Source organism: Rhincodon typus, chromosome 1 (assembly GCF_021869965.1).
Source record: "Rhincodon typus isolate 14 chromosome 1, sRhiTyp1.1, whole genome shotgun sequence".
In the NCBI taxonomy this organism is placed as follows: Eukaryota; Metazoa; Chordata; class Chondrichthyes; order Orectolobiformes; family Rhincodontidae; genus Rhincodon; species Rhincodon typus.
The window spans coordinates 123,943,471-124,087,649 of NC_063332.1; the positions used below are offsets into that span (position 1 = coordinate 123,943,471).

The following is a 144,179-nucleotide window of genomic DNA, read 5'->3' on the forward strand; positions in this document are numbered from 1 at the left end:
TACCTTTCTACTGTATAATGTATGAATAAGCCAATTCCTCCTATTATAGAGTGCAAGAAATTACATTTCTTCTTACAGATCAGGAAAATATTGTCAGAGAAAGATGATGAGACATACGCACAGATTGGCGCAAACCTGGCTCACATTACACAAGTGAGAAAAGATCAGGACTTGACCAATATGAATGGGAATGTGAAAGGGAACAACTGCATTGCGCAAGTGGAAAATGGCAAAGAACATGATACAGAAGGGAGGTCGACAAGGTCTTCTTATCTCAAGCTTCCTGATGGAACCACCTCATCTAAGTCTCCTGACAAGGCAATGCTTGACATGGATTCATCAAAAGATTTTAGTGCCAATGGAGTCAGAGGAGACAGTCGGTTAGCAGACAATATTCCTAAATATGCCTCACCACCTTCTTACAACAATGCTATCAGAAACGGTTCACGGAATACTGTGATGCAGATGGAAAATCCAAAGGGGAACCATGAAAGTGTAACTCAGAGAGAGCTGAATAATTCCCAGGGCAATGCACTTCAACAGTCAACAGGATTGAGAATTTTCAGTCCGGCTGCAAACAGTGGTTCTGCCATCACACAAACCAATCAGAAGACTGCAAAAAAGCCTAAGCCTGAAGCAGGACACCTGACAACAAATCCTCCAGAGGGCTCTTCTCCTGATTCCAGCATTTATGCAATTTACGATGTGCCTCGGCCTTGCTTATGCTCCTCAACGTGCCGTGGTGTCGTCTGGCACACATCAACTTTTCAACACAATACTTTGAAGCGCTCCTTAAGCGAAATAGGTCCTAATGCATTTGAACTACCACTTGAAATGCTTCAGGATAACAAGTACGCTGTGCCTAGACCAGTGACCTTTCCAAGCAATGTGAATTATGAAACTGAATTTAAGAATCTAGAGAAATGTTCGTCCAAGGACTCTGGTGTCCTGTCGTATGTGGACTCCCAGTTACTAGATTTGATCCCTGAGGGAAATGAACCTCATCTTGACACCAAAAGTAATCTGGAAAACAAACAAAGACAAGCAGCTGACAAGGAATCCACTGGAGACAGTAATTTATTTATTTAATCAACTTGTAAATTAGGAGTCCACAAGAAACATAAAATGAGTAATGTGCCTTTAAATCTTGAAGGAAGGAAGGAATCAGCCTGTGTACTTTTTTAAGACACAAATGGTACCAAGTGTTAAACTTCATTTGTGCATCTAATTTATTATTGGTGATAAGTTCAGCCAACTGAAAGTAGGTTAATTTACCAACTTTTAAGACCTCTACAAAGCAACAGGCCATGCAACTGTAGCAAAAACCATCTTGCTCCAACTTACAAGAGCGAATGGTACATGAATGAGTGATAAATTGTTGAATCAATGGAAGTGGTGAAAAGATAACAGCATCTAGAACACTCAAACAGCAAAGAATTTCCTTTAGAATGAAACAAAGACTCAGCATATTTTGATTATGATATTAATCATGCATAAAAATTGATTATACATCATTGATCTCAAGATTATGTTACATGGCATATTGTGACATTGTGGTGTCCATATCTAAACATTACATTCTGGAAGGATACTAAAGCCCTGGCAAAGAGACAATCTATAGAAACAAAATCAGGACTTTCAGTTATCTGTGGAGACAAAAGAAGTTGAAGTCGTTCTATCTAGACCAGAAAAAGTTAAAGGAGAATTAACAGAATTCAAAATGATGATGGATTCTGATAGTTTCTGCCTACCTACTCTGTCCCCACTGGCAGGGTATGTGCAAGGGACACAGATTTAGGATTATTAAGAAAATAACCAGCGGGGAGAACTTCTTTTCACGCAGCAAGTTGGTGAGAGATGCACTGCCTGGAAAAGGGGTTGGGACACCAGTACCATACCCATTAGTTTAGTATGCAGCCTTCTACTTGCCCTAGACAGCAAGTGGTAGCTGCAAGGTTGCTCAGTGGCACCTTATTTTGGAGAGAAGGAATCTACCACAGGGAAATCAAATTACAGTCGCTGGCACTCAGCTAAGTCACAAGGCAAGTGTTTCAGTAGAGTCTTATGATCGGAGAAGGGTTGGCACAGGGCAGGGACATTTCAATTTCTTTAGAGGTCTCCTCTTGCTGCAAGTTTCCCTTTGTGAGAAAGCTACAATTCCTTCTCCACTCATCACCACTTAGGTTGGAGTCGAGGATCATCAGGCCCTGATCTTCATATTTAAAGAAGGTCTGTAATGACTTGTAGTCATCTTTGCTGCATGTTGACAAAGACAGGCTACTGCAAAAGACAGTAGGAATGAAGGGGGCTATGAGCAGTCAACTAAAGTATCAATGTTAATTACATGATCTCAACACACCCCTCTGTCCTGTTCTTTCTACCAAAATTTAAACCATCCTTGCTAAATTCATTAAAAATTGGTATCTAAAAATATTTCCTACAGATTATGCACAGTATAGACACAAGTATCCTGAATTCTTACCTTCATATCTTTGTACATCATTTATCCCTAAAAGTCTCCAAGTCATCTGAGGAAGAGTTCATTTTCATCTCCAAAACTGATGGGAAAAATGATTCAAATGAAAACCGATGGCTATCTGCTAACAAAAATCGGAAGACCAGATTATAAAACAAAAAGGTAAGGCCATCAAAGTCCCAGAAGGCTAATTTCTCATTAGAGAGGTGGTGGCTTTACATGACAGTCACCACCTCTCAGGTGAGGGGTGAGGTTGAGAAGGTAGGGCCTTCATGGTAACCTCAGCTGGCTTTGGAACTGAACCCATGCTGTTAGCTCTACTCTGCATTGCAAGCCAACTGGCCGGCCAATAGAACTAATCAACTGCTAGAAGTAATGCAAAAATACCAACAGATATATTACAGGATGCTTTAACCTCCACAAACCCATATGGCTATCTAAAGATATATCTAAGGACGGTCTTATTTAACATCAGGATATTCTGGCAAAGTTGCAATCTGTAATCATTAGCAATCTGACCAGAAATCTAAACTCTCATTTCAGAGACTTTTTTCACTCGGTTCTCTCCCATAATTAATAAGAGCAGACAGCTTGACTTCAATGAACAGGTTGTATTACAGAGATGATAGCCATGAACTAGTCAGCATTTTTTTTTGGTTTTGCTTCCCATTGAGAAAGAAGTGTAAATGAGAGTAGGTACGTTCAATGTCAAGGTGGGTACAGAAATAAAAATAAAGAGGGAGAGCAGCATTCAATTAAGAGAGCAGGAGGAAGACACATGAAAGAAATGTTTTGAAACAGCATTTTCAATTCTTCATTTTTAAAATCACCAACAACAATTAATTAGCTTCCACTGTTGTAAGATTTTCACTTCCAGAGACTGATAACATTATTTTATGCTGACCACATGGTTGAAAGGATACATAGAATGGAATGTACAAAATGTAACTTTGTGTTGAGTATAGTTTGCTTCAACCAAGCAAATTCACATGTTCCATAGATTTAATTGAGAATCAGGCAGCGAATGGAACAGCAGGACAATTCAAACGGCAAGTTTTGCATTTTTAGGTTAACATTAAATTTGCTTCTCTGCTGAATGTTGTCAAGCCATCTGCACATTAATAATGGTGAGCACCATTATTTTCATATGAAAGTCTCTGGCCAATTTTTACCATAATACAGCAAGGAACAGGGTTCGGCCTTGCTTCAGTGATCATACACTTGCCTCTGTATCAGAGGTTGGACCAGGACCTGACTACATATTCTAGGCTGCGACTTCAATGCATTGCTAAGGATTGCTATTGTGTTGGGTGTGCCATCTTAAAGATGAGATGCCAAACTTGCTCTGTTAGATGGATGTGAAAGATTCCAAAGAGAATGGTGTCCTAACCAATATGTAACCCTCATCCAATGTGACTAAATATTGAATACCTAGTTACTTGTAGAACTTTGCTGAGTACAGGTTTGAGATGCATTGCCTACACTATAATGACTTTACTGCTTGTAAAGTGGTTTAGGACATCCTGATGTTGTGCAATCCTCTGAATTGTTATAAGTGCTTTCTTTCTTAGGTGAGTTATCAACGTTAATTTTTACTATGTAAAAATTTGAATATTATTCATTCACTTTGATTTATTGAAGATGTGTACATTGATACTTTTATAATTGCTGCATCAAATCAGTTTTGTTTATATTTAGTCATCCTGCTCCCACTTCAACATATATATGTTTTTTCAATTGCTTCTCTATGTACATTCCTCTGTCTGCAATGTTCTGGCATTGGTTGCATTCTTTCATTCACCACAGCCTGCTATTGTGAAATTTATAAATGTAAAAATAGCTTGGTTATTGTAAAAACACTATTAAAAAAAAAACTTTTCATCATTTTCTCCATTTCACTTTTCTTTGTTGTTCACAGCTTTTCCAGATGTGGGTCTTTAAACAATGTTAACTATTATAAGGGCCCAAACACACCTTCAGATGTAGTGGTGTTTTACTTGTACTTCTTCCATCCAGTCCGCCTTACTAATCAAAAAAGACTAAGAACTGCTGATGGTTGAAATTTGAAACAGAAACAGAAATTGCTAGAGAAACTCAGCAGGGCTGGCAGCATTTGCGGCAGAGTCAACTTTTTGGATCCAGTGACCCTTCTTCAGAACTTGTGAAGAATGGCCACCGGACCCGAAATGCTGACTCCATGTTTTCTCTGCGGATGCTACCAGACCTGCTGAGTTTCTCCAGCAATTTCTGTTTCTGTATTCTACCTTATTGTAGCCAGGCAAAAAAAAAAATCAATTAGGAAATAATTAATGACTTCAATCTGCAAAAATACCATTGTTGAGCAGATTAAATTTAATGAACATATCCAACAAGTGGAAAGCACAATCAACGATCTGTACAGACCTACAGAGATCTATGTGCATTAGTTGCTACATGGGCTTATGAAAAGTCTGTAGATTACTTTCTTATCATAGAGACAGAACAGAAATCTTTAGTAACACTTTTGAATTCTAAGATGCTCGCAAAAATTGCCTCCAAATTATGGCAATTCAGAGGACAATGAGGCTTGAGAGAAAGATAGAATATGTTCTGGTACAACAGTGGATCCTTTATACCATATTCCTGTGACAAGGCCTGAGCAAGTTGATGTAGTATTCATGAAAGAGGTAGACTACATTGACAACTCCACTCATCAATAACTAAGTGAAATCAATGATCTGCAGAAATCTGGCAAAAAATATGCTCAGTCAAAGAGGAGTGCAGTAAGTGATGATCAATACATGTACAACACAATCACATTCTCAGGCAGTACTATGAATAGAAAGGATACCTTAATATAGTGAATGATTTAGTAATTTATAACGAGAGATTTCTCATTCTCAGAGTTCTGAGATTCAACATACTGCAACAATTGCAACAAAGATATCTGGGCATAAAATGTCAAGCCAGAGCAAAGTATTCTGTTTGGTGGGCAGGTCTCTTGTACTATTTGCCAGGAGACAAGAGAACCATCATCCTTTCCATCAAGACCATGGAAATCTTGAAACATAGAGTCCAATGTTCTTACTAATAGTTGACTACTGCTCCAGGTGGGTAGATGTTATGCAACCAAAGGGCTACACATCTGAAGCAATGCTTAGAATGCTGCAGGAGATCTTCACGACACACCAAATTCCAAAAGGTTAATGACAAAAAATTGATAACAGCTTGCCAAAGAATACTTTAAAAAGTTCACAGCATTAACTGGATATACCCAAACTACTAGCTCATCAAGATACCCAAAAGCCAATGGTGAAGCTGGAAATGGAGTTTGTCCATGGAAAGAACTGTTGAAAAAGAAATATGACATTCACCCTGCACTTTTGAGAGACCAGAGATCATAGAGCTCCCTGTTTGCTGATTCAGTCAATTCTCCTCTGCCCAACAGAACCTGATGCATGGAGGACTGAATTTTTAATCTCCTCTAAAGCAGCTGAGAAAATGTTTGGGTGGTCTCATGAACCTCCCTGTCTATTATCCCTTTAAGATCTTTAAGGCCTTCAATGAGCATTCCCCTTCACAATTTTCTGGAGCCAGATCCCTTGATCGGACACTGTGTGCTGTTGAATGTGGGTCCTACCTCATATGCCACCTTCCCTACACCCAGTCCCCCATTTCCTATCGGGGATGGAATGACAAGCATCACCCACAGGTTGTGCATGGAGCATGGTTTCAAATGGGCTAATACCAGCAGCAGCAAAATAAGGCTGTTTAGTAATTAATTGGCCTATCAGGAGCCTCAACTGGTAACTGAGTGGGAAGTTTGACCATAGGACTTCTGGCCACAGACTGAATTTTAATGGTGCTGGAAGGCAGAAGGATGCTCACACATACCATGCAGTCTGATTAAACATTTTTCGCCAACTTCAAACATGCCATCAGGGAAACCATGATAACTCTACCTAGTTTCTCCATCTTTACACATCTAAATAATACAAAAACATAATTGCTCAATTGGGTGCATTGAAAAATAATGAATGATGTATTTACAATTTTCTTATTTATTTCTTTTAATGCTCTGGGGTGGAAAGTATCAAATCCAGGAAATGATTTGTATTAAGTCCCATTTTTTCTCCATTTCCATTTTTAACTTATAATGAATCCACTAAGCTTCACGGAGGTAGTGGTAACAACGCTGCACCAAAAATCCAGATCCCCAAGTTAATGTTCTAATTGTACTAGGTCTAATTCTCACCATGGCAAATGGAGAAGTGGCCGTCGAGAGGGAATTATCCTGGGAATGCTCATCAATGGCTCCAGACTCCATCAGGCCAAAACTGTCCAAGGAAAGCTCCTGGTCGAGCAGCATCATAGGAGCTCCTATGCTGTTGCTTGGCCTGCTGTGTTCATCCAGCCCTGCACCTTGTTGTCTCGGATTCTCCAGCATCTGCAGTTCCTACTATCTCTGATTCAAGGAAACCTCCTGTTGGTTACTGGCTACCACCACCTACGGCTAATGAGTCAGAACTTCTCCATATTGGCAGCACTGAGATTGGCAAGGGCACAGCATCTACTCTGCAAATGTTTCAGTCTTGTCTTTTGCACTGATGTAGTATCCCCATTATTTAGGCAGCTGCCTCCTCCTGTTACTTGTATATATATCAATCACCATGGATGTGACAGGACCATAGATATTCAATCTGATTTGTTGGCTTTGGAATTATTGAACATGAACATCAATTGGAGGAGACAATAGGGGTGGCAATGGCACAGAATGTATTCTGAATTTTGGAGGTCAATGCCCATCAACCATAGTGGGTTCACGGTGTGATGCATTTTAGTATGTTATTATTATTTCGGAAGTTGGATTGTAAAGTTGTCAGTTGTCAGATCTGTGGAGTTGATTTATTAAAGAGGTTGTCATTTTTGAACAGTGAGTTCAAACATCCTCATCATTTCCAAGAAAACATGTGAACTAACTTCCGTAACTAGACTAAACACTTTGGGGAATTACTTGCTGAATGTTTGCACTTTGGGATTCTTACAATTCCAGAAAGACAGATGGTCAGAGGCTAGAATCAGTTTCAGTTCAGAAAATGTTTCATATCAACAGAATGGCAAGCAGTTTGTGGCTGGTTGGAATCCTTTAGTTGTTTTTTAGCAATCCAAACAGAAATCTCAGCATCTTTCTTAAGATTCAACAGAAAGGGTTGGTGAGTCCATCTGTATTTTTGTGTCTGTGGGAGAAGCAGCCATGGAGAAAACCAATCTAATACACCAGCAGAAAAGACAGAAGCAAATGCTTGCAATCTTCGATACAGTGTGGAGCTGGAGGAACACAACAGGTCAGGCAGCAGCAGAGGAGCAGGAAAGTCGACGTTTTAGGTTGGGACCCTTCTTCAGTCCTATCGACTCTGACTTCTAGCATCTGCAGTTCCTGCTTGCAACTTTGCTAGTTAAAGAAATCAAAGAGATAAGCTAGGAGTGATACTTCATTGGGAGTGAGTGACTGAAAAGGATATTATTGGGAAAAGAGTTAGATGTTTTTCCAGTTCATGTTGAGAGCTTTCTAAATTTGCACATATGTTTAGAATACATTTAGCTGTCTTTTCTTTCAACGGTGTAATAGACTTGTTTTCTTTTGTTAAAAGAATATCAGCAGGCATATGAGAGCATGTTCATTGACCAAAAGAAACTGCATAAATAAAACTTGTTTGGTTTATCAAGCCAGGTTTTACTTTTGAGGGCTGACATGTCCGGTATTACCAGGAGCTGGGATCATAACAAAGTTAAGGTTCATCCTGGAAATCTTTTAAGGAAATGAATATATGGAGGCACTGGTCATAAAACAAGAGTATTGTTGTGAAGTATATTACACAGATTGGACTTTCAAAATGTTCCCATGTATCTTGGAAGGATGACATGCTTAAATTGATTATTCAATATTTATAATTAAAAGAGGGAACCCTGAACTTGATTTCTCTCTGCTAAAGTTAGTGAGGATTCAATCAGAAATGGAAAAGGTCCTGACTTAGAAATAAAATTAAAATTCAAACAGGGAATGAAAGAAAAGAGAACTGTAAATAAGAAAACTTAAATTGGAAAGAGAAGGGGGAGAGAAATCAAGGAACACTGGAAAGAGACATAGAATTAAAGAAGCTTGATCTTTAAAGAGAGAGAATTCAGACAATATGATTCAGAGAGAGAAACTCTTACAGTAAAGGAAGAAGTAAGAGGTAGCAACTCAGAGGATGGTTCTGATTCCAATTAGGATTATTTTTTAAAAAGTAGAAATCTATGTTTAGCGCCTAAATTTACAAAGGATGGAAGGGGAAAAAAAATGCTTTACTTCAACTGAAAAGGTTGCTTGGATAATAATGTGCCAAAAGATATTCGGATCTTAATGTTCGAGTGCATTGACAGGTACAGCTCCAATACATATATCAGTTTGTCAGACGAATAACTTGCAGACAATGGAGTTATTAAATAATTTACTCGATGCTTAGGAGCTTTTCACTGAAGCCATCATTTAAAATTTAGGACTTTAAGAAAGAATCCTAAGTAGAAATTGCAAGAGAAACAAATGTCATGGGATAAGTTGTTTCAATCATTGGAGTTAGAGAACAATTTTGAGAACATGTGAGAAATCATGATTGTGAAAGAATTTTAAAATAGCTTTCCAGTAACTCCTAAAAAAGTATTTAGATGAGTGCAAAGTGTTTTATACACATATGTTGGATTAGGTAGCAAAGGACTATCAGTAATTTACAAAGATTTTATTGTAAATCCATAAAACCATGAGTTCGCCTCCAAGCCATAAAACATCCTGATTTGGAAATATATCTCCATTCCCTCATTGCCACTGGATCAATGCCCTGGAATTTCCTTCTTAAAAGCACTATGGGAGATTCTACAACCCAAGGTTTGCTGTGGTTCACAGACGCAGCTCACCTTCATTAGGACAATTGGGGATGGGCAATCAATAACAGCCTAGCCAGTGATGTCCTTATTCCATGAAGAAATAATAGCAAGTTCAGCTTGTCCCTTTGACTTATTTTGAGGATCTCTTGACCATTGACATTTTTTTTGCCATTACATAAATAAGCACAAAGTATTCATTTAATAATTCTAATCCTGCAATTTATGGAGGTTACAACTTTGCTAACATTTCCATAGCTCCCAGAACAAAATGTTGGTAGACGGGCAAGGGAATTCCTATAGATGTTCATTTCCTATGTTCTACAACTTTCTACGTTGACTGGTTTTACTGTATTTCATCATGTGAAGAGACTTGAAACCTTAATAGGTTTATTTAAACTGGATGATTTATATATGTGTGTGTTTTTGTGTATGTATTTAATGTAATTTATTGTCAGTTTGTTTTTTTTTGGTGTGTTCATAACCTGAGGACTTTCAGTGTGTCAGAAGTTAATAAGTAACTTGTAAGTATTTTTTGCAAATATGAGTATTTCTTTAAAAAGACTTAAGAAGCCTAACTTTAGAGTGAATGGTGTATCACAAATGGGTTTTTGTTTGACTTAGGCTATTTGTGACCCAGTAAGATAAGTAATTGGGCCTCAAGTTTTATTAGAGATGTCTGGAACTTTGTACTTTTTTAAGATCAAGGGTAACACCCACAGCTCAGAGAGATTCTTTTGTAGTTGGGAAGCCAGTGCTGTGAAGTCATTGAATTAGGGTGGCTGTACAGCCCTGAGAAGGGAAGGCTTTAGTAAACTATGTTACCTCCGAGTGAGGAGTTACTGTTAGTCTCAGACCAAAAGTATTGACATAAAACCCTGAAGTGGTTACTAGAAGCTGCACACATCTAAACTCAGGTGCATAAAGAAGCTAAGTGTAGCTCCAGTCTATAAATTGAAGTCACAAGTGAATTAAACTTATTGAGGTAAGGGACTATGGTGTGAGTATTGTATGAATGGTGTCTTTTAAATACTATGCAAAAGCTATTTTCTTTTTCAATTTATAAAGGAGCATTTTGGGATTCTATGTTTACTATAAATCTTTGAATTTGTATTATAGGTAGGTGGTTTGGTATATTCAAGTTTATCTTCATTTTTTGTTAATTAACTTGTTTTTCAATGTTAAAGTTTGTGGTATTAAGAGCTCTGCTGCCTCATAGCATCAGGGACTCAGATTCAATTCCACCCTTGGGTGACTCTCTATGTGGAGTTTGCATGTTCTCCCCCATCTGCATGGGTTTCCTCTGGGTGTTCCAGTTTCCTTTCAGAGTCTGAAGATGTGCAGGTTGGGTGGATTGGCCATGCTAAATTTCCCATAGTATCCAGGGATGTGCGGGCAAGGTGGATTAGCCATCAGAAACGCAGGATTACAGCGATAAGGTGGAGTAGGGTAGCGGGGTCTGAGTAGGGTGCTCTACGGAGGGTAGGTGTGGACTCGATGGGCCAACTGGCATGCTTCCATACTATAGGGATTCTATGATTCTACTCTATGTTTCAGCGAGAGACCACTTTGAAATCCAAAATAAATCAAATTATGATCTATCAAGCTGGATTTCAATCTAGGATCTGACTTGTCCAGCAATAACATCATTCATGGTCATAATAATAGTCTTAACCAGATTTGGTCAGATGGATATTTGTCACTGTTCTAGTGCTCAGAGGGTGGAGTGTAGTTGTTTCGTTACATTTGGCATGCAGGAAAGCTCAAAATGCTGCTGTCATTCATCACATCTAACCACAGCACAATTGATGAAATATAAAAAGTCTCAGGTTTAGCAATAATGATACCATGGCTCATGCCAAAAAATTGAATAATTTACACACTACCAATTGATTTTGATATGATTGCACTTTGAAGGCACTGAATCAGAGGATATTTAGTCTCCATTTAATCCATAGATTTTTTAAAAAGCTCATTCATGGGATGACTATGTTGGCTAGGAAAGCATATATTACCCACCCCTAGATGCCCAGAGGGTATTTGACACTCAACCATGTTGCTGTGGGTCTAGAGTCATATGTAGACCAGATCAGGTAAGGACATCAGTTTCCTTCCCCAGATGACATTACTGAACCTGATAGGTTTTTCCAACAATTGATTTGAGGTCATTATTAGACTTAATTACAGGTATTTATTGAATTCAAAATCCACCATCTGCCATAGCAAGATTCAAACCCAGGTCCCCAGAGCATACCCTGGGTCTCTGGATTAACAGTCCAGTGATAATACCACTAGGTAGTGCCTCCCCTACACCTGGCCCAAGACTTTAACACTGAGTGCCAGAAGTTAATAACAGCTGATCATGCAGGAAAATCACAAAAAAGATTCATAGGACTTCAGTCAATTTGCAGCTTCATGCATTAAGCTGAGAAGAGTATGTAAATAAAAATAGAAAGTGAGAGGTATTTGTTGTTTCTTTAGTTTTCTGTCCTCCTTCTTTCCTGTTTGAGCTTATTAAGATGTAGCTCATTCCTGGACTCAGCTCTGTTCTTAATGGGTGAATCTTGAGACCATCTGTAGTTGACCCCAAACCTCCTCTAAAATTCTTAGTTTGAACTTATCATTCGTCCTTTTAGCATTTATTTTAAAGGTAGTATTTTGCATTAATCTTTTCCACACCTTTTACTATCTTGTATAATTACACTGGACTACCTCCCAGATTATTCCTTTTGATCCTGAAAACTGTCATATTCTTTAGGCACCAAGGAGCCTCCTGGGTGGCCAATGGGCTTTTACCCTGCAATACCAGTTTAGCCAAGATGCCAACTTGCTAAAGGAGTTGAAGCCATCGCTAGGAAAGGCTGACTGAAGACATGTTAAACTGTAACTGCCACTTAGAATGCCGGTTAATACTCACTAAAGGGACTGCATGTTATTTTGGTGGCTAGTGTTTCAAATAACACCCTCTCCTAATGGCAATCTGTTTGAGAATAAATACAATGATATTGATATAAACAAGTAATATTCATCATTTCATGTTCATCATTCCTGGAGTTGTGAAGGGGACCTCTGGTGGCTCCATGGAAAACTTTGTTAAGACTCTCAAGCAACATCCAACATGGACATTCTCTGGATTTCAAGTGAAGTGTGTAAATGCGGTGCCCTCTACCATACAAGAGATAGCAGGGGTGGAATCAGGTCCATCCTGCTCAGGATGGAGCCTTGGTTGGATCTAGGAATGGGAAGAGGACGTGAGACAAGGTGAAAGAGCACCAGCTGCTGCAGGAGAGAGCACCAGGAGAGTGAGGAGGGTGTATGTATACCACTCACCCTTGTAGGTTCGGGACTTTGGATCTTCTAACACCTTCCACTAAGACTTCCAGTCCCACATTGGACAACCTGTGTATGGTTTTCCTTGGTTCCTAAACCATGCTGTAATGGGTCAACATAAGTCAATCAGTTCGGATACATTATGACATACCTCTGGAGAAGATGGCATTTGAACCTAGGTCTAGCCCAGAGATATAGACCCTGTCATTGTGCTACACAAGCCTTCAGTCAAAGTTCATATATTCTGTAAAAATTCATCTAATCACCTTGGGTAAAACCTGCAGATATCTGTTTCAGCATCTCCATATAATGGTAAACAGAAACTATGGCCAAAATTGCAAACTACATCCAGATTTTCAAACTGGGCTAATCCTACACGTGTTGCACCCATTTAGCAGCATGATTGCATCTTGGCCAGTTGACCACTTTGCGCTGTACTTTATCATTTTTGTTGGCTTTGCTGTTTGATGCCCTGCATTTATTGGACATTTTTACTGGGTCTACCAGGTCTTCGGAGCAGAAATTTGTTTTTTTGAGGCACACCTTATGGTGGGAGTGATTTCCCCGCAGGAGTCAGTCAGGCTTTCTTACAAGATAATGCTCTTCTCAGCTCAGTGCTTCTGCTCATGCAGGTAAAATGCTAGATTTTATGGACAGTAAGTTCTGAAGCCCACCAGGATCTCCTGGGCTCCAAAATCCAGGCACTCTATTTAAAAGGCACTTGCACAGCATTTCATTATCTGCAACCCAGAACATCACTCAACCTCTGATCATCAACCCCCATCCATGCTGGAGATGTCAAAGACCAGGGAAAAATAACAGGACACATTTTAGCAGCGCCTCTCTACACGTTCTCCTGAAACCTGTCCAGCAGAGGGAGGGGTCAGTTCGTTTCCCAATAGATGACAACAAGATGCCATCCTAACAGATGAAGACAGCCTGGACAGAAATGGATGTGAGGTCAGTGTCCAGGGTGGCTTAAGATCCCAGCTCCAGTGCCACAAGAGGATTAATGACCTATTTTGTTCAGTATTTACCACTGTCTAGTCTTCCTGCTTCTATGACTGTGAATAAGCATTCGAATGTTGCCAATGTTGAGGACTGTCAAACAGGAAATTGGGTGTCAGGAATCTCCATCAGATTGGAAACATAATTAGCTTAAAGGTAGGAGGCAGAGAGTGGTGGTTGAGGGTTGTATTTCCAATTGGAGGCCTGTCACCAACAGTGCTCCACAGGGATTGGTTCTGGGTCCTCTTTTGTTTGTCATTTATATAAATGTTTTGGATTTGAATGCTGAAGGCACAGTTAATATGTTTGTGGACAACACCAAAATCGGTGGCATAGTAGACAGCGAAGGTTTTCTAAGATTTCAAAGGGATCTTGATCAAATGAGTCAATGGGCTGAAAATTGGCAGATGGAGTCCAATTTGGATAAATGTGAGGCACTGCATTTTGGTACAACAAACAAAGGGTAGGGTTGATACAGTTAATGGTAGGGCCTTAGGTAGTGTTGTAGAACAGAGCGTCCTAAGGGTGCAGATACATAATTCTTTGAAGTTTGTGTTGCATATAGGCAGAATGGTTAAACAGGTGTTTAGCACGCTTGTCTTCATTGCTCAATCCTTTGAGTATAGGAGTTGGGAAATCGTGTTGAGGTTGTACAGAACATTGATGAGGCCTCTTCTGGAATACCGTGTCCAGTTTTGATCACCCAGTTACAGGAAAGATGTTTTGAAGCTGGAGAGGGTTCAGAAGAGATATGCCAGGACGTTGCCAGGTATGGAAGGTTTGAGTTATACGGAAAAGCTGGATAGGCTGGGAATTTTTTCACTGGAACGTAGGGGATTGCGAGGTGGCCTTATGGAGTTCATTCCCTAGGATGGGGGATTTCAAGACTAGGGTGCACATTTTTAAGGTGAGAGGACGGAGATTTATAAATGACATGAGGGGGAAATTTTTTACAGAGACGGTGGTTCGCACGTGGAATGAACTTCCTGAGGAAGTGGTGGATGTCGGCACAATTACAACATTTACAAGATATTTGGATAAGTGCATGAATAGGAAAGTTTTGGAGGAATATGGGCCAGGAGCAGGCAGGTGGGACTAGTTGAGTTTGGGATTATGGTCTGCATGGGCTGCTTGGAATGAAGGGTCTGTTTCCGTGCTGTATGGTTCTATGACTCATCTGCAATGAATATCTGTCACTTCATGCAGCTACTTACCACAGTGATATTGCCTCTCTCACATCTGCTAGAATTCACATTTAAAACATAAAAGGAGCTGCACCACTCAGCAGCTCACACACAAATTCACTGACCTCCCATCACAAATCGGTGAAAGTAACACACCTGAGAGATTCTCATCAAAAGCTTGAATAGGGCAAGGACACAACTATAAAAGATGGCATTTTGAATTAAGCTTGCTTTTAAATTCAGTCCAATGTTCCTATCTGAGTCAGCATTAGCCAGTGTGGGTACCTCATAAGGCAGGCTTATTGGCTATGTCAGGCTTCATCCCTCACATGATAAGCATTTAACAACAAGCCAGACTGAAAGTGTTCACAATCTAATTGACAATAGATTGATTTCACTCCTGCCTGCTCATCCACCCAATAGTGTAAATGCTTGCACAAAGAAACATGCCTTTGGATATGAAGGGGCTAAGTAAATGAAGTTTGTACTTCCAAAGCTTGGAGGGACTCTATCTTGCCAGGTACATGCCTCATACATATAGTTGTGTTTGTGAATGCATGTGTTTCCTGTTGATGGCTGATGGGATGAGGCCATGAACATAATTCCAGCAGTCGGGGTGTTAATGAATATTCATGATATGGCAATGAATACAAGACAGTTCCCACTATCAAGGTCAGGAAAGCCAAGCCATCTAAAGGGTTAAAAGAACATAGTAGCAGCACTTTAACCTGTCATCGGGAAGCTAAACCTTTGCCTGCTGCACAATTAAGTTCCTCACCTGTCTTTCCAAAAGTTCTGGCAGATCTCAGATCTCCCTCAACTTTAGCTTTAGTTAATTTAACACCATTGAGGAAGCCCACCTAGCCCAATGTGCATTACTTTTACAATTGTCTGAATAGCCTCCAGCTGCCATTGTTCAGCCCACACAAGTTTATTTTAGCTTTTTAGTTCTGGGCCTTCTCCTTCATTCAACTCTATTGTGCCTCCAAGCTTAGTCACATCTGCACAATTGGTCACTTTGCATTGAGAATTTAAATCCACAACATTGATATCAATTTGAAAGAGCAATGTCATCCTCAGTATTTCCCTTGTCCGCCCTAGCAGTAAAGGATGAGTTTGTGTTCCCGGGTCAAGATCTCACAGTTTGTGAACTCACAAACGCTGGCTCCTCAATCTAATTAAGGCAGGCAGGCCAATTACTGAAAAAATCAGTAGCCCCAATGTCGGAGATAGGAGCTGCTGATGTGGGTAGGAGAAAGCGAGGGTGGGCCAAGATGGAGGCAACCTCTGAAGAATTTTACAAACATTAAAAGTAAAATGTGACCACAACTGACAGATAGTCTCTGTGGAGGGAGAACCCCTGCAGATGATGGCAGTCTGCTGTGTTCTTCTGGCAACCATAGCAGCAGGAATATGAAATACAAAGAGGCATCAACCATCCACAGTCTGCCATCAGGAGGATGCCTCAACTCATCAGTCAGGCTTTGGCTGTCTGGAAAATTGAGACAGCTTCTGACAAGTGCCCACAATCGGCAATTTCATTGACCCATTGGCTAACTCCTGCTAGCTAGTAGGTAGCCACCATAATCCTCCCTGTACAGCTTCGATGAAAATGACCTATGTTCAGGGTCATGACAGCAGACAGCCACATTAGCCAATAGTAGGGAATTATGTGCGTTCTTGACCTATACACAGTTTATTCATCGAATGAACCATTGGCAGAATGAGAGTTGTGCCAGTTAGGTTGGGGAAGGGGGTGAGAATTTTCATGTTCCAGGCAGAATTTGGCCACGACAAAGTTTTGCATTTGCTAACATTTAAAGTAAATCAATAAAAGAGAACGTGAAATGAAGTTTTCCTTGTCTAATGTTAAACAGTAATGAAATGGAAGATTGAGAGTTTAGTTTCAGATTGACTTCTGTTTGAAATGGTGAAGTCAAAGCCAAATAATCGCCTCTCACTTCATGAACACAATGGTTCAAAACACACCACTGAGGTAATGGATGCGGAGATTTAAACAACTGTGTCAAAGAAAAATTCAGTCATTATTTTCAGAAGGTACAACATAAACAATTCAGGAAGCATTCCTTCAATTGCAGCTCTGCCATCATCAACTGGCATTAATAAACCTCACTTTTAGAGTGCATTCCTCACACATCAACAGGATCAAAAACAATTATTTCACTGATGCTTTTTTTGAGGGAAACAAGTTGATAAGTGTCCTGAAATCATTCCAATGAGAGTTGATGATTATGAGTACTAAACACTACGTGCCATCTCAGAGCAAGAAATGCTTGTGCAGCATTTGGTTTAAGTATAGCATACTCCACTTTGCAGCACCAAGTACTATTTGTTACCTAAATAAAACAACAAACTCAAATAAATGTGAAAAGGCGAGTTTCCCTCATGGCTCAGTGAGTAGTGTTGGTTCATTCTCAAGCACCATTGAGCTGATGGCAGGAACACTCCCACTGGCCTTGGTGTTCAGGCTGATTTCTAATTAGGTGTTGGGTTAGGATAAGATCAAGCCAGGTAGCAAGAATATATTCTCAGATATTGAAAGGTACCTGTATCTCTCCAACAACTGATGCTTCCAGCAAAAGAAAAATACAAAATGTCCTGTGATAATAATGCACATTGGCGGGAGGTGTTTATAGACCACCAAACTCTACTGCTAATATTGGTCATGCTACAAGTTAGGAAATTAAAGATGTATCTGACATGGGTTATACAGTAATAATAACTTAAATTTGCACAGAGACTGAGCTAACCAAGTCAGCACCACGGAGAATGAATTCCTGTAGAAAAGATGGGTTTCTAGGTCAGCACATTGAGTTATAAAAGCTTCAAATCAAAATGTGAAATGAGAAAGATTGGCAAGGACAAATTTACACCCAATACAGGTTGAGACTTTATAGTGGGGAACCTGGAGATGCCGTAGAAACTAAGCAGTTACTTTGTCTCTCTCTTCACAGAAGAGGGCAGAAAATCTTCCAGAAATAGTAGGCAACCAAGGGATTTGGGTAACTGAAGAAATAAAAGAAACTAGTGTTAGAAAAAAAGGTAGTAACTGAAAGATTAGTGGGACAGGACTGATAAACCTCTTGGCGAGAGGAGCTTCATCCCAGAGTCCTGAAGGAAGTAGCTATTGAGGTAATGGCTACTTTGGTGGACATCTTTCATAATTCTATAGATTCTGAAAGATTCGTATTGACTGGAGAGTGGCAAATGTAACTTCATTATTTAAGGAGGCATTAAGGAGAAGGATGGAGAACTGCAGACCTGTTAGCATGACATCATTAGTGGGTAAGGTGTTACAATCTATTATAAAGAACGTGATAACTCAATATTTAGAAAAGAATGGCAATAATTTGGCAGAGTCAATATGGATTTATAAAAGGAAATCATGGTTGACGAACTGGGAGTTTTTCAAGAATGGTGCTTATAGCATAGATAAAGGAGAACCAGTAGATGTAGATTGGGATCTCAGAAGGATTTAAATAAAATCCCAAACAGGAGGTTATTAAATAAAATTAGAGTGCATGAAATTGTAGGAAATATACTAATATGGATTGAAAATTGGTTGACAGACAATAAACAGAAGTAGCAACGATTGGATCATTCTCAGAATGGCAGGCTAATACCAGTGAGGTACTATCAGGGTTCATGCTAGGTCCACAAAGGTTAACAATCTATAGAATGATTGGGACATAGAGGTCAATTGTAATGTTTCCATGTTTACTGGTGACACCAAACTAGTTGGGAATGTATGTTGTGTGGTATTCATTTCAAAAGGATTGGAGTACAGAAGTAAAGGTGTCTAGCTGCAGTTGTATAGAGTCTTGGTGAGACCACACCTAGAGCACTGTGTACACTTTGGGCCTCCCTATCTAAAGAAGGATATAATTGTCATAGAAAGAGTTAAACGGAGGTCACCAGACTGATCCCTGCGTTGACAGGATTGTATTATGAGAAGACATTTAGGAAACTGAGTCCATATTCTCTTGAGTTTTGAAAAATGAGATATGTTCTCATTGAAACTTCAAATCCTTACTGAGCGCAACAGGGTGGAAGTAAATGGAATGTTTCCCCAGGCTGGTCACTTCAGAATCAGGAGTCTCAAAGGGTAGGCCATTAAAAATGAAGATGAGGAAAAATGTCTTCCCATGGAGGGTGCTGAAACTTTGGAATCTCTACCCTAAAAAGGCTTCTAGAGACTAATAACATTAAGGGATATTATGATCAATTAACCTCTACTTCAATGCAAATTTCTTGCACTATAATCTAATTGAATGGCAGTGCAGGCTGAATGGCCTACTCCTGTTCCAATTTTTTTTAATGTTTGACTCAATCTACAAAAATCTCGAAGTTCCATCTCAATCGGAACAGAAGAAAAATTGTACAGCTTTAATCGGAAGGAACTTTTCAAAATCAACACATAGGTGTTCCAGTTACAGGTGATTTTAAGAATTGTATTGACTGGAGGAACTCTAATGTATTTTGTATTTTTCACTAGTTATGCTCTGATTTTGATACTGATATGCCCAATGCAGTTATGTACAGAAAGTTTGACCAAGCATGAACAAATAACAAAAAAAACAAAACCACTGGCCAACATTTCATCTTTATCACTAAGACAATAAACAGCAAAACCTTGTACAGGTCAGTACACTTTTACTTATGTAAGGTCATGAATATATGCAGCTGCTTCACTTATCTACTTCTGAGGTAACACTGTAATGTTCCATTTTAGGAACAAGACATAATATTACACTCCAACATTGTATTAATGCAATGGAGAATTATCCTGTATACTGGTCTGAAATCACTTTCTAAAATAAATGAGACACTAATACCATGAATATCATATTGTTAGATGGTTAAAAGGACAGAGCATGTCAGATTCCCATTACAATCATATGGTACTGTCCTTAGTTTTAGCTAACTGCAAAATGAATTTTTAAGAGAATACATCAACTGCATCATACTCTTTACGCACTATTTAATATAATTTTAGGGAATATAAATGGAAGTTAAACCATTAAATTATTTCTCATTACTGGGCAACAGTCTGAATTTCATAAACTTAGATGCAACAGAAGTTGGAACTGTGTTGCACAAATAGTTTCACAATCTGGAGGAGAGAAAAGTAGTTTTGTCTCCCAAGTGTTCAGTCTCATAGTTTTGCAATTTGCTGTGGAAAGTCCCGTTTCCATTGGGTTGATTTAATTTTCATGTCATGTTCAAACCATCACAGAAAATTAGCATGTTCACACATTATGTAACAACAACTCTGAAATTCACAGACAACATGACATGCTCCTATCCTTTTACCTCAAAATCTTGGACAGACTTAACTCTTTACTTGGAATACTTTCAGTTACATACATTTGTGAGCACATTACACTCTTAATTTTAAAAACACACAATGAATGCAAGTATTTTTCTTCCTTTTCTTTCCAAACAAGGCCTTATATGTTTAGTCATGACACATTACTTGGGATCACTAGATGAATTATAACAGAGATACAAAGACACATAACAGTGACCACCATTATCTAAAACTGACTAAGAAGGAAGGATCTTTGAATAAGATGAGCAAAATGGAGTCTCCACCAAATGGCAGCATTTATTCCAGCTGAAGAAGTGGCTTGATAAAGGCAGGTGGGACACCAGATTATTCACCTCACATAATGTCTTCACTTCCTACTGTACTCAAATAATATTAAAACACAGGAAAATAATTCGACATCTAAAAGAAAAAAAATCGATATGCCACCCAATTCCCATTAAAGCTTGTGTTTGAAAAGGAGCAAAAGCCTTCTGTTTAAAAATTCAGTGTTTCGGACATCATCCTCCACCATTCCATTATTTCTGCTTTCTCCTCTTCTTTTCTCTCAGAAAATGATTCAAGATCAAAATCAACCTGCAAAGAATCAGACCAAAATAGAGAGATTTGCCAATAACATCCTTACTTAGCAATATTTGCTCTTCTTCAAAAATATGTAGGACAAAAAACACCAGCTAGTTGACAGAGCTTTGTCCCATGCCAACATCATGCAACTTCTACACACCAGCTTCCCCCTCACCCCACTGAAGTGTATAACAGCGCCTTCCTCATCCCCTCAGCCCTGCACACCCCAACCAAACAATCTCCTGGGAGAAGACAAAGAGTCATGTAAAGCATTATATGAATGCAAGTTTGTTTTTTCTTTATAACTTATTGAATTTCTGGAACTGTGGAAATGCAAACCATATCAAATTTGGTTATCATTCAATTACTATCAAACATGTAAATTTACAAGATAAGTATCTCAAGATGATTCAAACAGGCACACTCCCAGAATAGTTATTCTGCTGTATGGCACCTTCATATGATTAGCCAAATAAAATTCCCTGTTTGCACCAAGAAGCCAGTTCACAAGGGTTTACAATTTTACCGATGCTATTTAGGTTAGGTGGATTGGCCATGCTAAATTGCCCGTAGTGTCCAGGGAAGTGCAGGCTTGGTGGGTTAGCCATGAAAAATGCAGGGTTACAGGCATAGGGTGGGTCTGGGTGGGACGTGTTTCGGCAGGTTGGTGTGGACTCGATGGGCCGAATGGTCTGCTTTCACACTGTAGGGATTCTATGTTTCTATTTAGCACAAGCAAAGTATAAGAGGCAAGTATAATTTGTAATGAAAGAATGTCTAAATTAATTAACTTTACTGAGGAACAGGCGAGGTCAGTTCCATTCCTTAGGTGGCCAGAATGCTTCATTTCACTGGGGCTACAACACCTTTCACATTGACACAAGATCCTATTGCGAGTACAGGAGGTAGGAGGAAAAGGAATTCCTACAGTACGGAGATCAGGCCTTGTCACTTTGACATGGGGTCCAAATATGGGTCAAACATAGATTTTAACTGTTAACAACACTTCCAGTGGAGTTAAATCAACAATGGGTCATTACTGCTAACTCTGAATGACAGCTATTAATCTTTTCAATGTGTTTGGAAAGGTGGTGGGTGTTTAGCATGAGATGATCTTTTTATCCATGTTGTAAACCTTTTTGCAAGCACAGAGTCAGATGTGGAAACTGGACAGTCCATGGAAGATTTTTTTAAAAACTGGAAGAACAGCAGATGCTGAAAATCAGGAACAAAAACAAAAATTGCTGGAAAATTTCAGTAGGTCTGGCAGCACGTATGGAGAGAAATCAGCGTTAACATTTCAGATCCAGTGACCCTTCTTCAGAACTAATGGTAGCTAGGAAAAAGTCGGTTTTATGCAGAAGGTGGGGTGAGGGGATAAGGAGTAAATGAGTGGTGAAGATCGAGCCTTAAGAGAGAGAACAGTTGGACAGACAAAGGAGTGGATAATGGTCAGCCCTGGGAGAATGAATATATGCTAATAGGGACTACAGGGGGTAACAATGCATAATATGTAATGGCAGATATTTGATAACAAGGCCTGGTGTGTGAGGTTTGGGGTAAGGACATGAGAGAAAGTGCCTCAAGCCCTAAAATTGTTGAACTCTATATTGAGTCCATAAGACTGTAGAGTTCCCAAGCGGAAAATGAGGTGTTGTTCTTCCAGCATGCACTGAGCTTCGCTGGAACACTGTGGCAAGCCTGAGACAGAGATGTTGGCCAGGGAACAGGGTGGCGTGTTAAAGTGGCAGGCAACTAGAAGCTCAGGGTCTTTTTTGCAGGCAGAACGTAGGTATTCTGCAAAGCAATTACCCGGTCTATGCTTTATTTCCCCAGTGTAGAGGAGACCACATAGCGAGCAGCAAATACAGTAGATTAGATTGAGTGAAGTGCTTCAAGCCCCTGCTTCACCTGCAAGGTGTATCAGCGCTTTGGATATCAAGGGGGGAGGAAGTAAACGGGCAGGTATTATACCTTTGGCGGTTGCAGGTAAAAGTGCCATGGGGCTGTGAAGGGGTGTTGGGAGTTAGGGAGGAGTGGATCAGGGTGTCATGGAAGCAATGGTCCCTGCAGAAGGCCGATAGGGGAGGGGAGGGGAATATATGTCTGGTAGTAGAATCCCGCTGAAGGTGATGGAAATGGTGGCTAATGATCCTCTGGATGTGGATGCTGATGGGATGGCAGGTAAGGACAAGGGGGACCGTATCAACGCTGTGGTAGGGAAGATAGGGAGTGAGGGCCAAAGTGCGAGCGATGGGTCAGACCCAGCTAAGGGCCCTGTCAACTACCTGCTGGGGAATCGTTGGTTGAGGAAGAAGGTGGACATTTTGGATGCCTCTTTGTCCAAGTTGGCACCATCGTAAGAGATGGGACGGAGGAACTGTGAGAATGAAATAGAGTCTTTACGGGAAGCAGGGTTTGAAAATGTATAGTCAAGTTAACTGTGGGAGTCGATGGATTTGTGGTGGATATTGGTGGCCAGCCTATCCCCAGAAATGGAAACAGAGATGTCAAGGAAGGGGCAGGAGGAGTCAGAGATGGACAAGGTGAAGGTCAGGACGGGGTGGAAATTTGAAACGATTTTGAGAAACCTTTCCAATTTTTAAACATTGGATCTCTAAGTTATAGGGGAATTGTGGAATAGGTACAAGATTATAAAAAAAAAGTTGATCTTACCAGTACGGCTGGACTAAGAGGAACTGCCACCTTTTTGGTTATTGCTAGATATCCTGGTGCAGAAGCTGTGATTTTATAGTTTCCAGGAGCCAAAAGCCTCCAGAAATCACCGTCTTTTGCTGAAAAGAAAGAAAAAAGTGCATGAGTGACCATTTTAGCAAAACCAGTGAAAGTGTGTAGACTGACGGATGCCTCAGAGCCCTGAGCAGTTTTTGCAATTCACATATATTCCAAATCAAGGCATTCTCAGTGAATTCAAGAGATTTTCAATGTGCCCGATCATTCATACAAGTCAAGAACAGGCAGGTGGTCTATACAGCTAAATAACTAATGACAAAGGAGCAAGGCAATTCATGCTTCAATCACTATCTTCTGACGTATATACGAGTAACAAAATTGTGAGCACTTTCCTAACAAGAATAATAGGATTCAAGTTTAGCATTAACTGTGTGCTTCCATTGAGGGCCCACTTCAGCTGCATGTAAAGCAGAGAAAGTACCAAATCACAAACCCTGATTCAGAAACATCTGCCTCCATCATCCTCCATCCAGTGTCCTACTTTCATTTTAACCACAGTATCACTTAGAATAAAATTAAGTAAAAAACACCAAGAAACACATTTCATGAATTAACAACTTTTAGCTGACATGAACCAACGCAAGGAAATTTCTTTTAGAAATGGTTTACAGATTATTTAGGATTAGGAAAATAGCATCAGATCTGACAAGCCTGCCCTCCCCCAAAAGGAAGGCTGTGGCACAGTGGTAATGTCAGCGGCTTAAGAAACTTCAAGACCCCGGTCTAATGCTCTGGAGGCATAGGTTCAAATCTCACCCTAACAGCTGGTGAAGTTTAAATGCAATCAAGTTTGGAATTAAAAGCTAGTTGTATGGTGACTAATGTCAATTGTTGTAAAATAAAACACATCTGGTTCACTTTAGGGAAGGAAATCAGCTACTTTATCTGGTCTACATGTGGTTGACTCTTAACTGCCCTTTGAAATAGGCAAAATACCCACATTCCATACAGGAATAAATAAAAAAATACATAGGAACACAGAAACAGCAAGAGGCCCCACAAGCCTATCTCCCTCTAAAGTAAATAGATCAGCTTAGTTTTTATTGTCTTCATGATCTTATTTTTTTTCCTCTCAGCATTGAAATATCTCTCTTGAATCTATCTATAAACTGGAAACGTCAATGAATCTCCACTCATCCTCCATAACTTTGGTAAAATTATCAGAAAATGCTCAGAAAAATGGTGTCAACATTGTTCTGTCCAAGGGTCACTGGACTTGAAATATTAATTCTGTTTTTCTCGCAACAGATGCTGCCAGACCTGCTGAGCTCTCTGACACCGTTTTTGTTTCAGGTTTCCCTCATTCACAGTTTTTTTTGTGCTCGTGTCAACATTGTTCATACTGGTTCTGCAGGATTGCCCAATCTCAAGCTTTGATGGATGTGCAGAAGATTCCTTCTGGATGTTTGCTCACAAGTCCATCATCCTTTGGGTGCCAAACAATTGCCCTTCACTGTCCTTCTTAGAACCACATACGTAATTTGTAAGTTTGTGTTGAAATGCTAGAGTAAAAACTACAATTTTGCATCCCTTTGCATTGTACGCAAAGTCAGCTGTGATTGTCTCATACAGCTATTAAGAATATTCTTTCGCTCTTTCATGCAACTGACTCAACATGTATTATGGAGTTTCTGTCTCCACAGATGCTGCCAGGCCTGCTGAGTTTCTCCAGCAATTCCTGCTTTTATTTCTGATTTCTAGCATCTGCAGATTTGGTTTTTTTGTTATTATGTATCTATGATTAATAGGCTAAGGTAAAAGTGGAAAGAGTTGCAAACATTAATTGAAAAGATACAGTGGTCACTGACCCGATCTTTGAACAAAACTTTCAGTTCCACTTTGGCTATGCACAAGTGCAGATGTGCTGCAGTCACTCCCAGATGAGATCATTTTGGAAAGTTAACCAATGTTTCAAGCAGTTTATAAATTAGCTGCTCTTCAGCACTCTCCTCTCATTTTCACCCCCAGCAGATATAAATATTAATTTATCACTAGCCCATGCTTTAGAAGAAGTATAAATGATAGTTAAACAAAACTTGGGATAATTGCAAGTGTGCCGAGAGGTGGATGTGAGGGATTGGATTATCAATAGGAAATGCAGGGGGAAGGCAAGCCCCCAGGCTGCTATTTCCCAGATGTTCTGATAGCAATAAAACATCAATAAAATGCCTTCATGTCTGTCCAGCCTTTTATTATCACCCACAGCTGGAAGAGACAGAAACAGTCACAGCTCTTTACTGAAATGTTTAAAGCTAGTCTCTATTCACGGAAATTGCACTATATCTTTTACACGCATGGAACTATTGTGTCATTTTCACTTTCAATTAACTTCCAAATATTCTGATATATTGACTGTAAAGGCTGATCTTTCATTGGAAGAAATCCTGAAGATCAATAGGTTAATACTAGTTAGTCTCAGATTTTGGTGCAAAAAACTGTTCCTATACATCTAGAAATCCCTCAGAGATACTATCATCGCCTCCGTCTTCAAGAAAGGAGACAAAGTGGATAGTGGGAACTACCCAGGAATTGCCCTACTGTCCATCGCAGGGAAGATCTTCACCTGAATCATTGCTAAGTACCTTTTCCCTCTCTGAGGAAATCCTTTGAGTGGCTCCCGACTAAAGCGTGGAACTATGGACAGGATTTTCACTGCTCAGCAACTCCAAAAGCAATGCCAGGAACAATACTAGCCACTCTACACGGCCTTTATCGAAATGACCAAGGCTTTTGACTCAGTCGATCAGGAAGTGTTATGGATGACCCTGTCAAAGGCCAGCCATCCAAAGAAATTCATCAACATCTTCCATGTCCTCCACAACAAGATGTCAGCAATGGTCCTCACCAACAGAATTATGACACAATCCTGGAGGTCAAGACAGGGGTCAAGCAGAGATGTGTCATCACTCCCACCCTTTTCTCCATCTTCATTGCCATTATTATTCACCTTGTCAAGAACAGGTTGGAAACTGTCTACAGGATGGACGTAAAACTTTTTCTAACCTCAACCAATTGAAATCCAACAAGCAAACAACATTGTCCTCACTTGTGGAACTTCTCTCTCAGAACAGAATTTTCAAGCCTCACCTAATGCCTTCGTAGAAACATATCGAAGAACTGGTCTCAGCATCAACCTCATGGAGGCTCAAATCCTTTACTGACCTGTCCCAGGTCAAGTTCCAGTCCACCCCTCTATTAAAATTGATGGAGGAATTCTCCAAAATGCAGAACATTCCCCTACAAGGGGGAGCCACCTCTCATCTATGGTTGACATCAATGTGGCAATCCAACACTGCATCAAATCTGCAAGTGCCACACTCAGGCTCCCAAGAATGACATTCTTCTGATACCACGATCCTCGTATATAAGGCAGCCATCCTTCCAACTCTTCTGTATGACTCCTAAACTTGGAATACATATAGAGGTCATCTCAAGGACCTGGAGAAGTACTATTAATGATTTGTGAGATGGATTCTCCACATCAGCTAGTAGGACAGGCATATCAATATCAGTGTCCTTGAAGCAGTCAATAACACCAGTATCAAGGCCATAATCATGTGAAACCAACTTCACAGGGCTGCCATGCACTTAGGATGCCTGAATTCTGACTGCTAAAGTAAATGATCTTCACCTGCCTCAAGGAAGATGGTCAAATGACAGGAGGACTGAAGAAGCATTTTAAAGACTCCCTGAAGGCTTTCCTCAAGAAATGGCAAATACGTATCAACATGTGGGAGATCCTCACTCGGAAGATACCGATTGGAGGAATTTCCTGTGTGAAGGGACGCAAACCTGGCAACAAGAGAAAGTGTGGAAAAGGAACTGGAGAAAGGAATGCCAGTGATTTCAAGGCCATGGATCATTTCCACCTCCTGCGAGTACCTGCCAAATGTGTGGTCAGAGATGTGGCTCTCAGATCAGGCTCATCAGCCACATAAGACCCCACAGTCCCTACAACCAGTTACACGGAATTACTCAATCTGAGAAACATATCAGACTTCAAATTCTTCAGAGCTCTTATTCCCTACTCACTATAAAATAGGATTTACTGGTCTTAACTCTTGATCTTAACTTTTCGTAACATCCTTAAGCATTTTACAAAACCATGTCCCAGTAGAAATATATGTGCATGTCATTGGTCATTTTTTGTTAATATAATTCAACAAACTGTGAATCTCACATCTGAAGCACCTCTATAATGGAACTCCTGTTCCAGGAAGAACAATGGACAACAATTTTTTACTCCACTCCTTACGTTTCCTCATTTATCAGGTTCAGACATGTCAAGAGTGCACCTAAACCAAATGACTAGGAATCAGTGAAACTGCCTCTTCTGCCTTATCAGCCCATTAGACCTCACTGTCAGCACTGTTCATGCCTCAACTGATAGCAAAGTCATCATGTTAGACTAATAACAGGAAATGCTGAAGAAATTCAACAGGTTCAGCAGTGTCTGTAGAGAACAAGCAAGTTGAAACATTTCTGGTCGATCACCTTTCTTACTAACTGAAGACAGTCAGAAATGTAACGGATTACAAGCAAGTGCAGAAGCGTGGAAAGGTGGGGAGGAGGAGGGAGGAAAAACACAATGGAAAGGCTGCTTTACGTAGAAAACAGGAGAGATTAAATATTAAAAGGACGATAGTGCTAGGCAAGAAAGGGGTGTAAATGAGACAGGAGCAAAACCTAGGCCTAGACGTGTAAATAGCAACAGCAGACATCACTTGCTGTCCAAAAACCAGGAGCAGTAGCCGCGATCCGAAATAGATGAACGCATTGTTGAGTTTGGCAGACTGTAAAATGCGAAGTAAAAAGATGCGATGCTGCTCCTTACTTCAATGCAACAGTACAGAGGCATATTTATAGCTGTGCTGGAGCACTTCATTCCTCTAATACCGAAATGAGAAAAATGGCATCAACTTTGCTTCCACTTTTCACACCTCCCTACCCTTCACAGGGCTCATCTCCAACCCTTCCCTTCCTTGATTGCCCCATCAATCTACTCTTGATCAACAGTAAAACCGTGAAAGGTGTCATTGATGGTGTTATCAAGTTACACTTACTCAATAATCTGCTCACTGATGTTCAGTTTGGGTTCTGCCAAAACTTCTCAACAAGAAACCGTGGGAAATAAACGGAAATAAGGCAGATATCTCTAAGCTGGTTGGAGTCATTTCTAGCAAAAGGCAATATGGTTGTGGCTGTCAAAGGTCAAAATGTCGATACAGGAATTCCTCAGGATAGCACCCTCAGCTCAATATTCTTCACCTGCTTCATCAATAATGAATCTTCCATCAAAAATTCCAAAGCGGGAATATTTTCTGATGAATGTACAATGTTCAGTCCATTCATAATTCCTCAAGTTCTGAAGCAGTCCACACCCACATGCAGCAAGACCTGGGCAACATTCAACTTAGACTGAGAAATGATTAATAACATTTATACAAGTCAAAAGCCAGGCAATAACTGTTGCCAACAAGGGAATACCTAATCATCTCTACTTGACATTCAATGGCATTCTCATCATTGACTTTCCTGCCATCAACATCCTGGGATGTATCAAAGGCCTGAAATTGAACTGAACCATTCACATGAATGTCTTGGCAGGACAGAGGCTGAAAACTGTGTCTATTAGTTCAACTCCTAACACCTCAAAGCCTTTCCACCATCTACAATACACAGGTCACGAGTGGGATGGAATTTTCTCCATTTGCCTGGATTAATGCAGCTCCAAAACACTCAAAAAGCTCAACACCATCTCAGACAAAGCAGCCTGCTTGCCTGGCACATCTACCACTCCCTCCAACACTGACACACTGTGACATCGGTACATACCATCACTACGGCTCCTCCAATGGCTCCTCCCAACTCTGTAAATCAGCCATCTGTACTTTACAACTCCTGATTTATTGGAATGTTTCTTGTATCCTCTATAGTGCAGTTAAAATCAAAATATTTGTTCATTTCATCCAGCGTTTCCCTATTATGTATTGCTAACTCTGCGTCTCACTCTCTAGTGGAATCAACACTCACTTTATTTACTCATTACCTTCTTAAACACCTGTAGAAACTCTCGCCATTCATTTTTACATTCCAAGCTAGCTTTCTCTCACTCACTCATTTCTTCCTCCTGGTTAACATTTTAGTCACTCTCTGCCATTGTTATACTCTGAGTAATCATCTGATCTGCCAATCACCTTTGTGCAGTTACATGCTTTTTCCTTAAATCTGACATTTCCCTAAACTAAATTCATCAGTTAACCACAGATGGCGGGTCCACCATTTAGAAATTTTCTTCATAGTAGGAATTCTGAATATCCTAAAATATCCCCGAAGTGTCTGCCAACGCATCTCTGTCCCAGTCTAGAATGTCAGATCACTTCAGCTAGCTCAGCTTGCATGCCCACATAGTTGTCCTTGTTTAAGATTCAATACTTTCAACTTAAATTTTAATTTTTTCTACTTTTCAGGTTATCAGCCCTATTTTACCCTGCACTACATTTATCTTTTAAATCTTTCCTGCCTTCCAACCTACTACGTGCCTTCACTTTTGATCAACCTTCCTTTCTTTACCTCCATGCTTGTTTAAAACTTGGTACATTTCTCATCCTGTCCAGTTCTGACAAAAGATTGCGGGGTTCCTGAAATGATTCTGTGTCTCTCCATTGATGGCTTCTTGAACATTTCCAACATTTCCTCTTTATATTTCAGATTTCCAGCATTCACAATAATTTGTTTTTTTGTATCCATGTTAAATGCCTACCTTGTGAGGCAATACGTCAAATAAGTTCTAGCAGGGGGAGTACGGGTGGGTTATGGTGATAAGGATAAGAGGAAAGGGCACAAATTACAAATGTTGTATAGTTGGAGGAACACGCCTGCTCTTCCTGGCTCCATAGGCATCAAAAAGACTTTTTTTTTTTAAACACACATTGTCTCAGAGTTAGCCAACAAAAAAATTTTGAGTAAGGCAGCTCTACCTGCCGACCTGTTCACTGTGGATGGGTTTTGAATAGCAACTGATTAATAAGCATCATGTACCTATTTTCCACATTTAAGGGATTTAATCAATCGCAGGGCTTTTCTCCATTTTCATGACTTGCCCTGGGTGGTGCACTTATAAACTTATCAAAATGGTGAAATCAATTACAAAATCAAAGAAGTTACAATTTTTACAATGTAACTTCATTTGCAGAGAGTCATGCACATTGGACAAGCCAGTATAGCTCCTCCAAGTTATCCACATATTTGAAATGCCTCACCCCTAAACCATTCCCATGAATCATTTTTGCACCTTCTCTAATGCTTTCACATCCTTCCTAAATTGTGGCATCCACAACCGAATACAGAACTCAAATTGAAACTGAAACCGTGCTTTCCAAATATCCATCACAGCTTCCTTGCTTTTGTATTCAATGTCGCTGTTTAAAAAGCCCACAATTCCAAATACCTTTCTAGCCATTTTCTCAACCTGTCATCTTGAACTTCTGCACGCATGCCATCAGATCTATACATTTCCTTTAAAACGGTTTGGTTTTTTTATATTGCAATTTCTCTTTCTTCCCACCACATTGTATCGCTTCACACTTCTCTGCAATAGATTTTATCTGACACCTTCCGGCCCACTCTACCAGCCTATGACCCCTTGAACCTACCTCTATCCTCCACTTAGTTCTTTAAATAACGAGACCAATACTGTTCACAGTATTCAGATCTGGTCTCACAAAGGCTTATATACCTGAAGCATAATTTTTCCACTTTTGTATACAATTCTCCTCAAAACAAACAACAAAGTTCTATTCACCTTCCAAATTATTTTCTGTATCTGCATTCTGATCTGTTGTGAATCATGCATGAGGGCACTTAGATCTCTTGCAGCCTCTCACAATTTCACATTTTCCTACATTTTCCTCAATCTGTCAGATCTTTGCCTGTTTACTTAACTGTCTATATCCCTTTTTTTTTAAACCTTCCTCATATCCTCCTCACAACTTAATTTCCTAAATCTTTCATCAGCAAATTTAGTGACCTTATCTCCATTTCCTTCATCCAATAGATTTATATGAATATAAAAAGTTAACGTCCCAGCACTGACCTTTATGGCACACTACTTGGTGCATCTTACAAACTCAAAAATTACTCATTAATGCTCACTGTTTCCTATCTGGGCCAATATGTTACCCCTCCCCCCACACAATGAACATTTATTCTCTGCAATAGCCTCTGATGTGGCACCTTATCAAATGCCTTCTGGGAATATAAGTCCCTCTTCATTCATAGAACATGCTACTTCCGCAAAGAAGTCCAATAAATTCATTGATAATAATTTTCCTTTCACAAAACCACGTTGACTCTGCCTGATTACCTTGCGTTCCCCTAAGTGGGTTGCGTTAACATTTTAATAGTAGTTTCTAACATCTTCTCAATGACAAACATTCCACTAGCTCGTCTGCAGTTTCCCGCTTTTTGAATAAAGGAGTTAGTTTTGTTATTATCCAATCTAAAAAGAACCTTTCCTAAATCTATGTAATTTTGGAAAGCTAAAGTCAATGCATTCCTTTCAAAACCTAAGGTGGAGATGAATCCCATTAAGACTTGAGACTTGTCAGCCCCACGTATCTGATCACCTTTCCATTTGATGCAATTTTGGTAACTCTATATGATGCCTTGATAGCTGCAGGAAATTAAGGTAACAAGCAAATATTGATTGATGGGGAGGCTTGCAAAGGAAAAACACAAGGTTTCTTTCATGCAATTAATAAAGTTGCCATCAGTAAAGGCTAATTTACAGCTAAATGCCCAAGAGTTTCTTTTTGTTTTTACATGTTAGGAGGCGAAAAATAACTAGGATTTTGCACATACCAGATGTGATGTCATGATTTATGCCTTCCACGGATATAGTAGCGTTCGAAATCGGATTCCCATGGTGGTCTCGGACAAACCCTTTAACACCACGATGCACCTGAAACATAATCAGGATTATGTCAACAATAGCCAATAGCATCCATAAGTCTTCACCTGGAGGGAGGTGTTAGGCAAGGGAATTATTTATGAATTGTGCTAAAAACCTCACCAGACATTTGTATGAGGAGACCAGCAAAGAGGTGGAAGTGAGAAAAAACATGCCTGCAAAGGATTTTTGCTTTTCATTGCTTTGGATAATGCTCAATCTATACAGCGGAAGAAAAACAAAGGAGACTGAAAGCCAAAACGACAGCTTTGAGATGAAAATGTTCTGTAGCTCTGATTAGAGCCTTATACAGATACAGGACTAGAACAACTTTATTCCAGCATGTGAAAAATCAGCACAGATCAGAATGTTGTGGGTGCTTTAAATTCAAAGATAATGTAAATGTAGTTCAAGTATTGTTCGTCAACTTTCCATTGCTAAAAACAAATCACATTTAAACAGAAGGGACAAAACCAGCCATACAGCAGAATCATTCATCCTGTAATCACAGCCTTTTGGAAATAATATAATGGTCCAGATGTTTGTCACCAAAGTAAGCAGCATCAGTTGGAAACGATCTGAAATGGCAGACTGGTTTCTGTTTTAAAGGGTCCCATTACACCCAGTGTTGTTGAAGGAACGGGTGAGCTTTTGTCAGGCTCAAAATCTCTGAAAGCACATGGACCCCACATATCCCCATGGCAATTCAGGTCTCCTCATCACCGCAGTGCTCCCTCATCCTCCCATGCCTCTTCCACGTCAACGTATATCCCAAATCTTCCCCACGCCTATCAATATCCCCCCACATCAATTAATTACACCATCCCATCAACCCACTCCCCTCAAGATAGCTACCTCATACCCCCATGCCACCTCCATAACCACATCATGCCTTCCATGCCACCTCTATAGCCACTCACCCAATATCCACCATGAGCCATGTGGAGATGAAGAAAAAGTAAACTTCTAACAAGCTAATACAGCTCTTACTCAAACATATTTTGTTGTGAAAATTACTGCCAATTCGTCTGACCTATTCAAAGCTTTTGGATCTCCAGTGTGCTGTTAACAATAAAACAAAAAAAACTATTAAGTCCCCACATCAAAGGTACCTAGTCCTTTAATAGCCTCTTTAAACTGTTAAACTATGAAATGTTGAGGTAATGTTTTAAAGCTTTTGAAACTCAGCCAAAGTTTCACAATGTCTCAGCTTAATAAGCATCCTTTGGAAATGCCAATTTCATCTACATAAAAAGCATTTATGTCTATTCTATCAATCTGTGGAAACCACATTCCAGGTTAAGGCCCTTAAAAGCAACTTTTTTTTTTAAATTTATCACAAATATCAACTGGCCCTTCTGAATTTGATTTTCCTGCCTTGGGAAACTGGTTCTGTCCAAAATGGGAGTAGGACCTCTCAGTCCACATCGGTCTTTTTGAAGAGTCTTTGGAGTTAGCCCAACTCAGTGAAATACGAACAACGAGTAAAGTGTACAGTGTTATGGTCATGTCATATGCCTTGTGAGGAAGATTGACTACAGGGAGGTGGGAGTTGAGGTTAAGTGACTTTCTTTGGTGGTTTCTGTACAGTCAAAAATTATCTCATCCCTGTGCGGGTCCCTGGAAAAGCAACAAACTATATTTTGGGGACTTTTTTTTGAAGAGATATCAGAATACAACAGATTACTTAAACATTACTATTATCTAACTGTTTACAGATAAAGGGAGACAAGTTGATGTTTATGAAGTGAAAAACCTACAAAGCTGGATGCAAAAGAAAGCAATTTATCACAAACAAGTGTAAATAGACAGTATTCATTCCCCATACTGTGGAAACATCAATAATGTGATCACATGACAGAGACTGGTTCATGCTTGGCAGTATTTTATTAGTTCACAAGGACAGTCCACCGCAGGAAGTCTGGGAATATTAAGATTATAGACAGAAGCCAGTGCCTTCAACAAAAGGATGCAGAATCCACCACACTGAAGTGGAGCTAATTTGTTCTACCTGCGAGATTTTAATTTTTCCTTACAGGGACTTAACCACAATTTCAATCAGAAAAGCAAAATACCTGCTGTTGCTTAGATTAAATCATTGGGAGATTCTCACCACAAACATCTGATCTCTGGTTTCTCTTCAGAAAAGAATTCATAAGCCTGTAACCCTTCCAGAAACAATTTTGAAGGGCTAAAGTAATTGCAATGTCTTGGATTCTTTTAAAGATTTGCAACTTTCAGGTACATGCTACTTTTATCATAGTCACTGTGTGTGTGTGTGTGCGCGTGTGTGCGTGCGCGTGTGTCTGTGTGCGTGTGTGTTGAATGATGAGTGGATTTTGCTGCGTTTTATATTTCAAGCATTAAGAAAAACAAACAATTTATATTTCTTTTAATTTAAACATGCAAGAAACTCAGCTTATGCCTGTTCTTGAAAACATTGCACCTTTAAAACATCATGTTGCAGTCAGTTGAGGGATTAAAGAAGGGGGCATTATCCAATATCTCTTCCCTGTCTACCCACAATGGCACATTTTAAAATGGGTTAAATCTAATATCAACATCTATTAGATATTTTCACTAACCTGCGAAATGTAATTAATGAGAGAGTCTTTATTCTCCGCCCAATACTGTGGGAGTGTGTCTTCTGGTGGGAACTTTTGGCAGCTTAGTTCCAATGTGATTTCAAAGCAGTTGCTGCTCAGGTAATTGAAGTCTTGCATACCTAGAAAATAATAAATTGACAAGTTAGAAGATCTAGTTGGGATATATGTGGATAGTAGAAAAGCATTGTGACATGGAAAAACGCCACGCACATCAGGAAAGCTGCAGTGTCCATTTACGCTGAGTTAGTTGACCAGAAACAGCAGCCCAGTCAACCTCAGGGTCCCCAGATTAATCTAGAAAGGGTTCTTGATCCTCCTATCACAGGAAACATTCTCCTCACATCCATCATATCAAGATACCTCAGGATCTTATATGTTTTAAACAATCACCTCACATTCTTCCAAACTCCAGCAGATACAAGTCTAGCCTAGTTGAACATTTCCTCATCAGACAACATGCTCCTTACAGGTATTAGTCTGTTAAACCTTCTCTGAATTGCTTCCAATGCAATTACAGGCTTCCATAAATAAGGTGACCAATAATATTTTCCAGAGTTCCTCCCAGCCTTCCAGATCCTGATTTACAGTTCCTTTTATATGCATATGGTACAGTGAAAACTGCTGCAAAATATCTTTCAATTCATCTGCCACCTCTTCTTTTACCATTATCTATTGTCGAGATTCTCTATCTATTGGACTAGTGTTCACACTGTCAAATCTGTGCTTTTCAAAATACTTACAGAAGCTCTTACAATATTTTTATACTTTTGGTGAGCATTCTCTCATACTCCTTACAATGTTTTTGGTCACTTTTGCTTTTTTCCATAGTCTGTCCAATCTTCTGACCTGCCACTAGTCTCTGCACAATTATATGCTTTTCCTTTAAGTTTGTGTCAACCACAAACTGTAGGTTCATTCTTTATAATGCCCTTATTTTGGGAAATGTATCTATTCTCTGTATTCTTAAGAATCCCCATAAAAGTGCGCCACTGCATCTCTATTGATCCATCACTGAACCTCAGTTTGCCAATTCAGGGCCCCTCCTCTCTTTCACAAACTGAATATAAAATGTAATCATACTACTAACAAGATTACCTCAGGATGCGTTTACTGTGGGATCATTAATTAAACTTATCTTGATGTACAATGCCAGGTCCGCGAATGAAGGATTTGTCATTGAGTAACAGTTGAGGACTCTGGGTCTGTATTCAATGGAGTTTAGAAGCATGAGGGGAATCTCATTGAAACTTACAGAATCTTACTGATAGGCCTGAATAGAGTGGACATGGAGAAGATGTTTCCTGTAGTGGAAGAGTCTAGGACCTAAGTTTAAGTGTAAAGGGCACAGTCTCCAAGCGAAGGGACAACCTTTTAGAATTGAGAGGAGGAAGAATTCCTTGAGCCAGAGGATGGTAAATCTGTGGAACTCATTGCTGCAGAGGGCTGTGGAGGCCTGTTACTGCTTGTGTTTAAGACAGAGATAGATAGGTTCTTGGGTAGTCAGGGGACCAAGGGGAGAAGGCAGGAGAATGGGATTGAGAAGCATATCAGTCATCGTATGCTGTGGAAGAGACTCAATGGGTCGAGCGGCCTAATTCAAATCCTAAATGTAATGGTATATCTTGTGGTCTAGTAAAGCCTGCTCTGTGGATAATCCAAGATTATCTCAAAAATATTCTGTGAAATCCTCATTCAGGTTACCTTTGCCCATCTGACTTTTCCCATCTACATAAACTAATTAAAATCTGCCAAGACTATCGATGTATCTTTCTGACAAGTTCACATTATTCTTTCTTGAATGTTCCGCCCTATTATGTGGTTACAGTTAGGGGGCCTCTACACAACAGAGCATCCAACACGGTTGGCTGCCCTCTTGCCGCTAAGTTACAATGTCTTGGATTAAGTGCAAGAATCTGGGCTGAAATTACAGTCTGTCACTGAGACAGTGTGATATGGATGAACATGTCCTGCCTTTAGTTAACACGTTTAACCGAGACTTATACCTGTTTAACTGGATGGAAGGAAATGATCCCAAGGCGTTATTTTGAAGACTACAGTGATGTTAATTGCCATTCCCAGTCAATATTTATCAACATCAGAAAAACAGACATACATTAGCATTGAGATGCACAGAGATTTCGGAGTTTCTAGTGCGTGAATCATAGAAGGTTAGTATGCAGGTACAGCAAGTAATCAGGAAAGTTAATAGAATGTTGTATTTTGTTGAAAAGGGAATTTAATGTTAGAGTAGGGAGGCTATGCTTCAACTATACAAAGCATTGGTGCGACAGTATCTTGAATATTACCTACAGTTCTGGTCACCGAGCTCACTGACAGATGTTAATGTGATACTGAGAATGAGCAGATTGCCTAATGAGAAAAGGGCTAGACCTGTATCCTCTGAAGTTTAGAAGAGTCAGAGGTGAATTAATTGAAATAATGAGATCCTGAGGGGTTCTGACCACGTGGATGGCAAAGGATACTTCCTCTGGTGGAAGAATCTAGAGGTCGTTGTTTAAAAATAAGGGGTTGGCCATTAAAGACAGGGATGAAGGGGAAAAAGTTCTGAGGGTTGAGTGGCTCTGGAATTCCCTTCTTCAATGGCAGTGGATACAAAATCTTAAATATTTTTAAGGCAGATTCTTGATTTCCAAACTGATAAAAATTATCAGGGATATGCAGGAATGGGGAGTTGAGGTTCGTTAAAATCAGATCAGCCATGATCTTATTGAATGGTGGGGCAGGTTCAAAGAGCCTACTCTTGTTCCTTGGTCCTCGGACTGATGTTTGTAGGAGCTTGCTGTTTGCAAATTGGCTATTGTGTTTCCTACCTTTAAATAGTTGCTACACTTCAAAAGGATTTCACTGGCCTTAACGCCTTTTGAGGTGTCCAGTGTTGTGAAAAGTACTAGAGGGACCCCAATTTTTGAATGTCCAATGTGCAAATGCTTGAACTTATGAATGCGATCCCATACAGGGGTGTAATTTTAAATAGATAACATATGAATGTTTCCTGCACTTGCGAACAGCTATTTTATATTGTCCTGCTTTGCATTCCAAATTGCATACAAACTCAAGAACAAAACTCATTTGCAACCCAGGGACTGCCTATAAAAATATATATGCAAGTTTCTCTTTTTGCACAGATCTCTCTGGGAATATTAATCTTTCTTACCATAGATTAATGTTAGGCAGACAATATCATGTACCAGTTAGTAGTTACCGGGGGAAGGTGGTGTCAGGGCCTATAAATTGAAACTAGAAATGCATAAAGGGAGGGCAATATAAAATACTGACAAGTAAAATGAAAGAAAACTTAAAGGAGGACTCTTCAATAAGAAAGCACAAAAGTTTAAAGTAGGAAAAGATACAGTAAATTCAAGAGCAAAAGATAAGTTAAACTGGAACGTAGAAGATTGTTCTTATGAGGTCACAAAAGGAGGAGGAGAAGAAAGTACACATTGTAGCTAAGAAGCAGTGAAACGCTGGATGGGATAAGCATAGCAAGAGAGGAAACATAAGAAGTTTACATCTTTGGAAGGAATTAACCAGGCCATGAAATGTAACTCAGACTGCGAAGAGGCACAAGGGATGAAATAGCAGAGACTCTGACCATCATTTTCCAATGTTGTCAGGCTACAGATATGGTGCAGGATAACTGGAGTATGTTAAGATTGCACAATTGCTTAAAATGCAAGGAAGGGACAGACAGAGAACATACAGGCTTGTCAGTCTAACCTCAGAGGTGGGAAAATTATTGGAAAAAAACATTTGATGGCTCGTATAAATCATTATTAGAGAGGCATGGATTGATCATAGAAACTAGGAGCAGGAGTAGGCCATTTGGCCCTTCACCATTCAATATGATCATGGCTGACTCTCTATCACAACATCGTATTCCCACTTTCGAGGATAGACATCTTAGAATTGTTCAGGGAATTTTGTGTGTAGTTTGATTGTATTTTGTAACAAGGAACTTTGATGAGGGTAGTATATCTGATGTAGTCAATGTGGACTTTACCAAGGTTTCTGACCAGGTCCCTCAGGCCAGACAAGGCGAGCAGTAACAGCTAAAGCGAAAGTAGCAGACTGGCTCAGAATCAGGTCAGAGGCAGGAAACAAAAAGGTATTTGCTGACGAGTGGAGAATTGTTTGCAGTGGGATTTTGAAGGGCATTGTACCAACTTCCTTGGTTTTCACAGAAAATATCAATTACATGGATGTAAATGGACATGACAGAGTTGGGGCCTATCTTTGGCAGTTAGGAGGAAAGCTGTAAATTGAAGGAGGATATCAATAAATTGGAAAGGTGGTCGTCAAAAAATTTAAACAAATTTCAATCCAAAGAACAATGAAGCCTTATTTGCAAGGGGATACATAATAAATGGCATATCCTTGTGAATTGTGGAGAGACGGGATGGATTCCACAGCTCACTGAAGGCAGCACAGGTAGATGAGCTGGTCATGATGGCAAAGTGATAACAAGGTGCAGGGCTGGATGAACACAGCAGGCCAAGCAGCATCAGGGGAGCAGGAAAGCTGCTGTTTTGGGCCTAGACCCTTCTTCAGAAATGGGGGAGGGGAAGGGGTTTCTGAAATAAATAGGGAGAGAGGGGGAGGCGGATAGAAGATGGATAGAGGAGAAGATAGGTGGAGAGGAAACAGACCAGTCAAAGAGGTGGGGATGGAGTCAGTAAAGGGGAGTGTAGATGGGGAGGTAGGGAGGGAATAGGTCAGTCCAGGGAGGACGGACAGGTCAAGGGGCAGGATGAGGTTAGTAGGTAGGAGATGGGGGTGGGAGGAGGGGATAAGTGGAGGAAGGACAGGTTAGGGAGGCGGGGACAAGCTGGGCTGGTTTTGGGATGCGGTAGGGGGAGGGGAGATTTTGAAGCTTGTGAAGTCCACATTGATACCATTGGGCTGCAGGGTTCCCAAGCGGAATATGAGTTGCTGTTCCTGCAACCTTCGGGTAGCATTGTTGTGGCACTGCAGGAGGCCCAGGATGGACATGTCATCTGCGGAATGGGAGGGGGAGTTGAAATGGTTCGCGACTGGGAGGTGCAGTTGTTTAGTGCGAACCGAGCGTAGGTGTTCTGCAAAGCGGTCCCCAAGCCTCCGCTTGGTTTCCCCGATGTAGAGGAGGCCACAACGGGAACAGCGGATGCAGAATACCACATTAGCAGATGTGCAGGTGAACATCTGCTTGATGTGGAAAATCTTCTTGGGGCCTGGGATGGGGGTGAGGGAGGAGGTGTAGGGGCAGGTGTAGCACTTCCTGCGGTTGCAGGGATAAGTGCCGGGTGAGGTGGGGCTGGAGGGGAGTGTGGAGCGGACAAGGGAGTCACGGAGAGCGTGGTCCCTCCGGAAGGCAGATAAGGGTGGGGAGGGAAAAATGTCTTTGGTGGTGGGGTCGGATTGCAGATGGCGGAAGTGTCGGAGGATGATGCGTTGGATCCAAAGGTTGGTGGGGTGGTACGTGAGGACGAGGGGGATTCTGTTTTGGTTGTTATTGCGGGGAGGGGGTGTGAGGGATGAGTTGCAGGAAATGCGGGAGACACGGTTGAGGGCGTTCTCGACCACTGAGTGGGGGAAGTTGCGTTTCTTGAAAAACGAGGACGAGGACATCTGAGATGTACGGGAGTGGAATGCCTCATCCTGGGAGCAGATGCAGCGCAGGTGAAAGGATTGGGAATAGGGGATGGCATTTTTGCAGGAAGGTGGGTGGGATGAAGCATTCCATTCCCGTACATCTCAGATGTCCTCGTTTTTCAAGGACCGTGATGACCCTGAAAAACAAATTGTTTTGTCAGAAAAAAAAACTTCTGATTCAGTAATGTTCTTTAAGAAAGGAAATTGGTCCTTACCTGGTCTGGCATATATGTAATGTGGTTGACTCTGAACTGCCCTTTGGGCAATTAGGAATGGGCAATAAATGCTGGCCTAGCCACCAATATCCATGTCCCATGAATGACCTTTTTTTAAAATGTTAAAAATATGATGGGAAAATCATTTGCATTATAGAACACAATCTAGTCAATTTCAGTTATTTGGTACAACGATTGCCTTAAAATTTGAAATTTTGAGAGTCACTGGAAATTCAAATAAACATTAAAAAACTGCAAATGCCAGAAATCTGAAACAAAAATAGAATGTGCTGGAGAAACTCTGCCAGTCTCACAGAATCTGAGGAGGGAGAAAGTTAATGTTTCAATTCCAATTTGATTTTTCTTACTTCAAAGAAGAGCATATTGGAGGCAAAATGTTAAATTCTATTCTTCTCTCCACAAATGTTTGAAATGTTAACTCTGTTCCATTCTCCAGAACTGCTGAATTTCTCTAGCACTATCTGTTCCCATATTTGCAATTCAAATATCTTTCAAAAAATTATCGGTCTCCACAGGGATTGTAACAGTATATTTATATTCCTCCAATCTTTACTGTAAATAAGCTGCTTTAGTGAGTTGCAAAATAATGTTTAATGGGATTCCAATTTCAAATGGATAATAATTAGACTTTGCTATTCTGACTTGTTTAGTCTGACATCTTTGATAACCTTGTCAATCTACACATCCCAAGTATAGAGATTCCTATCATGCCTTAATGTGGTCATTGCAAAAAGGGTTTTCATTTAATGCCCATTCTCACTTGCCATGTACAAGTGAATGAGAAATGATGCAAAGGTACAACAGAGGTCACAATTAAACATTTTCTTTGGCTAGGTATGTTAGGAGTCAATGTCCCTATGCATTCAGAATGGACCAGGGCAATGCATTCTCTGTTTTTTTTAAAAGAAATGCCCAGTTTCTTTGAGTCACAACAATACGGTCTTTTAGAACACAATACAATTATTTTCTATTATTTTTCAGGAAAGTTAAGAAGAAAAGCACAACGTTAACCTTGACATTTTGACCAGACTTTTTTTTTGCCGATTCTGACATTGTTGCCTGCAACAGTATTTCACACACATACAATATGGTCAAATTTTTAATGATGTTAAGGCATAATACCAAATGTTATGCAAGTAGAATGTTGTTTCTCTGCAGGCCTTAAAGCAACTCATGGAGCATTTCCATTATCCATCCCTGTTATTAAAACACACATCATTCATTTAACCTTTATCTTTTCTCAAAGTAAATGATAGAACCTTTGTGAGATCTTAATCAGAAAGCTCAAAGTTAATAGCTGACAGATGGGATGTGTGGAATCTATAGCGTCAGTCACAAGTCAATTGCAAGGAGTTACAGTAAGTATGCTCAAAAAAGGTGAATGTTGCGGATTTTACATCTGTGCCTGGCCCTGCTCATCTTGAAAGAAATCCAGTTCAGAGAATCAGTGGCCAATGTATTAACAGTTTGATTCTTCAACTGAAGACATTGTCAAGAAACATTACAACTTCTGGGCACTCCAGATTTAACTGTAAATGTAAGACGTTAGTTCAACTGTTTAGCTTAGTTCAGAGTCAGAAGGCTGTGGTTTCAAAACCCATTCTAATTGTTAGATTTTATGGAACCATTGAGATCTATACATCATGTGTGAATGTGCGGGAGGCTCATTAAAAAAAAGATCACATGGTCTGTCCATTGCCTTCCTGCTCACCCTGGCATATCTCCTATTTTACAGGGACCAGCAAAGGAGTCAGATGAACATCCTGCTCCAGGGCCTATTGTGACCCTTAAGTAGCCAATTAACGGCCAAGAGCCTCTTCCACTTGCCTCTATTTTACCCATGACAGGAGTACTTCCATGCCATGTGACTAGCCTGGGAACTTTTATTGACCAAGCAAGTGGCTGACAAGATGTGCTGTGCCCATCAGTGGCACTCGTTCAACTCCTCCACAAGGTCATATATCCCCTTTAACGGTACTCCCAGCCTCTCCAGCCTATCCCAAGACCTCCCATTTCCCCATTAAGGCCTGTGAGCCAGATCTCACCAATATCCAGCACTTACCTAAAGTCCAATTTCCACTTCATTGGGGTTTGCCCTAGGCCCAGGAGTGGTCACTGCTCAAAACTGGCACTGCTGAGGAGACACAGTTGCTAGTAAATGGAAGTGTCTGGCAGCTCTCAAAAGCAGCACGTTCTCCTCAGATGAGGGTGGAAGTTTCAGCTGGAACCAATTAATGTCTTACCAAGCAAAAAATGGCTGCGGGGCACTTAGCTTTTTTTGATGGCTGGGTTCCCAACCAACCACATAGTCAGGTGTTCAGGAAACACAGCATTCTATAAAACCAGCCTCTTAGGATTTAAAGCACATAATGTAGAGCAAAATCATATTTTGGTACTGAGGGACTGGGGAATGACACAAGTTACCTTAAACTGAGGTGCCACCTGCCTTATGAGGTGGACATGAAGATCAAAGAAGAGACTGGTTTACTCATGGGATCCTGGTTCAATTCATTCGTCAACTGAACCAACCACAAAAATAAACAACGAAGCGTGAACTTACTGCTTATCATATTTGTTATTTGTTGATATATTTAAATCAGTTTCCTTACCTAACAACAGTCACTAGGCTTGAAAGTCAAACCCTTTGGAGCATTATGAGGACTTTGTCCTTTCTAAATGCAGATAACATTTAACTAAAAAAAATGTATCAGTTCTGCTGCGATTTATGTAACGAAGTGCAATAAAAATAATAATTAAATTACAGGTGGATCACTATTACAGAGGATTGAATTTGACTTCACTGTCCAAAACGGTGTTCTGCATAGATGCATTTTCACTTACCCCCTGGAACATTATACCAAGCTCCTCCATTGGTTATTCCATCAGTGAAGCTGGTGTCATCATCATTCTGGCGGCATGGTGGTCTATTGGGATTAGACATGACTGGATTGAAAGAAGCATAAGCCTCAGCCAGGCTTTTAAAAATCTTGTCATCTGGGCACTCACTATATTCATGGGTAGAACCTGCAAGAAACAGTGATCCACTGTTGAAGCAATCTGCTTAATAAACATGAATGGTCTTATAGACGATTTTTTGAAACAAAAGCAATTAAGGATACTGTGTAAGCTAAGCTCAATTAACTGATTCACTTTGGCTCAGCTCAATGCACAAATATTATATTGGATTTACACATCGAGTTGTTCAGTTGTAAACTTTAGATGAGTGATTAGATGCTACTTTGGTTTGTGATAAGAGATCTGAATAATATTATATAATAAAACAGTTGCTATCTGTGTGAACACTCTGTCTGGTACGTGGGTAAAATTGGCAGAGACAGCATAGTGTATACATCTCTTGTCCTCACCTCTGGTTCTCAGTTATGGGCTAGTGTCCCAAGAGGAATGTCAAAGGTGTGAACCTGACAGCATCAAACTCCTCAAACACTTCCATCTAGAAGGTCAACGGCAGCAGATACATGGGAACACCATCACCTGCAAGTTCCCTCCAAGCCACTCTCTATCCTGACATGGAAATATATCACCGTTCCATCACTGCCACTGGGTCAAAATCTTAGAATTCCCTTCCTAAGGGCATTGTGGGCCAACCCACAGCACGTGGACTGCAATGGTTCAAGAAGGCAGCTCACAACCAGCTTCTCAAGGGCACTGAAGGACAGGCAATAAATGCTGGTCCAGACAACGACATGCACGTACCATGAGTAAACAAAAAAAAAATCAAATTGCATAGGAAATGGGAGCCCTGGATGCTCTCTAATCTTTGCTGTGTAGTTGATGGGGTTGCAAAATTTGGCCTCACTTACTAGGCTCCAGCACCCCGCTGTTGCCACTCCCCAGCCCTGATTACTGATGCTGATTGTCTTGACAGGAAGGGATGTGGCATGGGTGGGGAAGGAGGCAAGGAGTAGATGAGATGGAAGTAAGTTGATGGAGGTCGGGGTTGGGGGGGGGGGGGGGGGTGGGGTTGGGGGTTGGAGAGGGGGGGGGGGGGGGGTGGGATGGAAACAGGCACAGAAAAAAGGAGAGGATAGGTGGTATTGGAGAGGACAGCATGGAAGGGGACTGCAATGGCCTGGGAGATTTGAAATAAGGTTGGAGATGGGATGGTGTTGGAGTAAAGGAATAGAATATGAAGACAGAAGAAGCGAGGGTGGGATTGGAGGATAGGACAAAGATGATATGAGAAGAAATAGGATGGCATGAACAGGATGGAAATGGCATGGGATGAGGGATTTAAAGAAAAACTGTTGCAACAAATGTATCAATTCAACAGGAAAGGTTTTCCTGATCTCTGCTGTCTATGAGATACAGGATTACAGAAACTCCTCTGCCAATCCCTACACATTTGCTTTTCCACATTATCACCATTCTTCTTGCTTCTTCTGTCAAATCAAATATCTCTCGGTGCAATTATGTGCATATGTGCAATTTTTAAAGTAAATTATGATTTATTACAATTTGTACGTTATCCATTATGAAGAATGGTCACTTGGATGAGGTACTAAAGGTGTTTTGAGACCAATAAAGTTGACTGAAATGGAGCTGTGAATTTAAATTGGTTTGCATATGCAGAAGTTTTAATGACTGATTTAGGTCTGAACAATGGATGCCAACCTTTTGGCCTTTAACCAATATAATGGATTGTGCAGAGCTGCCGTACAATGTGAGCACACTTTCTGCACACCATAATGACATTTTGGGAGTTTTTGGCATCCAAGAAACACGGAGCCCTATTTTTTGAATCATGGGGTCACTTCAATTCAATGTAACAATCTGAATCGAAATTTAATTTTCAGTTTAACAATGATATCAAATAAAACCTCAAGTCAAACTCTTCATTGCTAATTGTGCCAGCACATGGAGGGTTTTTATGTAAATTGATCACTAATGTCTGCAAGGTCGGTCTGCTATTAGTCTCAAAGAAATACTGTGCACAAAAGAGGGAAACATTGACACTTTCTGAGATAACATGGTCACTTGCTAGTTTTTTCTACACCTGGTCAGACCCTATTAAACTTTGGATTTCTCTTTGCATCAGTTTGATCTAATGTTTACAATATTGAAAACATAATACTGCTATGGTTCTCTACAATCACTTCTATCCTAACAAGTTCAAGCCTTTTCTTCTTTATATCTAACCATAATAGCGTGAACAATAGTTGGTTCGATAGCAGAAATAACTACTTTTCAGTGATGCGTACACTACGCTGTGACATCAGGACGCATGTAACATCGAGAAACAAGGAACACGGAGAAACTAAATGCATACATATCTTAAACAAAAAGCAAATATTTTGATATGCTGTGAGTTGAGTTTAGACCCAACTGTCTTCACCTGAAAATTGAATTTATAAAAGAAAGGCACCTAAAAGGCACCTCAAAACATTACTTACATCTGTTAATTTCATGAAGTAGTCACATTCATCAACATAAATTGTCCAAGGTTCTATGAAAACCACTAGCTAAAGGTTTCATCAGGTAAGTGAATTCATTTGGTAATCTCCATTAATCCACTCTTATTACACCCTGCCAAACTGATTTTCCTTTTCAAAAAACTTTACTTCTAAAAAAGTAACACTGAAAAATTCCAAACAAGGTAAGTTACCAGAGCTAGAAAAATGTGAAAAATCAACTTGATATTTTGGCCCCAGCGGCAAGTTTGCACTGTAGAAAATGTTTGTGTTGGAACATGCCTGATAATGTCTGCTCTACAAACTTCAGGTGGTATCATGGAAGTTATTTGACCCCTCCTCTGTAACCTTGCAATGTCCCACTCTCTGCTACTCCCTGACAGAGTTTGCACTTGTTATCAAGATGGTAATGCTCAGAGACCGACACAGCTTTATTAAGTTTTTTCTCATGCTTCATATCTGTCTAGCAAACATTGTTTATTATTAGCTTTATTTTGTATTTACCAGTGCGAGTCTCATCATAGGGATAGTTCGCTACAACATCACCACCGTGAAGATTGGCTGAGAGAACAAATGGAATATCCATGATCCAGTGAATGATGGCTTTGGTCTCTGGCGCAAGCTGTGGGAATAAAACTCTCTCAGTACAATATGCATCACATGTTTATACAAGATCATCCTGAATTATGGGCAGTAAGGAAAATATTTCATTACACACACAAATTGTGAATCTAAGGTGAAGACTCCTAAACACGGGTTATTTACTACAAACATTTGGTGTTTGCTGCCCTAAAATCTTTAATTTTTTTTAAGCTGAAGATTTATTTCTCTTATTCCTAGCCACTCAGTCTTTTAATGCTATCTTACAACCAGAACAGCCTACTACTTCACCTGTGTGGAAGAAAGCTTTGTGGCTTGAAATAAACACAGAGCAAATGCCCCACCTAGTGGACTGGTTGAGTACAACTTCAAACGTGACTAAGCACAGCACATACAATAATATAATAATTACATTTCTGAAGAAGGGTCCAGACCCAAAACATCAGCTTTCCTGTTCCTCTGATGCTGCTTGGCCTGCTGTGTTCATCCAGCTCTACACCTTGGTATCTCATACAATAATACTGTTTGCTTTTCACTCAGTCGCATGTATTATCATAAACAAAGGCACATCCATCAGCGTATGAAACTACATAATGCCCAAACTCAAGCTCTTTTCCCCAGAGTAGGAGAGTCCAAAGTTAGACAGCATCGGTTTAAGGTGAGAGGGGAAAGATTTAGAAGGGATCTAAAGGACAACTTTTTTCACACAGAGTGGTGTATGTATGGAATGAGCTGCTAGAAGAAGTGGTGGAGGCTGGTACAATTACAACATTTAACAGGCATCTGGTTAGATACATGAATTGGTAGGGTTTAGAGAAATATGGGGCCAAATGCTGGCAAATGGGACTAGACTAATTTAGGATACCTGATCAGCATGGATAAGTTGGACTGAAGGGTCCATTTCCATGCTGTACATCTTTATGACTCTATTACTCTACTGGCCTACATGAATTTAAAGTCAGCAAAAAAGGCAGAATAAGTAGTTCAACAAACCAGTCACTGCAATAAATCACATTAAAGAATCTCAGCAATTCCAACTTACAGTTGATTTTCCCATCATGTTTATTACATTTCAGCTCACTTGTACATTGCTGCGCTGCTGTGCTCATGCCAAAGGACTTTTGAAGTGTGGAAAATACATTTTTACAATTGCCAGCCTCGGCAAATCCAGCAAGTTTACTGCAGTGAAACCACCGGCTGTGTGGGACCTACATGTTGGTAGTCGCACAACATGAGGGCAATATAAAAGGAGCTTACAATGAAACATTTCTGCCCACAGCAAGCCCAACCTTAACAGCAGTAACAGGAATGACAGAAATTCACAACAGAGTAGGAGTCCATAGTTAACAAGCAAATCAGAGTAGGCTGCCATATAGCCATGGGCCAATAAAATGCAATATTTGTATTGGTTATCAAGGTGGACTTTACTCTCACATCAGACAATGGTAGAGAGCAGAGAGCTGAAATTGTAGTCACAACTTTTGACAGGACTGTGCACAGTGTGGGACCTCTGCATTTCTTTCTATGTTACCACTGGAACCTTCAAATATAAGCAGGGGAAATTTCTGGAAATGGTTTGAGACTATTAACTGTCTAATTACAAACTTGAAAAAAAAATCAATATCAAAATTTTTTTTGTCTTCTTAATCAGAATATATTGAATAATTTGCAACGAAAAGCATCTCATGTCCTAAATGATACGCAGGAATCTGGAGACCATTCAGACCCTCAAACTTGTTACACTACTCAGTTCATACATATCTGATCCACACCTTAACTCAATTTATCCATCTTTAGTTCCTGGACAACTAATAAAAAAAATCTGCCAATCCCAGTCTTCATCATTTTAATATGGAGTCTCCAAAAGGAGGGAATTTCAAATTTCCATTATCTTCGATGTGAAAAAGTACTTGTTAATTTAACTCCTGAATGTCCTAACCCTCATTTTAAGTTTTTGCCCATTGTTCTGCATTCCAACACTCTATCGAGACCTGGACCAAGATCTTCCATTGCAGTTACAGTACATCAACTTCCCTGAAACAGCTCCCACAGACCTGGATGGGCAATTATACAGACAACCCACTAGAATAGCTTTTTTGATCAAAGGGTTATAATTGATGGAGCTGAAATATTCAAATTTAAAATGTGCTATATTGTATACTGCCTGTCATTTGCACTCTAGAAAATGTCCCGTTTCAGGGTTATCTTTGACATTGAAGGGAGGAATTTAAAATTTAAGGTTCCTAGCTTACGAATGTAATCACAGGGAAATTGATTACACAGTGACTTAGAAAAGGTATGGTTAAGTCTGAGAGGTCAAAGCCATGTTATAATGCAGTAAGGTCTTTGCAGCCAGTTACCAATTGCTCCGTTTTCCCACCAGACCAAAGGCAGGCTCCCCAACAGAGATCGAGATTCCACCAAGGATCCACCAAATACATTTAAATCAACCTGCCTTCCATAAAGCAGACTTTCTACCATTTTTTTGCATTTGTGTATTGCGTGATCTGGTGAAAAACAAGTACACGTATTAAGTGCAAGACATTACGCGTAGATTATCGTAAACTTTGCAGCGCACAGATAACTTTTTTTTATCTTTAGCTCTGACGCTGTCAGATAACATGCCAGCTAATCAGCTTCTTCTCGGGCCTCAACTGCTGGAACTTTGACAACCAGGAGCAGCCTCAGGAAATGTGATTTTTAATGACTCCTTGTCGTGTTGGCCTCTATTTTCCATCTTCCCCGATAGAGTTGACACCATAAAATAAGAAAGTGGAGTTTAATGCATCTCAATAATGTCGTACCACACTCTATGGAGCAGCCTGCTGGAAACACGAAGTAAGGAGTTTAAAAAATCAACTTTTTCTTTAATTTCAAGGAAGTTTAAAGGAGAATGAAAGCTGGGACAGGGAAAATTAACATGCAATATTAAGTAACTTGGTTGCTATTGGAGCTCCACTAGACCTACATGGAGACTTCTGGTGTTCTGAAGGGTCATCAGCTTGAAACATTAACTTTGTTTCTCATTGCAGATGTTGCCAGACCTGGTGAGTATTTCCAGTTTTATCTATTTTTATTTAATGCTGCAATGTGGGTAGGAGATACATGAGCTAACTGCTATCCCATCAAGTTAGTATCATACTCTCCCAGTTACTGAAGCAAATGGATGGAACAATCAGGCACTTTGAGGTTCACTATTGTCCTAACCGCATGTTAATGTTTCTGGCCATAGTGCTTTTTGTGCGTGTCAACACTATTATGTGTTAATGCTTCTGAAATTGATATAACTAGGGAATACAAAGACAAAGACAATCTTCTACCTAAACAACATACGAAGAAAACATTGAGACAATTTATGGAGCTTCTGGTTACTCAGGAGCAGCCACTTTGTCCCAGATCCTGGCAGTCATCCTCCTACCTTTGTGTTTCTATCCACAGAAAGTTTTATATTTTTCAGAAGATGGTTATTGGGCCCTCCTTCTCTTTCATACACATAGGCAATCCTGTCAAGATCGAGAAAATTTCTGTTGAGGTCTATTCCTTGTGCATTGGTGCGACCCACAAACCAATCCTTGAGATCACCAGTCTACAAAGGGAAAAACAAGGCAAGGAAACAGTGTATAAAAATGTGCTGTTGAACACAATTAAAGTTAGCTCTAAGACAATAACCAAATATTTCTTGAAAACTAGGCACAGCCATTGAGATTAGCAATTCTTTAATTGCACTTTTATCCTTTTTTTGAAATGAACATATTTTACTAAAATTGCAATGTAAAGAAGTATGAACGGTTGTGATGTAGGAGAATCACCTAACAGATAAGAAGTTTTTTGTTCCTTCCATCCTGCACTGTGACAGAATTGTTAGGAGACCTTCTTAGATGGATGTAAGTTTTAACCTTAAAAGAAAAAGCAAGCATTTGAAGTGAACACATAAACCAACCCACTGAAAGCTGGAGGCACTGTAGGAATTCCAATGAGGTCAGAGATGATCACGAGGCCAGGAATACAAGGAGCAATGGCAATGAACAAGAACTGATTGTTAGATTTGGGAGAAACAGTGCCTTTGAAGAATTTAAAGAAACGTAAGATGACCATGTCCCCAAAGGGCACGAAGGATCATGGTGTAACAAAGCAGCTATTACTCTGGGAAAAGACTATAGATTCTGTGCACTGAAAAAGTGTGAATACTATTGGACTATGATTAATAGAGGTTCATTGATATTAAGCAGGATCAGAAAGAGGACCGCACTGCTAGTCATAGAAGATGGTTCAGATCCTGCATTGCCTAACAAACCCACTAACCAACTGTGGAGAGAAAAGGTCCAGAGGATTAGCAGTCAACAAAAGCACAGATAGAGAACGTGTCAAGGGCATGGATGTAATGGACTAAAAACTTTGATGGGGGAAACAGGGTGTCAGGCCATCAGGGCTTTGGGAATTCAAAGACAATAACATTTAGTCATGAAGGTGTTAAAAAGCATTTGATAGATGATTACATCAGCCAGGAGGAAAGGCTGTGTCAGAAACATTACTGGCAATCATAAATTAAAACCCAAAATTGCAAATGATGCATAATAACCCAAATTTAACTCATTGATACAAAAACAACGTTGCTGGTAAAGCTTAGCAGGTCTGGCAGCAACTGTGAAGGAGAAAACAGAATTAACGTTTCGAGTTCTGAGGAAGGGTCACCAGACCCAAACGTTAACTCTGTTTTCTCCTTCACAGATGCTGCCAGACCTGCTGAGCTTTTCCAGCAACTTTGTTTTTGTTCCTGATTTACAGCATCCACAGTTCTTTTGGTTTTTAACTCATTGGTGATGCTTTCCCCCATGGGAATGGTGATGATACTGGCTTTGTGAGAAATTAAAATGGCAAGGAGGAATACCCTTCTGAGAAATAGAAAGAACAGGAACAAAATTTCAAATAACAGAGAGATTAGCTGAGAGAGGTAGGACAAGTTCTGAAATACACATTATGGATATGCTAAAATAAAATTAGTGTGCAGTTAGCTTACTGGCTTGTTATAATTAGAAAATAAAATAAAGGCAGAAGTGCCACATGAAAAGGAATTAAACTGGGAAATCCTTCCTCTGGGAAATTTGTTTTTGAGTGCCTGAATGTAAAGGCATTGCCCCTGAGGAAAACATTGTAGAGCTGGATCATGATCAGTGACTCAATAGTGAACCACTTTTTACAAGGGTCAGGACACTCTGCAATGTCCTGAGAAGAAGCTTCTTGGGAAGCTGTATGTCATTCCTGCCCTCTCTGGGTACCTGCTGGCACTGCCCTAACTCCCTGAGAGGAAAGGGGCCCTGGAGGGAGATCGAGGTCCCTTGTTCCCCACCTCGGTTTACCATTAATGCTGAGCACCAATAACTTGAGTGGTGGAGTGCAGGTCCGTGCACATATCCAGCGCAATTAATTAAGGTGGAGAGCAGAAGATTTTGTGAGAAAAGTCACTCTGAGCCGTGGTGAACCCTGCACCATGAATCCCACTCAGCAAAACAAGACAATAAAAATGTGAAAGTCCAGCCCCAAGTGTTCAAACATAGCTATTCAACTGCAACATAAGCCTAACACCACCTTCATTCCAATTGTTGTCAAGCAGTTTTTGTGCTAGGAACAACCATGGCTATCCACTAGATGGTAGCAGAACCAAATCTGACAGACAATGAAATTTCAGATTTAGATATTTCAATCAGCCTGTTCGGACACGGTATGACAACAACGGTAGAGCAGGTGGGACTTGATCCTGGGCCTCCTGGTTCAGAGCTAGTGACACTACCATGGCTCCAGTTAATGCTTCACAAACTTGGCCGTCATCCTTGTGCAGGGGCTGGCTAACCTTCTCTGCATAATTCCGATTTTTAGTCTATGTGCTGCCAAAGTAAGCACAGATGTTTATATTTTTGAATAAGCAGAAGCTCTCAGCGTAACATGTTTACAATTCAATATGCAAATAATAAAGGACACAAATCAAAACAAAGTTTCCCTTACCATAACTAAAATCGGGTCCTGTTCACTTATTACCTTAGTGCTCATTGATTTCCATTAGTTCTGTGAAAAACAACACCTAGATTTTCAATTCAAATCCGTTTTTTTTAAAAATTGCTCTGTAGGCTCAGACATGCTTATGTTTGTCATCTCGTCCAGTGCCACACCCCTCTGAGATGTCTACACTTCTCTAATTCTGGAATCTTGAGCATCCAAGATCATAATTCCTCCAGCACTAGCAGCTATGCCTTCAGCTGCCTAGGCCCTACATTTTATCTGTAAAATCTCCACCTTTCTTCCTTCCTTTAAGTCTCTCCTTATAACCTAACTATGGGAGGACCAATGACACCATTTCCATCCACATTCCCAGCCACGGCCTTAGACTGTAAGTGACTGTTTAGAGCATCAGCATTCCATCTGACCTCAGCTGAACTTTCAATCCCATATCCTCTCAATCACAAAGACAATGTCCACACCAACTAATCTTGATAGCCGCTCCCAAAATCCTCATCTATGTCTGTTTTACCTCCAGGACCAATTATTCTTACGTTGTCCTTGATGTCCCTTCTTCTTTTAGCTCTTTAAAACCTCTGTTGGCCTGCTTACAAACCTGAACCAAGTTTCACTCACCCAATCACCCAGTGTGTGCTATGTCTCCCAAGACTCCAAATTTAACATTCTTACATGGTACTTTAAAATCACGCATGGTCTTGCCAATTGCTTATCCCTGTAAACTTCTCTAGTTCGCGAACCTCCAAGGCTCTTGTCCAAGCGCTGGCTCCTCGCTCACTTGAACATTCCCTAGCGACGATTTCAGTATCCTGGTTCGAAGTTTTGGAAAGGCCTCTGAAACTGGCACTAATGGCATCGTGGGTGTACCTAAACCAAATGGATTACAACTGTTCAGGAAGGCAGCTCGCCACCACCTTCTGAAGGGCAATTGGGGACGGCCAATAAATGTTGGCCCAGCCAGCTACACCCATATCCCATGACAGAATTTTAAAAAGCTAAGTCTCTGTCTGTCTTTAAGACTAATGTTCCTTCTAAAATTTGTTTGTGCATGGAATGTACGAAGCCTTTTTCATTTTTCTTTGCGCCACCGTCCAGGTATTATTTCTCATAGAAGGAAGTCGTACCTTTCAGGCAGTGCACATCCACAGCACTCCCCCCAAAATCTTAGGGGGAACATCGTTTCAGACTATTACTAAAATTCACTTCTCTAATAAAGATTTCATCAGTCCTCCACCTTCGTGTTTATCCAATTGCCATCTCCGAAGTGTGTTGCTGTATGTTTCTACACTGAATCTATTACATAATACAATGTTGCTGCATGGTTGGCATACAGCTGGAAGCTGACGTTAAAGTGAGGAGGAGGGGTCCAAAATTGGAGGTGCAGAGAGCAGAGAAGAAATTAGGAGGTAAAACTGGAAATGGCACAAGTGGAACTCAGAGAGAGACCAGTGCCACAACAGTGAACAGCAGAAGTGGGGTGTTAGAGTTGAATAAAATGGTTGACAGATGGAAGAATGCTCGAACAGAATGAGAATTTCTACTGTAGAAAATTAACAGCATTTAGTTTTTTCTACGTTCATGACTACGCAAGGATGTGAGAAGGGCTGAAGTATTTACAGCTTTGGCCGTGGTTAAAATCTGATCTTCAGGTTTCCCAGCAGCAGATATGGAACCACATACTGTACAGACTTGGACGGTCCCAAACCTATCTCTAATCCATACTGAATTATCGCAGTACAGCTGCTATTGCCAACTCTGCTTTGGCTGGGAAAGAATACCTGCCTGGATCTAAACTGGAAAAATGCAGGTATGGCTATCAGATCAGGAAATGGTTTGTTTTGGCTAGGACAAATGGAACCATGCCCAATTTGCTAAACTGCATTCCAGTATGACATAATTGCCTTCAGAAGCACAGAAGAAAATACAATCTGGTGAACTGTTTTTTTTGTCAAATATCACTCACCATAAGTGACAAAACTGAATGTTTCAGAGAGCAGTATTTCCCTACTGGATGGCCATCATTCGGGAGAAGGGACACATCTGTGAATAGGGTGTGAAGGATGTTCTGCTGCAACACTTGGATTTTAGCCTGGAAGTTGATCTGAGCGGGATTGGAGGAGAAGGGAATTGATAGTGGGTGCAGTGGGACAGGGCTAGTAGATAGTTCTGGCTGAAGTAGTGAAGCGGATGGTGATCACAGGTGAAGCACTGGCTGGTTGCTGTAAATCAGATAGAGGGTCAGACGGGTTCCCATGGCAACTGAAACAGCCAGGACATAGTGCAGAGAGTTTGATGAATATCTTGCTACACTTGGGAAGAACTGCTCCTGTTCCTCCAGGCCCACAAGTGCTGGAAAGCCACTTACTTCAAGGATTTAGCCCTTCTCACATTTTTACACTAGTCATGTTTCCAGAGGCCTGGAAAACCCAAGTAACACAACTTAAAAACTGATTCATTGTTAATATGAAGGCTCGGAAGCATTATTATAATATTTAAATTACCAAGTCTCCTTCTACAAAAGGATTGGTCACCTGTCCCTTGTCCCTCTAAAATTAAGGCAGTTTCTTCCTCCTGTTCCAAATTCTCTTTGGATTTTAATCTGACACAACCCTAACCCAGCCTTTTTTTTTTAATTTTGGAGATAGGATTCAGCCCATTATCTCTGCTTACCTGTGAAGCTGCTTTCTCAAAGCCATCAGGATTCATGGAAGGCATGATGTGTATTCGCGTGCTGTGAATCAAACTGACAATTGTTTCATTTCCTTTTTGATATTCATTGCACAGGTACTGTGCCAAGAAGACAAGCAGCTCTCTGCCCACTGCCTCGTTCCCGTGCATGTTACCAACATATTTAAATTCTGGCTCCCCTGGAAGGCAAAAGGCAGATGGAAACAATAAGCAATTTTGCAAAAATTCTGATGTTCAGCCACCGTAGGAAATATTTAAACCGTTTATTGGAGATGTTATATTTAGCATCACCTCCAGGGATTTATTCTGCTCAACATGTCTCTGGACTGCTACAAATTATGCCAGATCTGTGGCCAAGAGAGTTACTTGATTAGATTCATAGAATCCCCACAGTATGGAAGCAGGCAATTCGGCCCAACAATTCTACACCAACCCTCCGAAGAGCATCCCACCCCAATCCCCCTTACCCCCCTGTAACCCTGCATTTCCCACTGCTAATCCACCTAGCCTGCAGATCCCTGAACACTACGGGCAATTTAACATGGTTAATCCACCTAACCTGCACATCTTTGGACTGTGGGAGGAAATCTGCGCACACAGGGGGAGAATGTGCAAACTCCACACAGACAGTCACCCAAGGCTGGAATTGAACCCGGGTCCCTGGTGCTATGAGACAGCAGTGCTGCCCCATTGCTTGACTGATATATTGTTGCCACATGTACCACGATACAGTGAAAAGTATTGTTTTGCGTGCTATGTAGGTGGACAGTCAACTGGCTCTATATCCATAATGTTAGCCTAAGCTGCCAACAAGAGTGTACTATAGGTGGTCAATAGGTTGTCCATTTTAACCATAATTGTGGAAGGTACTTGGTTACTGCTTGGCTGCCCACAGAGACTGTTATTGGTGGGAAAGGGCTGTGAGCAGACCTGACCCCCAGCTCCTGAAGCATTAGCAACATGGTTATGGAAAGCGTGAAAACCAAACTGAAAAACAGTAAAATAAAGCAGCAGAATTCTTTTTTTTAAACTCAGGGAGCAGGTCAAGCGAGAAGAGGAAGACAAAATGAACTTTTATTGAAAAGATTACAGAATATTGCAATATTAAAGTTTTTGTATTGCCATTGACTGATTCACAGGACGGATAAATTAGTCTTCCAGGGTAGTATAAAACAATCAATAGTGAATCAGCAACTCACTTCAACAATAAAAGAAAATCAGACAGGGTATGAAAAAAGCTACTGAAGCACTTCATACTAATGCCAAACTAAATTTCATTCCCAGAGTGCCCAGGATATTGTACACCATACACCAGGCACAACTCCAGCTGAATAACAGCAGCACAAACCCTGTGAGTAACACAAGGCCAATATTGTCATTAGGATATCACGGGACTATTTTAAAATTTGACAAACCACTTTACCTATTAGCAATTGTGTTCAAACATCTGTATATTGTCGCATTCATACAGAAAATGACTGTGAATATCTAACATTCATTATTTGACGTTTAATATTTTAAATGAAAAAGGACATTGCTGACCTAAAATAGTTGCTGTAATCACCTGAAAAGCCCAGGCAACCACATGGAATATATAAAATCAGCCGCTCAGAATTAACATTTTTAATCAAAAGGCACAGAAACTCCATGAGGGAACAAGAAATTTACATATCTTCTGTTACTCACACTTGCCTGATTACTTTGTATACTGGAGATTGTAGGTTACAAATGGAGGGTGCAATCTGAACAAAAGATAATAGAGCCACACTGTGGATATACAGAAGAAGTATATTTCAGCAGCTTGCATTGCACAACAGAGCAGAGGGAGAGAGACAGAAAAAGGGCTCCGAACACCAAGAATACTAGAGAGTCTTCTCTCTCTCTCTCACTCACAACCCCCTCAAGCTCAAAAACTGCTCAAAAACCAACTTGGAACAATAACAAAGATTCACCAAGAATAATTTGCCAAGGACAGCTGTAGCACAGCCATTACAGAAAATAAGACAGCAACTAAAGAGGCTGACTCAGTTCTTTTGCTCTCACAGCTTAAAGATGCTAAAACATTTTTAAACTGTAACTACCTCTACCTTCCCACACACACCAAACATCATTGCTCCCCTTCTTTGTAAACTCATTACTTGTATATCTGTGTGTGTTTAGTGTTGTGTCTTATTACTTTTTCAGCGTAGTAAACAATAAAACTCCACTCTCACGCAAGAAAACCTTGGAAATGATTCTCCTTCATTCCTGATCTGGTTAATTAATTAAACTGAGTTGTAATAGCTATGTGTTGGGGAGAAAAATTGTGACTAAACAAGAGGAAGTTATAAAGAAGGGTTGGCACGATTCCTCCTCACCTGGTTATGTCAAATTGGTTAGATTTGAAAATACTATTCTAAGTAATTGTGAAACATTGTCATTTTTTTTGGTGAAATTTAAATTTAATATTAACATATGCTAATATCCTACACTTGTATTCATGGCTAACCAACAAATAACAACACTTTGAAAAATGGCACGCTTTACCATTTTCACTCAAACATTTTCAGACTCACCACATGGTCAGAGGGCATGTAGTATGCTTATCTGCATTACTACTTAAACCTAATTTCAGAAAAGCATCTGCTGCCGTACTACCACAGCTGCTCTCTTCAACACCTTCCTCAGTGACAGATTGATACCCAAGTGCCAATTGTAACAAGTTCTCACTGGGAACATGTTAAAATGTCGCCCCCTCATTTCATTAAGGAGATTGCAGACAGAGCAGACTTTCATTGCAACAGCACTGCAATTAAAACCAGATTCGGACTGTGAAAGGAAAATGTTCTGCTAATACACCATGCCGTCCAGTCCCTGACAAATATGCTTTTGTCGTTTTACAAACTGTTGACTATTAGTCATAGAGGCTCAAACCCATGCAAATTATCACCAATCAGTCCTTGCCTCTCCAATTCGTGTAAATCCTATCCTCCACAATCACCTCCAACAAATTACTCACCACTGATGTCAGCCTTTCTTAAATAAAGGCACAACATTAGCCACCCTCCAGTACCTCATCCGTGATTATAGATGATAAAAATACTTCAGCTAGGGGCCCCACAATTTCCTCCCTAACTTCCCACAATGTCCTAAGGTACACTTGATCAGGTCGTGGGGATTATATTTTCAAAGACCTCCAGCACTTTCTCTTCCATAATGTGAACTGTTTTCAAAACATCCTCAGAGTTTTCTAGCCTCCATTTCTTTCTCCACAGTAAAACTGACGTGAAATATTCATTTAATATCTCTCTGATCTCCTGAGGTTTAAGACAAAGATGACCTTGTTGATCTTTAAGGGACCCAATTCTATCCCTAGTTGCTCTTTTACTCTAATACACTTGTAGAATCTCTTTACAGTATCTTTAACCTTATCTGCCGAGCCTATCTCATATTCCCTCTTTGGTTTCCTGATTTCCCTGTTAAGAATGCCCCTACATTCTTTATATTCTATAAAAGATTCATTTTGTTCCAGTTGTCTATATTTAATATAGGATTTTTTAAATTCTAGACTAGAATAATCTTTATTCTTTATTTATCTTTATTCATCCATTGTTCCCAAATCTTACCAGCCTTACCTTTCATTCTAACAGGAACATAATGTCTCTGAACTCTCATTATCATGCTTTTGAAAGCCTCCATTTGTCAATTGTCACTTTACTTGTGAAAAAAGCCTACTCCAATCAACTTTTGTATGTTCTTATCTCATACCATTAAAATTTGCCTTACTCCAATTGAAAATTTTAACTTTTATGGAAGGCTTATCCTTTTCCATAACTATTTTATAACTAATACCATTATGATCACTAGTCCCAAAGTGTTCCCCTATTAACACTTCAGTCACTCACCCTGCCATATTTCCCAAAAGGTCGAGTTTTGCTCCTTCTCTAGTAGGAACATATAATTATTGATGAAGGAAATTTTCATGAACACATTTAACAAATACTTCACCATCCAAACCTTTAAAACTATGGCAGTCCCAGTCAGTGTTTGGGAAATAAAAATCCCCTACTATTGTAACCCTATTATTCTTACATATCTCTGAAATCTCTCTACATATTTGTCCCTCAATTTTTCTCTGACTACTGGGGGGCCTATAGTACAATCCCATCAAGATGATCATCCCTTCCTTATTTATAATTTCAACCCATATATTTTTACTCGCATTGGTGTTTTAAACAAGTCAGGTAAGGGAACAAAATGCAGTTATGGTAATCGGAAAAGCCTACAGATGACCAAAGGAATTAATTCATTCACTCAAATTCACTTTTAATGTTGACTTAAAACCCAAACTAAAATGTGAGATGGTGCCACTGTGTGTCATTTGTTAAAAGCAATGTCCTTCTTGTCAATTCTAGCATCTAATTAAAATCTTAGACCTTGAAAGCCACTAAAGCAGGTAAATGATGTGGTAATTTCACTTTGTGCCCTTTCTCTTAAATGGGCTGTTGTGCTGTGAAAGACAATACGCTCTCTGTTTACACTGATAAACTCAGCCAGGCAGGTACACCCATCATCTGGTGAGTAGGCAATGCAGGTGACATCCAACATGTGCAGCATCCGTTCCCTGCACAGCTAAGTAACTATTTTAAAATTAGCAAGATAGTGGGGAGTGGAAATGTTTCGAAAACAGTTGCCGTGGCTCACAAGGATCCTATTTACATGACAAAGTGGCTTGACAACAGGCAAAACCAAACACAGTCACTTGCTCATATTCTTCACTACCTCAATGATCCGATCACTTACCAATCCCAATCCCTCTGCACAATTCCCTGGACTAATTTCATCCTCTAGTCATTTGCTACCACATTTTCAAACTGCCACCTATCTATATTTCTGCCGGTGTCAATCTACCCAACAACTCTCTTGTCTTAAATGCTCTTATTGACACTAAAAGATGCACTCTCTTTTTTTGGTTATTCCTCCACTTCCTCATGTCTCAGGGTCACAGGCTGGTGACAATCTAATGTTGCTGGACCACATTAAACATTAACAGGCTTCCTTGCCCACTGCCAAAGCCAAATCGCTATTTCAGGATAATGCTGTACAGCAAAGATAGCCCCTCAACACAGTGTAGATCTGGAGGAACACAGCAGGTCAGGCAGTATCAGAGGAGCAGAAAGTCAACGTTTCAGGTTTACACCCTACATCAGGACTGGGGAGGGGGAAGGGAGCTCGGAAATAAATAGAGGGAGGTGGGTGCAGCTGGGGGAAGGTAGGTGGGATGGTGATAGGTGGATGCAGATAGAGGGTTGTGGAGATGGGTCAGGGGAAGGGTAGGGTGAATAGGTGAGAAAGAAGATGGACAGGTAGAATCGGGTCAAGGAGGTGGGGATGAGAGGGTGGGTTGGACATGGGATGAGGCCAGAGGTGAGGAGATTTTAAAACTGGTGAATTCTATGCTTAGGCCATCAGGCTGTAGGCTCCTGAGGCAGAATATGAGGTGCTGCTCCTCCAGTTTGTGGGTGGTGTCATTGTGACACTGGAGGATGCCCAGGATGGACATGTCATGCAGAGAGTGTAAGGGGGTGTTAAAATGGGTGGTGACCAGAAGGTGCTGTTGATTATAGCATACAGAGCGATACCATTCAGGACCACACAGCCCGCTGGATTGGCAACACATCCACAAGCATCCACTCCTTCCACCAACAATGCTCAGCAGCAGCAGTTTATACCATTTACAAGATGCACCGCAGAAACTCACCAAGGCCCCTTCGACAGCAGTTTCTAAACCCACGACCATTTCCATCTCGAAGGGCACAGCAACAGATACGTGGGAACACCACAACCTGCAAGTTCCCCTCCAAGGCATCCACCATCCTGACTTGGATTATGTCGCCATTTCGCCATTCCTTCAGTGTCTCTGGACTTCCCTCTCCAGTGGCATTGTGGGTCTATCCACACCAAATAGACTGTATTGGGTCACAATGGCAGCTCACCTCCAAGGGCAACTATGGATAGAAAATGAATGCTGGCCTGGCCAGCAAAGCACATGTATAAAAGAAAAACTGAAGGAAATCATAGGATAGCACAGATGAACCTACCCAAGAGAGGACAAAGCAGCAGGCACTCACTCCAAATTCTAGCCAGCACAGTCCCTCAACTGCTGCACACCTCTAACGTGCAGAGACTAATCTGAAGACATGCATTGCTTGCTTGCGGAGAACTTAATTGGGATTGCAACAAAAATCTAGCGAGCTGGCCTTTTAATAAGCATGCATGAAATGCCAACGGAAGCAAATGGGCTTCCTGATGTTTGCCATCAGGAAATCCAACCTGCCTTTTAAAGTTCTGAGAACCTAATTGCAAACTCTCATCCTGACATTGGGAACCTGATTTTTTAATACTTTGTGGAATTAAGCGGCACCAGCGGCAGCAAAGTCAATCGTCTTTCTGTGGTTTTCTTTTCCTGTGGCAGAGTTGGTTGGGATCAGGTCCAAAGCAGCACCAGGTCCACAGCTGGCTCCAGCTCTGGTGCTAAGGTCAGAGGGTTCAGTGTCAGTGGGTGGGGGAGCCCGGTGCTAGGACCCCCCATGACCGACGACCAGCGGCAGCATCTGGAGGAGCATCTAGAGGAGAGCAGGAGGTCTGAGACCAGGCCCATGGCTCCAGCACTTACACGGCAGTTACAGTAACAGCAGCGATGGCGGTGATGGGCCTGTAACCGAGACCCCATTACAGTGACCCCAGCCAATGTCAAGCAGCAAGAAGAAGGTAACAAGAAGAGGTAAAGATGAATTCGACCGCAGTAAAATTTTGCATTATATTCAGTGTTCAAGATGGCGCTGCAGCATGGCGACACTTTTGCATTTTGCACATAACAAAACACTTTTCACTGTACTTTTACATAATGTGAGAATAAATCTAAATCTAAATCAGAAACAGCGCACAGTTCCCCTTCTTCTGAGGCAGCCTATCTCCACCGTTAGGATCTTGGAAGATCAGGTGGTGAGCTTTTAATGACCTCCCTAAAGATTGCAAACATGTCCAATTAATGAGGTAGGAAGACTTCTCATTCCCTCCCACCCCTTCTTCGGAATGCCAGTAGAGTCTGGAATGGAGGCAGCAGACTGGCAGAAGGTCACCACTGACATTTTTCTGCCACTGCCTCATCCATTCCAGCTTGATTTGTATTGAAAAGATCCAGCCCTTACTTTTTACTGCAACAACCTCATGATTCCTGACTGGAAAATGCACAGGTATAACTCTCAAGGAAGAAAATGATCAGCCTTTGTTATACTGACATGTAAGGCTGACTAGCCAGCTAAAACTTACTATCGAATAGGGACAGGCTAAGGGACCAAGGTGACCATAGGGAGCAGGGGTACGATGAATACTGACGAAGGAGTCTTGGAGAATTTCTGCAGTGCATCTTGTAGATGGTATACGCTGCTGCTACTGTGTGTCGATGAAGGGAGTGGATATTTATGGACGTGGTGCCAATCAAGCAAGCTGCATTGTCCTGGACGGTGTCAAGTTTCTTGAGTGTTGTTGGAGCTGCAGTCATTGATGCCACACTTGGTCAAATGCTGCCTTGATGACAAGAATAGCCTCACTTCATCTGTGGTGTTCAGGAGGCAGTCCAGGACACTGAGGAAGGAAACTGCAATAGAATTGGCAAAGTTGGAGGAGACGGGCAAGCTGACTAGGAAGTGATTAGGATTTACTAACTAGCTCACTGAATCTCAAGACAACTTTCCTCCTCCTCCTAGCACAGGCAGTGCTAAAAAGGCACTAATCTCTTCAGATTACTTTCACATAACAGCTTTGCTGAGGCCTCTGAAACCCAACCTATGTGAATTCACAGTTGGATGGTCAGTAAAATTAAGGCAAGCAGGGTCATGGTAAAATTTAAATGACCATCATGTTTCACATAAATAGATTTGGTCCTTTGCTTGTGACCTGTTTCGATTGACACCAAAAACTGGGTACTTTAAGGTAATTTCACTCCGGGTCCCTCTTCTGTTCCAGATCATTTGCATTTTGGACACTGACACAACCACAAAAGTTCCTTTATACAGAGTCAAGATTCAGGCCCTGGTCTCTACCTGTAAATCCACTTCATAACTGAAACACAATTGGAATAAATCATCATCAGTGGCGGTCGCTTGCAGATGAGGATGACTCTCTTCCAATCTTAGGACAAGTCCGTAGGTATCTGTACAGTCAAATGCGGCTCCCACAGACTGTGTTACACTTGGGGTGGAAGGTGGTCATGGGAAGGGCTGGGTGAGGCGTTGGTGTAGCAGCATGGGCCTCATGCTGTTTTCGCCTGGTTTCCGCTTTGTCCCCCGATGGCAAGTGTCCAGGTGCTTGATGCCTTCCCCCACAAATGCATCTCCTCCACTTTGGACAGACTTGGGTCAGTGATTCCCAGGAATCACTGTGGGAATGCCACACTTCACCAGTGAGGCCACGAGGGTATCACTGAAGCCTTTTCTCTGTCCACCTGGGGCTTGCCTGCCGGTTCGAAGCTGGGAGTAGAGCACCCGCTCGAGGAGTCTCATGTTGATCATGGGGACAATATGCCCAGCCCATTGCAGCCGATCAAGGGTGGTCAGTCCCTCAATGCCAGGTCAAGGATGCTGGTGTTGAGCGCGTCTGTTTTCCCAGTGGATTCACAGGAATAAATACGGAATAAATAAATAAATAAATAAATACATGAATAATCTATCAAGGCTTCAATCAGAAATTATGGAAAAGCTTCTCACTGAAGTGAGGAACAAGGGTGAAATCAAGAAATTGCACGTGTGCACTCTTACCTTATTTGCCCGCACTGCAGGCTTCCTACTAACTGTACCCATTTCTTGAGCACTATGCCAAATGTTAATCATAAACCAGAGATGTATTGTACTAAGTCATTTTTACAATTAAAAATGATTTGGAAACTTGGATGCACACCATGCACTTTTTGCATGTTTGGCACGGGGATATACTGTAATCAATTATAGAGAAGGTCAGACTGAATCTGACAGAAAAACCATTTCTCTCCAATTTTACAGTGGTTGAATTTAATTACATTGAATTCTGAATCCTTAATAAAGCATGATGAATGGGATAACTGTAGATGTTAAATATTATATGTAAAAATGGAAAACTGAACTTTACCAAAGTATTCTGGATGTATTTCCACAGCTTGTCTGGCCAACTATATATTCAGTTCAATTATGGGCACGGATACAATAAAAACCTTGCTCACTTATAGAACAAGTATTTTGAATATTTTTATTCCCTTCATATTACACAACAAACTGAATTTCCGGTTCAACTTTAAACTAGATTGATATTTATATTTCATTGTGATTGGTAAGTTGCTGTCCTAGACGTCGGATAGGTATGACTACCATTTGCCTAAATTATGTGACCAAGCTCCATACTTGCATAATGAACATTATTTGGTCATTTCTCTGCAACATTCGAGAATTGTAAAACTGCACGTAAACTTGACGGTGTTGATTTTAAAGAAAAAGGGACTAAAATGTTAAAAGCAGGAAATTACTTCAGTGGTGATTTTTCTGAACAGGTAAAAGGCTCTGTCTCAATCACCTATTTATAATTCCTCATAATCTGCTCCTCAGTCAGCGTGACAACGCGGACAAAGTTGTGTTCATTTGTCATCCCTATACATGCAGACCTGCAGTGACTTTGAGCCAATTGACACAATTTCAACATTTTCAATCTTTTTATCAAATCATTCCATGGTCTCACCCCTCCCTAGCGCAAGCCTCCTCCAGACCTACAACCCTTCCAAGTCTGGCCTCCTAAGTATACCCCATTTTAATTGCTCCACCATCAGACATAAGCTCTGGAATTCCCTCCCCTAAACCACTCTTACTTATTAAGATGGTTTTTCAAAATTTGTTCATTGACCAAGCTTTTGGTCATCTGCCCCAAATGGCTTTGTGTTTGATGTTACTCTACAATGCTGCTGTGGAGCTCACTGAGGTGTTTTAGTACATTAAATTATAATGCATAAATTACATTATAATCTGACGGGGATAAAAGCACTTAAGATATATGTTTTTCTATAAATGAGCCAAGCTTCTATTGTATCGATGTCCATAACTGCATTGAATATATAGCTCGCTAGACAAGCTGTAGAAATATAGAATAATTGGGTAAAGTTCAGGTTTCCATTTTAACATATCATATTTAATAACTACACTTATCATATTCATTCTTTATTAGGGTTTCAGCATTCAATGTAATTCAACAACTATAAAATTGGAGATTCAATGTAATAAAAAGATTCTGTGGTTAACACTAAAAAACAAGACTCCTGAACATTGCCGATAGTTAAGAATTTGTATTAAAAGCGTTTTATGGAATAAACATATGTCTTCTTACAGCTTTCTCAGCCTCAGGACACACCAAAGGGATTTATGAAGTACTTTTGATGCATAATCACCAGTGCAATGACCCACCCATCCTCACAGACTAAGCCCCAGATTGGCATTAAAGCTCAAGTGGCATCTGAGTTTTTAACCTGCCCTGTTCTTCACTCAGTGTCTCTACCTGGGCCGTGCAGCTCTGCCCATGATCACTTCACTGAGTCTTGGAAGGTCAGCCCCAATGATAAATGCAGCAGCAACCCCTCTGCTGCTGAGCTGTGGCCTGTCCAAGCCCAACTTCATCACTATCGAACAACCTGGGCTCCAACGTCAACCATCTCACAACCCTTGGATTGGACTTCCATTACTTCCAGCTTAAGGTCGTGATAAAGTAGTGGGTTAGTGTGTTGGTAAAATAAACCATATTTACAAAATACTTTTCAAGCAAACATTTTCTTAATATGCATTCCACAATTGGTGAACTTCTATTTGTACACCTATATACTAAAATTTTCTTTGCTGCTTTATGGAAGTTTTATTTTTATTAGCATCTGAGGTTACATTACCTTTCCCATGTTGAAATGGTTTGTGATTTAGTGTAGGTGAAGTGGATTCAGTCCACTGATCAGAAAACCGGTCACAAACTCACATCTACCTCTCCAAAGGCCAACCTGCAGAACACTATTCAATACAATACATATAGATGAGCAGCAGGGCCTTCCCACAGAAATAAATGGGAAAATATTTTATGGAAGCACTGGCCTTGATTTTGGGCTGAAAGTCTAGAATGGGACTTGAATCGACCCGCCTTCTAATGCGCAAACAAGAGTATTACCAACTGAGACACAGTTGACAGCAACATACATTCAAGATGTATTTATGGTATGTTAATTGTTTATAGTGTATACACAATCTGCTTAAGCTGGGAAATTTAAGCTGCATTTAATATCTAACACCTCTAAGTGATTCACAGTGTAGCACTAGACCATAGGTAATTCAATAAATAGATTACTGGAAATAGGGTCACACAATACTGTGAAGGGCAGCTTGCCATTAAAAATACAACTCTCAGAATGGAGGGGACCGAAAGTTTACTTACAGGATATAAAATGGATTAATGGAGAAATAAACGGCTTTCATACTGATGCACTTTTAAGCTGATCTCAACCAGTCAGTAAGACAGCACAATAGTTTCCTTCAGTATTCTTTGGCACCATGGAAGGAAAAAAGATCAGCCAGAATTCCTGATCCTAATCTCTATCCTCTGGAATGTTCATGAGGTAAAAATGTATCGATGCCCCCCTCATCTTTCTGGATTCCAATGAATATAATCCTAACTGATCCAACCTCTCCTCACACCAAAGACCACCCATCCCAGGAATCAGTCTCTGGAAGTAATTTCAATTTTGGGTGATGTTGAATGAGTTGTCAGTTAGCACTAGGCCCAAATATCCTTTCCACTCAGTGAACGGAAATGAGTCTCAACTATAATATACAATAGGCTGGCTTGCTGATATCACTCATATCAGAACATTGCCTTAAGTTAAAGTTAGCCACTCTATCTTCTAGAATCAAAAAGTAAGAATTGGGAAAAGTTATCCTCTCAACTGTTCTAATAACCAAGAATCTCAGGTGGTGCTAAATATTTTCCCCAAAATTATGAGATATTCAACTCCACCAACTCAAATTATTTGCATCATATAAAACAAAGAAGCAGACACTGGAGTTCCAAAACTACAAAAACAGAAATTGCTGCAGAAACTCAGCAGGTCTGGCAGCATCTGTGGAGAAAAAACAGAGTTAACATTTTGAGTCAAGTTCTGAAGAAGGGTCATTGGACTCAAAACATTAGCCCAGTTTCCCTCTTCACAGATGCTACCAGATCTGCTGAGTTTCTGATTTTGTTTCAAATTATTTTCAATTTCTTTCTGCATAAGAATACTGGAGTCAATTTTCACGTTTGGGCTGAAGTCAACGTTAAATGATTAAGAAACAAAACAAATCCCACACAGCTAACGTCAAGTAACATTCAATTCTTGGATATAATCTGTTGACACCATTAGCCATGACACAACATGCCAATTCAAGTAGCTCTCAGAAAAACATGTAGCGAGAGAAGAAAACTGCCTCTAGATATAACAAGATGGTGATTATTTAAGGAAATACAGGAATAAACCGTAAGCAGTTTTTGAAAAACCACAAGAAGTGTTCCAATGTATAATGAATGTTTGCACAGATTGATGAGGCAAAGAATTACAAAATGACAAGCAACATGTAGAGAAAGAAAGTCCTAGGTGAAGAAGGGACCCAGGTTCGATTCCACCCTCGGGCGACTGTGTGGAGTTTGCACATTCTCCCTGTGTCTCCTCCGGGTGCTCCGGTTTCCTCCCACAGTCCAAAGATGTGCAGGCTGGGTGGATTGGCCATGCTAAATTGCCCGTAGTGTTCAGGGACGTGTAGATTAGGGGGATAGGTCTGGGTGGGATGCTCTTTGTGTCGGTGTGGACATGTTGGGACGAAGGGCCTGTTTCCATACTGTAGTGATTCTATGATTCTAGGATTCTATGATTAAGCTGCAGATAAGAAATAGCATAGACTGTTGCCCGACAATTTTGGATGGACACTAGAAGGTGCTGCACAAGCTGCCATCAGGGTGGTCTTCTCTACCATTCCATGTTACCAGGCCTGCATATCAATACTATGAAATGCTGAGAAGGAATCATAAAATCCTTACAGTGCGAAAAGAGGCCAGTCAGCCCTCTGAAAAGCACCCCTCCCAGATCCCAACTCTATCCCTATAACCCCACAGGAGGAGTACAGGAAAGCTCATTGGCGGCAGAACCAGAAATACATTGAAGTCAGGTACTCAGCTGGTGAAGCCAGAAAATAAATACATTCAGAATAACCCGTGAAGGCAGCATACAATAAACAGAGCTAAGGGATTCCACAGCCAATGGGTCAGATCAAAGCTTTGCACTGCTGTCACATTCGGTTGTGATTATCGGCCAAAAATTAAATAACTAAATGGAGGAGGAGGCCCATCCTCAATGACAGCGAGGTCCAGCGTGCTCCCATCCTCAATGACAGCGAGGTCCAGCGTGCTCCCATCCTCAATGACAGGGAGGTCCAGCATGCTCCCATCCTCAATGACAGGGAGGTTCAGCATGCTCCCATCCTCAATGACAGGGAGGTCCAGCACGCCATTGCAGAAGCTAAGGCTGAAGCATTTGCAACCATCTGTAGTTAGGAGTGCCAAGCCAATGATCCATCTTGGCTTTCTCCTGAGATACACAGTATCACAGTATCAGCCAATTCCATTTACTCAACAACTAATGTTGAGAAAATGCTGCCCCTGCCTATGGAATCTATACACAGGGTCGGTCTTACAATAAGGGGCCAGTCATTTGGGCCTGAGATGAGGAGAACTGTTTTCACTCAAGCTGTTGTGAATCCTTTGAATTTTCTACCCCAGATTGCTGTAGATTCTTAGTTGTTCAGTAATAGTGGCAGTAAGATAAAATTGTGTTTGATCAGTCATGGCTTTGGTGAATGGCAAAATGGATTGAAGTAAGAAATCGGAGTAACAATAGGCCTTTTGTTCTCATGCGATATCTAGAAAAGCACTGCTGAGATCATAAAATTGTGGAATCATCCCTGTATATATTAATGGCATTATATCCACAAATAAAAATAACTATAGGCAGGTTGTTTCAATTTTCATTATCTTTGTGTGATTAGTGCTTGTGAAACCAGTAATATTCTTAAATATTTGCAAAGTAAACTTCCTTTGCTCCCAAAATGTGCCCCAACATTAGAAGGGTGCACTCACTGACTAATGTGAAATAATTCTGCTCTTCATACTTAACTATATGTAGAACCGACGTGAGTTTGTAAATTTTGGGCTAATTTAAGTTAATTGTTGTTCGTACTCATACACCCACTGTAAACAAGGTTAAATCGAGGAAAAAATGAAATCATGCAAGCATACAGCTAGCAATGAAAGGAGACTCCACAATTTAATATGATCAGGGCTGATCCGATCTCTGCCTCAATTCCACTTTACTGCCTGCTACTCTGGATTGGAGTCAAACCCAACCAAGAGGATACAGCAGTGTAAATTTCTTCAAAACCTTTCTGCAGGAACGTTTTATCAGAAATCTTTCATGTTGACTCATTTTGGACCAAAGAAGTAAAATGGATATATCCCTGCTTCTTAAAACTATTGTGTTATTGGCTCCAAACTTGAACACACCAAACACCAAGACATTGATTGGTAGGCTAAATGAAGGGTTCCTAATTGGAGAAAAACAGGATTTCAAGAAGCTCTTCATGCTGTTACCTGCTGATCAATACTGTCTCAAATATATCACACATTAACTTGCATCATTTCATATGATGACATATATCAGACTATTTACAAACTGCACACACACTACAAATCAACACCACAATAAAAGAAAACATCTCTCAACCTCACAGCAAAATAAGAGATCTTGCATTATGATTTTGTGACTGGGATTAGGGGGAATGGGTGTGGTAGTGTAAAAGATGGAGAGATGGTTGGAGCTCTCTTGTAGTTGAAGTTAACTATACACAAAGCATCTTAAAAAATACGTCCAATGTTTTGCTGATGCTGTGTTGCTAGCTGAATTAACAGATACAAATCTAGGAACTCCTAAAATGATACCATGTCTATTTTTTAATGAAGCATTTGGCAGACCTTACAACCACCCCAAAATCTGGTGACAAAGTCATTATCCGATGATCTAAATGACATCGAATTACCACCTTTTCCGCATATGACCCCATCATGAGCCTCTATTACATATTTCTGCTGACTCATACAGACCTTGTTTCCTCACTAGTCCCATCCCACTGAACAAAATGGTACGTGCTAATCATTTATCCATGAGTCAATACAATGAAATATCATTCCAAGCAAACATCCACACTCCTATGAAAATTTAATGTTGCACAATGTGTAAGCACACAGTGATCGAACGTACATTTTATTTCACTGTCAACAAGGCTCTTTGAAAGTCTACTAACATGGATCAAAGGCTGCTAATGATGTTTCAGCAACTCTGATGTAAATTTTCCATTACGAACAAGAGATGTTTACTAAGCTTTATAAAAAAAATCAGAACATAGAGTTGCCAATTTATACTATAATTATAACATCTTGATGGTTAAACACCCTATTTATTTATCACTTTGCCAGCTCTCCACTTTGACCAGTAATTACTGGCATTTACCTCCTTAGTAATTACTCAACATTGCATCACTAAGGATAATTTTTAAAAAATCATATGGAAAATATGACGCGAGTAGGTTTAGTTTATGTCACACTTCTTTTTTAGGAATTTGTTTCTGAGGATTTGATGGCTAAAAGGAGTACAGAAAATGCTATCATGATGAGGAACATGGCAGACTGTAGGCAATCAAATAAGCTGTCAATGATATTGAGTTCTTCAAATGGAGACAGAAGCATGTTTCAGCTTCAATGTGCAGAAATCAATGTGTGGCTTTTACATCTTTTCCCCCTCACTACCCACTGGAGTATTTGAAAGCTGGGACTCACAGAATAAAGCAGGTTGCCTTATCCTGTCCTCAACTGGTCTCCAATTTTACAGTGGGTTGGAAAGACAGCAGGCCGCTCACCCACTCTTAAGTGTAGATATTTTCTCATCAGCCTGTTCAGAAATATTATAACATACCTCTGGAGCAGGTGGGTCTCCAGGTTCAGAGACACGGAAACTACCACTGGCACCATTCTTGGGTGTATTGAGGCCCATAACTGTCCAATTAAAGGCCACTTAAGCGCCTCACTGTGCTTCCACTGTCGTTTTTGTGTCTAGCAGGGGAAGGTGGAGGCAAGAGGAGGAGCCTGGCAACTTTCAGAATGTGGGCTACATTCAGGCAAGAAAGGGTGATACCTCCTATAGAGGCTCCCACTTACCCATCACAGACACTATCACTTGCCCCAAGCTCAAACCCACACTTTAACCCTCACGCTGGCCTTTCTAACCAGGAGGACTAGGCCCCTCACTGCAGTTTCCCACTCAGGCCCATCCAAAATACTGGATCTTTCTTCTTGGGTCTGTCTGTAATCCCAGCAGTGGCTATTATTCAATCCTGGCGCTGCTGGGACTACAGATCGACTGGAAAGTTAGGCCAGGTTACAGAGTCGTACAGCATGAAAACAGAGCATTTGGTCCAACTCGTCCATGCCGACCAGATATCCTAAACTGACCTAGTCCCATTTGCCACCATTCAGCCAATATCCCCACCCATTCGAATAAAAACTAAAAGAACTGCAGATGCCGTAAATCAGGAACAAAGACAGAAGTTGCTGGAAAAGCTCAGCAGGTCTGGCAGCATCTATGAAGAGAAAATCAGAGTTAACATTCCGGGTCCTGTGACCCTTCCTCAGAACCCATTCCTCCCCACCCATTCAAATGCCTTTTAAATGTTGTAATTGTACCAGCCTTCATTGTCACCTCTGGCAGCTCATTCCATACGTGCACCACTGTCTGCTTGGAAAAAGTTGCCCCTTGCGTTCCTTTTAAATCTTGCTCCTCTCATCTTGAACCTGTGCCCTTGGCCTCTGGGGAAAAGACCTTGTCTATTCACCCTATCCATGCTCCTCATGATTTTATAAACCTCAATAAAGGGCACCCTTCAGCCTCCAACGCTCCAGGAAAAATAGCCCCAGCCTATTCAGCCTCTCCCTCTAGCTCAAACCCTCCAAACCCAACAATAACCTTGTAAATCTACTTTGAATGGGCTGAGGTAGTTGTCTCGTTTGATACTGCGATCAGTAAACTGTGCAAACTATATTTATTTGCATTTGACTTTTCTGTCACGATATCTCTGTGTACTAAGACAGTACTTAACCTCTTTACAAATAAGAAAAATGAAATCAGTAAGTAACTGGGAAAGATTAGTTTTTTGTCATTATGGTAAGAATGTCAATATCCTACTGAAGCAGCCCAATTCAGGACTTCAGCACAAAAATCCATGCTGACACTGAGGCATTGGTACACTTTTTAAAGCGTTGTTGTCTTTTGGATGAGACATGCTTCTTCTGCCATCTCAGGCAAATGTAATATTAATGAAACTGTTGCTATACTTGGAAAGCTTTAAGATGCTATTTTAACACTTTGGCTCATCGACCTAGGGAAAGCACAGCAAATCAAATATTTTGCTCAACTATGTTTTGCGAATAAAGTGGTATCACAAGCTGAGTTTCCCTGCAAAAGATAGCAGATGTTTTGTGTTTATATGTTCCTCTGAACTTATTAGTTTTCAAAATAGTTGAAAACAAATGTTTTTGTTAATATTCTTGCTCATTGGAAGATAGATGCTGGTTTTGCAGAGTGAGACATCTTCCATTCCGAACGCAAGGTGTCAGAAACATGCATTCTGTAATCAGGTTCGACAGGTTTAAATACAGAGTAGAGTTTTCAAGCACTACCAGGCCAAGTGCAGCACAGATTAGCTAGAGACTGAAGTTCGCTCTAAACTTAGAGCTTTACTATAGAGGCATCGGTCATCTTGGGACAGCAAAACATTTTAGAGGGCCAGGTATCTCAGGATCACCCTCTCACAAGGGTAGAAAGCCCATTCTGAATCAATGAAGGCTGCTCCCAATGGATTATCGCTGCACAGCGACTGTCTTCCACATCAACAAGTTCAAAAGTAACTTGTCGGTCAGTGGGGATAGGAGAAGCGGGGGAAATATCCACATAAAATTCAACCCCACCAAACAACTGGGTTAGCTTTCAGTGCAAGTCTGTGATAGTGGCAGGAGTAAACGAGAACTGAATCAGAAACCAGAACAAAGACCTGCTTCATCCAGCATTTTAGGCATAAAGAAAACCAGTCAATGTCACAAAAGACACGTAAGGAAAATATACCCGGAGGCAAGAAGGAACAGGTTAGGACGGTTGTCTGAAAGTTTGATCAGCGAAAAGGTTCTATTCAGACTTCAACAAAATGGAGCGAGAATGGTAAAATGGAAAGTATTCCAGAAATCAAACTGGCAGAAATGTCTGACAACATTCCATTCACCTTCTTTTTACCACAATAATTTAGATTAAAATTTAAGACAAAGAAAACAGATGTGATAACTCTTGTTATTAAATTGGTGTCAAGTTTATACCTTCTCAATGTACTCTCTAAATACATAAATGATTCATTCCATAATCAATAGAATTACATTAATATAACCAAACACATCTTGCAGGGAAAAAGTACTAATTCAGCTCTTTTGCAGATCTACCTTGTGTTTGTTTCATTTTCCAAAGAAGTCTCTTTCCATTTTGGAGGAACAGATAGATAGGAGACTCACAGCAAAAGAAAGATTGAAAGACTTATTGAGTCATACTGCACAAACCGGACGAATGCTTGTTAGCTACCGTATGAGCAGAATCTTCAACCTTCTGTTGTAAGTGTGATGGTGGTGTAAAATTGGGCAGGATTAGAATCATAGAATCCCTACAGTGTGGAAACAGGCCCTTCAGCCCAACAAGTCCACACCGACCCTCAGAGCATCCCACCCCGACCCATCCCCTATAACCCACCTAACTTAAACATCCCTGAACACTATGGGCAATTTAGCATGGCCAATCCACCTAGCCTGCACATCTTTGGACTGTGGGAGGAAAGCAGAGCACCTGGAGGAAACCCACGCAGACATGGGGAGAACATGCAAACTCCACACAGACAGTCGCCTGAGGGTGGAACTGAACCCGGGTCTCTGGCGCTGAGAGGCAGCAGTGCTAACCACTGAGCCACTGTGCTGCCCATTTGACTCTTCCTGACCGTATCACCACAGGCTGGAAAATCTACCAGATCATGTGGTGATCAAGTACTTTAGTTGACACCTGATGGACTTTCTGACAGGATAACTGACACCTGATGGACTTTCTGACAGGATAACTTCCTGAAACAGCGATGACCTGCCTCGTCTGAAGGTATTGGCAATTCAGAGGCTGCTCATGCTCTCAGCTCAGTAACACTAAAGTTTGGGAGCAGCAGACACAGCAGACACCTGTCCAGCGGTGATCACAGGGTGGAGTTTGCAGTGGGGTCAGAAGCAAGGACCGAGTGTGATTTTCAGGGGCCACATCCTCTGCTTCCACAGGTTCCCCAAATCGTCCCCATATATAGATCAAGACACTCCAACCAGGCAGCGGGTGGGGAGGGCACTCAATTTTACCACCAGGAAGGCTGCCGATGTTCTTGCCTGCCAGGGACAGTGTTAATCATGGTGGTGGCATGAAGAGCCCTTATGGGGTCAATAACTGGCTACTTAAAGGTCTCTATTGATGGTAGGGCAGGGAAGGATTCCACCCCAAAATCTAACTCCTGTGGTGGCAGGAAAACAACAGAGCAAAGCCAATCCATCCCATTGTCTTCCCAGCCGCTGCCTTTCCCACCACTTTTCAGAAGGTGAAAAATCCATCCTATATCACCACAAACAGAAAACAGATCGGAAGCTTTGTGAGGAATACAGAGTAGTTTTGTTCCAGAAAAACAATTCAGTGTTACAATGTCAAAAAGCACTAACAGAAATTCCAATCCCGATGTTCTTCAAATGGCTGTAAAGTGCCTTTATAAATTTTGATACTTTGGTTATATGGCACAGGCATTTGAAGAACACATCTTCTCTCCCAACACTCTATTATCTGGAAACGCACTGAAAAAGTGGACCCACACCAAAGAAACATGATTTCACTGCATTGCATTAATGAGCTTTGAAGTAATTGTTCAAAGCAGTAGTTCAATATTTTGTTGATTAAATTGAACAGTATTTTTGAAGTTAAACTATTAATAGGAATATGTCAAGCACACCATTTTGCTCAGTATAAAATTCTCCCCAAAGCCTCTAATCTCCAAGCAACAGTTCAGTAAAAACTGGATTCAAAACAATCGTCTACTTTGGCACCAGTGCACCTCTTTGCCAGTCAAAAGCTGCTGCAAAGTATTACAGACTATGCTTCTGCCAAAAAAATGCTTGAAAGTATTGTGGCCATGAAATTGGCAACTTAAAGATCAAATTCCAGAATTAAACATTTTATTGAATACAGAAGCACAACAAAATAATAGACAAAATAAGACAGCCCTGTGGCTTAAACCATGAATATCATAAATGTTCTACTGTCAGGCAGAATAAACATCACTTCCAACACTGACAATGAACCAGTCTGGGTAGATACACACAATTGATACTTACTATAATTAAAATGTAAGAACTTGGCTCTGGCTTTCAAATAAAGCAAGCCACTCATTACTTTGCTTTCGACTGTAAAATTCAATTATTCAAATGTTTTTAAGGATTAACAGAACATTGTTTACATGTTGGATACACTCAATTCCAGGAACAGCCAATTGTTTTAGTTATAAAAATTTTTGTAGCATGTTTCATAATCTCAGGTCATCCCAAAGTCCTTTACTGCTGATGGAATACTTTGCAAAGTGTTGATACTGTTGTAATACAATGTGAAAGCCATTTTGCACACAGTGAGCTGGATTTTCACTAACAACGTTCTTCGCTCAAGTTTGGAAATTTCCCAACTCAGGAGACTTCTTGCAGTTTGAGGTGACCCATTGGATCCAATTTTCATTCAAGAGGTGGAGCGAGATTACATCAGGCCCATCAATCCCAGAAGCAGGTCCCATGCAGCCTCAGGAGTAGGCGAGTGCCAAGGCAAGTTGGGTAGAAGGCCTGCTTCAGTTCTCTGGGACATTTTACCACCATGCCAACTTATCTGTACTGCTCATCCACATTTCCCTACACCCACCAGTGTGACTATGATAAGCACTCACCCAATATCCATTCTTAGCAAGCTTCAGGCGCAACGTGGAGATGAAAAACATAAGTCTAGTACAGCTGTCACTCATACAGACTCAACAGTGACAAACTCCCATTTAAGAAACCCATTCAAAACTTTAAGTTTTCAAATAATCAGTTACAAAAACACATTTCTATTCAAATGCCTCATCAAAGGCTACTACTCTTAATAACCTGTTCACACTGTCAATCATAGGACCCACTACAGAGAAACTTTTGTATCTTAACCATGCATTCATAAAGGAAAAATAATAGCCCTTGGGAAAATGTTAACAAATATGTCTATTGACATTGCAATACCAGATGGTAATGGCCTTTTTCCAACCAACACTACAGGGTCTAATAATAAAAACAGTCCAATAGAAGTTGTTGCTCAATTCTCATGGTCAGATGAAACATGCACTCCTTCTGTGTTTAAACTTCAATGATACTTAAATACAGATCTTATCCAAATTTCAGAAGTGTTTATGCATGTTCACTCAATTCATGACTATCTCACAGCAGGGTACAGCCATTGCAGCAGCCAAAATTGTGCTTGTTTGAACTCAGCACCAAGTTCAAAAGGCTCCACCGATTTCAGGATGTCTCTACCTCTACTCTTCCTCTACTACTGCTGCAAAAATTGGATCTGTCAGAAATGGGAACAACTGGGTCCCTCCCATCTATTTAAAAAGGTCTACAGAATCATGCCAACTCCATGAAACCCCAGCTTTAGGTGCTCCAATCTTGGAGTGGGGTTTGTACTCATGACCTTCTGGCTTAGAGGAAAAAATGTACAGCTGACAGTAGGGCAAAACAACAAGGAAAATGTCACTTTATTACTCAAATGTTTCTAACTAAAAATGCTTTTCAATTGTAACAACATAATTTGTAAAGTCTGATTTTGAGCAGAATTACAGAATGAATCTTGAATGGGAGCTGAATTCAATTATAGTCTGGACGGTGCTGGTTCCATGTTAACATAAACAAATATATGATTGCTCTAAACATTCCATTTTTTGTTAGTGGTTAGATGATGGTGTGTAGGATACAGTTCATTAAAAACTAAACTAATTTTAAAAGACCTACACCTTCAGTATGTTGTAAGTCCAGCTCTGAAAATTAATGAGAAAGTAAATTTGCCAAAGTTCTGAAGCAAATTACATTTCAGGCAATTTAAATTTATGAATAATCAACAACAGCACTTTGATTTATTTAATTACCTGAGAAAGTCTCAAATGTAAAGAAAAACTAAAAGACAATCATTTGTAGATTTGTAAAATTCTCACTGCATTTTCAGAGCAGGAAATCTGAAATTCGATGTACCCAAATCCTATCCAACATGAAACAAAATCACCCTCTTAGTGTTTTAATATTGATAATAATTCATTTTATTTTCCCCAAATGAAGAGGAAGATAATAAGTATCTGACTGGATTTGTGTATTTGTCAGTATTTCACCACTGTGACATTTTGTTGTAGTAATGGCCCATGTTGCTCGGATACTGTGCTATTTGTGTCTGTAATTACCACCAGCCAGATGTTCCCTTCAGGTTGCGTGAAACCATTACTGACGCCATGTATTAGTCATTCATCACCTGAGGCAGAATTGTTTCAGCAATGCTGACAGTCCACACTTGTATATCTGAAAATGCTAGTTGACCTTTGGGCTTTCTAACTCTGAAAAATAATTCGCCAGCTTCCCAAATTGCCTGATATATATGTGACAGTAAAGATAAATTACAGTATTTGTTCCTGATAACATCTGAAAAAAAATCTACAGGGCATTAGTTACACATGTTGATAACCTTTATGGTTTTTCATCTCGGCTCAGTGCTAACCTTACTCGTCTATGAATGAAAAGGTTTTGGTTTCAAGCCAGAGGCATGAGCAAAACACTTACTCTGACATGACACAGTGAGACTGTCTATTGAATGAGGAGATAAACTGAATGTCTGTCTTTCTGCTCAGTTGGATATACGAGAACCCGTGGCATCATTCAATGATGAGAAGGAGCTCAACCTGGTGCCACGGCCAAACTTTGCTCCTCAGCCAACATGATAAAACAAAAAGCAGAATAACCAAGCAATTACCTCCTTTCTGTTTGTGAAACTTAGTTGTGTATAAATTGGTTGCAGCCTATGCCTACCATTCACAAACAGCCATACTTCAAGTGGACTTTATTGATTGTGAAGCACTTGCTGGCATGTTGACATCATGAAAAAGGCCAAAAAACTGCAAATTAATCCTAATTCTTCAAGGCCAACTTATATTTACATAGCATCTTTCACACAGTAAAACGTTCCAAGGAATGTTGCTAAACAAGATTCAACACCAAGACAGATAAGGAAGTTTTAGGGGAGAAGACCAAAAGCTGAGTCACACGGGTAGGTTTTATGGATTGCTTTAAAGGAAGAACAAGAGGCAGAGAGAAAGAGACATCTAGGGAGGGATTCCAGAACTTAGGGCCCAAGCAGTTGAAGACTTGGGTGTCAGTATTGGAAGCCAATGTTGGAGAAGCACAGATAGTTCAGAGATTTAAGGCTGGACAGATTACAGGAGTGGGGACAGACCCATATAGTTATTTAAAATCAAGGATGAGGATTTTAAAGTCAAGGTGTTTATGAATTGGAGTCACTGATTTAAGTATTACTGCACCAGCAATATTGTCAATTTACAGTGCTAAGAAAATTCATGGGTCTCCACATACAAGTCACATTGCAGCTACTTTTTTTCATTCATTTGTGGAATGTCACTAGCTGGGCCAGCTTTTATTGCCCACCCCTAGTAGCCCTTGAGAAGGTGGCAATGAGCTGCAACCTTAAGAATTTGCAGTTACTGTACCTAGCATATTTCACACCCACAGGATTTCAATTAATAATACTAGGATGTAACAAATTTGAAAATAGCCATTCTTTTTATTAAACACAATGCTTTTAATATTACAAATGTAACCAAGATTTCACAAAAAAAACTGATGAAATATCAGAATCTATACATGAGTACACAATGGCACTTCTTTTCATTTCTGCTCTTTAAGTTTTCCCACTCCACATATTTAAAATGTAAGCATTTCAAATAAAGAGTTAAACTGTTACTATGGCCAAGGAGTAACCTTATTGCTGCGTAATTGTTCTAATTTAAAACATTATTTTGTTTTAAGCACTACCGTTTTGATAACTAGATGTAAGGATCTTCAAGAGGGTAGAAGAGGAGATTTACAGAATTGACCCAGGACAGGGGAGAGGGATTTTAATAACAAGGTTGTTTGGAGAAGCAGTGGCTGTTCTCTTTGTATCAAAGGAAATTGCGGTGTACAAGATTATGAGAGGTTTTGAGGAGGTAGACAAAGAAAATCTGTTCTGTTATCTGATGATGCAAGACCGTAGGGAACACAGTTTCAGATTTAGGGCATGGTGGGAATGTCAGGAATATTTACAATGGGAGTGATAATGATCTGAAACTCACTACCTTTAAGGGCAGTGCTAGACGAGACAATAACTTTGAAAGGAAATTTGATGGGAAATAAACTTGTATGGCTACAGGGATAGCATAGGTGAATGGGACTGATTGAACTACTGACTGAGAAGCCAGCATGGACTCAACAGGCCAAAATGCCTCTCTCTGTGTCGAATGTCTCTGTGACTCCATAATTTTTTTACTGCGGCAGGCTAATGACCCAATATACTGGTGTGGGGATGAGAGTAATGTATTTCAGACTTTCACTCATCAAAACCAAAGACGTTTTGCATAAAGCTGGAAAAACAGCTTTTTATACCATTTTCTCCAGGGTTTCTGTGACTCTTTCTAAGTTACTGCAGATGGGTGGGATAATGCTCATATAAATTCATCTTAATGATGTTCATGAAATAACTTGGAGCTTTAATGCAAGCCTTATTTTTGATAGTTCAGAAAAGCATTTTGGACACAGAAATATTTCTGTGAAACTGAACAGCCGAGGGCCTATGAGAGTTTAATGATGAACTTCAGATAAATCCATCTCAAGCAAGAAGAAATGGTTTGACATAGAGATGTAGTAAAAGTGTGGCAAGCTCAGGCAGTAAAGAATTACAAAATACATTTATGAAATGGGCAAAATGCTGGCTGATGAGACGTAATACTGTGTATAGTATGGGGGAAGAACAAATGGCTGTCAAACACAAAAGATAGTTGAAGCAGAAATAGCTAAAAGCTTCTGTCGAAAAGAAATACAACCAACAGCACCAAACAAGTAAAACAAATGGGATATTAAATATTCCTAATTAGGTAGCCATCTAAAATTATATAGTTAGCTGGTTAATCTATATATTGAACACTGTTGAATTGCACAACAAAGGCTAAAACATTAAAGAATCAAATGAATGTTTGAACATGTTTGTTAAACTTTAAACAAAATCCAATTCCTAGCTTTTGTTAACAACAGCACAATGAGTGAGAAAGTATCCGAATGATGGCATAATTATAAAATATGATTATATTTTATATGGTATGCTAGTGTAATAGTAAGCCACTACAAATTTAAAAGACTATTGAAACCCTTAAGATTAGAATAGATTTATTACATTGCTAGAATAACAGAAATTTGAAATGTATCCACATTCAGCCTATTCATCATCTTAGAATGAAGCAGTCTGGTATACTGCAAATGGATTCAGCATTGAGCTGTTGGCAATTTATGCAACATTTCCTAAGATCTACACAGCATGTAACTTTAATATTGTAGTCCACCCCCAGTAAATCTGTCAAATCTCCATTGTACAAATGAAGAAAATAACTATATCAAGAATAATTGGAAATTTGTAGCGCTGATTTCACCTTGGAGCTGGTATAACAAAAGCTAATTCCACATTCATAGCTTCCAAACAAAGGTCGGTGTGAATCACAGCATGCAAACAACAAATACACCTTACATCCTTTGATGATCTTTAATTAAAGCATGGGTGAAAATAAAAAAAATTATAGGCCTGTTTATAAAAAGGAATAAAATTGAATACGTTAAGTGTACTAGTGATGCTTAAGTACTAAGACTTAGGTGGTGTGTTGTCCGTACTGCCATATATGCATGAAACATTTGATGTATCATTGCTTTAAGAGTCGTGATGTTTTAAGACGTATGTGTGCTAATGAGCCAAGGACAGGAAGAAACTACATGAGCAATTGTCACATGCAGTCTAGCAGAAGTGTGCTAGAGGAAACTGGATACGTAGTTACCTGTAATTGCAGGTTGTAGTCACAACTGTTAAATAAACCTGTATGAGATTTTCAAGTAAACTGAATCCATTCTAACTAATAAGACAGGAAATACAGCAACACCTACCTATCCAAACTGTTTGACATTGAAAACAGTTACATAGGAGGTGAAATCGATTCTCCAGAGACTTTGTGTTTTACTTCTCCATGTGCACAAGAACAAGAAATTGTACCTTGGAGAAGATGTATCTCAGCAGGTTGGAATTGTCATCTAATAGCAACAGGCACCTTTTTTAAATGAAAATATTAACAATGTCTTAATATGATCCTGCAGTTTCTGGCACAGACAACAGAAAACTACTACCATCTGTTCTTGCTGATTGAAGAAATGCGATTAATTTACTGTGACTCGAACTGTCACATGTAAAATAACACATCCATGACAAAGCACTAACTTAGACAATAATTGCAATAACATGTTCTCAATGTCATTCAAAAGTATAACTGGCCAGGTAAAAACACAACTTTTGTCCAAAAGCATTATTCCACCTGCTAGACTGATCCCTATTGCAGGGGGTGACAAAATAATTGCCAATAAGATTTCACTTCTTGTAAAATTTATTTTAATTCAGAATCAATACAAATTAAACACGGATTAACAGAAAAATGCAAATAAAGTAAGTAATTCTATGTTAAGTAAATAGTTGATAAATCGTTGATGCATCTCATGCAATCACAATTACATCATTCCCTGCATGAATGTGGTACTAAGTAGCACTTGGAACATTTTACTATGTAGAATCTAACCGTCTCGTCTTGGCTTTGATAACAGTATCATCACTCAATTCACCACTATCAACACCTTGAGGGTTAACTTTGACCAGAAACTCAACTGAACCAGCCACAAAATACTGCAGCTACTGGAGAAGGTATGAGACTAGGACAAGTGGAATGTGGGATTCATTTCATTAGCCAAAGTTGACGTAGACTTAATTTCTAAAGTGTAAATGCTGGTCAATTTTTGTCAATCTGTGTAAAAGCAGAAGGGTAAGTCAATTTCTGATGAAGGGTCCTGGCCTGAAATGTCGATTTTCCTACTCCTCTGATGCTACCTGACCCGTTGTGTTCCTCCAGCTCCACACTGTGTTGACTCTGACTCCAGCATCGGCAGTTCCTGCTACCTCAGGTCAAGTCAATCATTCTTCGTGGTCACAGGGTGTTTGTTTTAGTGAACCAAGGAAATCTAATACAAAAGAAAATTATCGCGATGATAGAGACCCTGTTTGTTCAGCAGTGTAGCTTTAAAAATCCAATAGTTTATTAACCAAGAACAAAGCTGAGAGTTCTGAGTGCTAAAGGAATAATATAGTACCAATAAAATTGTTTAAAGTAATTCATGTCAATCTCAGCGCGCCATCTTTTCTACAAACAATGACTGTGATTGTCAAATTGGCACATAGCTGTATGCCAAATGGATTCTACCTCAAACATAAGATTCTACTATTCCTTCAAACCATATGCAAATTATTGTATTCAAAACCGGTTCAGGTTAACAAATTCTTTAAGCAATAAGGAGGAAGGACATAAAGGGTTATGATAACAGATTTTGATGAGGAAAATTAGAAGGAGGGTTGGGTGGAGTATAAATATTGACAGGGATGAGTTAGGCTGGATGGCCTGTTCCTTTGCTGTATGTCCTTTGTAGACCTGTAAATGTAATATATGATTTTGGAATTGATAATTTTTACTGTAGAATGGATAACCATATTATAGACCACGCAATAGAGTAGATACTGACTGTGAAAGTAAACATTTATATTATCATGGAAAATAGAAACAGATATCAGTCATTATGCAAGCATCACACTAAGCAAATGCATGTTTAGTCAACACAAAAACAGGAACTAACAAGACATAGTACTCACGGCAAACCTCTAACTATTATATTCCCCGAAAGCCAGATAATGCATAGCTGATAAAAGTACACTGCCTTTTTTCTTCCCCCAGTGATGGCTTGAGTTATCAAGAACCATGATTTGAACCTATGTTGAAATGGCTGATTTTAAGATCAAACATAGACAATGGGAAGAATAATTGTACTTCATGTCCTCACAATGCCCCAAAACTTCTGAAGCCAATGTAGCATTTTTGCTGGGAGTAGAAATATCCTGTCCACCGAAGGAGGATAAACTCAGCTAGATTCATTACCATCCTACCAGCTTACCCACATTCATCAGCAAAGTGATGGAGGAATTGTCAACTATGCTATCAAGTGAAACTTACCAAAAGCCAACTTGCCAACTTTTTGTTTAATTTGTTCTTGGGACGTTAACATTGCTGGCATCAATTTGCGCTCCTTCAGAATCACTTCGCTTTCAGCTTTGGTCCAGACATGGATAAAACAGCTGACTCTGAAATTTGGGTTGAAAGAGATGTGTCCAACATCAAGGCAACCTCCAGCTAGTTGCGACACCAAGGAGCACTAATAAACCAAAGTTATTGGAGGAAAACAGGGTGAAATCATATTTAGCACAAGGAAAGATGGCTAGGATTGTCACCAATCACCTCAGATCCAGAAAAACATTGTAAGATTCCCTTAGGGCTCTGTTCAAGCCCCGATGATCTTCAACTGTTTAATCAACATCTTATCCTCTACCGTAGGATTAAAAGTGTCAACTTATATCTAAGCCCACTGAAATAGAAACTCAAGACATCATTTCCTTGTGGATACAGTTTATTGACTACACAGTCACGCAGTTCATTTCACACCCAATACGGTCTGTTCCCCCTTCAGTCACATAATTATTTCATTATCCCCTGTAGTGAACTCTTAACAGATTCCTCTCTTTCATTCATCATTAAACAGGAACAAATGAAAAATGATTCTGTATACACTCTACGTTAACCTATAACAGGACCTGCTATATTCACCCTCCATTCCAATAAATAAAAAACATTTTAATCACAAAATGAACCATGCAATTATATTTTCTTCACTCTTATACCGTCAGGCATCATTTAAGGATCTCCAGTCATTTCTTTGAAATAAGCACTTTCTTTTATGAAATTGTCTGACAGTTGGTGGCTTGTGTCTGCCAGCTTTATGTTGAAAGTGTCTTATTTCTATTATTCACTAATGTTAGCAAGGTGAGCCCTCAACCTCCTCCCAGCAATACTCTTTCTCCTATATACATTGTCTCAAAAAGAACGTTTTTGCTCATAACATTCCATGGGCAAAATGATCTCAGGTTATCCATTATACAAGATCATCTTCAGAAGATTAGATAAGCACACTCCAATATCTATGGCTTCCTCTGGTGCCCACGTTTCAACAGCTAAGGTGTTTTGTTAACTACTGCTTTTAGTTTCTCAGCTTTTCAGGTCAATGGATCGCATTGGGTATTGTTTCCAAACAAAATTATGATAACACTGCCATACACAAACACTTACATATGCTGAGTTTCTGCAACTGACTAGCTTAATATAACCTGGGCCATCAGTGGCGAGAAACTGGAGTGTGCATTTTTCTGAACTTAATTTATTTGACATTTTATTTGATCACAAGAGTTCCTCCATTGTAGTGTTTTTCATCATGGTTCTTAAGGATGTACCCAATCTGTTCAGTTAGAGTGCTGTGAAATTAGAGCTTTTTCCATCGCTATTTATTCACATACCTGGACAAGCCTACTCTTTTGGCCCTTCTCTTTTGTAATATACCATGTGCCTCAGATAAAAATGTATTTATGATAACCATTTATGAACGGCCTATTGAAATTTTCCTCAAACTTCAACCTAAATGAATACCCTTCCCTCTGCATGAAAGGCATTCAAGTGCTTAGAGAAAATGGAGCTACTTATAGTTCCTTCCCAAGCAGGGAGATGCTCACTCATCACCAAATTAATTTTTGGATTCTCATCAAAAACAGAACAATTGATATAGGCTGGATCCCTCACATTTGCAGTGAGTTCACTCTATGAACAGCCTATGCTTCGGCAGATATTAATTTACAACATGGTTGGTCCACAAAAATGTTATGAAGCAACTCAACTATCATGGCATGATTTCTTACAAACTCTATTACTAAAGGGACTTTTCACAGCTATGTTCATTACCACAATGTTCATATTTTCACACACATCCATAAGTTCAACATTGGCAAATCCATCACCCCTCCTCCCCCACCATTTTCCATAAGGAATTTAACAGGTTCTCCCCCCAACCCCCTCTGGATCAGGTCCCGATCCATTTCTCCACTTTGTTATCCACAATCACCACTTTCTCTTTACCATATATTATTGTAGAGAGACTAAATCTGGATACTGTCTATGGAGTGCAAAACAATTTTTTTTTCTTCTTTATCCAATATTTTAAAGAGTACTCATTGTCACATACCCCTGCATCCTTTAGTAGGAGTTTTAACCTGTGAGCTGATGGGTGGGCAAACTACCAATGTAATTTTCAGATAATTAGATTTTAAACTCCCACACACTGATACATAGGCTCAATATTTTCATTCTGGAAGTTAGGTCTTGTTAATGGAATAGAACACCGTCTGGATTGTTTAACCATAAATCGTCTCACTTCCCAAAAACAACTGCCTTGTACGTTCCATGTCAAGTTTTATTTGAGCCATTTCATAGATGAGCTACCCAATAATAAGGATGTTCAAGTGGACTCTATGTCTGTGCTGATAAAGTGGTCTACCCTAGCTATATTACAAGGAATTACCACTGTTTTGAGTGCTTCAGCTTGTTGTCATCTCCATACTTGAAGGAGGTAGAACTCTCCAATCCTTCAACTTACTTTAATCATAGAATCCCCACAGTGCAGAAAGAGGCCATTTGGCCCATCAAGTCTGCATCGATTCTCCAAAGAGCATCCCACCCAGACCTAGTGCTATACCCTATCCCCATAACCCCACATTCACAATGGCCTGCACATCCTTGGACTCTACGGACAATTTAGCATGGCCAATCCACCTAACCTGCACATCTTTGGACTGGAGGAAGAAAACAGGGCACACAGCGGAAACCCATGCAGACACAGGGAGAATGTGCAAACTCCACACAGACAGTCACCCAAAGCTGGAATTGAACCCGGGTCCCTGACGCTGTGGAGCAGCATAGTTGACCACTGAGCCACTGTGCCATCCAAAGAAAAAAAATTTAATTTCTATTTATATTTATAAGTTAATTTATTTTAATTCCAACCATATGCATTGACCACATTTTTCTGAATAAATTTTGTCCATCAGTATTTAAGTATCCAAATCTTCCTCAGTGTCCAAATCTTGAAGCTTCAGCTCTCTGAATACTTTACATTAATTTCAGTTTCTTGTCAAAATCAACAGTGCCAAAACCTCTCAAACATCCATGGGAAATTGACACCATACACTTGGTTTTAGCTATTCTTCTCAAAAGTAACTCAAATTTACAAAGTTTTGCCTGAAAAGGAACACATAGGGTCTGATTTTCTGAGTCCTTCTCCATATGCGGAGGTGAGTGAGTTAGATGGTCCATCAGAGATGACTTAACTGCCCATCAATTAGAGCTATAAGAGTTAAATAGGCCTTTCGGCCCATCACGTCTATGCTGACCAACAAATACCAAACTGCACTAACCCCACTTACATGCACTTTGTCCATAGCCTCCTACGCCCTGGTGTTTTAAGTGCTTGTCCAGAAGGTTGTTAAATGTTGTGAGAGTACCTGCCTCCACCACTCTCTCAGGCACCGCATTCCATATTTCTACCCCCTTCCACAGGAAATAAACCTTTTCCTCATATCCCTTCTAAACCACTTACTCCTCACCTTAAACTTATGCCATCTGGTTAAAGCTAAGTCTGCCGTGGGGAAAAGATTCTCATGATCTACCCCATCTATGCTCCCATATTTTCTAGTTCAGATCCCTCCTCAATCTCATCTGCTCCAAGGAAAACAAACCCAACTACCCTGTCTCTACTCATAACTGGGATATTTGATTCCAGGCAACATCCTGGTGAAAGGAGCTAATTACTGCAGATGCTAGAATCTGTACTGTAAACAAAAAATGCTGGAAATCACAGCGGGTCAGGCAGCATCTGATGAAGAGTCATCTAGACTCAAAACATTAGCTTTCTCTCTCTCCATGAATGTGGGTCAGGCAGCATTTCATGGAGAAAGAGCAAGCTAACGTTTTGAGTCTAGATGACTCTTCATCAGATGTTGCCTGATCCACTGCGATTTCCAGCACTTTTTTGTTTTAAACATCCTACTGAATCTTCTCTGCACCCTCAGTAATCATGTCCTTCCAATAGTCTGGTGACCAGAACTGCACACAGTAATCAATTTATTACAACTTGACAGAACATTAGTTAAGCCACAAGACTTCCTCAATCCTATATTCTACGTCCCGGCTAACGAAGGCAAACATTCCAAATGCTTTCTTCACCACCCAGTCTACCTGTGCTGGCACCTTTAGGGATCTATGAACTTGTACACTAAGGTCTCTTTGTTCCTGAGTGCTCCCTAAGGACCTACCATTCACCATGTATATCCTTCCTTTATTAGGCCTCCCAAACACAGTACCTCACACTTATTAGGATTAAATTCCATTTGCCATTGCTCTGCCAATTTTCCAGCTGATCAATATCAAATTTAGCTTGAGACAATCCTCTTCACTATCAACAACACCAGCAATTTTCATGTCATCTGCAAACTTACTAATTATACCTTTTACATTCACATCCAAGTTGCTAATTGACATAAAAAACAGCAAGGGATCCACATCAATGCCTGTGCCTTTTGGACCAGCCTTCCATGTTGGACCTTGTCAAAGGCCTTACTAAAGTCCACATAAACCATATCAACTGCATTGTCCTCTGCAATTTATTTAGTCATCTTTTCAAAAAACTCAAATAAAGTAGTTAGACAGGATTTCCCTCCAGCAAATCCGTGCTGACAATCCCTGATCAATCACTGCCTTTCCAAGTATTAATCAATCCTTTTAGAATGTTTTCCAATAACTTCCCAACCACTGATGTCAGACTAACTAGTCAGTAGTTACCCGGCTTATCACTGCTACCCTTCTTGAACAAAAGAATCACATTAGCTATCCTCCAACCATCTGGTACTTCACCCATGGCCAGCAAAGTATTAAATACATCCATAGGGGCCCCAGCAATTTCCTCCCCACCTCCCATAGCAGCTTGGGAAACATCTCATTTGGGGATTTATGCACCTTTATGGAATCTAAAACATTTAATACCTTAATACATGTTCTCAAACCTCACCATCCCAAGTGAATCTCCAAATACAATGTCTTCCTCCTTTGTGTTTCCAGTTAAGTAATATTTATTTAAGATCTCACCCAAGTCCTCTAGCTTCATGCACAGATTGCCCTTTTGGTCTGTAATCGGCCCCACTCTTTCCTTGGTAATCTTTTTAATATACTTATAAAATGTCTTGGGGTTTTCCTTAATCCTACCTGCCGAAGACAATTCATGGCTGCACTTTATCCTCCTAATTTGTTTTTTTAAGCACTCCCCGACATTCTGTATATCTCCAAAGGGCCTCCCCTGCTTATAATGCTCTGTACCTAACATTAACTCATTAAGATCTAATGGGAAGAGCAAGGGTGAGTATCCCACCCTATAATCAAGGGCCAACACTTGCGACCTGGCTACTCAGAGGGGCCAGCAACAGTGTCTGTGTCCTAAAGTCCATTAGTCAAAATTCAATGCTCAGGCGATTCAATGATGGGAAGTTAAATATTTTTCTCCTCTGACAAGGTGGGAATTGCATGGAGAAGAGGGGTCCTTAGAGGCAAAGATAATGGGTAGTTTTCAGATGACGCATCCTTGCCCACCCTGCCCCATATCCTTGCTTCTGATTGTGTCAAGCTTAGGGCAATTGGAAGGCCCCATCAATCAGGCAGGAAACTAAGCACCTTTTTCACCCAACAGGGAGGCAGGTGATTGGGGAATAATGTGAGTGGAGGCCATTAATTGGTTAATTAGCCACTTAAGGGCTAGCAAGTTGTGAAAATGTCAATGGACATTCTCACCCAACTCTTAATTGTTGAGGTAACAAGAAAGGTCTGAGTTTCTCTCAAGTCAACTCACCTGATTATTTCTCTTTCTTGTCACCTGTCACTAGCCAACGGAGGGAAGAATTCCACCCTATATTTCCAAACTTCACCTTTAGGCAACCATCTTCTGTTGGCAATGTCAACCTGGATTGAAGCTTGTTGGTGAACTGGAACTCATGACACCTTTTCCTTATGAATACAGTTTAATGACTTGTCAGTCACGTAGCTCATTCCACATCTGTTCCTCCTTTATAGTTGCCCAGTCACCTAATTAATCAATGAGCCTCAGTCAGTCATTAACTCCTGCTACACTGACAAAAAAAAAATGGAGATTTTCATTAATACCTGTACAGGGTTTAACAACATTCACAATTCCTCAGATAATGATGTAATCCATCTGAATGCAATACAGACAGGGACAGCTATTAAATATGACATGATACGTAAAAGCTCTTATTTCCAGGTTCCCAACCAAAAATCATCTCCCCCAACCTCCCAACCCTCGTCCCAGCTCTAAGTAAACCTCAAGCTTATGGTTTCTTCTGCCGGACAATGTTATAAATATATTACAATAATATTTGTTGGCAAACAAAGGAAATTTGAGATTGTTTTGTTTTCATTAAGATTGTACTTCAAAGAATACATTTTTATGAATTTTAACCTATTTTGGTGGCAGAACAGACTTCTTCAATTAACAATCTATCTTGGGTAATATAGATTTGAAAAGAATGGAGGGAATTTTTCGCCGGGGTGGTGACCCCTCTGATGAGCTGAAAAGTCAGCCCAGAAAGTCATGCGATATTTCACAGGATGGGGGTGCGCAGCCATTGGGGAAGGGGGCCAGCCCATGTCACTGCATGGATTCCTCCAGCAGGCAGAGGGTGCCTGAACAGTGGGACCCCCTCAACAGCCCGCATGCCAGAATCATGTGACATAATGACCTCCCACCTTTTGTAAAACATCAGGAGCAATGGCAGGACGCACCCAATTCTGTGCCATGACCATGTTCCTCTTGGCAATGACTGGGAAGGGGATTGCATACAATTCTGGCTCATGTTAAGAATGACACACTTATTTTGGGACATTTGCCAAGCCACTTCACAAAGGATTATATAGAGAGGATCTGATTTAATATTAGCAGCTGAAATCTTAACATGCTAATACTGACATTAGCAATTTGGCTACTCAGATAGTTAAAGCGCTACTGCTAAATTAAACTGAAGTCCTGATTTTAGGTGCACACTGCAGCAGTACATTACTTATGCAAGGAGAGTCCAACATCAGTTCTTAGGCAATAAACAATCAGTGACAGACATGCAATGGATTTATCACGAAGCACTTTACATGATCTGAATAAAGCCAATACAACAGTCTAGGCTGGGAAGCAACAGACTTTTAAAGTACTAACAGAGGAATGAGGAATTTTTATTTTTTTTAAAAAACCTTAATTAAGACAAAACAAATTGCCCCTTTTAAAATCAAAATATTGATTGTTATGATTAACATTTGATTGACAGCTTGTAGCAATGTTAATCACACTGCATAGGAAATGTTGAGTTGCTACACCCGTGCATTTCCAGTTAAACAACCTGGTCATTTTTAAAATTAACAATTTATGGGCAAACTTTCACTTTAAAAGGAAAAAAAATTACTCTCCTTAAGGAAATATATTTAAATACCCAGATCTCTATCCCAGATGAAGTCTCGGATGCCTAGTTTGACTCAGAAAATATGAAATCAAACGTGTTGAAAGACTTTCCTCATTCAAAGCCTTTACTATCACCCCACACACACACACACACTTATTGTGTATCTTTCAACTCTGGACTTGAGTAAACCCTAAAAGTACATTGTTTAACGGCAAATTCTCACTAATGTTTTTCCTGCTTCATTGAATCTTCAATTCCGCTACTATTATATGTACATACATCTGGCAATACAAGCAATTTCTTTCATGTTACACTATTTCCTCCGTAGAAGAGTATTCTATTGCACAACCATTAATGCAAACCAGAAAAGAGTTCGGTGATTTGATAGACTGGTCAAAAAATGTTGTTCAATTCATTTTTCCAGCAATAAGAAATACTTCACGCCTGTGATTCAGATTGTTATGCACCTGTACCTCATGGTCTTTGAAAATCAAGTTGAATTAGCTTTTTCTTTGGATGATAGCTTTGGACTAATATGCTGAAAGTTACAAATTTCATACCTTTTAATCACTATCCCTTTAAAATGTAACATTTTTGAAACATCCCTAGCTCTTGTTTACAGGATTCTTTCTGCTTTCACAATACGCTACACCTGTAATATCTGAAAGCCACACTAGCCAGCGCAACAAAAAGTTTAAAATTGAAAATGCCTAATTTATTGAAGTAGTATAACTCAAATTAGCAAATCCCAGCAGTCAATGAGAGAACATCTTATTCTTGATCATCCTCTATTTTCAGCCAAGAAATCAAACAAGGAACCAAGTTGTCTTCCTGTTGTGTGCTTACCTAATCAACCTTAAGGTACTCATTGCAATAGGTGGTGTCTAATCACAATAAGGAAAGAACACACAACTCAGCAGGGCATTTGAACACAATTTTAAAAAGAAACAATACAGCTAAAAACCAATAAAGATAACACCCATTTCTAAAGAGATAGTAGGAACTGCCGATGCTGGAGAATCTGAGATAACAAGGTGTAGAGCTGGATGAACACAGCAGGCCAAGAAGCATCAGAGGAGCAGGAAAGCTGACGTTTCGGGTCGAGACCCTTCTTCAGAAAACCCATTTCTAAATCTCTATTTACCTAAAAATATTTCATACTTTAGTTTTTGCTGGTGCTGACTTGATGGGCCAAAGGGCCTCTTCTGTACTCAATGATTCAATGTTTCTAAATTGCATTCTAAAACACCATATATTACAATAAAGGTTTCTTCCATTATTATGACTTTGTTGAGGATTCATGCTTAAAGGATTGTGAAAATTGCTTCGTTTGAAAGACAGATGAGATACGACTGAGTCTTTAAGATGTCACTATATGTGTTCTGAAGAAGCATCACTAGACTTGAAGGATGAACTCTACTCTCTGTCCACAGATACTGCCATTTTCTCCAACAATTGCTGTTTTTGCTTCAAATTTCTAGCATTCACAGATTTGTTTTATACTACAAGGATACTTTGGGCCTTTTCTTTTTAGAAAGGAACCTACCAGAAGTCTCATGTTTTAAACTAACTGCTTGTTTGCAGGAAGTCACATGTCTGAGTTTATGGCTATCAGAAGCTGAAGCTATTGGATAATGTTTGGAATTCAGTTGATGTGTAGCCTATTGAGAGGAGGCACCCAACTATCTTAACATGTTGAATAGTGAAACTAGAGAAAGATAGTACACTCCTGCAACCCTGAAAAATTAATTATATGGTGAGACGCAAACTACAAATATAAACCACATATTGATTCATATGTTGCAGTTCTGTGCAGTCGCACAGCCTCTGGGAGGTTCTACACATTATTAAATCGCATGCAAATACATTGGCTTCTGGAAGCTGCTGCTGTGCTTGGACCTTGAAGGTCCACACAGCGAAAAAAAATTAGATGGAATGTGGGATAGGAGTCCCCACAACTGAGATTTACACTGTTCATCCTAATCATTACTTAATTAGGATAATTGAATCCACTCTTCTCATTACAATGTTATTAAATTCTGCAATGACTTTCAAATAAATGCCAAAATCAGAAAGCACAGTTTTTCATTGTCTGTTTTGAGAATGGCAGAACACAAAAAATAAAGGAAACTTGATTTTATGATAATGCTGCATTTAGTTGCAAGGTATTATTCTTGAATACTCCAGACTCTCCAGACAAAATATGACATGAATAGTACTCATTATTAGTTCTTCACAAATGGTACAGTAACTTCAAGTAATCACAGAAGCACAGTTAAACTCAAATACTAAAAATTTTCTGTATGAGTTAAATTGCATCTCTGTTAAATTCCTAAAAATGACACCCCACTATCTGATTCATCATTGAAGTGCTTCAAATGGTGTGATACTGCCGTATTTACACAGTAGTTAACAAATAAGTTAGTGACAGATAGTTAAGTCTCATTTAGTTCTGTCCCTTTCAAGTACTTTTAAAAATGCAGTAAGTGTTCATTACTGCCAGATGGCCTCCCTGGCACTGAGCAAATTAACTATTACAAGCATGCAGCTCTCCCGTGCTAGCAGTGCTAATGGGAGCCAGCGGCCACAGCTGGGTACTACAGTGGGACCCAATTGAAAGATTGTCATTCAAGCCCCTGGGCAGAGGTGAATAGGGTGGGATCATTAGTCCCAGTCAATGAAGCCAAAATGAGGGAGATGGGTTTTACTATAAAGGGCAGGATGTGATTCCTGGAGGGCTCCTTCCTTTTTGCAGAAAGTCCCTCCAATTGGATACAGAGTGCCAAGCATGTGTGAGCCCCCTCACCCCAACCAGGGTTTACCAGGCAGCTTACCCAAATGATGTTTCCTCTGCTTGCCAATGGTTGAAAACCAATAGCAGTGGGATAACACCCTCTTAATGAGCTAAACTGGATTCCTGGCAGAAAAGCCTGGCTTAATTTGGGAAATCGGGAAAATGGTGACATCTCCAGCCCATATTTCTCTGCCTCATTATCTCACACAATTCTTTCTCACAGTCCATATCCAGAGTGTTAAATTCTGACCAAGACCTTATACTCCTGTGATTAATTACTGTTGAAAGTTTTTAAAATTCTTAAGTTTAAAAATTAAACAACATGTTTTCTTACCTTTTTCCACTTTCATCTCTAAATTGTAAAGGAAGTGTTTTTCCAATTTTCTGATTTTATAAAACTATGAACTGTTTATAAACCCAGGGATTTACAAGATGCCTGCATGTTTTTAAAGTAATGAATTTGATATTTATTGTGAACAAGTCTGGTAGCAGGCAGAAACTCTTTCTATAAGTTCACTGCAGTAAGCCACCTTAGACCTGAAGAAAACCAGTTTATATTTCCTTCAGTAAATGTGGCAAGTGTGATTTTGAACTAGATAAGCCACAGACTTTTCATAAGTGACCTAGTCACCCTATGCTTCTTGCAAACCAATTAAGTGTTAGGAAAAAGGAAGATCGAGCAAGAACCAACCCAACAGATCTCATGAATAAAGACAAAGGAACTATTTTCCCAGTTGTCCCTCCACCTATGTTTTTCTTTTCCTTGTTTATGTTTGTCTATGTGTATGCATAAAAGGGCATTTATAAGGGGTCACATCTTTACATTGTAGTGTTTGCTTAATTCTGTTTAATTGTTTACCTGTGGATATGACCTGTGATAAATAGTAATCCTAGTTAAGTACAAAAACCTGGTCCATGTTTTCTGGGTCTGAAAATCACACAGCTTGGGGATTTTGCATATTTCTTTTTAAAGCTTTAACTTTGTGATGACTCCAGGGGCTTGAATTCCAGTGCACTTGTTCAGTCAGCCATGACATAATTCAATATTTATTTCTCTTCACAAACCCAATTTGGTGTCTAATTCGAGACAACAAGATGCAGAGCTGGATGAACACAGCAGGCCAAGCAGCATCATAGGAGCAAAAAGGCTGACGTTTCGGGCCTAGACCCTAATTTATCTACTTTAATTGACTTTTCCTCAAGTCATTGCTTTGTTTCATTTCTCAATCCAATAAACAGATTTTCTTTTTCATTCATGACTGCTGTGATGATCTTCAACTCCAGTTTTCTGCCTTTTCCCTATAACCCTCAATTCCCTTACTGATTAAAAATCTATCTCAGCCTTGAATGTACTTATCGACAGAGCCTTGGCAGCCCTCTGTGGTACAAAATTTCACAGAGACACTATCCGCATCTCTGCACTAAACAGGCAACCCCTTACTCTGTGATTATGCCCTCTGATCTTAGATTTGCCCACAAGGGGAAACAACCTCTCTACATCTACCCTGTCAAGTCCCTTGAGAATCTTCCATGTTTCAATAAGGTCTCCTCTCATTCTTCTCAGCTTCAATGAGTACAAGTACAACCTATTCAATGTCTCCCCAGTCTCTACATACCCAGGATCAACCTAGCAAACCTCCTTTGGAATGCCTCTAATGTCAGTATATACTTCCTTAGGTGAGGAAACCAACACTGTTCACAGTATTCCAACGCTGGTCTGACTAGCGCCTTGTACAATCTTAGCAAATCCTCCCCATTTTTATACTCCATTCCCTTTGAAATAAAGGGCAGTATTCCATCTGCCTTCCCAGTTACCTCCTGAACTCATATGTTAACCTTTTGTAATTTATGCACAAGGACTCCCAAATCCCGCTGTGTGATAGCTTTCTGGAGGCATTCTCCATTTAACCAATATTCAGTTCTTTTACTCTTCCTGCCAAAGTGCATAACCTCACCTTTTCTCACATTGTATTCCATCTGCCAAGTTATTGCCCACTCACCTAACCTGACTATATCCCTTTGCAGTCTCTCTGCATCATCCTCACTGCTTGTCTTCCATCTACTTTTTGTCATCTCCAAATTTGGATATACCACATTCACATTCCTCATCCAAGTCATTAATATAGTTTGTAAATAAGTGTGGTCCCAGCACAAATCCCTGTGGCCCACTAGTTACAGGTTGCCATCCTGAAAATGACCCTCTTATCGCAACTCTGTCCTCTATTTGTTACTCAATCCCCTATCCATGCTAATATATTACATCCAATACCAGGGGGTCTTATGTTATTAAGTAGCCCAATGAATGGTATCTTCTGGAAATCCAAATATATTACATCAACTGTTTCCCCTTTGTATATCCTGCTTGTTACTTCCTCAAAGAATCCTGGTAAATTTGTCAGGCATGATTTCCTCTCACGAGGCTATGCTGACTCTATTTGATTATATTATGTAATTATAAATGCTCTGCTATTACATCCTTTATAATTGACTCCAACAGATTTTAAATTAACTGGCCTTTTTTTAATCTCCCATTTTTAGTAACGGTAGCAGTTTTCTCAATTCTCTGACTTTTCCAGAATCTAAGGATTTTTAGAAGATTACTGCCAGTGCATCCAGGATCTCTGCAGCTGCTTCTTTTAATAACCTAGGATGCTTCCCATCCATTCCATGGGACTTGTCAGTCTTTAGCCCTATTATTTTCCCTTATATTTTTTCTCTAGAGATTGTTATTGTATTTACTTCCTCTCCTTCTTTGGCCCCTTAATTACTTATTACTTTTGAATGTGTTATGTCTTCTACTGCGAAGACTGATGCAAAGTATTTATTCAATTCCACTACCATTTCCTGTTTACCCATTATTATTTCACCAGCTTCATTCACTAAGGGACCCATGTTCACATTGTCCTCGCTCTTCCTTTTTTATTTAAAGAAGCTCTGCTCACTGTCTTGATATTACTTTCAAATTTACCCTCAACGTTCATCTTCTCCCTCTTTATTTTTTAGGCTACAATGAGGTCAGGAAATAAGTGGCCCTGGTTAAACACTAATGGGCAGTTAGCGAGCAGATTATTACTGAGCAAATGCTGCTTGATAGCACTGTAGATGGCATCATCCAACACTTTACTGGTGATTAAGGTCAACTAATGTGATGATATTTGGCACAGTTGGATTTATCCCATTTTTTGTGTATAGGACACACCTGAGCAATTTTCCCCATTGCCAAGTAGATGCCAGAGTTTTTGTTATACTGTCTTCAGTACTAGTACTATTGCCATTCAGGGCCTATAGCATTTCCAATTTTCAGTGTTTCCAGCTATTTCTTGCTACCATGTAGAGTGAACTGAATTGGCTGCAGACTGGCATCTGTAATGCTGGGGACTGAAAACAGGCCATGATGAATCATCTACTCAGCACTTCCGACTGAAGGCTGTTGCAAATGCTTCAGCCTTATGTTTTGTACTGATGTGTGAGGCTCCTACATTATTGAGGATGGGGGTATATGTGAAGCATCCTCCTCCACTGAGTTGTTTCATTGTCCACCATCACTCATGACTAGATGTGGCAAAATTACAGAGCTTTGATCTGAGCCACTGGTTGTGGAATAGCTTACTCGTGTCTATCGCTTGCTGTTTGCGCTGTTTGGCATGTAAGTAATCCTGTTTTGTAACACTACCAGTTTGACATCTCATTCTTAGGTATGTCTGGTGCTGTTCCTGGCATGCCCTCCTACATCATCGTTGAACCAGGGTCGATCCCTGAGCTTATTGGTAACGGTAGGAGAGGAGACAAAGCTGCACCTTGAGGATAGAAGTGGTGTTGTAGTACAATTGGGAGATGACTGGATAGTCACCTCTGGTTCTCTGCCTCTTCCTCATATTTTGGATTCTCTCCCACTGCACGGGAGTGGACGAGAACGAAGGTGAGATTCAGTGGTGGGTGGATAGGAATGGATGTAATAAATGTGGATAGACAGAGAGGGAGGTGTGTACCAGCAAAGTTACCTGGCATAAACTGTGATGTGCAAGAGTAGCCTTGCAAATATAGGGGGAGGGATTCAGTATGTACGCAGATCAAGATGTCATTGAACTTGCCAATGTTACTTTCCTGCTCTGTCGGGTAACTGAACCACTTTTGGCATTGAAATCAGGAATGTGGCTCCTGCTGCTAATTTCCTCCATAATTTCTTCTTTTCACTGGCAGGTATGCGATAGGGTTACAGTTAGACTTAGGGTTAGGATTAGTAAGTAAGCAACTGTATCTCTTTCTGGGTCTCCACCCAGAGGGTGAGATCATTGACATAAGAAGCAGCCTTGAGCGTGTGCACCCTTTTCTCTTAACTATATTTTACACTTAACTCCAGAATCCATCAACTTTCATGTTTGTGATGTCCCTTTAAACACTGGAGTTGAAACTGATACAAGTCGTCATCCCATCCATTAAAGGAATTAGCTGAGAATTCAGAAGTCATGTTGGAATAGAGAGGTTGGATAAAAAAAACGCTCCAACAGAGTTGCAGCTCTTAACATCCATGTTTCCTGCACACTGCCAGATTCAGTCCCCACTGCTGTAACAGAGTAGGATTTTAAAACAAACTATAGATCTTAAAAGTCGTAAAATCTTGCTACCTTTATTTTTGTCTTAAAGATGCTCCTTAAAATCTACATCACCCTTGTACTAGTATGTGCTTGAGTGCCAAATATTTGAAAATGGTCCTTTGAAGTGGCTTCAAATGTTTCAATGTACCAAATACATGCTCTTGTCATTGTTACAAATTGTTTTTGCTGACTGATTTTAACAGTATAGCCCATTTTTATATGGTGTACATTGTGTGCTGCATTTGGCCAATTCACATGGCTCCCACTTTTGTTTTGAAATTATAACTGTGTACCTGAATATCAGCCACAAGGCTAAGCTGGCATGGACTACCAAATTAATGCCAAGCTCAATGATATTGCATTTTATATATTCCAAAGTTTTCAACCAATCGTATTGAAACCACGACTTTCTGGAGGAGATACAAAATATTTTAAAGGATGGTTAAAGTTTGTTTAAGTGTTATGATTGTAATTCATTTAGATCCCCTGCATCTTAAAAATGAACAAAAATAAGATCATAGACATAGGCGCATAAGTATTCCACTCAGCCCATCGAGTCTCCTCCACCTTTCATTGAGGTCATCTGATAATCCACTTTCTAGCCTTCGCCCTATAACCCTTCATTCCCTGACTGATTAAAAATCTGTCTTTCTCAGCCTTGAAAACAACTTATCAACAGTCTCGACAGCTCTCCATAGTGAAGAATTCCTTTGGTAGAAGAAAATCCCCCTCCCCATTTCCGTGCCAACTGGGTGATCCTTTGCTCTGAGATTATGCTTTCTCTTGTCCACAGGGGAAATAATCTCTAACAAGTTCCTTAACAATCTTGTATGTTTCAATAAGGTCTCCTCTCATTCTTCCAATATCTAATGAGTACAGGCCCAGCCTACTCAACCTCTCTTCATTTGAAATTCCCTCCAGATCCAGGATCAACCTAGTGATCCTTCTCCACCTCCAATGCTAGTATATCTTATCCAAGATATGGGGACCAAAACTCTTTGTAATATGCCAGGGTGCAGCTTTCAGTTAGAACATTAGAACATAAGATCATAAGGAAGAGGAGCAAGTGTAGGCCATTCAGCCCCTCAAGTCTCCCATGCCATTCAATAAGATCACGGCTGATCTGTCTCAGGCTGGCTATCTGGCAGAAAGCAGAGAGTGGGGATAAAAGGGTCTTTTTCAGGATGGCAGCCAGTGACAAGTGGTGTTCCACAAGGTCAGTGTTGGGACCACAACTTTTCACTTTATATATTAATGATCTAGATGAAGGAACTGTGGTCATTCTGGCTGAGCTTGCAGACGATACAAAGATAGGTAGGCACAGGTAGTAATGAGGATGCGGGAGGCTGCAGAAGGGTTTGGACAGGTCAGGAGAGTGGGCAAAGAAGTGGCAGATAGAGTACAGATAGAGAGTGGGAAATTATGAGGTCATGCACTTTTAAGAAGAATAAAAGCACGGACTATTTTCTAAATGGGGAGAAAGTTCAGAAGTCTGAAGTGCAAAGAGACTTAGGAGTTCGAGTCCAGGATTCTCTCAAGGTAACCTTGCAGGTTGAGTCAGTAGTCAGGAAGGCAAATGCAATGTTGGCATTTATTTTGAGAGGACTTGAATATTAAAGCAGGGATGTACTACTAAGGCTTTGTAAGGCCCTGGTCAGGCCACATTTGGAGTATTGTGTGCAGTTTTGGGCCCCATATCTCAGGAAGGATGTAGTGGCCCTGGAGCAGGAGAGGAGGTTCACGAGAATGGTCCCAGGAATGAAAAGCTTAACATATCAGGAACGTTTGAGGACTATGGGACTATACTCATTGGAGTTTAGAAGGATTGGGGGGCGCGGGGAGATCTAATTGAAACTTACAGAATACTGAATGGCCTGGACAGAGTGGATGTTGGGAAGATGCTTCCATTGGTAGGAGAGTCTAGGACCCGAGGGCACAGCCTTAGAGTAAAGGGAAGACCTTTTAGAACGGAGATAAGGAGAAACTACTTCAGCCAGAGAGTGGTGAATCTATGGAATTCACTGCCACAGAAGGCTGTGGAGGCCAGTCATTAAGTACATTTAAGACTGAGATAGATTATCAAGGGGATCAAGGGTTACTGGGAGAAAGTGGAAGAATGGAGTTGAGGAACATATCAGCCATGATTGAATGGCGGAGCAGACTCAATGGGCCGAATGGCCTAATTTCTGCTCCTATGTCTAATGGTCTTATTGTCCTCAACTCCTCTTTTGAGGCAGCACTTCATCTCCCTCAACTCATCAATATTTCAAATATCTATCAACCTCCTTTTTAAATACTTTGAGTGATGATGCCTCCACAACTCTCTGGGCTAGAGAATTCTCATCATTCACTGTTTTCTTAGAAAAAATTCCTTCACATCTCATTTTTAAAAGAGTGCTGCTTATTCTGTAACTATGTCCCTATTTCGAGATTTCTCCACCAGTTTCTCAACATCTGACTTGTCAAGTCTTCTCACAACCTTCTATGTGTCAATAAGATCGCCGCTCATTATTCTAAACTCTAATAAATCAAGGCCTAACCTGTTCATCTATTCTTGATAAGTTAAACGCTTCCTTCCAGGAATCAGCCTAGTGAATCTCTTTTCAACTGCCTCCAATGCTAGTACATCCTTTCTTAAATACAGGGATCAAAACAGTATATAATATTCTAGGTGTGACCTCAAAAGAACTATAGCAAATTTGTCAGATATAATTTCCCTTTCACAAAACTATGTCAACTCTGATTTCTAAACAATCTGCTATTTCTCCCTTAACTATGTAGCATTTTTCCAATGTCAGATGTTAAGCTAACCAGTTTATATGTTTCTGCTTTCGGCCTCGCTCCCTTCTTGAACAGGGGTATCACATTAGCTATCTTCCAATCTGCTGGAAACATCCCAAAATTCAATTAGTTCTGGAATATTTCGACTGATGCCTCCACTAACTTTGCAACCATTTCACTTAAGATACTTGGCTGCAGGTCATAAAGTCCAGGTGACTTGTCTGCCTCCAGTCCAACTTCTTCGTCAAATACATTGTCCCTTGTGACAGAGACCATAACAAAATCTTTCCTATGACTAGCTCCTTGCTTATCTGTTAATTTGGGACATTTATAGGGTCCTCTGTCATGATTACCTACGCAAAATATTGGTTTAAATTATCTGCCATTTCTTTGTTATTAATTCCCCAGTTCCACTTTGCAAAGGTCCCACATTTACTTTAGCAATCATACACACATTGAAACTCTCACTGTTTGATCACAAAAATTCTTGTCAATATACTTTTATAATCAATTGTCTCCCACTTTATTAGCTTTTTATTCATTGCCTCTGATGCTCAAAAAAAAATTCCCAATCTTCTAGTATACCATTTGACTTTGCTTCCTTAGTTTTTGATTGGATATTCTCCTTGATTGCCTTTGTTACCCACAGGTTGCTCATCCTTCTCATTAAGTCCTGAACTTTATGAAATAACTTCTTAAATAACTGTCACTGCTCATTCATTGACCTTCCTCTTAAGTCCACTTTGGACAATTCTTTCTCCATAGCTTTGTAATTTCCTTTATTTAAGTAAAGGACACCAGTTTGAGAATGGAGCTGGTTGCCGTCAAACTGAATTTGAAATTCTATTATGTTGAGATCTCTAGCCCCTACAGAATCCTTAACAATGAGGCTGCTTATTCACCCTACCTCATTACACATCTTTAGATCTAAAATAACCTGCTCCCAATGTATTGCTCTAAGAAACAATCCTCGGTGTATTTTACAAATTCATCTCCCTTGTCACCTTTGCCAATATGTGGTGTCTAGTCAAAATCCAGATTAAAAAGGCCTATGATAACTGTAGTGCCCCTCTTACACACCTCCACTACTTACTGATTTAGAGATATACAAGGTGTAGAGCTGGATGAACACAGCAGGCCAAGCAGCATCAGAGGAACAGGAAGGCTGACATTTCAGGCCTAGACCCTGATTTATACTGTGTCTTACAGTGAATCAACTCTTCCGGGACCTATCAATGAATCACACCTGCGATTTCTTTCCCTTGCTATCCCCTAACTTCCATCTGAACTGATGCCCCATTACCCTCCTCCCCCCACATCATAATCTGTTGCACCTACATCACTACTCACCTCCACAGTGATACCTTCCATCATTAATGTTTCCCCACCACCTTATCTTTTTGGCCTATTTTTATAGAACATCAAATACCTTTAAATATTAAGATCCCAGTCTTGGTCACCCTGCAACCAAGGTCTTTGTAATAGGTCATATTAATTTATTTTTATTTGCACCACAATTAACCTTGTCAGAAATGTTGCATGCATTCAGCTGAAAAGCCTTAAACTTTAACTTTTTTCCCCATTATTACTCACACTGATTATAATTTCTATTGCACTCCTCTGGTTATGTTTTCCGCGCCTTCCTGTCACACTTCTTCATTCATCTCTTCACGAACCTGCACTTTTGCTTTCTCATTTCCTTTTCATTGTTTGAAATTCCTTTCAATTGAACACTTCCATCATTTAGAGTGAAAAAGCAGACACCCACTGCTGGAGTATATTGCCTGACAGGCCACCAAGTGTAACTTAGAAAAAGTCATTAGCTATATGTTCCTACATATGTTTGTCTGAGTTTCAAAGGTCTAAAACTAATTAACAATAGGGAGCTGAGTTCACATTTTGATTCTCAGTCTTGAGAGGCTATTAAATGATTCATTTTTATGAGTCTTTGATGTTGCAAGGCCACAGTGTTTATTTGCTCTTACGCCAGACTGGAAGGGGTTAGATTTTTTTGAACCTGCTTCATGAATCAGAGTTCATCTCAGTATCAAACTTGTATGAGTGATAGTTGTCTTAGATTGTTTGAAGTTTATTTTTAATCCCCATGTGACACCTGAGATCTGCTCATAGTAGATAGTGGGTAAGTGACTAATATTGGGGGCATAGAGGTATGGTGGTTGGAGATTTATAAAAGGGCATGAAATGGTAGTATTTAATAGGTTCCATTGACAGATGTTAAATATCTAATAGTTGAAGATAATAAGGTAAACACATGTTGATTAGTTATATTTCGATGTGTAGAAGAGCCAGCTAGCACAAAGGGATATTGTTTGGTGTAGAATTATAGCTCTGTGGCAAGCAATAAACAAACAGTGTCCATGAAAGCATTCTCGTCTCGGTGTGTTCTTCAACAATAGACTTGAAGGTCCTCTAACATGGAGGTATAAGGCATTAAGTCGGCATTGGGGTTATGGGGAATGAGGGGATATGAGAATTGAGAGGTAAAGAGCTTAACAGCCTTTTCTACAACTTGACTCAAGCCTCAAGTCAGTGATCACCAGCAGACCTCATAACCAGCCTGCTGTAGCACTTCCCAGCTCTCTTGCTGCCTCCATCTCCTCTTGAGGAGATGGGTCCTATTTTATCTCGCCTCCCCAACTGAAAACATAGCAGATGGGGGCTTTTTCAAACAAGATTGTCCTGCCAAGTCGGGAAATCTCTGAATTCCCAAATTGATGGAGAAAATCCGGTCGTATGTCTTCATAAAAATCAGGTTCTCTCATGATTTTTTGAGAACTTTATCGAATTATCCTGCCAGCTTCAAAAATCTGTATACATGCTCTGCCAGATCTTCTTGTACCTGCGCCAACTTTAAAATTTCACTGTTTAGTTTATACAGCATTCTTTAAATGTTTCTTTCCAAAATGTATCAGTTCATATTTTCCTAGATTAGATTTTATCTGCCACGTATCTGCCAATTTAACTAGACTCTCTATATTCCCCTAAAGTCTCCAAATATTCTTATTATTTTGTTAGCTCAGTTCAAATCTTTGTGTCTTCCACAACACTTAAAATTAGGCCCCCTATATATAAGTCATCAATATATGAAAAAGAGCAGTGGCTCTCATACTGGTACTGGAAGGTAATGCAGTATTTGCATTAATTTCCCTCCAACTTGAAAAGCAAACATTCAGTACTACTCTTTGCTTGCTGTACTTAATCAAACACCTTCTGAAAGCCAAACATCAATCGCACTATTTTGTTATCTCATTATAGAGCTTAAATACGTTTTGTCAGTTATGATTTCCCTGTAATAAATCTGTGGTAACTATTGTTTTACGACTCATATCCTTACCCAGTTCTACTCAAACGCCTATGTGTAAAATCATTGTTCATACAAAATCATAGAATCCCCACAGTGTGGAAACAGGCCATTCAGCCCAACAAGTCCACACCAACCCTCCGAAGAGCATCTCACACACATCCATTCCCCTATCCTATCCCTGCAACCCTACATTTCCCATGGCTAATGCACCTAATCTACATGTCCCTGAACGCTACGGGTAATTTAGCATGGCCAATCCACCTAACTTGCACATCTTTGGACTGTGGGAGGAAACTGGAGCAACGGGGCAGAAACCCACGCAGACACAGGGAGAATGTGCCAACTCCACACAGACAGACAGTCGCCCAAAGTTGGAATTGAGCCCGGGTCCCTGGTGCTGTGAGGCAACAGTGCTAACCACTGAGCCACCATGATGCCCTTTTATGGGTGATTCCACCAATCATCTACCAAAGGTACTGCAGATAATGCAGGAACTATTATTGAAACTATACCAATTAAATCTAATGGCCTTCAATATGATAGCTTTGTTTTAATCTGAAGTGTTGGGTCATGTCTGCATTTTTCAAGCCATTTCTTGTGGTTTTTAAAAATTAAAGGAGTCCTTCTCAGCCCTCAAATGAAATCAGTGAGGAACAATCATACCTTGTGTCTGAAAATTATTGATCACTAATGTATTATTGATTGAGTGGGCATCATTTGATTCAGAATTTCCATTGCCTAACCTTGCTCCGTGAGACAACGGCCTTCATTTTACATGCACAGTAAGTGCATTCACAGACATGATTCAAAGTAAAGTGATTTCATCTACCTAGTAACACGGCTAAAGTTCTTTAATATTATCACTTATGATAAGCAACATTAAAATAACATATATTCCAATTTCACATGATTACATTTCCCTTCACATGACACTCAAATCAGTACCCACCATCAAGCTCAAAATGGGCAGAACCTCAATAACTGCCAAGTCTTGTCAAGTGTAAATTATTAAAGACAAACTGAGGGAAGCTAGTGGAACATGACAGTAATTCTGATGAAAGACAGCATAATATAACAATACTGGCATCTACCCTACAATGTGGAAATTTGCCCAGGTATGTCCTGTACACAAAAAGCAGGACAAATCCAACCCGGCCAATTACCGTCCCATCGGTCTCCTCTCAATCATCAATAAAGTGATGGAAGGTGTCATCAACAGTGCTATCAAGCAGCACCTGCTCAGCAATAACCTGCTCAGTGATGCCCAGTTTGGGTTCTGCCAGGGCCACTCAGCTCCTGACCTCATTACAGACTTGGTTCAAACATGGATAAAAGAGCTGAATTCCAGAGGTGAGGTGAGACTGACAGCCCTTGACATCAAGGCTGCATTCAACCGAGTGTGGCATCAAGGAGCCCTAGCAAAACTGGAATCAATGGGAATCAGGGGGCACACTGTCCACTGGTTGGAGTCATACCTAGCACAAAAGAAGATGTTTGTCGTTGTTGGAGGTCAGTCATCTCAGCTCCAAGGCATCGCTGCAGGAGTTCCTCATGGTGATGTCCTAGGCCCAACCATCTTCAGCAGCTTCCTCAATGACCTTCCCTCCATCATAAGGTCAGAACTGGGGATGGTCACCAATGATTGGGCAATGGTCAACATCATTCGTGTCTCTTCAGATACTGAAGCAATCCATGTTCAAATGCAACAACATCTGGACAATATCCAGGCTTGGGTTGAAAAGTGTTAAGTAACATTCGCACCACATAAATGCCAAGCAATGACCATCTCCAAAAAGAGACAATCTAACCCTTGAAATTCATTAGTGTTACCAACACAGAATCTTCCACTATCAACATCCTGGGGATTACCATTGACCAGAACCTCAAACGGACTCATCGCATAAACACTGTGGCTACAAGAGCAGGTCAGAGGCTCGGAATACTGCAGCAAGTAACTCACTTCCTAACTCCCCACAGTCTTCCCATCATCTACAAGGCACAAGTCAGGAGTGTGATGGAATGCTCCCTACTTTCCTGGTTGGCTGCAGCTCCAACAACACTCAAGATATCTATGATAAAGCAGCTTGCTTGATTGGCACCACATCCAGAAACATTCATTCCCTCCACCACCAATGCTCAATAGCAGCAGTGCATACTATCTACAAGATGCATTACAGAAATTCACCACATATCCTTAGATAGCACCTTCCGAGCCCATGACTACTGCCATCTAGAAAGACATGGGCAACTAATACATGGGAACACCACCACCTTTAAGTTCCCCTCCAAGCACTCACTATCTTGACTTAGAAATATATCACCATTCCTTCACTGTCACTGGGTCACAATCCTGGAATTCCCTCCCTAATGGCACTGTGGGGTCTACCTACACCACATGTTTAAGACAGCTCAGCACCACTTTCACAAAGGCAACAAGGGACAGGCAATAAATGCTGGCCAGCCAGTGATGCCCATGTCCTACAAGTGAATTTTTAAAAAGGTAAAATGTGAAAAAAGAAGAACTTAATACAATATTGTTTGATTTAAACAAACCAGCTGGCTTATATTACTGGCATAAAATAGAGACCAGGAGGAGCAGTCTTCCAAATGCTAGAAAGAGAAGGACAATGTACATTTTAATGCATTTTTCATGAAATATGACATTCATAACCTATGAAGTGCTTTCGAATTATAACCACTGTAGTAATGTAAAGGAACTAAATACGTTTAGCCACATTGCTCTGGAACACTGTGCTCCTATAAATTTTCTAGCAAGTAAATTCCTTACATATGTAAACATAAAATGTAGTCTTATGTCCAAATTCTAATGTAATGCATGCAAAACAATTTTTGTTTACTAATGAAAGTCAACTGACAACTTCGTTCTACATTATTTGGAATTAATTTTATTGATACGTAACTACATAGCAACAAAACTATAGGCTATGAATTCCTTAATTGTAAGGAGTAAAAATCATGTCCAAAGATGTGCAGATTAGGGGGATTGGTCATGCTAAATTGCTACGTGGTGTCCAGGGTTGTGCAGGCTAGGTGGGTTAACCATGGGAAATGCAAGGTTACAGGGATAGGGTAGAGGAGTGGCTCTGGAATGGATGCTCTTCAGAGGGGCAGTGTAGACTCGATGGGCCAAATGGTCTGCTTCCACATTGTAGTGATTCTATGATTCTATGTCCCAAACATTGCTAAAACAAAATAGTAGCTTACATATGATGCCAAAGAATCAACAGCACAAACATGCATCTACATAGCTCATTGAGAAATAAAAACCAGTACATACAGATGAATTAACTGGAAACACGAGCAGAACTATCTTTTACACACACACATACACTCTCCTACACACATCCACACAAAAAAATATCAAAAGCTTGATTTCACATGGATTATAGGGATATTATATGCTAAGGAATACAGATTATAGAAGAGTTAAAAGTTCCTCATTAGTGTACTAATGCAATGGCCTATGAATGATTAAGTTAATATTAGTGACTAAAATCAAATCTACGCTGATACTTCAAGGCAAGAATATCACAATGCCATTGAATGCTCTTTTTCTGATAAAGCATTAATACAAGACCTCATCTGATGCTTGCAGGATGCAAAAGATTCTGTGGACAGAGAAGCTTTGGAGAAAATGCCAAAAGAATTTACAAGCATGACTCCAGGAATGAAAGATGACAGTTATGCAGTTGATTGATGAGGTTGACCAGTTTTCTTAGCTACAATCTCTGACCAGACTGCCAAATTTATGTTATAATCTGTCTTGGGAACAATGCCTTTATTCTTAAAGTAGACAAAATGTGAGATCAAGGAGATTTACTAAGAGAATGAAGCTCCAAGATTCCACGGATTTTATCAACAATTTACTATACAAGGTTAAAACAGCAATACAATCTACCATACATGTACAAGTTATTTTCATCAGAAAACTAACATGTAGAAAATATAAGTAATAGGTTGTTATCAAACACCTCACAGTGCACATCAAATAGCAAATGTGAACAAGAAAGATTCCAGATTCCACTTCAATTGACACATACACTAATAACGTGGTGGGTCATCCAATCTCATTAATTTCACAAGGGATCACAATTCTTCACTTCTGCTAATGTGATCTCAAAATTTCCTCTCCTCTGAAGAGAAACTCATTCTCCTTAACGACTTCCTTAATGCCTGGACTCTTCATGGCTGGCCACTTCTTTTCTGGTTGACTACTACCTTCCTGGTCCATGTTCTCCTGGACTCTGAAACTGCACTCCAGAATTCATTCACATGCATTCCAGCTCTTTACCGACAGACCTTTGTTGTTTCTTCTCACCCGTCAGCCCCCACTAAGCTCCAAGCTTGCTCAGTTTCATCAAGAAAGCACTACTTGTGAGCTTTTCAACTCACAGGCTCTTAGATGCACTGGAGTATTAATACTTTTAAGTTTCTTCCAAACCCCTTATGGCTTCAACCAGCACAGAGCCCAAAAACTTCCCCACTTTCTTAGCTCCCCAAGAATTCTAAGCATTGCCACCTATGCTTAGCTGTCTACTATTTCCCAAAACTTCTTCCTGAGTTTTGATTGTGCAGAGCAATCAACCTGCTGTTGACTCCTCATTAAAGCTCCTACACAATTTTTTGCAGTTTAACTTTCTTTGCAAACAGTCCAGTTGACTGCATCACACCTGACATGGAGATAGTAAGAACTGCCAATGCTGGAGTCAGAGATAATACAATGTAGAGCTGGAGTAACACAGCAGGCCAGACACGGAGTTTGCTTCTCTCTCACTCTGTCAGCCTTTTTCTTGTTTTTCACAACTGCTCTGTAACCTTTGAACTCCTCCTCAGTGACACCTCAAACTGCCCCAAGTGGCCAATCGCAAACATTGCAACAAACCCTTTCCCTGTTGCCAGACAAAATTGAATGTTAACTTGGAACAACAGTTGGAACTGACTGTTTCATAAATCTTACCAGCCACAGATTGCTGGGTTGCTCAGCATGACAAATTAGGGCACAAGTCAAGGATATCATCACATCCTAGGGAAAACAAAACTGACAGTTTGGGTTTGACAGGTTGGATACAGAGAAAATATTTCCACTTTGAAAAGAATTCAAAATTAGGGACTTAAGATAGTACCAATTAAATGGGGAAGGAAGAAGAAAGGTCTTTTTTTCTGCAGTTGTTAGAATATAGAATTCGCTACCACAGGAAAAGGTGAATAATTTAGGTTACTTTAAAGGAAAATATTCAAGTACGTGAGAGGTAGAAAGATATACTGAAAGGCCAAGTTGAAGTAGATGGAATGGGACGAGTTACATTATGTATAAACATAAGTACAGATATCTTGGGTCGAATGGTCCATTTGTGTGCTGAATAATCCATACAATGGGGCTATTTAAAAAAAGCGAAGAATTCTTCAGTATCCCTTAGTCAACATTTCTCCCCCAATTATACCATTAAAATGCCAATTCACAGCATGCCCACCAGTTGAAAATAAATGAATCGCAAAGTTCATCCATCCGTCTCATTTCTCAGATAGTAACGAGGCTACCTACAGCCTCCAACAGTGAGAATCAGAAGCTTTTCAGCAGCCAAACTGTAGCAATTGTTCCGTAACAGCACTAGCTGAGGTCAGAAATCACACGACCAGGTTATAATCCACCAGGTTTATTTGAAAACACGAGATTTCGGGGCCTCCACCTCCACATCCACATCATCAGCACTAGCTGAAGCAAGACCACCCTAATCCTTAATTGTTGTAAACTGTTTAAAGTTATTATCAAGGCTTTTGCTGCTAAAGTTTATGAAGTGTTGTTGGCAAAGTGCAATTGGTCATGTGGAGTCTGAAATGGTTATAATCTTCAGAAATGCTGAGTCTACATCCAGAGTGAGGAAACTGCTGTTAATGGAAGTGAAGCTTCAAAATGCTTCTTGCTCTGTCCAGCTGCACATGATAAAAATGGTTTCCTCATTCTCTTACTTCCAGGGGGGCCCAGGAGGGAGTGGCTGGGCCCATTCTTTTGTCAGGTTGTTGGGAAACACAGCTTACACCCAAAAAAAGACTTTGAATCTCTCTTGGACGCACTCAATAGTGATTCCTCAGAGTGATCCAAACAATTAAATCTCCACTTTAGGAGACCAGTTGGTTTAATGGCCTTGCAGGTCAAAGAGTCATATAGTCATACAGCACAGAAACAGACGCTTCGGCCCAAACAGTCCATACCAAACATAATCCCAAACTAAAATAGTCCTACCTGCCTGTTCCTAGTCTATATCCTTCCAAACCTTCCCTATTCATGTACTTATCCAAATGTCTTTTAAGCACTGTAATTGTACCCACATCCACCACTTCCTCGGGAAGTTCATTCTACATGTGAACCATCCTCTGTGCAAAAAATTTGACCTTCATGTCTTTTTTAAAGCTCTCTCCTGCCACCTTAAAAATGTGCCCCCAGTCTTGAAATTCCCCCCATCCTAGGGAAAAGACAACTACCATTAACTCTATCTATACTCCTCATTATTTTATAAACTTCTATAAGGTCGCCTCTCAACTTTTCATACCTTCTGAAGATGTCTTTCACTTATATCGCTCTTTAAAATTAATGAAAAATTTGCATGACAAAATAAAAAATGACACACAGCTTGATACATGCTTTATACTTCTTAAGTCAATGCTGAAAACCTGAGGGAATCTAACTCACCAATCTTGTTACCATATGTGAGAGTCTGTCTATCCTCAGTAAAGTGACAAGTGTTCTAAGGGACCTTTCTCCTCTCCTTCTCGAAAAACTGTTGGTTTTTGCTATTCAACTTTGGGACGATGCACACCACATACTAGCTAACATTTCTAACACGAGGGTTAACGTGTGACTCATTCTCATATTTGGCTTGGCTGCTTCGTTTTGTTTCATTGAACGGTATACTTATTGGGGAAAAGGGTGGGTATTACATCAAATTAATTACAGAGGTCCTTAAATGGTAGTGACAGAATTAGTTTGCACAAGCAGCAAATGGCCCACAACACCTGAGATATTTTGCTTAAGATGCAAATGTGTAGTTTAGAAATTTGCATTTTTACAATCATCGTTTCAGATTTGCAGACAAATCATTATTTAAGTTTTGACAGTACCTTGCATCAAGAGTAAATGCTTGCTAACAACTAACTTTATAAAGTAAATAGAACAGTACAGTACAGGAACAGGTCCTTCAGCCCACCATTTCTGTGCTGACTATCATGCCATTCTAAAGTAATCCCATCTGTCTGCATTTGTTATCCCTGTATTCCCTGCCTGTTCATGTGTCTGTTTAAATGCCTTTTGAACATTGTTATTGTAAGTGCTTCTACCACCTCCACTGACAGCACGTTCCAGGCACCTACCACACTCTGTGTAAAAATCTCACCTCACACATCTCCTTTAAACTTTCTTCCTCTCACTTTAAATCTATGCCTCCCTAATATTTGACATTTTCACCATGGGAAAAAGACTTTTTACTATCCAACCTATCCATGCCTCTCATAATTTTATATACTATCAGGTCATACCTTAGCCTCCAACATTCTAGCGAAAACAATCCAAATTTGTCCAACCTCTCCTTATAGCTAATATAGTCCAATCCAGCGACATCTGGTCAACCTCCTTTGCATCCTCCCCAAAGCCTCCATATCCTTCCCACAGTGTGGCAACCAGAACTAGACATAGTACCTGAAATGTGGCCTAACTAACGTTTTATACAGCTGCAGCATGACTCACCAACTTTTATACTCAACACCCTGACCAATGAAGGCAAGAATGCCATACACCTTCTTTACCACCTTATCCACTTGATTTGCCACTTTCAGGGCATTACTGACATGCACCCCAAGATCACTCTGTGCATCAATGCTCCCAAGGGTCCTGCCGTTTACTGTATACTTTCATCTTGCATTTGACCTCCCAAAATGTACTTTTTGAACAATACAATGGTCCTTCACAGAAGCATTATAAAACAAGTATAATACCAACTTACATGAGAGGGTATTAGATTTGATGACCGAAAGTTTGGTCATAGAAATAGGTGTTAAGGAGTGCCTTAAAGGAGGAACGCAAGGTAGAAAGGTGGAGAGGGACAGAAAATGAAATTCCAAAGTTTACAGCTGAGGCAAATAGACATATCTATGGATGGCTAAGTGATTAAAATCTGTGAAGCTTAAGAAGACAGAATTAAATGAGCACAAGTACAGTATGTTGTGAATAAGTCAACATTTAGCAATATGCACAAGAAAAACTGTTCTCAAAGGAGATGCTGTACTGGTCTAAGTTTAGTCATTCATAGTTGATTACTGATCACTTGTTAAACAACAAACAACTGTCTGTCAGTGATTTACACACCTGCAGTACTTCGCTGGTTCTCTAACTTTGTTAGAAGGTAAAGGGCCGGAAACTAACATTTCAGGTGCCACTTAGAAAGAATAACTGGCAGCACGTGAGTGCGTGCATTATGTAGGAAGCATTAGTCAACCGCTGCCAGTACATAAGACTTTTTTGGGAATGGGCAATGGTATCAACCAGCAAGATGCAGTTAGCTTTGTGAATGCTCAAAATCTTCATACAACTGAAGAGAATCTCGATACATCAATACAAACACTGAGAAACCTGAAATGTGACCTGCTCAGCTTTCAGCAGCAATGCAGTTGAAAATATTCCTCAATCTGTATCATTACCATGAATCAGATGTCTGCTCCCATCACTCATTATTGGGCACCAAACAGCAGGCAGAATAAAGGCTACATGTGTTTCTATTCAGGCAGTTATTAAAATGAATTATATCTAAAAGGTTACATTCCTTTTTTGTTAAAGAAAGGTGTCTTTGCTTTTCAGTTTGATGGAACTTTATGCACAGCTACTGATTTATATGCACACCATTAAGATTTTGCAACCACCACAATCATTTGGAATTAAGGTAATGTAAATATATTAATTAATTAAGTACAATAATTAAAACAGGATTCTAGGAAACTGCAGGAGAGGTCATAATGTAGTGGCATTGTCACTGGAATAGTAATCCAGAGACCCAGGCTAATATCTAGGGGACATGGGTTTCAAAGCCACGATAGCAGATGGCGAAATCTGAATTAAATGAATAAATTTGGAATTAAAAACTAGTCTAATGGTGACCATGGACTAATAGTTGCCACATGTCAGGCTAAACCTGGACGTCGTCCAGTTTTTTGCTGTATAAGGTCACAGACTGTTTCATTATCTGAGTCGCGAATGGTGCTGAACATTGTGTAGTCATCAGCTAACATCCCACGTCTGACTTTATATGGACAGAAGGTCATTGATAAAGCAACTGAAAATGGCTGGACCCAGGTCACTGCCCGAAGGAGCTCCTGCAGTTATGCCCTTGGGCTGAGGTGATTGATTTTTTAACAATCACACCATCTTCTTTTGTGAAGGTATGACTCCAACCAGTGGAGGGTTTTTCCTTTGATTTCCAAAGACTTCATTTTTGCTAGTCTTTTATGCTATTACTTGCTCGAATGTTACCATGATGTCAAGGTCACTTGCATTTCACCTTTGGAGTTCAGTTCTATTGTCCACATTTGGACCAGGGCCTCCTCCTTAAGTCCACAGCATCACAGATGTTAGCCTCAGCCAATTCAATTCATTTCACATTATAGCAAGAAATTGCTGAAGGTACTGGATCTTGCAAAGGCTTTGGGCCTTGACAACATTCTGGCAGTAGGACTAAAGTTTTGAGCTCCAGAACTAGCTATGCTCCTAACCGAATTGTCCCAGTACAATACAACACGACCATCAATGCAGAATGTGGAAAATTATCTAAGTGTGCCCTGTCCACAAAAAACAGGACAAATGCAACCTAGCCAATTACCATATTACAGCCTTTGACCAAACATTCGTGCCACATAAATGCCAAACAATGTCTACTTCCAACAAAAGAGCATCCAACCATTGCCCTTGCATACTCTAGAGTCATAAAGACATACAGCACGGAAACAGACCCTTCGGTCCAACTCGTCCATGCTGACCAGGTATAGCAGTTGAATCCCTCACTGTCAACTTCCCATGGACTTACCATAGACTAGAAAGTGAACTGGCCCAGCCATATAAATGCAGTGACTGCAAGAGCAGCACTGAGGCTGAGAATTCCACCATGAGTAACTCACCTTCTGACTGCTCAAAGTCTGTCTACAAGTCACAAGTTAGGATTGTGATGGAATATTCTTCACTTGCTCGGGGGAGTGCAGTTCCAACCACACTTAAGAAGATCATCACTATCCAGGACAAATCCTACCACATCTAATATCTTCAACAGTGACTCGCTCCACCACCAATGCACAGTGACAGCCATCTACCATCTACAAGTTATACTGCAACAACTCATCAGGCTCCATAGACAGCACCTTCCAAACCCATGACCACAATCACACCAAAGGTCAGCTGCAGCCAATACATGGGAATACCACCAACTGCAAGTCCTCTTCTAAGTCATACACTATCCTGACGTAGAACAATATTGTCATTTATTTAGTCGGTGGGTCAAAACCCTGGAACTCCTTCCCTAACAACACTGTGGGTGTTTCTGAACCCCACGGGCTGCAGATTTCAAATAGAGAACTCAATATCTTGTCAGGGCGTTTAAGTGATAGGCTTCAAAAGCTAGCTAGCCAGGGATGACCACATCCCCTGAATGAATTTTAAAAATCCAAAAATAATTAACCTTCAACTTTTACAGTTAGTAATTACACCAGGAGGTAAATCTTCCCTCCTTTTCTCTTCTCCACACCCCACCCCACCATAACATGAACAGCGCTTTGGGTAAGTCAATCAAGTTAGTTTGATCTATTCCCAAATAGCTTGAAATTCCAGCATATAATTTTTATATTAATCCCTTAGCCCTCCGTTCAAAATAGTTTAATGGCCCGAAGAGATAATGACTTTCACTTTTTTGTGGGCTAAGATATTTGGAACATTTACAAATAATGTTGAGAGTAATAGTCATAAGGACCAGAATCTTTCTGCAATATTGAATCTGAAATAATTATTTTCCACTGTTGCTTCTTCGGTGAACAGCCTGCATCTTTTAAAACTAGCTTATAGCGTCCCCAATGTGTCCGGTACAAATTGTAACCAGGCCGAAGGGGATGCCGTGTCACTCAATGCCGCTACATTCAGTGCGTTTTCACGTTGGCTGATCTTTTTTTCTCTTCCCAGCTCAATGCGGAGAATGTGATCATTTTAAGAAGGAAGCAGACATCCCACTTTATTTGAAATGTGCTGACACATTTCTAAATAAATGCACATCTCTTTTGACTTTGGAAATAATCTTTTTAAAGTGGAGACAAAGCAATCTCCATGACAACTGCAGCCTGGTCACATTTTGGCACTTCTCGTGCGAAATGTGCTGGCTCGATTCTGATGGAGCAGTTTAGCCAAACATCAGATAACAATCCACATGTCTTCATAACCTGGAAGTGGCTGAACCTACGATCATGCAGAAAGCTCCCTCCCATGACGTGACTCAAAGAAGAAGACATTTTTGTTCTAGATTTAAAAGCCATCTCAGCATGGCTACATCTGTGCAATGCAACAGCAGTGCAAGCTGCGGGAAGTTAATATAAACGTTAGTAAGGTTTAATTTGAAAATGAAAGGATAGCTCAGATGAGCTATTGAAGGCCTTTATTCGTTTGCATTTAACCTCTGAAGGGGGGGAGGGGGGTGAATCTAAAGATGCAGAGGTCCATTCAATGAAACCAGGACTGTTTTCATTTTTTTAAAAAAAGGCTGGAAAAGTCAAAGGAAAAATGGTGTTCATCTGATTGAAAAATACAGGTTGCTCTGGGAAGACTGCAGGACAGGTGACAGAAAGAACCCCCTCCCACCACCCATCCCCCCCAAAGCCCAGCTCAAATCCCATCCCTTGACCATTCTACAACATCGGTCAATGGCCAGGATGACTTCAGGACGCTATGATTAAACAAACGCTATTTCCCAGACGAGAAGCAGCACAGAGCCAGCGCTGAGCAAGGAAGGATGTTAACACACACCTCTTCAGCATACTGCAAGCACACTGCACAAGCATTTCAACCCAATGATCAAGGCATAAAGAAAGCCCAGTAAAATGGAGGGGAGGGTAGTGGGGGGCGGGAAGAAAAATGAAAAAAAAAATTGACGGACACAATTTGGATTCATTTATTCCTATTTCCAACATTCAGTTTCCCTCTCATGCTGTCTAAGCGGATGGGATTATTCTGCGCTGTCATTTACCTGGTTCGTGCTTTCCGGGATTGTCGGTCAGTTCAATGACCAGCAGCTCCCGGTCCTCGAAGCTCTTGCCGACCGTGTAGATGCGGCTGATGCTGGGGCACTGCAACCAGACACCGACCAGCGCTTCACGCAGCTCCGGGTACCGGTGATACTCGAAGGGGATCCCGTCGGCAGCTGCTTGGGGAACGGCGGGCACCGCTGCCCTGGCCCAGGCTACCGCTCTCCACAGAGCCGAGCAGGTCAGGAGAAATCGCCACAGGGTCATTGTCCGAAGCGGGTTCGGCTGGAGAGGAGCTAGAGCCGAGCGGGAGTTCAAGGTAAAACAGGGCAGATGCCAGCTGCTCTCTCCTCTTCCCCAGCAGCAATGAACTGGTGACAGCCCGGGAGAGCAGGAGGAGGAGGAGCTGAATGGCTGCTGACACACACACACACACTTTAAAAGGGCATCGTCAAAGGGAAAGGAGATCATTTCATTCTGAATGCACACTTTTAAAATCCATTCACTGGACATGTAAATCCCCAATTGTCCTGTTAAGAGTCAATCATATTGCTCTGGGTCAGGAGTTACATGTGGGTCAGACTAGCTAAGGGCGGCAAATCTCCTTTGCTAAAGGATGTTAGTGAACTAGATGTCTTCCCACCCATCAACAATTGACAATGATTACATGGTTAGACTCATAATTCAAGGTTTTTATTGAATTCAAATTCCACTATCTGCCACAGCAGGATTCGAACCCCATTCCCCAGAAAATAGGTCTCTGTATTAATAGTGTAGTGGTTTAATAGTGTAGTGGTCATAAAAGAGGGGGGAGTGATAACACCAAATAATAATGCAGATCCCCCAGGCTAGTAGAGTCATAGAGCACAAAAACAGATCCTTGGGTCCAACTCAACAATGGCAAACACGGACTGCAATTGAATCCCTCACTGTTAACTTCCTGCAGGCTTAGCATAGACTAGAAAGTGATCTGGTCCAGCCATATAAATACAGTGTCTGCAAGAGCAGGACAGAAGCTGAAAATTCCATGGTGAGTAACCCACCTGCTGACTGCTCAAAGCCTGGCCAATATTTGCAAGGCCTGAGTCAGGTTTGTGATGGAATATTAGAGAAGTGCAGTTCCAACCACAGTCAACACGCTCGTCACTATCCAGGACAAATCCCACCTCTTCTAATAACGAGCTGGAGATTTGGGTTGAAATCCCACCATGGCATATGGTGAAAATTGAATTGAGTCAATTAAGAGTTAGCTTGAGGGGAACCATCTTTATAAATCTGACTCTGAGAGCTCTTACTGCACTGTGATTGTGTTCCTACCTCTGTGCCATAGCACCCAGTTCAAGTCCTACTTGCTCCAGAGGTGTGTCATAACATCCCTGAACAGGTTGAACAAAAATATCCATAAATGTGACTCCTGGTCACAGCCATTTGGAATTAACTTCTGGCACATCCCATGAACAAATAAAACAAATGCCAGGATGTTATTGGCTGGCAACTGAGGTTAGTACCTTGAGATATTTATATTATCATTCCACTTTTACCATACAATGTTGTCAACTAGTTTTCATCTCAGCTAGGAAGGTAGTGTTAGAGATTGTCATTCTGAATTTATACAAACAATTTGGAGATGGGTGTTGAGGGCAAAATCTCTAAATTTGTAGATGATACTAAGCTAGGGTGAATAGTGAATTGTGAAGATGATGCTGAGCGAATTCAGAGGGACATTGACAGGTTGGCCAAATAGGCAGACACCTGGCAGATGAATTTCAAAGCAGAGAAATGTGAGGTAATACAATTTGGTAAAAGAATAGTGGAGAGACAATGTAAGCTTAATGGTACAACTTTGAGTAGAGTACAGAAGTAGAGGGACCTCGAGGTTCCCAAGCATGATTTTTTAAAGATGGCCAGGCTAGTTGAAACAGTTGTTAAGAAGGCTTATCGGATCCTTGGGTTAATAATCAGAGGCATAGAGTGTAAAACCAAGGAATGAATGCTATATCTCCACAAATCATTGGTCATTTGGAGTATTGTGTTCAGTTCTGGGCACTTTTTTTAAAGAAAGAATGTTAAAGTCCTGGAGTGATTGCAAAGGAAATTTACTAGAATGATATCAGCAATGAGGGATTTTAGATACTAGAAAAGACTGGTGATATTGGGCCTATTCTCCTTGAGGCAGAGAAGATTACGAGGTGACCTTATTGAGGTGTTGAAAATTATAAACAATTTTGACAAGGTGAAAAAGGATATTCAATTTCCACTAGTTGGTATGTCAGTAACAAGGGGCCACAATTTCAAGATTGTCAGCAAGAGAGCTAGGAGCGAGATGAGGAGGAACTTCTTTACTCAGAGAGTTGTTAGGATTTGGAATGCACTGCATGGGAGATTGGTGGAGGCAAATTCCATTGGAGGTTTCAAAAGAGAACTTGATATATACTTGAAAGTCATGAATTTAAAGGGCTGCAGAGGTAGGGCTGTAGAGTGGGACCAGCTGGGTAGCTCTTTTGGGATCCAGTACGGGCACGATGATTGGCTTCCTCCTGTTCTGTAAAAATTCTATGATGCTATTCTATGAATTAGCCAAGCAGACAGCGCCCCTTTGTGCTCAGGTGCTTTTATATTCTGTATTTTAATTGTAGAATGCTGCACTTCTATTTGGGCCACTTACTACACAGTCAATTGATGGAAACTCAATTGCATGCTATTATTCCTCCAATATCAGGCACATTAGCATTCTCCATAGCTGTGAACCCAGAACTGTTACAGCAAAGAAGGATGCCATTCAGACTGTCATGCCTACATAGGCTGTCTGCATGAGTAATATGATTCAGTGCCATTCTCCTACATTTTCCACACAACACTAAATATTATTACTGTTTAAAATATCATCTAATGCCCTCATGAATGCTTCAGCTGAAACTGCCTCTACCACATTTCCAGGCAGTGCACTCCAGATTGCAGCACACCTTTCTGTCCAAATACAGTGCCAAATTAACCAATGGACTTAACAACAAACCCATTTTGTTAACTTGTTCTGATTAGTTATACCCACTTACAAGAGAGTTTTGCTCGTAAAACACAATATGAATAACTTTTCTGATCCTTTCAGATTTTTCGAATTAACTCACCGAGGGAACAATGAATATTACCTGGTCCTAAAAATCATCATATTGTCTTTGACTCTGTATGGCTTAAACCAGGATCAAACTGTCCACATCATACTTGAACCCATTTCAAACATTTTCAATTGGCTCCTCGACAATACAGCTCAAATCCTTACCTACAGGCTTATTTTAATATCAAAAATATACTTTATTCATAAAAATATCTCTATATACATACATAGTCACTGAAGCAGTTCGGTTCTATACATTAATGTGTAGAGAAAGAAACAAATATCGGAGTTTAACTCTATCCAGCAAACAAATCAAAAGCATTTCTTACTTGTACAAGACTATATTGACACATATTTGAGGCACTGGGAGGGTCCAATAACGGAGGGGACTCCCATTTAACTTTGGCAGCAAGACTTTGGAGGGTGGTCTTTCCCCAGTGCACCTTGGCAGCAGCTGCCCCACACTTTAGTGCATCCCTCAGCATGTAGTTCTGGACTTTGGAATGTGCCAGTCTGCAACACTCGGCCAAAGTCATCTCCTTGGTCTGGAAGACCAGCAAGTTTGGGCAGACCAAAGAGTGTTTTTCACCTCCAGGCGCAGTCAGTATTTGTCTGGGTGTGCATCCTAAGAAACAGAGAGTAGACCACAGAGCTGCACCTTGTGGAGCTGCTCGGGACAAACCTCGACAAAAACCATTGCATCTTTCTTCATACTTCCTTTTCATAGGCACATCCCAGAAGGAGATGTGTGACCATCTCCACCTTCCCTGCAGCTACTACGAGGGCAGCATGTGGTGGCACAGAGAGTCCAGGCGTACATGAAAGGTCTCACAGGCAGTACCCTTCTCACTACCAGCCAAGCAATGTCTTGGTGCTTATTAGAAAGTTCTGGTGGTGAGGCATTGTGCCAAATGACTTTGACAGTCTGCTCAGGGAATAACACAACAGGATCCACCCTCCCCCTTTCCCGCAGGATCTGGAGGACGCTACGTACAGACCACTTCCTGATGGAACTGTGGCCAATGGTGTTTTCCTCTGCAAGTTTCTCCACCAAGGACCAGTGCTGTAGAATGGTACAACTACTTGGAACGTTCCGCAGCAACGAGGTCAGTCCTATCCTTCGCAACACAGGTAGAACCTCAGTACACAGTGACACTTGGTGTTTGCGTACTGATGGTTTACGCCCAGCTTGATGCAGCCACACACAAAGGTGGACATCAGGACGAGTGTGGTCTTGGGTACATTCTTCCCCCCCTTATCCTGAGTTTTGTACATGGTGTCCCGGAAAACATGGTCTGTCTCAGATTTCCAAATGAAGTGGAAGATGGCTCAGGTAACTGCAACGGTGCAGGTTCTGGGAATGGGCCAGACCAGCACCAAACAGTTTCTGAAATACAAAGATAGTTAGTTGACTCATCATAAAATCTCCCCTCACCAAAGGATCAGTCACCCAAATATGGTTATGGCAAGAAGATTACAAACCCATGGCTTAGACATCAGTATATTCTTGCTCAAGGAGTCCCCTTATCAAACAGGGTCCATTGTCCAACGTGATTGATTCTAATGATTTGTTCCACACCCAGTTGATTATATACGTGTTGTTTGGGTGTTTTCTGAATAGAACTAGACTTTGTGTCCTTCGCACGCATTGTACGTGATTATCTTCAATTGTTCTTCTACAAATCCTGCCTCTGTCATTAATGGCATTGGAATTTATAAGAAGATGCCAATATTCTGCAATCTTAGACGCCACTGTGTTAAGTCACCAAAATGTAGCTTTTCAGTTTTTAACATTCAACCAGTAGTTTCAGCCCAATAAATAATTTTCTATATGGGGCATGGGTACATAATAGAAGCTAATAGATGATATGAGTAAGAATTGTGGAAATTGTAAAAACAATTGGATGACACTACCATTCCTTTAGTTGGACATCTAATGATATGATTTTAACAACGAAGTTGCCAATAGATGTCATAATATGAAACAATGACAGACATTTTCGTTCTACACTTTATAGACCTACTAACCAAACTTAGTTTTTCTACAATTATACATAGTCAGTGCGAAAGGGTTACGAAAGGCAAAATCAAAGAGAAGAGGCTAGGAACTGCACTTGGGGACATGAGCAATGTTTCCAACTGATAATTGAGGTGAATTTTCCAATGACAAATTCAGAGACATGTGTAAAATAATAAACATCATCGTTATGAAAATTACAACTGAAGTCCTTTCAGTATTAGACTTTAGGAAGGGAATTATGCAGTGATGGATAAAATGCAATGATAGCAGGTCCACCAGCCTGGAAGTTGAAAACCACCTTGGCATGGGAAGTCCATTGCAAAGAATTAACTCCAGATGGTTGGAGGAGACAACCCTCATTAGTTTGTGGATGAAATCACAATTATCGTCTTGCATGTACGATAGTCCTCGTGTGCTCAAATAAACTCAAACAGGTTCTATTAGGTTTTGCACAATTGAGGAAGACAGGCTTTCATAAGGGCAGAGGTCACAAGAAAGATTCAGAGAGCACTAAGGCACCGTGTAGGACTATTTGAGATAGATTTCGAATGAGGAGATTTAGTATCTTATAAAGAGAAAGTCACAGGGAATGCAAAGACCCTGATAACGTATAACGTCATAGTGGTGAGGCAGAATTTGTCAAACTGGAACAACAGACTGTGCTAGATCAAAGATCAATAGCAGTAATGTGAGTGACCATGGTATGCAGAACAGAGCTATTGCATGCATAGGTCAGTTACCCAGGGTGGGTACTCAGGTGACAAATATCCCAGAGGAATCTAATAAATGTAGAGATGTGATGATTAGAACAAAAGAGAGATAAATTTACTTTTACAGGTAGCAGCTTGGAACAATAAAGAGCAAAAATCAAAGACACAGAGCAATCAGAATTAGAAGCAGAAATCTTCATGATCATGGTGATGGCTGCTAATGCCTTAAAAGATATGATAAAAGATATGATCAGGAAAAGCATAACATAGGGAATTAAATAATTGGAAAAAATTTGAAGGTTATCCTGTGGTACTAGATAAAAGGCAACTATCTTTGTCACATAGGTCACAAAACATTTTTGCAGAAAGGATTTAAGGTTTTCAAAAATGAACAGATGTTACAGCTTTTAGAGTTCATTTTCCCTAAGCTGGAAAAGTAATCTTGAAACTCCTTTTAACTCTTTTGGTGACATGTCCTTGTATGTATAGGTTAGTCAGTACAGAAGCTGCACTTCTGCAGGGCAGTATTTTCTAACACACTGGTTCTGAAACCACCCAATTAATGAGCAGAATGAAAACCATGGAAACTAAGAAAATGCATATGTGCATATATATAAATGCAATAATGCCTCCAGGGTATAATATTTATTCAGTGAGACAGAATTGCTGAAAATAGATTGTGTTCAACTCAAAGTGGACCCACAAGGTTTCACTCATATCATAAAAGGAAATTTTCAGCATCCTCACAACAATTTTTTGATGAATTTGATTTTATTTATATAAGATGGTACTATAGAATTTCATAAATTAGCTATATTAATAAGATGAGAGTAAATTTAAAATTGGGAGCCAGGCTTGTAAAATTTATTGGTTTAAATATTACACAAAATTGCTCTGGGAAATTGTGTAAATAAGTAATTTTATTTAGAGTGTTTCTTCCTATCTGACTACTTTGGCTAGATCATCACCAGAAATAGGTTGTTTTATCTGAAGAAGAGGCATAGCAATTGCAGAGCTTCATTGCTCAGTTTAATAGCTTGAGCACTCAGACTAAACTAGATCCTGGTTGTGAGTTTCAGTCTCATGATGAAACACCCTGAAGCAGAAAATATGCTATGGGCAAAGAAAGCTTAAAGCAAGTTATATTTTGATACATGATTAATTAAATGTTCATCCTTGGGTGATCAAAAGAACAGGAAATTGATGATTTATTTTGCAATACTTCACATGCTAATCTACTTGATGGGTATTCTTTTGGAAGCTGCTTTTGGAATATTTTTTATAGGTGAGGATAGGAAACGTTGCTCTTTAGCTTAGGAAGCAAAGAGAAAAAGGTACTTTGGCTGCCAAAGCACTTATTCTTATGGAGGCAGTCCGCTATGTTAAACCCAATATATTAAGTGAGATTCTTAACAATGGGAAATACAGAAGATAATAATACCTATACAATGTTGTGTAGATCATTGTCTCTTGTAGGATAATGGGCCCTTTATGAAACGCGTGAATGAAAAAAGGTCGTGGATTGACCTTGTCAGCTTGAAAACTGATGGAGAGGAAGGAAATCTCTCAAATAGATTAATGCAAGTTATCAACTGTTGGATTGTTTTGCAAAAAATTACATATATATATATATATACAAGTTATTGTAATCATTTATATTGCATATGGAAGCCTTTCATTTATTTTGCTATGAAATTCTGTTTGTACAAATCATCTCTAATTTGGTAAAGTGAGAGAAATGTGTTAATTGTATTAAATTGCAGGAAGAAGGCATTTTTGAGGAAGCTATTTGTATCCCTATAAAAAGAAACAGACTAAAACTTTGGCTGTTGGGTGAGGGGATACATTACTGTAATCTATATCACTGTTTTAAGATAAATGCTTGTAAAAGTGGAATTCATACTAGCTCCATCTTTCCCCACCTGACTTTTGGAAGAAAACACACTTGCTCAATTTCTTTTACCTCTGCACTGAGGTAGCCATCCTGTTCCTCCCTCGGGGATTGCCCCGCTCCAATGTCTTTGGTGTCAGAACAAAGCCAAGAAGGTCCAGTTCTGAGTCCGACAGAGGGACACATTGTGCTCTGCTCCTGATTCAGAGTGCCGCTCCTCCTGGTTACCCAGAGCTGTGGTGCAGTAGGTAGCCCCTGGTTCCCAATGGCTGGAGGCTGGGCTTCACCAGGCCCCACACGACGTCCGGCGTTTCTATATTGGGGGGGGTGCTCCTCTCCTGACACACCGCGGTGCTCTGCCTTTTTGTTATGTTGATGGCCATCCCAGCGCACATCTTCACCATCAGAGGAGCTGCTAGTGTGTCCATCATGCAGCTGCCTCTTTCCCTTTTGCTGTGAGTTTGTGGGGGCCTGACGCGTTTTCCTTTTCCGGTTGTTTCTCACGGATATCCACTCCCCTGCCTCCTTCATGTCCTCCTCCTCCATTGACTCTGTCTGTTCAAGTAGAAGTTAGGTCAATTGCTGCGCCTCCATGCTCGCTGCCTTTTCCTCCTCTCTGGCTAGAAGGCGTGTCCCTCCCTCTGGGTGTCCCTCCTTTCAGTTTTCTTGCTGGAAGGTAGCGTCTTTGGGGGGCCACGGCTTGCATTGCCACTTCCAGCAATCTGAGCATATGTGGCGTACCCCTGTCTTGGACAGGCCTTGTACAGGTGGCCTGCTTCCCCACGCAGTTTGCAGCTTTTGGACTCCTTGCAGTCCTTGGTCAGGTAAGCCTCCTGTTTGGAGTTCCTGCGGGGGTCGCTTTGCAGCCCGACACCAAGCGCCCTGCCCTCCCACAGGTTCGGCACAGTCTAGGCTGCCCCACATACGTCAGGAAGCCTCAGCTCCCTCCAATCACAAAGCTAGAGGGCGGGTGGAGGATGTTCCCACTTTCAGGTCACCTTGACCTGCTGCTTGCTGCTCCACATTCTGAAGGGGTCCACTACGTCGGTGCTGCCTGCTTCAAGCTGTACATACTTTGCCAGGAAGGTCAGAACATCTGCCGCCAGGAAGCAAGGGTTGGACATAGGGATTGTAACAACCCGGTTCCTCTGTGCAGGGAGAATGAACAATGGAGCTGCAGGCTGGACAGAGGGGGGACCCTCACCTCCTTTCTCCTCAAATATCTCCAGGAGACGCTCACATTGCTTCATGCTCCTGAAAGTCACATCGAAGCAGGCCCTGCTGGAGAAATCCTGCAGAATGAAAATATCTGCTGCTTGGAAATCGCAGTAATCCAGGAGGACTCTCTGACTGTATTATGGAACCCCTGGCCTGGGGTACAGGTGCTAGCAGAGGCCATAACTCTGGCTAACTGGTCACTGAATTGACATTAGGCCAGAGCCCAACATCAAGATCCACCAATTTCAGCTCAGCTCAACTGACACACCTCCACGTTCTGCTCACGATCCAGCTAGGTTCTCAGGATCTTCTGATGATGAAGGATCAAGGTGTCTCCCTGCCAGGTAAAAACTTTCTAACAGCCTCTCTCAATCCCTCTCTCCAGCAATGTAATGCAGATACAGTCCATCCTAGACCTCCAGATTTTCTTGCAGTCAAATACAAAGAATGGTCCACATCTTTGAAGCATGTCCAATACTAAGGTCAATGATGGCTTGTGTGATTGCACGCTATCGATGACAATGTTCTACAGCAGAATTATTTGCCAAGTCTGCAAAACTGATTACTTACATCGTCTATCTGTCTATGTGGGTCTTTGGAAAACGTTTGAGAAAGAAAATGTTGAGCTTAGTTGAATAATGTAGGTGCACAACCGAGAGAGTATTGGTCAAAGTATAATCTGATGTCATTCACTGGTGTGGATGAGAGCCTAACATTGTTTACATATAAACGTACAAAAAAAGGGGCAGGAGTACACTATTCAGTCCCTCGAGACTGCTCCACCATTCAAAAAGATCATGACTGACCTGATTGTAACCATAAATCCTCAATGCTGCCTATCCTTGATAACATTATACCCCCTTGCATAACATGAATCTATATAGTCCTACCTGCAAAATACTCAAGGTCTCTGCTTCCACCATATTTTTTGGGAATAGAGTTTCAAAGGTTCAACACTTTTGAAAGAATAGAGTTTGCCTAATCTCCGATATAAATTGACAAACCACGATTTGTAAAACTACGGTTTAATTCCAGATTCCCTCATAAGGGGAAACGTCCTCTCCACATCCACCCTGTCAGGACTCCTCAGGACTTTATTTTTTTCGATCAAGTTGGATCTTAGGGGTGATCTTATAGAAGTTTATAACATCATGAGGGGCATGGATAGTGTTAACAGCCAAGGTCTTTTCCCCAGGGTCCGGTGTCCAAAATTAGAGTGCATAGGTTTAAAGTGAGCGGGGAAAGATTTAACTGGGACCTAAGCAGCAACTTTTTCATGCAGAGGGTGGTTTGTGTATGGAATGAGCTGCCAGAGAAAGTGGTGGAGGCTGGTACAATTACAACATTTAAAAGGCACCTGGATGGGTACATGAGCAGGAAGGATTTAGTGGGATATGGGCCAAATGCTGGCAAGTGAGACTAGATTTATTTAGAATATCTGGTCAGCATGGATGAGTTGTACCAAAGGGTATGTTTCCATGCTGTACAGCTCAATGACTCTATGAATCTAGTCCAAACTTACTCCATAAGACAACCCACTCACTCCAAGTATTGGTCTGGCACCCTCTTCTGAATGGCTTCCAATGCTTTTTTCCTTAAATAAGTGGGCAATACTGTATGCAGTACTCCAGATGCAGTCTCATCAGTGCCATGCATCACAGAAGCATTACCTCATAACTGTTGTATTTAGTTCTTCTTGTGATAAAATAGAACATGATATTAATTTTCCCAATTACTTGCTGTACTTGCACACTAAAACCTTGTGATTCATGCCCCAGGATACCCGGACCCCTCTTCATTTTAGCACTTTATAATCTTTCACCATTTAGATAACATGCTTTTTTTTTATAGGTTCACTCATGCATCGTGGAGATTTTAGCATTTATTGCCCATCCCTAGTTGCCCTTGAGAAGGTAATGAGCTGCCTTCTTGAACCACTGCAGTCCAGTTGCTGTAAGGTGACCCACAATGCCTTCAGGGAGGGAATTCCAGGATTTTAACCCAGTGACACTGAAGAAACAGTGATATATTTCCAAGTCAGGATGGTGAGTGTCTTGGAGAGGAACTTGCAGGTGTATCCCATGTATCTGCTGCCCTTGTCCTTCTAGATGGGAGTGGTTATGGGTTTGGAAGGTGCTGCCTGAGAATCATTGGTAAATTTCTGCAGTGCATCTTGTAGACAGTGTAGCAACACACTGTTGCTAGTGAGTATCAGTGGTGAAGGGAGGATGCTTGTGGATATGCTGCCAATCAAGTTGGTATCAAGCTTCCTGAGTGTTGTTAGAGCTGTACTCATCCAGGAAATTGGGGAGTATTCCATCACCCTCCTGACTTGCAGCTGATGGACAGGCTGTGGGGAGTCAAGAGGAGAGTTTCTCACCAAAATATTCCTGGCCTCTAACCTACTCTTGTAGCCATTGTTTATGGGGCAAGTCCAGTTGAGTTTCTGGTCAATTGTAACCCTAAGGATGTTGATAGTGGGGGAACTTCAGTAATGGTAACACCGTTGAATGTCAAGAGACAGTAATTAGATTGTCTCTTAATGGAGATGGTCTTTGCCTGGGATGGTGTGGCACGAATGTTACTTGCCACTTGTCAGCCCTAGTCTGGATATTATCCAGATCTTGTTGTATTTAAACATGGACTGCTTCAGTATCTGATGAGTCACAAATGGTGCAATCATCAGCAAACATTCCCACTTCTGACCTTATGACGGAGGGAAGGTCATCGATGAAGCAGCTGAAGATGGTTGAGCCTAGGACACTACCCTGAGGAAATTATGCAGCAATATCCTGGAGCTGAGATGACTGACCTCCACCAACCATAACCATCTTCCTTTGTGCCTAGTATGACTCCAACTGGTGGAGAGTTTGCCTCCTGATACCCATTGCTTCCAGGTTTGCTAGGGTTCTTTGATGCTACACTCAGTCGAATGCAGCTTTGATGTCAAGGGTTGTTGCTGTCATCCCACCTTCCTCCTGCCAAAATGGACAATTTCACATTTTCCCATATTATATTTGTCAGGTCTTGACCCACTCAATTAACTTCTATAAACTGTTTTATAGCATCCTTGTTTCCTTATAGCCCTACTATAACTTAATAGCTTCTAACATTTTCCCTGTGATTGATGTTAAACCGACTGGCCTGAAGAACAGTCATACCAGACTGAAGGGTCTAGGCCCGAAACGTCAGCCTTTCTGCTCCTGTGATGCTGCTTGGCCTGCTGTGTTCATCCAGCCCTGCACCTTGTTGTCTCAAAATGTTATAGCTCTGTTTCATTCTCCACAAATGTGTTTCTCCAGCAGTGTGTGTGTTTGTTGGCCTGCTCTGTTTTCCCCTTTATTTAAACAAAAGAGCTACATTTGCCATCTTCCAATTTAATGAGACCATCTCCAAATTAAAGGACTTTTGGAAAATTAAAGCAAATGCATCATCTATTTCACTAGAAAACTCCTTTAAGATTTGATAAGGAAGTCCAACAGGATTAGGAAACATCAGCTTGCCGTTCCAATAATATGAGGTAACTTTTTTATTATCCGGTCCACATGGGAACAGGAGTGTGCCAATTGATTACATATTCTGGATAATCAAGAGGTCCACACAATCAATGTAAAAACATACACTAAGTAATAGAAATGTAATACAGGGGATATATACATTACTATTATACCTTATTTACAGCATAACTCACTTCAATAATAATGTTACTTTGCTTTAAATAAAACTTACTGGCAGAGAACTTGCTCATTCATATCCTCAACTCAATACTCAGACAGCACAGTAGTTTGTGGTATTTGAGGAGAAATTGACTAGAAATTGAATCAATAGATATTTCGTGTGGCGATTTGATTGAACAAGTATAGTTACATTGAGGTAAATACATTTTAAAAACTATAATAATTGTACAGAATATCACAGTTGAATTCATGCTATTTGAGGTATATCAAGAGTGCCAGTTCATAAGATGCTAGTTAAAGCAAAGTTTGCTGTACTCAGCAGTACTTCTCTAGTGTTATTTTCTGAGTACCTCACTCCCTGCCTTGTCTTGATTTATTGCTGCTGGCCTTGACGCCAAGGTGGCAATTGACCAAGTATGGCATTAAGCTTTAGAAAAACTGGATTAAGAATAGGGTGAAAACTCTCCGCCGATCGAAATTACATACAACACAAAAGAAGGTGGTTGTGGTTGTTGGAGGTCTATCATCTCAGTTGCAAGACATTACCGCAAGAGTTCCTCAGGGTAGTGTCCCAGGCCACCCATTTTTGGTTGCTTCATCAATGACCTTCCCTTCACCATACGGTGAGAAGTAAGGTTGTTTGCTGATCTTTGTACAATGTTCAGTACAATTTTTGACTCCTCAGATACTGAAGCAGGCCATGTCCATATATAACAAGACCTAGGTTAGGTTCAGGCTTAGGTTGATAGTGACAGGAAACATTCACACCACACAAGTGCCAGGCAAAGACAAATCTCCACCAGAAGAGAAGCTAACCATTTATCCTTGATTTTTAATGGCATTATCATTGTTGAATCCCCCACAATCAATATCATGGAGGTTATCATTGATCAGAAACTGAACTAAACCAGTCATATAAATATCATGGCTAGAAGAACACATCAGAAGTTCGGAATTCTACAACAAGTAACTTACCTCTTGGTTCCCCAAAGTCTGCCCACCATCTACAAGACACAAGTCAGGAGTGTGATGGAATATTCTCCACCTACCTGGATAAGTGCAGCTCCAACAGCATTTGATGCTCAACACCATTCGTGACAAAGCAGCCCACTTCATTGGCACTCCATCCTCCATGAACGCACAATAGTGACTGTGTGTACAATATTTAAGATATACTGCAGCAACTTGTCAAGCCTGCTTTGAGAACACCTTCCAAACCTGCGAACTCTACCACTGAGAAGAATAAGGGTGATGGATACATGGGAACACCATTACCTGCAAGCTACTCTCCAGCCATACACAGTTCCTCCCCCATGCTGCTATTGTCAGAGGGTGACATTCCTGGAATTCCCTCCCCAACAGCACCATGAGTGTACCGACACCATGTGAGCTGTAGTACTTGGAGAAGGCAGCTCACCGCCATGTTCTTAGGGACAACGAGGATTGGTCATTAAACACTGGCTCAGCTACTGATGTCCACAGCCCATGAAAGAACAAATAAATAAATTTGCTTTCAGTAACACAGAATAAATATTGGTTAGTCAATCCTTGATCTTTGTTCAATAGTGCCCTAGAACCTCTCATATCAACTCGTGAGAACAGACAAGGTCTCAGTCTAATATTTATTTAGAAAAATGGCACCTCTGACTATACAGCACTCCCTCAGAGCAGAGGTGACTGTCTGGACTATGTACACAATTCTCTGAAGTAGGATCTGAACATTAAACAATGACTTAGAAGTAAGAATGATGGCACTGATCCAAAGCTGGTGTCTTAGCTCATGAAATGCATGACTAAAGACAGCTGCAGAAGCAAGAAGCCATAATGATTGCTTTAAAAGGGCATGCGGATAAATAGTTTGAAACTAAATTCATTAAGCACGCATGGGGTAAACAGAAACCTCAGGACTACGGAATGCTGTCCCTGGATAAATATAAGTTTTATGAAATACAATCACTGTTGCTTGCAGTAAATAGGCCTGGGAGTCTCTTGCTAATTTTCCTGCCTCATCTCTCTTGTTGCAAATGACATACTGCTTTTGTCATTCAGCTTAATTCAAACTGTACATATAGTCTACAAATTAAAACAGGAAGACAGTAAATTCCTGTGCAACATGCCAAATCAACGTCAGCATTCTATTATTGGTGAGATAAAATCAGATATTGCAATTGATGACATAAACATTGATTGGCAATTGGCAAATGTAGAGAAAACCTATCCTTTGAGTTGGGATATTCAGTTGAATTGAAGATCACTCAGCCATAATCATTAAGTAAATTGGTCTAAATGATGATGTGGGTCCAACAATTGCAGCTCGACAGAGTTGTTACTAGATTGGCGGTTACAGAATACAGAATGAACAATTCAGCTCATTGTGCCTTTGTCACCAGTAATCCTGATGTTGCTTCAGTGATTCTCATTCTGTCAGACTCCCCTGGAATGTTCATTAAAGATGCTGACAATGTTAAAGCGCACGTACAAATGGAGACTTCATGTAAAAAAATGGGTAACACAATCTCCTCATTGTGGCTTTTTAAACTAATGACAAGTGTGTCATTTCATGCATCTATGTGCCTTTCTTCCTATCCTGAAAACTTAATGAATATTGCCAGTTTCAGGGAGTCAGGTAGTTCTTATCCATTCCTTCCTCATATTTTAAAAACTATGGCTATAACTCAATCTTTATCACATTTTCTCCAGTGTAGCTCAACTATAATTGTAAACCACAGAACCTGAATATCTTATAATAAAGAAAAAGTAGATGAAAGAATGCAAAAACCACAGCCATTTCTCCCAACAATAGTTAATTTGCTCTCTGGCCAACAATTAGACAATATTTGAAAAGCTAAGTTCTGCAGAAAACCCGGAGGAGTATAAAAGTGCAGGGTGAAATTAAAAAGGATACCCGTAAAAGAGAAGTCCTGAAAAACTAATGATCTGTAATATTGGGGAAAATCTCCCCAAAATATTATAATTACAAAGGGCAAGATGATAACTCAGCAAAGACTAGTGCCAATTAGAAACCAAAAAAAAAATAAAGTGTTTGTGAGGTACTAGACTATGGCATAGTTCTTAACGAATACTGTGAATCTGTTTTCACGAAGGAGAGAGACAAAGAGGGTGATAATACCACCATGTTGCCTGGCTCCTGCAGAGGGGTGCTTTCCTGTATCTGAGAGCTGTTGGTCAACCAGAGGCTAGGAGTTCTGTAGCCGTGGTTACTAGCTGTGGTGGGCTCAAGAACAGGGTCATCGCTGGAGCCCAGAAAGAGAGGTGGGACTGAATCACTGGGGTCTGCGACAATAGGAAAGAATGTGGAGAAGGGACATGCTAAAGGGCAACAGTTGTCTTCCTGCAGATCCTTACCTTGCTGCTTTTATTGGGCATAGTGTGTCCAAGAGGAGGAAGCCCCTCCCCCTGCTCCAGGGAATCTGACATGCAGCTTGCCTAAATGGCATGGCCTCCACCCACTTACTGGTTGAATGCCACAACAATACAGTTGGACCATTTAAGGGCCTCAATCAACCTCTGCGTTGAAAGACCATTTTCAACCCTACCTGCCCTGGACTTAATTATGAAGTGCCAGTTGGGTGTTGGACTCTGTACACTAAGTCTTCCTGCCCCATTGTACAGCTCCTAATTCTAACTCCAGGCCTGTGGTGTGGAATGGCCATTAAATTATGCCATTGTAGTTGAGGAAAGGTATGAAATATGGGATAGATATGGTGAAAGCAGAAATTAGCATTCTCAAAAGTGAATCAGTCACGAGGCCTGGATGAAACATGTCCAAGGCTACTCAAAAGTCAAAGGAAGAAAAAGCAGAGGGTGAACTATCATTTTCCAAATTTCTGGCTTTAGTGTTATAATTCCAGATCAGGCCACCAAATTTATGATACAGATTGACAAGGCACCAGTAATTTTTTGAAGTACACAAGGTGTTATATCCAAGGGACTTACAAAGAAAATAAAGCCAAAAGATTCCACAGCTTTGAACAAACAAGAACAAAAGTTACAATGTTAACACAGTCATACAACCTACATGTATGACTTATATTCTAATATCCAAAATTAACTCATGGTAAATAATGACAACAGACACTGGTCAAACATCTCATAGTGCAAATGTGATCAAGACGGATCCCGTAAATTCCTCAGCAATTCTCTCCAGACTCTAATGACAAAACTCATTAAACTTCACAAAGGATCACAAGTCTTTACTTTTATTGTTCTAGCCTTGAATTCCTCTCCCAAGAGCCATCATGGACTGCCTTAGTGACTACACCCATTCTAGTTGATCACGCTCCTTTCCTAGCTCCAAATGCCCGGCACTAATTCACTCCAGCCTTTTACCAACACCTAGCTTCACCATGCTAAAACTGCTCCTGGGTTTTTCTCTGAGCACCAATCTTGCTCACCAGCATCCCACAAATACTTGCATGTGAGCTTTTCAACCCCTATCCTTCAGTTGTACCGGAGTACTAATGTACTGGAGCATTAATGCTTTCAGGCTTCTCTCAAGCCTCTTGCAAACTTCACTTACACAGAGCCAGTGACCTTCCCAGTATCACAACTCTTCCAGATTTCTTCAGAGTTCTGGCTCCAACAGTTAGCTGCCTATTAATTCCAAGTGCATCCGCTATGTATTGTGACAGCACAGATCCATCCAAACAGTCTGACCTGCCTGCCTACTTGTGCCTGGTAGCTCGCCACATGAAGATCCTGATTCTAAACTAATCTCTAGCTTTTTAAGCATATGCACAATTTAAATTCGTTTGCATGAGGAAGGAACCTGTTGTTTGATGGTTGGGGCACTACAGGCATGGAGGGGATTATGGTCGCAGTGGAAGTTTATGAAATCCCTGACTATTGGTATCCAGCCTCAGACGGCGACCAAATGGCTTGCAGGCTCACACAGTCTAGCAAGCAGTGCTCCAGCAGATTATAAGGATAGCTGAGGCATACCCTATGGCAGTGGCACAGTGCCTGGTGTCCTCTTTCTAAGTGGCAGCATTCGTGTTTCCCATCCTTGCCATTCCCCAGCGCTCTTGTAGCTGCCTGTTGCCTGCCTGTCCATCCTGCTGCTGCCAAGGTGGTGCAGGCCTCCAAAGCCCAGAGTTGTTTTAGGATGCCCTGCCACATCACCTGCAGTCTCCCTCGAGTGAAGGTGTCTCCTCATCTCTCCAATCAATTTCTTTCAAAATTCCCCAAAACCTCAATCATATCATCAATTAACCTTCTGCATTCAAGGGAGTACAGCCTTATTTATGTAATCTATCCTCATCATTTAACTCATGCATTGCTAGGGCTCTTGTGGTGTAGTGTTGTAATGTCCCTACCTATGAGCCAGGAGGCCCAGGTTCACGTCCCATCTCCTCCAGGGGAGTGTCATAACACATTTGCACAGGTTGATTAGAAATAACTCTTGGAATGCTGATAACATTGTCATAAATTTGGACTATTAGAAGTGGTGCAAGTTGAACGAACTTCAGTCTCCAAGTATCTGGAGTGAAATAGTTAAATTTCTAAGTCAATATCCTGTTGTGTCTCTCATGATGAATGCAAGAAGCATACGTTACAAAGCACTGTATAGTGTTGATGATTACATGGCTATGGAACTTTGTAGGCCCATTTAAAAAGGGAAGATGAGAAAATACAGATAATTATAGACTTACAGGCCTAATGCCAATAAAGGAGAAAAAACTACAGTCAATTATAAAAGACATGAGTACAAAACGTTTGGAAAGTATTAACGGGACTGAAGAAAGCCAGCATGGGATTATGAAAATAAGAATCATGCTTGACAAACCTACTGGAGTGTTTGAGGACGTTACTGGTAGAATAGATAAGGCAGAACTGGTGAGAACGAGCTTTCGATAGGGCCCCTCATAACAGGTTAGTGGGTGAAGTTAAAGCACATGGGAGAGGGGTTAACATATTGGCATGGACATATTGGCATATTGTCAGGACCCAAAACATCAACTTTCCTGCTCCTCTGATGCTGTCTGAGCTGCTGTGTTCCTCTAACTCCACACTGTGTTGTCTCTGACTCCAGCTTCCACAGTTCTTGCTATCTCCTGCAGATGCAGTACAACTTGGCTAAATGTGAAATTATGCACTTCAGTGTGAATAACAGAGGAAGAGTATTATTCAAATTATAAAAAAAAGGGATGTGTGGTGTACAAAGGGATCTGGGTGTCGTTGTACAACAGTAAATGAAAGTAAACAGGCAGATGAATTAAGCAGTTAGGAATGTATATAGTATGCTGGCCTTCATTGGAAGAATAAGACACTAGCTGATTGAAACATACAAAATTCTAACCGAGCTGGACAGGCTAAAAGCAGGGACGATGTTTCACAGGGGTGGGGAGCCTAGAACCAGGGGTCCCAGTCACAGGATATGGAGTACTCCATTTAGGAGTGAGATGAGGAAACATTCCTTCACTCAAAGGATTGTGAGCCTATGGAATCCTCGACCACCGAAAGGTTGTGGAAGCCAAGTCATGGAATATATTCAAGAAAGAGATAGGTAGATTTTTTTAGATTTTAAAGGCATCAAAGGGTACAGGGAGAAAGCAGCAATATGACATGATTACATTGAATGGTAAAAACTTGAAGGGCTGAACGGCCTACTCCTGTTCCTAGTTTCTATGTGATCAGTACCATGTTGGCTATGGTATATGTGCATCTGGCTGCGTACCCACCATGGAGACACAGATCCAGCACTCCGCATCTGTGGATATGGGCATGGACCTGCACCATTCTCTGTAGCCATCAGTGCTGAGCATCAATGACAATGCGAGAGGGGGATGAGGGGCCTCATCCTCGCTCAAGGTGCCCCCTTCCTCTCAGGAAGACCAGCTGGTGCCTGCAGGCATCCAGACAGAGAAGGAGGCACAAATAATTCACTGCAGAGGCTTCCCTAGTGCCTGGTATCTCCACCTACTTCCATCTGTGATGTCATAGAGATATACAGCATGGAAACAGATCCTTTGGTCCAACTTGTCTATGCTGACCAAATTTCCCCAAACTAAACCAATCCCATTGCCTGCATTTGGCCCATTTCCCTGTTCATATACCTGTCCAAATGTCTTCCAAATGTTGTAACTGTACCTGCATCCATCACTTCCTCTGGCAGTTCATTCCACCTATGAACCACCCTCTGTGTGAAAAAGTTGCCCCTCAGGTCCCTTTTAAATATTTCCCCTCCCACCTTAAAAATATGCCTCCTAATTTTGAACTGCCCAACCCCAGGGGAAAGACATTTAAGGTCAACCTCTCAACCTCCTGCGTTCCAGTGGAAAAAGGTCCCAGCCTATCCAGCCTATTTTTATATCACAAACCCTCCAGTCCTGGCAGCATCCTGGTAAATCTTTTCTGAACTCTCTCCAATTTAATAATATCCTTCCTATAGCAGAGCAACCAGAACTGCACATAGTACTCCAAAAGTGGCCTCACCTCATCTTGTACAATCTCAACATTACATACCAACTCCTATACTCGGTGGACTGAGCAATGAAGGCAAACATGCTAAATGCCTTCTTAACCATCCAGCCTACCTGTGATGCAACTTCCAAAGAACTGTGTACCTGAACCCCTAGGTTTCTCTGTTTGACAACATTACCCAGAGCTCTGCCATTAACTGTATAAGTCCTGCCCTTGTTTGCTTTACCAAACTGCAATACCTCACATTTATCCAAATTAAACTCCATCTGCCACTCCTCAGCCCATTGGCCCAATTGATCAAGATCCCTTTTGTAATCTTAGATAACCTTCTTCACTATCGACAACACCACCAATTCTGGTGTCATCCACAATCTTACTAAACATGCCTCCTAAATTCTCATTTAAATTGTTTATAGGAATGACAAACAACAGTGGATACACCCCAGCACTGATCCTTGCACTGGTTACAGGCCTCCAGTTCAATAAACAACCCTCCACTACCATGCTCTGTCTCCTACTGTCAAGCCAATTTTGTATCCAATTGACAAACTCTCCCTGAATCCCTTGTGACTTAACTTTACTAATCAATCTACCACGCAGAACCATGACAAAGGATTTATTAAACTCCATGTAGTCAACATCTACCAGTCTGCCCTCATCAATGTTTTTTGTTACATCCTCAAAAATCTCAATCAAGTTAGTCAGGCACAATTTCCCATACATAAAGCTATGCTGACTATCCCTAATCAGACCTTGCCTCTCCTAATGAACGTAAATCCTATCTCTCAGAATCCTCTCTCATAACATACCCACCACTGATGTCAGATTGACTGGTCTATAGTTCCCAGGCTCCTCTTACCATCTTTCTCAAATGAAGGTACAGCATTAGCCACCATCCAGTCCTCCAGCACCTCACCCTTGGCTATAGATGATACAAATATCTCTGCTAGGAGGCCCACAATTTCTTCCCTAACTTCCCACAGTGTTCTGGGTTACTCTTGATCAGGTCCCAGAGATTTAGCCATTTTATATTTTTAAGACCTCTAGCACCACCTCTTCTTCAATGTGGACTTTTTTCAAATATTTATTTTAAGTATTTATTTCCCCGAGTTCCCTAGACTTCATGCCTTTCTCCACCGTAAAAACTGATGCAAAATATTCATTTAGTATTGTTCCCATCTCCTGTGGTTCCTCACATAGACAACCTCATTGATCTTTAATGGACCCAATTCTCTGCCTGGTTGCTCTTTTGCTCCTAATGTACTTGTAGAAGCTCTTTGGATTCTCTTTAACCTTATCTGCCAAGACTACCTCATATCCCCTTTTTACCCTTCAGCTTTCCCTCTTAAGAATGCCCATACACTCCTTATACTGTTCAAGAGATTCACGTGATCCCAGTTGTCTAAACCTAACACATGCCTCCTTCCTATTTCTTGACCAGAGCCTCAATATCTTTATTCATCCAAAAGGGAAGGAATGGGGTAGGATAGAAAGCAGGAGATATTAAATGACAAAAGCTATGATGGTCCAAGGTGAGTTCAATCCTATGTGTATGTACACTTTCTAGCCAGAGGGGTATCGATAAGGAATATCTATTACCCCACTCACCCCCAGGAGCTGTGTTCCAATGTACTGTTCCAGTTTCTATCTAAGCTACCAACTAATAGCGCAACGTAAATTAGGGATCAAATCTATGAGCTTTCATGTCAATGACTTAACCCCACACTTGGGACAGTCATTCAGTTTGTATTTGGTGAAGCTGCTCAACGATCCCTTTATTGGAATTCACTATTCGGAGTGAATTTGGAAGGCCATTTATAAAATCAGCTTGACAAATGGGAATGTTTCTTATTAAGCCAGTAGATGAGGATAGAAGTACCAAGATGAAAAAAATGATCAGGCGATAACCCATATATGGCATTAATAATTATGATTAAATAAATAAATCTGAACAGTCATTGAAAACTACTTCCACTGATGTGTATGCTTTGCTGTATGACATTGTTACTTTTGTGCAATTATTTTTATACAGTTTGACAAAGTCAGTGTTGCAAGTTCATTAACACCAACAACCACATCCTTAACTGAGTAAAATGGTTCAAGTTTGATTGGTGTATGGTCAAACTGAATGTGATAGAGAAATGCAGGGCTATCAGGAAACCATCGCCTCACTAGTTGAGAATGTTACGTCTTAATAAGTCTTCCCCAACAGACAATCAAGGTTACAGAATCTTGATAATGTAATTAAAATACAGTTGACATGTTCTGAAAACAATGATTTGCTTTCGTTTGCAGTAGAACCGGAATGTAAAAGATTATGGACATTAGTTTTACACAATCGGTCTCGACGCTGATAAGCGCACATTCCCTGATGTGAAAAATCATGGGGGTCAACTTCCCTTGGGTGCTCCAGTTTGTCTGCCATAACCTCAATGGAAGAGCTGTGAAAAATGTTGGAATCTCGGTGCAACAATCATTGACAATATTTTTACAGATTTTCTGCAGCTCTTTCTCAAAGCTGCAGCTCACAAGCATGCAAATCCCTGCAGAAATTCACCCCCTCTACCAGCACTCGCCAAAAGTGCCATTTAATACTCTCTCAATATTCCAAGTATTAAATCATAATCTGTTTTGTCTGAATAGGAATTCTTTCCATTGTATTTAAATGTAACGAAAGAAGTGCTATCAGTTTTAGTAAAATAGCTGCATATTACTAACCTATTACTGATCTAAGGTGTAACATTTTACTTAATAAAATATGCAGGTATATTAAAGATGCCATCAGGTACTTACTTCCATGTCTAACATTTTAGAAGCTTGTGTACATAAAAATACCTGCACGGTAAGTACAAATATCTCTATTCTTTCAGAACGAACATTTAGTCTTCAAATATTTACATCACAGTTTGTCATAAGGCTTACGCACTACCTACATTTAATTACATAATCCATTAAAACTGTAATTAGCACTTGTAATTAATTCCATAACAGACCTCTTGGTGCACCTTGGAAAACTAGATAGGTCATCCTCTACTTCTAAGTGTGTGCCTCAACTTGAAACCATTTCAACTTGGAAAACGACTCTGTCTCTGACCCGATCATTACCAGAGCTCAGCTTATTCCACTTTATGAATCTCACTCTTCACTGAGTCTTAGCTTTAGCTTTTTCCACAGGCTTGGCTTCTTCTCCCACTCTTAACCTCAGCCTATCTTCTTACGGACAGTAGTTATACCTCTGGCCTCTCCCCAGGTTTAGGTTGTTATCTGTTCTCCTGCCTACGGTTTTCACTGGTGTTTACCAAATGTGACACTGAGAAATGCAGAGATACCAGGAAACCATCGCTTCATTGGTTGAAAATGTTACGTCTTAATAAATTTTTCTCAACTCTATCTCTAGCTGGATCTGTATCTCTGCATGGTCTGTTTCCAGTTTGAAATAATTTTGGGCTAGGATTAGGGTTTGATGATTCCATTTCTATTCTCTGTTAATTTTGAAATAGTGCCTCCTTCTCCATCATGGAGGCAATGTAAACACCATGCCAGGCTTCCAAACGTTGAGACTGATGATTTGTTGTGATGCAAATATATTCATAAAGATTATAAAATGGAAGTAGGCAGATGAGCCATGAACTCAGGGAGTGGCAGAAACGGTTAGAAAGACTAACTTAAAGAGACAAACTCCTTTGCTGGTCCGTAATTGCAGCATAGTCTGATTCTGCTGATTTGAACGGGAAGTGCGTATTATATTTTAACGGAGAGGATCGGGTCTTCCTTTATTCTCTTGTCCTAATTTAAACAGCACAAAGATTGGTAAATATTTGAAGTACTACGTAGTGAAATCTATCCCTGGAGAAAATTTGAAATAAGAACATATGAGTTAGAGCAGAAATAGGCCATTCAGTCCTTGAAGCCTGCGCTTCCATTCAATAAGATCGTAGCTCATCTGTTTATGTCCCAAATTCCACATCCCACCTCTCCAAATAATCTTTGTTTCCGTTGCCTAACAAGGACCTATTCACAGCTGCCTGAAAAGTAGACAATGACTCCACTTCCACTACATTCTAAGATAGAACTTCAAAGAAGTAGGGAATGATGCCCAATGACTGATTCCTCAGAGATGTGAGTTATTTAATGGAGGTATCCTTTTACCTTAGCTGACCCCATTTGATGGACCACATTTTCCACTTCTGTCCCTCTGTGCCACTCAACAGAAAGATATCAGGGGCAATCTGCAAAGTTAACAGTATTTGGGCAAGAATTTTCCACAATTTACTAGGATGCTACCTGGAAGGTTTGAGCTATAAGGAGAGGCTGGAGAGGCTAAGAGTTTCTTCCCTGGAGCATAGGAAACTGAGCGGGTGACCTTAAAGGGGTCTATAAAATCATGAGAGGCATAGGTAATGTAGACAATGAAGAGCTTTTCCCCATGGTAGGGGAATCTAAAACTAGAGGGCATAGGTTTAAGGAGAGGGGATAGTTACAAAAGGGTCCAGAGGGGGAATTGTTTCACACAGAGGGCAGGGAGTGTCAATGGAAAGGATGGGGAAAACTGTCTGCTGATTGGAAAAGGAAGATGGTTGTAGTTGTTGGAGGTCAGTCATCTAAGCTCAAAGATATTTCTGAAGGAGTTCCTCAGGGTACTGACGTAGGTCTAAACAGCTTGAGTTGCTTCATCAATGGCTTTCCTTCCATCATTAGATCAGAAATGGGGATACTCACAGATGACTGTACAGTGTTTGGTACAATTTGTGACACCTTAGATAGTGAAATAGTCCAGTCCATGTGCAGCAATGCCAGGACAATATCCTGGCATGGGCTGATAAGTGGCATTTAACATTCACACCACACAAATAATTGCCATCTCCAACAAAACAGAATCTAACCATCAGCTCCTGGCATTCAATCGCATGACCATCAGTGAATGCCCTACATTCTGGAGAGTTACCATTGGTTCATTTCAGTTTGCGGTCAATCACGTAAATACTGTGGCTACAAAAGCAGGTCAATGGTTAGGAATTCTGGCCTGGATATCTCATCTCTTGTCTCCACAATACCTGCCTATTATCTACAAGGCACAAGTTAGGAGTATGATGGAATACTTTCCACTCACCTGAAGCGAAGGACAAGGGACAAAGCAGCCAATTTAACTTGACACTTTTCACTATTGAAGCACAGTGTTAGTTGTGCTTACCATCTACAAACTGCAGTGCAGTAACTCATGCAACAACACTGTGATGGCAGGAGGAGTCAGCAGATGCATGGGAGCACTACCAACTCCAAATTCCCCTCAAAGATCCATACCATCCTGATTCGGTACCAATATTCTCTCTAAGCTGTGTGGCTGCGCAGCTGCACCAAGGATTTGCCTTAAAGGTCTACCCAGAAGAAAGCAAAATTAACAGAAAAGCTGCTTGGAACTATATTGCCATTCCTTCACTGCTGCCAAGTCAAAATCCTGATAGGCCCTTTTCTCCTCCCAGTACTGCTGGTGTACCCACACTAAGGAGTGCAGCACATCAAGGTAGCAGCTCACCATCACCTTCAGGACAATTAAGGATGGACAATAAATGCTGTTCCAGCCAGCAATGCTGTGAATAGATCTTTAAAAAAAGGCTTAAAGAGATGGTGAGACTTGAGACAAGGCAATAGAGATGGCAAAGCAAAGCTCACACTTTCATAGCCTCTCTCAGGGTTGCCATGCTGTCAAAAGCTTTAATCCCATGGGAAGGTGCACTCAGATGAAATGTGAATCAACATTGTGGGTTCAAGCTCTATGCCAGATGCTGGAGCACGTTTATCTCTGCTGGCACTTTGCATACAAGGGGAATGGCTGTCATGGATGATACTTTGAGCACAGGCCCAATTGATCCTGACCAATATTTATCCTTTAACATGTCAACTATAGCTCAATGGGCGCTGCTCTTGCTTCTTGATCACAAGGTGTTCAAAATCTCACTGCAGATGCTTTAAGCACAAATATTTAAGCTAATACTCCAATGCAATACTGAGGGAGGTTACATTTTTAAAGCACTTTTCACAACATCAGTATGGTCCAAAACATTTTGATGCTTTAAACAGGCAGAAAGTACAGCCATACAGACCACATGGAGGCTGATGGGATTAGATTAGAATAGCATCATGGTCGGCACAGACATGGTAGGCCGAATGGCCTATGCTATGTTCAAACCACTAAAACAAAGACTATCTGCTCACTTGTCCATTGCTGCATGCAAGTAGCATGTCACATTTCTATTGTATAACAGTAAGTTTTGCTGCAAAAGTATTCATTGACTAAAATGTGCTTTGGGATGTCCCAAGGTGGTCTCCTCATGGATACTTGTTGCAGTGCTTACTGACACAGTTACAGTGGCATTCGGGCTCAAACCAATTAGAAATGGACAGACGCCTGACTAGGCATTCTCAGGAGGAAACAAATTCAAGTCAGGTTTCTTGGGAAGAGAATGCCACCACCCATATTTTTAAAAATATTGGGAAGCT

At 40.5% G+C, this 144,179-nt stretch overlaps 1 protein-coding gene and 1 non-coding gene across 2 annotated transcripts; both read right to left on the minus strand.

Annotated features, from left to right (window-relative positions):
• Positions 1-19,500: 19,500 nt before the first annotated feature.
• Positions 19,501-118,002, minus strand: cpe (carboxypeptidase E). Its single transcript, XM_048604607.1, has 9 exons — positions 117,613-118,002; positions 55,713-55,909; positions 50,452-50,619; positions 46,938-47,055; positions 43,846-44,028; positions 35,099-35,238; positions 32,426-32,525; positions 23,486-23,604; positions 19,501-20,821 (listed from the first exon to the last, which is right to left on the minus strand). Exons 1-9 carry the CDS (start codon positions 117,875-117,877, stop codon positions 20,723-20,725), a joined length of 1,389 nt encoding a protein of 462 aa, XP_048460564.1. The 5' UTR covers positions 117,878-118,002; the 3' UTR covers positions 19,501-20,722.
• On the minus strand, positions 52,825-52,931 carry LOC125484973. The gene has a single exon (XR_007263758.1). It is a non-coding gene; the product is annotated as a U6 spliceosomal RNA (small nuclear RNA).
• Positions 118,003-144,179: the final 26,177 nt, after the last annotated feature.

Excerpts from the sequence above, each read along its gene's own strand:
- cpe (XM_048604607.1), bottom strand. The coding sequence starts at position 117,877 with ATGACCCTGTGGCGATTTCTCCTGACCTGCTCGGCTCTGTGGAGAGCG. Across the intron at positions 50,620-55,712 it reads TTGAGAAAGCAGCTTCACAG|ACTGGTGATCTCAAGGATTG; the intron begins GTAAGCAGAGAT and ends TTCCCTTTGTAG. Across the intron at positions 23,605-32,425 it reads AAATCATGACATCACATCTG|CAAAAGACGGTGATTTCTGG; the intron begins GTATGTGCAAAA and ends CTTTCTTTTCAG.